General features: G+C 39.4%; 7 protein-coding genes and 2 non-coding genes across 12 annotated transcripts; 5 read left to right on the forward strand and 4 right to left on the reverse strand.

Moving 5' to 3' along the window:
- Positions 1 to 3,430: 3,430 nt before the first annotated feature.
- On the reverse strand, positions 3,431 to 52,603 carry KLHDC1 (kelch domain containing 1). Its single transcript, XM_028101383.2, has 13 exons — positions 52,472 to 52,603; positions 38,950 to 39,020; positions 38,360 to 38,477; positions 37,809 to 37,927; positions 30,697 to 30,775; positions 29,109 to 29,192; positions 25,043 to 25,126; positions 24,509 to 24,567; positions 19,754 to 19,866; positions 17,880 to 17,952; positions 12,755 to 12,839; positions 11,050 to 11,102; positions 3,431 to 3,728 (listed from the first exon to the last, which is right to left on the reverse strand). Exons 1-13 carry the CDS (start codon positions 52,565 to 52,567, stop codon positions 3,542 to 3,544), a joined length of 1,221 nt encoding a protein of 406 aa, XP_027957184.1. The 5' UTR covers positions 52,568 to 52,603; the 3' UTR covers positions 3,431 to 3,541.
- Positions 52,604 to 59,350: 6,747 nt separating this feature from the next.
- On the forward strand, positions 59,351 to 86,571 carry POLE2 (DNA polymerase epsilon 2, accessory subunit). The gene is made up of 19 exons (XM_028100017.2): positions 59,351 to 59,432; positions 62,309 to 62,409; positions 63,782 to 63,857; positions 66,058 to 66,135; positions 66,269 to 66,362; positions 69,989 to 70,063; positions 71,904 to 71,987; positions 72,501 to 72,557; positions 73,416 to 73,464; positions 74,099 to 74,171; positions 74,924 to 75,096; positions 75,987 to 76,076; positions 76,252 to 76,306; positions 76,889 to 76,948; positions 77,036 to 77,113; positions 79,302 to 79,410; positions 80,460 to 80,636; positions 82,712 to 82,779; positions 86,464 to 86,571. Exons 1-19 carry the CDS (start codon positions 59,365 to 59,367, stop codon positions 86,480 to 86,482), a joined length of 1,584 nt encoding a protein of 527 aa, XP_027955818.1. The 5' UTR covers positions 59,351 to 59,364; the 3' UTR covers positions 86,483 to 86,571.
- LOC114209103 (U1 spliceosomal RNA) lies at positions 83,293 to 83,457 on the forward strand. Its single transcript, XR_003609248.1, has one exon. It is a non-coding gene; the product is annotated as a U1 spliceosomal RNA (small nuclear RNA).
- A 5,434-nt stretch (positions 86,572 to 92,005) lies between the features above and the next one.
- Positions 92,006 to 99,500, forward strand: DNAAF2 (dynein axonemal assembly factor 2). The gene is made up of 3 exons (XM_028106055.2): positions 92,006 to 93,919; positions 97,141 to 97,284; positions 98,708 to 99,500. The coding sequence occupies exons 1-3, from the start codon at positions 92,081 to 92,083 to the stop codon at positions 99,212 to 99,214; spliced, it is 2,490 nt and encodes an 829-aa protein (XP_027961856.1). The 5' UTR covers positions 92,006 to 92,080; the 3' UTR covers positions 99,215 to 99,500.
- A 1,892-nt stretch (positions 99,501 to 101,392) lies between these two features.
- MGAT2 (alpha-1,6-mannosyl-glycoprotein 2-beta-N-acetylglucosaminyltransferase) lies at positions 101,393 to 103,933 on the reverse strand. The gene has a single exon (XM_028105825.2). The coding sequence runs from the start codon at positions 103,446 to 103,448 to the stop codon at positions 102,108 to 102,110; it is 1,341 nt and encodes a 446-aa protein (XP_027961626.1). The 5' UTR covers positions 103,449 to 103,933; the 3' UTR covers positions 101,393 to 102,107.
- A 99-nt stretch (positions 103,934 to 104,032) lies between these two features.
- RPL36AL (ribosomal protein L36a like) lies at positions 104,033 to 105,296 on the forward strand. Its single transcript, XM_028105942.2, has 2 exons — positions 104,033 to 104,136; positions 104,868 to 105,296. Exon 2 carries the CDS (start codon positions 104,885 to 104,887, stop codon positions 105,203 to 105,205), a length of 321 nt encoding a protein of 106 aa, XP_027961743.1. The 5' UTR covers positions 104,033 to 104,136; positions 104,868 to 104,884; the 3' UTR covers positions 105,206 to 105,296.
- LRR1 (leucine rich repeat protein 1) lies at positions 104,036 to 118,083 on the reverse strand. Of its 4 annotated transcripts, XM_088024624.1 has the most exons (5): positions 117,593 to 118,083; positions 114,512 to 114,716; positions 113,689 to 113,787; positions 111,732 to 112,453; positions 106,584 to 108,636 (listed from the first exon to the last, which is right to left on the reverse strand). In XM_088024624.1, exons 1-5 carry the CDS (start codon positions 118,039 to 118,041, stop codon positions 108,396 to 108,398), a joined length of 1,716 nt encoding a protein of 571 aa, XP_087880750.1. In that variant the 5' UTR covers positions 118,042 to 118,083; the 3' UTR covers positions 106,584 to 108,395. The 4 variants fall into 4 exon arrangements, with proteins under 4 accessions (XP_027961470.1, XP_087880750.1, XP_027961402.1 ...); XM_028105669.2 differs by lacking the exons at positions 106,584 to 108,636; positions 114,512 to 114,716 and adding an exon at positions 104,036 to 104,525 and having other exon boundaries at positions 117,595 to 118,083; XM_028105601.2 differs by lacking the exon at positions 114,512 to 114,716 and having other exon boundaries at positions 117,595 to 118,083.
- Positions 118,084 to 125,395: 7,312 nt separating this feature from the next.
- Positions 125,396 to 125,695, reverse strand: LOC148163888 (signal recognition particle RNA). Its single transcript, XR_015768663.1, has one exon.
- A 185-nt stretch (positions 125,696 to 125,880) lies between these two features.
- RPS29 (ribosomal protein S29) lies at positions 125,881 to 127,652 on the forward strand. Its single transcript, XM_028102596.2, has 3 exons — positions 125,881 to 125,990; positions 126,222 to 126,321; positions 127,516 to 127,652. The coding sequence occupies exons 1-3, from the start codon at positions 125,929 to 125,931 to the stop codon at positions 127,522 to 127,524; spliced, it is 171 nt and encodes a 56-aa protein (XP_027958397.1). The 5' UTR covers positions 125,881 to 125,928; the 3' UTR covers positions 127,525 to 127,652.
- Positions 127,653 to 144,179: the final 16,527 nt, after the last annotated feature.

Here is a 144,179-nt window from a genome sequence, read left to right on the forward strand (position 1 = left end):
TAGAGTTCACATCACACTTGGTGGTGAGAAACTCAAAGCGTTCCTACTAAGATCAGGAACAAGGAAAGGATGTCTTCTCTCACAACTACTTTCCAACATCATACTGGATTGTCCTCACTAGTAATTATCTATGTACACAATCCTAAAAAATTATTCTGGTACATCCAAAACAATGGAATATTATTCAGTGCTGTTTTCAAGCCCTGAAAACATACAAACTTAAATGCTTATCGCTACTGAAATATACCAACTTGGAAAGGCTACATACTGTATGATTCTAACTATATGACATATGGAAAAGGCAAAACTGTGGAGTAAAAAGATCAGTAGCTGCCAGGGGTTAGTGGGGAGGGAGAAATGAATGAACAGAGCATAGAGGACTTTTAGGAAAGTGAAATGATTTTATATGCTACTATAATGGTAGATACATGTTGTTACACATCTGTTTAAACCCATTGAATATATACCACCAAGAGTGAACCCTAATGTATACTTTGGACTTCGGGTGTGTCTTAGCTTGGCTGGTATAACAAAATACCACAGACTGGATGGTTTGAACAACAGACATTTATTTCTCCCAGTTCTAGAGACTAGGAAGTCCAAGATCAAGGTGCTAGCAGATTTGATTCTGGGTGGGGGCTGGCTTTCCGATGGCTGCCTTCCCATTGCATCCTCACCTGGCAGGAGCCAGCGAGTGAGCTCTGGTCTCTGCCTCTTCTTAGGACAATAATCCCATCATGGGCTCATCACCTCATGACCTCACAAACCTAATCACCTCCCGAAAACCCCACCTCCAAATACTACTACTTTGATTGAGGATCAGAGTTTCAATATATGAATTTGGGGGGAACACAAACATTCAGTCTGTAACAGGGTGATAGTGTTCTTGCTGTTCCACGTGCTGGACTGTGTGATAACCTCATCAAACTGGAAATTCCAATATAATCACATTAATCTGGGCGCACAAACACACACACACACACACACAAGGTGGGCAGGGAGCATTATATGTTTTTTAAAATTGCTTCTTTTCTTTTGAAATGCTCTGATGTCAACAAATTTTAACTTGTCAGATAGTATATACTATCCTGAAAATTATTCTTCTTAGGTTTGTATTATTTCTCTCTCACACACACATACAATATAAATAAAGCATTACCTTGTGCCTAGACAGAAGGCACGAAGTTCTAAAGAATACTTTTACGCTTCTATTCAAAGGCTAATCATTTTAAAGGTGTGTGTGCAAAGATACTATTTGGAAAAAAATGTATGTGTTATTGAGTATATCATACTAAAGATGATAATACACAAAAGAATTCTTCCTGACAATGGGAAGAATATCCTGAGAATATCCGTAATATATATGGCCGGAAATCTTCCTTGAGAACCAGATTGGAAACCTATTCTGTGAACCATCTGGAAAAAAGACTATCAACCCCTGTAGAGTCATTTTTCAAACAGGGAGCCTGTGAGGGGAGCTCAGAGCAGAAGTTACAAGGTGTGGCTGTCTTGGGCTCCTCCACGCTGAGCTCAGCAGCACAAAAGTGGATAGTAAACCATCAGCTAGCTGGTGAGAAGTGAGGAATTAATACTGCTAAAACGGACTTTGCAGGCTCCCACAATCTCTACTACCAGCAGAGAAGCCAAGTCTGGTTTAAGCCAACTTTTGGAGCTTGAAGGTAAAGATCAGAATTTCCTGCCCCTCCTACAATGGGGCTCCTACGTCAGGACCTACAAGTTCTTGAAGCAGCACAGTATATTAAGTCAAAAGTTTTGTGTGCCACAGTTAATAGATTTCTGTTGAAGCCTAAATGATCATGTATTTTGAGGGGGCTAATCCAACTTTTAACATTCTAAGTAAACCATTTCAAACCAGAAGTGCTTTTCTAAGAGGCTACAGAAGGCATCTGCATAATCTAGAATTTAAATTCACAGGATCCACATTTTAAAAGATGTTCATTCCATTCACTGTCATCTATCACTATCCAAAAGGTTTTGATATTTTTCCCCTTAAAAATGCTGATAACAGAAGTTCATGTAATAATTACTTCTACGATGTACATTACCTGTGAGATTCATTTTCTAAATCTGTTATTCAGCCTAAAAATAGTAAAAAAAAAAAAAAAAAGAAAGAAAGAAAAGAAAACTTACACTGAAATATTGTTTGCACAATCAACTCTAATGACTGGTTCACACTAACAAAACTAAGAAAATAGTAAATCTATATAGTTCGTATAATAAAATGTAAGCACAAAGTATTTCAATACATAAATAGAAGCTTTACACATCTAAAATACAGTATATGTATATATCTAAAATATATCTGTAAAATTCAATGAGCTACTATAATTATTATAAATTACATGTCTATTTCAATATAGAAATATATTCTAACATTTTAAATTTTAGAGATAGCTTGAATGGTGATATTATGGAGAATAATTTCATATACTGAGCTTTTTAATAAATCATTGTTATTAGTAATTCAATGGAAGTGTGTAACTGATAATATGAGTAATTTTTTAATTATGGCAAAAGTACCAGTTGAAGGAATATAAAGATAAATACAGTGTGCCGTTTCTGTAGGGCAGTTAATACTGACAATCAGTGGGAAGAGAACATACTTCCAATATCGTGGGTCTTGAGGACCAGCTCTGTAGAGTGGTGTGGGCCGAAGAACAGGGTTTCTATACAGGTAAATTACTAGGTTACCATCCCATTTCATTACTTACAAAAACTACTTTAGGAGCATTCTTCCAAGGCAAAAATATATTTTAACGTGTCTGAAAAGTTAATACATCTACTGCTTCTCAATATTTCAAAGTCTGTATGGTTAAGTAAACCTCCACTTTAGACACTTTAAAACATGGTCTTTATAAATTTGGACAAACTAACAACTTAGGGGTAATGGAAAGACAATTGAAGACATTTATTCCGCTACTCAAATAAAGGTGAGGAAAGTTATGATGAGGCTTAATGAGAGACTTTGCTAGGTAAGCACTGAAGGGCAGGAGGCCAGTACTAAACACATACCAGTGTTTGCCCATTTTATCATTTTGCCCAGCTGGATCAATTATTCAAGGAGAAGTTTTTAAATAACTGGGTTATTTAATGAGAAGCTGTAGATAATTTCAAAGTGGCCTGAGAAAATCCATTCTTTCCGAAAGTTGATGTATAGTGTTTTTATCTATCTATTATGATGTTGGGGGATTTCTACAGTCCTTGGGTTAATCTCTCAGTCTCCTGAAGTTCATATAAACTTCCCAGTAAAGAGTGTACAGTGAGTTAAAAATATCTTACAATTGTACTTACTTTCAGAAAGTATATTTCTTCCTGCAGCTTACTAGGAAATTAGTTTACAAATATAAATTAATCTTCTGTTAACATCTTATTCCCATATATTCCATGACATACAATCACTTTAACATAGCATTTTTGTTTCCAATGTTATCTTCTAAATAAAGCCTCCAATTTGGGGAGGGGGAATACACAGTCTGATTAAAATGTTTACACATATTAAATATACAGAGTATATAACAATTTAATTGCTAGTGATCCACTGATACTTATTTTCCGTTTCTTCTTTTTGGGCTCTTTGTTCTTCTCGGTGATTAGCTGCAGTCCAAAATGTTATTTTTTTGAGTACTTGTTGCAGAAGTTTAGGAGGTAATAAAGATATCTGACTTTCTAAAATTATGGCATTTTTGCCAATACAGTCAAGGCATGACCTGTAAATAAAACATAACAGAATTATCAGTTTTTGAACCTTAAGTTATAAAATATTTATACATGTAAGTATTATAAAATTTTTACATGATAATGTATTTCCTCTGTAGTGTTTGGAACATGATAGGATATATGTCCTTCCCAGGGCACCACAGTAATCACATATCTTTATAGCATAGAGGCCATATCTGGCCAAAATCCAATGGAAACAGCAATCACAACTTACCATGCACCACGCATAATGTTATTTAAGCAGAAAAGATTCAGACTTAATTTCAAAGCAGGTTAGTCTATAGCAGATCGTTTTTCGTTTACCCTTCCAGTCCACTAACCACTTAATCTTCTCTGAGAACTATCTTTTTCTTCCATCACCCCAAGAGGAAGGATCTAACCTCCGTTTTTATGCCACAGGACCCATCCTCCCCACGCGGGCGCCGTAACTCACTGCACTGGCACGCCTGACTTACACCAACCCAGAGAGCAGGTCTGGGGAGACGAGTGAGTGGAACAGCAATATAGGAAGAGCCCATGAGAGACCACCTGAGGTCTTCCCCTTCCGGGGCCCTCATGTTCACTCTGTCCCCTTTGGTTCTCCTAGAGAGTGTGTCCGTCTAAATACAGTTCCCTCCTTATCTGAAGCTACGCTGAAGAGGCTTTTGTATTTTAAAACCAAAGAAACTTGATTGAGAACTATCAAGGAAGCCTCTATTTCAACAGATAAACTTTAAATCAAAAAGGTAAGTAAATCTTTTTTAAAAGTTTTAAAGATAGATTCATTTGATTCTGCTGTAGTTAACCTCGGCTGGCACGAGCCTTTATAAGGACTTACACTGTAGATATTTATATCTCCTTCTATGCTTTCACGAAGCCTTTTCTCTCTACTCTGTGAAAACTCTAAGTAAGGAGAGTGAAAATGTTCTACACAGATACAGGAGAAGCACAAGCAAACAACATGAATCTTATGCCTGAGGTAAACTTAACTCTGCTGCTCTGATAACACAAGGGCTCCTGAACCCAGTCCTCGTCCATGAGGCAAGGCAGCCATGAGTCAGATGAGGAGATGCACTCCGTCATTATTATTCATTCACTGATTCAACAAATATTTATTTGCGTACACTACTTAGGAGGAGGAAACCCAATTTTGAGAAAATCCCCATTTCAACTTTTAAAAAATAGATTTGAGAGAGAGAGAGAATGAGGGGGATGGTGGGGCAAAGAGCAGAGAGAGAGAGAGGGAGGGAGAAGCAGGTTCCCTGCTGAGCAGGGAGCCCTGGGGGGGAGCAGGCTCGATCCCAGGACTCTGGGATCATGACCTGAGTGGAAGGCAGACGCTTAACCAACTGAGCCACCCAGGCGCCCCCCCACTATTTCAACTTTCAAGGAGGTTACAATTTAGTGAAGATAAATAATGCTGTGACTGAGATAACAGAAAATTTCCATGACAGGTACAGGGTTCTAGGGAAGAAGAGCCAAGACAACTGCAGCAAGGGAAACTTCCAGATGGGATGTCCAAGCTGAGACCTTGAGGATTCAACAAATCCCCATCCTCTCTCATAGACTAAATAAAAGTAGTCTATGAGAGAGGAACCACCACTGCAAAGCCCTAGAAACGAGAAATTAAAATTTATTACAGAAACTGCAATTGAGAGGTTCAAATATAGTTCTGGCAGTTTGTCCAAGGGCAGTGGGAGCCACTGACTCATCACAGTATAAAATGTGCATATGCCCTGATCCACCAACATCCCTTCTAGGAATTTCCTCCTGAGAAGATATGCAAGCTTTCCAAAAGCATATACAAGAATATTATACATGTAATTTTTTATAATGGTCCAAATTGTAGATATCCTAAATATATATTAATAGACTAGTAAGTAAATTATACTTCCATGAAATAGAATACTGTACAGTCATTACAAACATAAATATAGATCTATAAGTCACTGAATGATTATATATCTATATGAAATATATCCACAATATGAGTTCCAAAAGCAGATTATAAACAGGATGCATAATCTGACCCTTTACACACACACACACACACCTATGTCTACTGCTCTCGCTAAGGGTCCAATGACCTCTTGGCATGGTTAAATCCACCACATTTTTCATTTTAAAGTGTGGGAGGATAGACATCAAACTCTTAACAATGATCATTATAGATGACGGCTCATTTTTTTTACCATATATTTTTCATGTTGTATGAATTTTCTTGTTAAATACATCTTATTTTTATCAGAATAAATAATTGAGGTATTTCTTTTTAAAACTATGTATGCAACCCAATGTATGACGAGCATAAGCCCACAAATACATCAGACCATGTAAGTTCTTTGAGATGAGGACCCACATCCTATTCATCTTTTGTTTTTTCCCAGTGTCTCAACACCGGAAGTGCTAATGTCTTCTGACTGAAAATTTAAAATAAAAAGATGGCTCTGGCTACACTGTGGACTGCGGGGTGTGGCCGATATACCTCACACAGTAATACCACTAAATTCCTGCCAAATTCAAGGTTGAGTTTTATATCCAAGGTTTTTTTAAAAAAAGATTTTTTTAAAGTGATCTCTATACCCAAGGTGGGGCTCAAACTCACAACCCTGACCTGAGGAGTCGCATGCTCCACCGACTGAGCCAGCCAGGCGCCCCTTTTATATTCAAGTTTCGATGCATCGGAATAGGCTCAGCATGGGAACGGCGTATAGGCACTCAGGGCAGCACAGTACTAGGGGCTAAGGGTGCCACCAAGGATTCTGACGGAGGGCCCGCCTCCGTCCCAACCTCAAACACAAGCCCATCCACTCGGGCCTATCGGTTTCCCTCATTTCTCTGCTGGGGCATCTTCCCCATCGCTGTTCAGGCGCCCATCCAAACCCCGTGCTTTCTGGAACCCCAGTCGTGTCCGCAAACACTCCGCCCCGCGGGCTCCCGGCCCCCGCTCCAACTGCTCTCTTGCACGCCGCTCTGTGCAGCCTTCTAGAGAGGCCAGCAGCCCGCCCGCGTCTCCGCGAGCCCCGACCCCGCGCCGCGGCTCTCGCTCCTCCCGCGGCCCCCGGGCGGCGTCACTTCGCCTCGGGGGTCGCCGCTGTTAACGGCTCCTTCTCCCCCGGTCCTTGCCGACTTCGTGTGGAAAACCTGTTGTAGTCTTTACAGCCTCACTCAGGACCGCCTCGGAAACCTTCCCCTTCCAGCTCTGCCCCTGCCGCACAGCCCTGGGTGCGGTTCATCCGCGCCCTCCCTTGCTCCCCGCGCTCGGCCCGGTTCTCCGCACACCACGGTCCCTCCGGCTTAGCTTCCTTTCCTACCCTGCCCGGTCCGTCCGCACTTCACTCTGTTGCCAGCAACTTTACTCCCCTTCCCCGCCGTGCCTTGGCGAGCCGTCCCGGCTAAATTCTGGGGGTGGGGGGGGGGGGACACAGACCCTCGGCACCGTGTCCGTCCCGCGCGGGCCACCTGGCAGCTTCGTGCCGCTGGAGCAGAGCGCGCTTCGGCAGCCGGGCCGTCCCTGCCGGTTCTCTTCCCACCTCCGCCTCAGCCGGGCCCCCGAGGGCTCGGCCGTGTTCCCGGGGCCCCCGTCCGGGCCTTCTCGAAGCCGCTGCGGCCGCGGTTCCCAGTCTCCCCCTCCCACCCGTAAGTTCGGATCCTCACCTCTTCTCCTTTAACCCGACGACCTCACTCACAAGGAAAACCTCGTCAGCGCCCTGTCCCCCACCGTCCAGCCAACAGAGTCCTCTGCCTTCATAGGCCTACTTCCCTCATTATTTTACAGTATTCTTCTTTCTCCTCAACAACTAATTCAATTACCTGTTGACTAAAATCCACCTTCTCCAGACCCTGCTCTGACAATTTTTCCTTCATTATCTTGCGTCCGCCTCTCAGCATATAAACAAATACAGTCACCTTTCAACAGCGAGAGGGTTAGGGGCACCCAGGCCCCACGCAGTAGAAAATCCACACATAACTTTTGACTCCCCCCGAACTTAATCGCTAATAGCCTACTGTTGACTGGAAATCTTATGGATAACACAGTTAATAGACATTTTGTATGTTATATATTATATACTGTATTCTTACAATAAAAAACTGGAAAAAAGAAATGTTATTAAGAAAATCCTAGGGAAGGGGCGCCTGGGTGGCTCAGTCGGTTAAGCGTCTGCCTTCGGCTCAGGTCATGATCCCAGGGTCCTGGGATGGAGTCCCACATCTGCTCCCTGCTCGGTGGGGAGCCTGCTTCTCCCTGTCTCCCTCTGGCCTTTCCCACCACTCATTCTCTCTCTCAAATAAATAAATAAAATATTAAAAGAAAGAAAGAAAATCCTAGGGAAGAGAAAATACACTTATAGTGCTGTGCGGATTTATTGGAAAAAAACCTGTATATAAGTGAACCTGTGTGGTTCAGACCCGTGCTGCTCAACCCTTCCTGTGGGCCTTGGAGAAATGATCCTTGTGATTACTGCCAAACACCATGGCACATTTCAATCCAGATGTTCTGTGACCTCTTTACAATAAGTAGTCTCTCCGTCTTCGGTTCTTTCCTCCCTCCATTTCACACTCCCATTATCTCCTGGTTCGCCTTTCACTTCCCTGTTCATTCTCCTGTGCCGCTTTTCCTCTAACTCCTCAGATGTTATGAGTTCTTAGTGCTCAGTTGTTGGCTTCATCCTTACTCTCAAAACTCTTCTTGGCAGAGCTAACACATGCCCATTTAGACTCCAATGATTCTTTTTTTTTTTTTAAGATTTTATTTACTTATTTGACAGAGAGAGAGAGAGAGCACGCGCACAAGTAGGCAGAGCAGCAGGCAGAGGGAGAAGCAGGCTCCCCACTGAGCAGGGAGCCTGATGTGGGACTCAATCCCAGGACTCTGGGATTGTGACCTGAGCTGAAGGCAGACGCTTAACTGACCAAGCCACCCAGGCACCCATGATTTTTTTTAAAAGTAGGCTCCATGCCCCAACATGGGGCTTGAACTATGACCCTGACATCAAGACCTGAGCTGACATCAAGAGTTGGATGCTTAATCAACTGAGCCACCCAGGAGCCCCTATGCTCCAATGATTCTTTATGTCTAGCCCAGACACCTCTCCATATATTTAACTAGTTAATAAATAGCTCCATTAAAGATACCATGAGTACTTCAAGCTCAAAAGGCTCCAAACCAAATTCATCTTTCTATGCTATCCCACCTTCAAACTCACTTCCTTCTTCACGGACTATCTATTATTAATTCTTCCCTCTTCTTTTCCTACCAAGCCCATTCTACCTCCATCCCTTCTCCAGCTCCATGGCCACTTTCAAGGTCAGCCCCACACTTTGTGCTTGATCACTGCAAGACTCTATTACTCTATTACTTTCCTTACACAGTCACATATCCCTCCAATCTCTTATCCACATTGTTCTCAAAGGAGCTTTCTAACTTGTAATATGATCATCTCATTCTTCTGCTCCAAATTTTTCAATGCTTCTTGATCTCCCACAAGATAATGTAAACTCATCTGCATGAAACACAAAGGCTCTAGATGATATATGGTTTCTGATTTCTTGTCCAACTCCCCACCTCATGCTTGCGTCTAGGAACACTCAAGAATTCAGTTTCCAAAACATACCATACTTGTATATCTTGTACTAACACCCATGCACTGCTTGTTCGTAGCAAATTGTCTCAAATTCTTCTTCTTCTGCAAATACTCCTCTACCCTCACCATCTTAACCACATGGGTAGAGGGTCTTCTTTGCCAATAGTCTCATTAACTTTGTATATGCTTCTCCTAAAGCGATTTTATTTTTCTTTTATAGTTGTTGAAAGCCTGCCTTCTATATTACTAGCAATTTAAGGGAAAGAGCATGACTTTTCACTTCATAGCACAGTGCCTTCTCACGGTAGGCACTTAAATACTATATTTTTTGATCCCTGCATATAAGGAACTTGCAATCTACTTAGGGAAAGGAGTTATGTTCACAGCAAAAGTTAAGTAACAATACAAGACAGTTTAATCGTGACATCAGCAATTTCCAAACTCTGCTTGCACATTAGAATTATGTAGGGGTCTTCCAAAAATTCCTAAGTTCAGGCCACACGCCAGACCAATTAAATCATAACATGTGGGAGTGGAACGCAGGCATCAATACTTTTTGAAGTTCCCTATGAGATTCTAACATGAAGTAACAGAAGGAACCATTGTAGTAACAGAAGGCACAGTTAAGACATTAGGATGGTCCAGTGTGAGCTGGTCCAGTGGTTTTCGAATGGTTCAAGTTGCAGAATGTTTGGATGTTACAGACCACTCCTTGACATCTAGCATGTCAGCTTCTCTCTCACATGCCTTCACCCGTTATTTCCCCTGGATAAAAAAAACCACACTTGGGGGGGACCTGGGTGACTCAGTCAGTTAAGTGTCTGCCTTCTGCTCAGGTCATGATCTCGGGGTCCTGGGATCAAGTCCCCGCACCGGGTTCCCTGCTCAGCGGGGAGTCTGCTTCTCCCTCTCCCTCCTCCTACTCGTACGTGCTCTCTCTCTCTCTTTCTCTCTCACTCACTCTCTCTCTCAAATTAATAAATAAAATCTTAAAAAAAAAAACACACTTGGTCATTGGGCAACTTCTACTTCACTCAGATCCTTCCTCCTGACCCTCACAGGCAGAAACAGGGATTTTTTTTCCACAATCTTCCAACTAAACCTTGTATATACTCCTTTTAAAGTAAGAGTGTATGAGCTAAGACACTATAAGGCATGCCACCAATTTAATAACAGCTTTGGTGTTAAAAAAAAAAAGAAATTCTACTAAATTAAATGCATATATATGTGTGTCTATTATTGGACACACACTGATTTCAGAAAAGTTAAAATATGAAATATTTCAGGCTTAGAATCAAGGAAATACAGTATGTTTAATATTCCCATATGAACTAAATGCAATTTTATGCACAAAATAAAAATATGATTGTAACCGTATATTTTAATTTTTAAAAATCACATTTGTGTATGGTTCACTATTACAAATATGATTATACTTTTAGGAAGATGAAAACATTTTCTTAAATTCAAGTCATAAACTCCTTGAAAAATTATCACACTTCCCAAAAAGGAAGATGAAAGAAATTATATCTTAATAGCATATAATACCATAGCTTAATATGTATATTAATACACTTAATATGTATACATATACATATATATATGTATATAGCTATATATATATAATAAATAGTATATATATGCAATATATGTATTTGCTATTAAGATATGTTAATTTCTTTCATCTTCCTTTGTATATATGTATATATGTATATAACATATATATACATAAAATGAATTTACTTACCTGAGTAGTGAATAAGGCTGTGTTTGAAAGATCAATAAATCATTACAGTGGCCCTAATCAACATAAAAAAAGAATTATCAAGGTGTTTAAAAGAATAAAAATGCATTAATAATTTAATATTTTTATTTTGTAAATGTAAAAGAGGTTATGTACAGCAGCAAATAAATCTCTCTCCCTCTAGTTATTCACAAACACACACACACCATACATATACAGACACACACCTGCTAGCCACACAAACTGTGGGTACATCGCTACCATTTCTCAGTGACCAAGTTTTTACCTAACAACAACCTACACAATTGCAAATTTAAAACTCAGATACATGTTTTTCTCTTAGAACAGTGAGTTCAAAATCAGAAAAGTAGTGATTTTCAAGCTTTTTTGTTTTTAAGCAGAACTTTCCTCTTCCAAATGATTCTTACTTTAGAATCTCTTTATCTTGTCTCTTTTCCAAATGGTCCCAGGATGCCCTGGGAATTCTTCATTTGGAAAGCTCAGATCCAGAAGATTTTTTGAATAATGATTCTCTCATCTAAAAGTTAATGTGGAAGAATCAGCAGAAAAATGTCCCTAATCCTTTCAAATAAGTCTTTAAAATTTCATAACTTATGATCATGATTTTAATCAGGATTCCTATTTTAATGATAAACTCTATCCTACCAATTTCTAGCGCCAAGAAAAAGAAGATAAACCACAAAATTTGCTTTTTAATTAAATGCAAAATCGTGGTTTTAATCTTTTGTTGAAGCACTGAATTCTCAGCCAAAGAAAGTTCTAAAACTTTCAATGTACGTAACGTTTAAATTGGAGGCTTCCAAACTATAAAGTAAACCAAATCCCCTGGAGAGAAGCCAGCTCATTTCAGGTTTCGCCACTTGGCAAGCACAACTCTGGAGATAACTATGTCTGAAAAGACGTCAGGGAGAGAACTGGCCCCAATGTGGCTGGATTCTGGCTGATGCCTCCTGTCCCTGCCAGCTCAGAGTTCTGCTGTTCCCAAACGTCCTCCACAAACCAGAGCAACCAATCCTGAGCTCCTGTCCCATCACAACACAGTAGGAGCGTGGCCACCTTGCTCTGAATTTCCCAAGGTGCAAGGAGTGAAAGAACAATACTCTCCAAATGCCACTCATTTATTTCTTTGACCTTAGTTTTATCAAATTTTAAAACTGGAATGCTTTAATCTTAAATATAAAATGGGTAAAGCAGTGGCAAAAGACACATAAAGTAAAAAGAAAATACACTTTAAAATTTCAAGCTACTTTCCTCTTGATGGGAGAAGCTAGCATTGGTGTTCTAGTTATTAAGTGAGGTAGCAAATTTCATGAGTATTTATTACTATATTTAGTAGTTTATATATGCATTATATATATTCTTATAAAATATCAATTATAACTTGCTAATATTTTAATTTAATACAATTATGAACACCCATACTATGGTGAGACTCAAAGAGAAAAGGAAGAGTCATCCTTTAAAAGCTTTTCTTAATAATTTGACTAATGAGGTTAATAGACCTAGTTTGATTTGTAAACTCAAAATACCCTGAAATACTTCACAAAAGCCACTCATTCTGAAGATTAATCACACTACAGAGTAACATTTCATATTCTTCCATATTTTGCAATGTGGGACTATCAACAATTTTAGTTTGAATAATAAAACTACTCAGAGGAAATATTTAGATATGAAATTTTCTTACTGTATCCAAGGAAAGTAAATCATCTTTGCTCCCACCAAATACCATTATTTCATTTTCTTTCCCCAAACAGGCTGTATGCCATAACCTATAATTGAAAATTATAAGCAGAGTAAAATACTATGAAAAAAGAAACTGTATGTGACATATAAGTCAATTTTAAACTGCACACTTCACATTTAATCTATTTCAAAATGGGCATGATTGAACTTGAACCTTTGGCATATCCTAAAAAAGATTTTGAAGATTCCTCTAGAATCACTAAAACATTAGCTTCTCATTAAATCACGTCAATGAAGGAGATGACCCCTAATAACTTTTTTCTACTATACCCCCCCAACCTTTTTCTGCCTTTTTATCTCATAGACATTATCACTGAAATAAAATTAATTAAAAAGGAACTAATCATCCTATTGCTGAACTGGACCTTTTCCCCAATTTTCTTATTACTATCTGCCACGTTACTGTTTTGAACATTTTCAACTTTTCTTTCCTGTTCTCTGTTTCCCATCATCTGACAAACCCAACTTGGCCATCCCTTCACATTTACACTGTCACACTACTTATCACTCTGGGCACAGAATATCAGACTTGTTCCTCATTTTTTTGTCTCTAGTCTCTCTCGACTACATTTAAGCTGATAACATTTTTCAAATGTTTTTAACCATGGATATGTCCTGGTCAGGAAGCAACTGTGCCATCTTTCTTAGCTCATATGCACGATCAACAATTATTTTTTTTCCCCATAATTCTTAATTCTTGCCCCCCCCGCCCCACAATGAACCCTCTACTCTGGCCAAGTTCATTTATTTGTGTCCCCTAAGAGAATCTATCTGTAGGCTTTTGTTCACCCTGTTTCTTATGCTTAAGATAATAAATCATTCTTTCAGGGCTTTAAAGACAGGTTCAAAATCCCCAGGAAGTATCCAAATGCCTAAACAAACTGGCTCTGTTGCCCTCCCTGGTTAGCACTTTTGAACATTTATGTGCTCATTTTATAATCTTCTGACTTACATTTGAAGATAAACTGCTCTATATACTACTTTAATTATTTGCTGTGTGGATCTTCTAAAGGTCCAAACATGAGGTCCTTAGATAAAACTTGCCAGTGGTGTGCTGGAAATGGCTTACCGGCTCAGTGAAACCAGTTCTGCCTGTCTCTATCCAAATCCATGTTCAGTGCCATCATGGAGAGAGCTTGAAATTGGCCATGGTAAAAACCAGCAAATGCTACAAATTTGGGCTTTTCATTTTGTTTTTCCTGGAAAGCAGTTGTTAACCCTTTCCCAGCACACCACTGCAACGTGGGAAATCTGATTTTATGCTTCTCCTTAAAAAGGCCTAAATATGGTGTTCTGCATCCAGTGGGTGCTCAAAAACTCTAATTAACAAAAGCAAATACAAAAAACCACCATAATTTACTCAATTATTAAATAAATTGTTTCATAAGAGCATCTAATGTTCTTTTGGAAATGGTCTGATAGCTCACAGTCATCTCCAATTTCACCTTACTTACAAAGCATAATCTTATGTTTGGTAAAATTCAATATTTCTGGGAGCTCTAACTCTCAGGACAAAAACATACATGTAAAGTTCTCAATTTTAGAAGGTAAATCAAGAATTTTACAAAGTCATTGCTTTGACTCTGAGAGAATTTTGATGACTTCCTTAATAGACCAAATTGCTGAAGCAACAGATACCCCAATTATACATTATCACTTATTTTATTACCACATAACTTGTTTTTAGTACATTTATCCTTTTCACTTAACTCCCACAACTGCAAACAGTAGGATTATGCACAACTGGTTACATCAAGTACTTTCCTCAAACGATCACTCACACATTCAATGACAGTTGCACTCGGGACCCACGATAGAACTGAGTCATAAGAGATTTTGTTTAGGAACTACTCTGCCCAATTCTCCAACTTATATGTTAGAACATAAATTGATATAAGTCTTCATCGACACCCAGATTATGGTGTGGGCTTGGGGATGGGGAACCGGATAAAGGAAATGGAATACAAGGAACGTTTAATTTCTGGGAGAGAGGGCCATGTGTAACCTCGGCAACAGTCATGAGATCTGTCAGGAAGTACCTGAGGCTCTGTAAGTCAACACTTTGTTGGACTTCTTTTATAGACCCGTTAAAAAAAGGGTCCTTGCTGACAGCCACTTGTACAGGCAGTTAGATATGGCTAGATAGATGGCCTTTCGACCAAGCCTTGCTCTAACTAAGGTGAGACCTGGAAGAGAGAGCACCACCCTACAGAATAGTGGTTTTCAACCAGGGCTGATTTTTGCCCCCAAAAGACGTTTGACAATATCTGAAATATTTTTGATTGTCACAACTCCAGGTGTGGGGGGGGGGAGGGGCAGTACTACCGGCCTCTAGTGGGTGAAGGCCACAGATGCTGCTAAACATCCTCCAGTGCACCGGACACCCCTAGTGACAAAGAATAATTTGGTCCAAAATGTCAATAGTGCTGAGGTCAAGAAACCCTGCTGTAGGATTACAAGAGGAGAATTGGGCCATTTACATTTCAAATTATAACTTGAAACAGTTTGCACAAAATGTATTTAGATGTTAAATGCTCACTCATAAAAAATTAGTACACACACACACACACACACACACACACACACACGTTCTCCTTACACTGAACTGTACCCCACCTGTGCTCCTCCTCACCTCATACCTGAAGATAGATCTGCCTCTGTCTTATCTGCCTTAGGGAAACTCTGGCCTGGACTTCATCATCGAAGAACACTGGAAAGCCTTTCCTGCCTCGATTTTGTTGACATCTAGCTTGCAACCTGATGTTTTGTCTATAGACTGAGAGTTTATGTCCTCTCACAGCTGCTCTAAACTTATCACCTAAACATTCTAATAAAGCATATTGTTTACATGACACATCAGCTGAATTCAAAGAAATCTCTTTACATAGCTCAGTTCTAACTGATATTATTATTAGTAATAGTTGTGTTGCTCTAATTACTTATTAAGGATTGAATTATAAAATAGGAGCAATTTAAAAATTAAACATATTCTTACTACGACTTTGGTCCAGAATTAATGCATTCGTACAATTAAATGACTGGAAGAGAACTAAGAGCTTCTCCAATCCAAGTCCCTCATTTCATGGGATGAAGAAATTAATGCTCAGTTTCTTTAAGTGACTTTCCCAAAGCCAAAAAGCTAAGTAGTAGCTGAGCAAGGACTAGAACGCTGGGCTCCCATATCTTAATATAAAACTCTTTATATTAAAAAATGCATTTCAAAAGATCCAAATTGCTAAAATAATACATTCCAATGAATTTTTACACATGAAACTGTAAGAATCACATATGTAATTATGATAAACTCTAAATGTTTTATACATATTAATATAGCTACAGACACTGAAATATATACACATTTTTTCAGGCCTTTTTCTCAGGTAAGTTACTTAATTGCCACTTTAAATTAAACTTCTGAAATGCATACCAGTAAGTTGACTTCACACTTGTATACATAATCTATAGCAAAAAAAAATTCTGAAATACATGGCATGCAAAAGAGTAAACTCTATTACTAACTGTAATGATTATAATGTGTTGACTCTGAATTTCCTATGAATATATTTTTATTACACTACTGTCTCAAATTAGAAAAAAAAGAATTACAATACTAATGTGGTTTTCTTTGTACAGTTGACCCTTGAACAACGCAGGGGTTGGGGTGCTGATACCCTCCAGCGTCGAAAATCGACATATAATTTTTGGCTCCTCAAAACTTAAGTACTAATAGCCTACCGTTGACCAGAGGCCTTATCAATAGCATAAAGTCAATTAATACATATTTTGTATGTTATATGTATTACGTACTGTATTCTTACAATAAAGTAAGCTAGAGAAAACATTATAAACAAAACACAACAAATAAATAAAAAGCAAACTCAGACCTACGAATACAGAGAATAAACTGATGATTGACAGAGGAAAAGGGAGTGGGGAGGATGGGCAAAACGGGGGGAGGGGACTGGGAGACACAGGCTTCCAGTTACGGATGCGTAAGTCATGGGAATAAAAGGTACAGCCTACGGAATACAGTCAATGACACTGTAGTAGCATCATATGGTGACAGATGGTGCCTACGATTATGGCGAGCATAGGTTAATGTATAGAGTTGTTAAATCACCGTGTTGTACACCTGAAACTAATGTAACACTGTGCGTCAACTACATTCACATTTTAAAAAAGAAAATGTTATTAAGAAACTCATATGGAAAATACATTTACAGTACTGTGTTTATTAAAAAAAATCCACGTAGGGGCGACTGGGTGGCTCAGTCGTCGGGCGACTGCCTTCGGCTCGGGTTGTGGTCCCAGGGTCCTGGGATCGAGTCCCGCATCGGGCTCCCTGCTCCGCAGGAGGCCGGCTTCTCCCTCTCCCACTCCCCCTGCTTGTGCTCCCTCTCTCACTGTGTCTCTCTCTGTCAAATAAATAAATACAATCTTTAAAAAAACAAAACAAAATCCATGTAGTAAGTGGATCCATGCAATTCAAACTTGTGTTGTTCAAGGATCAATTGTAGTCTAATAATGTATTTTTTCTACAACTTTTACTCTATAATATATGACAAATAATTAACATATGTCTTTTCCAAAAATGCATATTAATGAATACATCAGTTAATTAAAATAACAATCTGCCATCTATTTGATCAACATGAAAGTAATTTTCTCACTAAATTACAAAAAACCTCTTCCAAAAACAAGTAACTACTAAAGCCATCCCCATTCCTGTCTACTTATCAAAAATATTAACATTATATGATACTTCCAATTTCTTAGCCTTTTCATATTATCAGGGAAGATTATACATTTACCTAATTTACCTATAGTTTACCTAAAAGGGTAACATTTTCAAATATGCAAATATGGATGAAAACAGAATAGGCCATTTCTAACAATCAGACATAATTAAAATGATAATTAAATTACTTAGGTAACATCAAGCTTCTTTGAAAGATATCTTTCTTGATGATTTACAATTTTAATGGCAAACACTACAAAATCAGTGCTATATTTTAATACTCCAGAAATTCTTAACTATTTTACTATTCATTAACTTCTAGACTTACCTGGGTCTTGTTTTAGGTAAGTGTGTAAGTTGTTTCCAACCATTTGTTATGACATTATAAATCCAACCATCACCTGTAATTATGACAGTTCAGAAATTAAGATTAGGTCTTTGGGATAAAATTTAAATTTTTTCCCAAATTTATCTGCTACATTTATGCAACTATCTTTTGTGTGTATGCATATTTTCTCACAAAAATTTTCAGAGATATACAAAAGTAGAGTGACCATGACAATGAACCTTCACATACCCCAGATTCAACAACTATCAAGATTTTGTCACAGGTGCTCCATTTAGCTCTTTTTTGTTATTCTTGTGGCTCAATTGCTCTGAAGCAAATCCTAGATCTCCTGTCATTTTCCCCATATATACTTCAGTAAACATTGCTTTAAAAAATACACGAACCATGAGAGATGATGGACTCTGAAAAACAAACTGAGGGTTCTAGAGGGGAGGGGGTTAGGGGGATGGGTTAGCCTGGTGATGGGTATTGAGGAGGGCACGTTCTGCATGGAGCACTGGGTGTTATGAACAAACAATGAATCATGGAACACTGCACCAAAAACTAATGATGTAATATATGGTGATTAACATAACAATAAAAAAAATACAGTGTTTACAGAACCACAGTGCCATCATCTCATTGCCACAATGCCATTATCAGAGTCAACAAAATTAAAATAATTCTTTTTTTAAAAGATTTTATTTATTTATTTGGGAGAGAGAACGAGTGGGGTGAGGGGCAGAGAGAGAAGCAGGTTCTCCACTGAGCAGGGAGCCCAGTGTGGGGCTTGATTCCAGGCCCCTGGGATCATGACCCAAGCCCGAAGGCAGACGCTTAACCAGTTGAGCCACCCAGGAGCCCCAAAATAATTCTTGGTGTCATATAATACCCAGAAGTTAAGCCCAGGAGGACACTGACTGAACTAAGAGTTAGGACATGGAATTCCCCACATGTCAATGACCAAAAACACCAAATAGGATTTCAAAATGTTACAGCTCAAAAAGACATGATATTAAACAACACCTACTGAAACAAATAGATGTTAGTTTTTTATTAGACTCCAAATCTCTTTTAATTAAAAACCTTCAAATTGGAGAAGCATAATCATCTGCAATAACTAAAATCCCCTACTAGAAACTCCTGTTTCTCTAACCAGCTTTTGGAGTTTGTTTGCTGCCTGATTGATGCTCAATAAATTGTTGTTGAAAATAAAAAGTTGTTTCCAGATCCTATATGGAATTGCATAAATGAGGTTTCTTATGAAAACCCCTCTAGTCATGGAAAACTTCTGAGTTAAGAAAACACAAGATATCTAACCTATCAAACTAAGAAGTGGATACTCTTAGTCATTTGTCTATCCTGATACCACAATTTTACTGCTGGGGAAAAAAAAAACCCTATTACAAAACCATAGCCATTGGAATCAGCAGTAACAGGAGTTTAAAGATTCTGGCTAAGCACTTTCCTTTAGAGTTCTGGAACAAAAAGAGAAGCAACTGGCCTTCCCACCTTATATTTCCAGAGCCTTCTGGGGAAGACTGTTCTTCTAATCCCCATTCCAGCCTACAGTGTAAGTATCTGGATCAAAAATCAGGAAGGCACAGAATCACAGAATATTATAGTTGAAAGGGGCTTTAATTCATCTAGGTTCAACCATCACCCTTTCTTTTCTATATACCTAGGAAACAGGAGAACATGGAGAGCCAAAGGTACTAAAGCAAAGGGGTCTTCTAATTCTTTTATATAAACATACAGCTGGGGATAAAGGTAAGCCAGACAATTAAAAAAGAAAGAAAGACACCTTACGTATCAAATACAATTAAGAAAAAAGAATGAGAGAATAATTGTAGGCTAAACTTTAATTGACTTACTTAATGGAATATTGTCTGCACTTAGTCCACCAAATAGAAAAAGTTTATCATCAGCTATTGGTGTTAAAGTATGCCATGACCGATGTTTGGGGTTTTCTCCATTAACAGGAATCCTGTGGCAAGGGAAAAAAAATATAAAAATCTAGTTACTATGTTAGTCAAAATAAAAGGTTTCCGATCATCTCAGATTAAAGTAAAAAACTGCCTTCATGGGGCACCTAGGTGGCTCAGTAGTTAAGCATCTGCCTTCAGCTCAGGTCATGATCTCAGGGTCCTGGGATCGAGCCCTACATCGGGCTCCCTGCTTGGCGGGAAGCCTGCTTCTCCCTCTCCCACTCCCCCTGCTTGTGTTCCCCCTCTCACTGTGTCTCTTTCTGTCAGATAAATAAAATCTTAAAAAAAAAAAAGTTTACAAAACAAAAAAAACCTGCCTTCACTACTTTTACAAAAAGCTGATTTTACTATCTCTACCTGCATTAAGATTAAGATTTTAAAAACATTCTGAAATGCTTAGATGAATTGAAACAATCTTTCTGGGGCGCCTGGGTGGCTCAGTCATTAAGCATCTGCCTTCGGCTCAGGTCATGATCCCAGGGTCCTGGGACCAAGCCCCGCATCGGGCTCCCTGCTCAGCGGGAAGCCTGCTTCTCCCTCTCCCACTCCCCCTGCTTGTGTTCCCTCTCTCGCTGTGTCTCTCTCTGTCAAATAAGTAAATTAAAAATCTTAAAAAATAAATAAATAAACAATCTTTCCATTTAGTTCTATTCCACCTGGTCACAGAACACAGACTGAAAATTATGAAGTCAATTCCCAGTTAATTCCGGCGCATACTTCATATCATTCTTGTTTAATCCATATAACTTCTTCAGTTTTTCAACATAATTATTTTCATGTCTGTAACTTTTTATTGTTGGCCCATGTTTAATTTTATATTTTCAGCTGATTTCTTCAAGGATATTATGGGGTTTGGGTGTTGTTGCTTTTACTTTGGTTTACTTGCTGTACAACTTCCCAAGCTTCCTTAGCTGAAAATGCTAGCTACTCTAGCTTCAAAATAAAAGTATGCAGGGGCGCCTGGTTGGCTAAGTCAGGTAAGGAGCTGCCTTCAGCTAGGGTCATGATCCAGGGTCCTGGGATTGAGCCCCTGACTGTCAGGCTCCCTGCTCAATGGGGGGGTCTGCCTCTCCTTCTCCCTCTGCTCCGCCCCCCTCTCATGCTCCGGGTCTCTCTGTCTCTCTCAAATAAATGAATAAAATCTTTTAAATAAATAAATTAATTAATTAATTAAAAAAATAAAAATAAAATAAAAGTAGGCCTGGGTGGCACAGTCAGATAAGTGTCTGTGTTCGGCTCAGGTCATGATTCCAGGGTCCTGGGATTGAGTCCGGCATTGGGCTCCCTGCTCAGCAGGAGGCCTGCTTCTCCCTCTGCCTCTCCCACCAACCCTGCCTTGTGCTCTCTCTCTCTCCTCACTCTCTCTCTCTCAAATAAATAAAATCTAAAAAACAAAACAAAAAAACAAAGACATCCCAAGAAAAGAAAATGATAGGCCAATATTGCTCATGAACATAGATGCAAAAATCCTCACCAAAATATTAGTAAATCAAATCCAAAAAATTAAAAGAATTATACACCATGACCAAATAAGACTTATTCCCAGTATGCAGGTCTGTTCAACATTCAAAAAGCAGCTAATGGAATCCATCATATCAATAAGCCTAAAGAAAAATCAAATGATCATATCAATAGAAGCAGAAAAATAGAAGCATTGGGTTTCCTGCTTAGCAGGGAGTCTGCTCCTCTCTCTCTCTCTCTCTCTCTTTGTCCCTCCCCACTGCTCGTTCTCTCAAATAAATAAATAAAATCTTAAAAAAAAAGTATGTAAACCATTCCAGTTCCAGGATAAACCTCTAAGGACTCCAAAACAAATACTGTCCTATTCTTAAAAAAATAAAAACCTAAGTACAAAAGTTTAATTTAGGAGGTGAGAAGATACCATTTTCCAGCATTCTGGAATGTTCCAGAATAATGTGGGCCGTTTGTAGAAGATATAATTATTTTTTCCAAAATGGAAATATTTTTATGGTTTGTGCTGACTCTAAGAATCATATTGATTACAAAATGTTCAACAACCACAAAAATTTTTTTTCCACAAAAGTATTTTTAAAAAGGAGAGTTCTCTTATAATCCTGTCCTCCAGCAATAAGAAATTATAATAATTTGGTATCTATCTTTCTAGGTTTTAATGTACATATAAACATATTTATTAAAAAATATAAATGGGATCATATATTCTGTTCTGCAACTTTTTTCATTCAATTAATATGTTGTAGAATATTTCTATAACTTCCTTTGGTAATGGAAGCATAGTAGCCCACTGGGCAAATGTACCATGATTTAAACAATCCCCACTTGTGAACATGAGGACTGACTGCCAGTTCTTGGTTTTCTAATAATGTTGTAAAACAAACGCACACGCGCACACATGTCCAGTTACTGTCTTTGGAGAAATTCTGGGTCAAAGTAGAAATTCCATTTTACGTTTTATTTATTTTTTTGAGATTTTATTTATTTGACACAGAAAGAGAGAGAGAGAGCAAGCACAAGCAGGGGGAGCAGCAGGGAGAGGGAGAAGCAGGCTCCCCGCTGAGCAGCGGGCCCAACACTGCAGGGCTCGATCCCAGGACCCCGGGATCATGACCTGAGCCAAAGGCAGATGCTTACCCAACCAGGTGCCTCTGGCTTGCATACTTTTATTTTATTTTACATTTTAAACATATTACCCCCCCCATTTTACATTTTAAACATATTGCCAAACTACCTTCCAGAAAAACTGTACCAATTTATACTCCCGCTAATTGTGTTGTTATAACCTAGCACACACTGGTTATTTGTGATTATTTTTATCTGATAAATGAAAACTATTATTTTTAGTTCCATTTCTTTGATTGTCTATAAGGTTGAACATCTTTTTTTTTTTAAGATTTTATTTATTTGACAGAGAGAGACACAGTAAGAGAGGGAACACAAGCAGGGGGAGTGGGAGAGGGAGAAGCAGGCTTCCCGACTAAGCAGAGAGCCTGATGTGGGGCTGGATCCCAGGAACCTGGGATCATGACCTGAGCCCACGACAGACGCTGAACGACTGAGCCACCCAGGCGCCCCTGAACATCTTTTTAAAATAATTTTGGGGGGCACCTGGGTGGCTCAGTTGGTTAAGTGTCTGCATTTAGCTGGGGTCATGGTCTCAGAGCCCTGGGATCCAGTCCAACGTCAGGCTCCCTGCTCAGTAGGGAGTCTGCTTCTCCATCTCCCTTTGCCCCTCCCCCTACTCATGCTCTCTCTCTCTTTCTCTCTGTGTGTCTCTCTCTCAAATAAATAAAAGCTTTTAAAAAAGAAAATAATTTTTGCCCATTTGTATTTCTCCTCTGAGTTGCTCATTTATGTTCTTTCTTTGTCCACTCTTCTGTTGGATTATTTGTCTTTTCCTTACTGATTTTCTAAGTTCCTGTGGATTTAAGCCCTGTAAAAAATACTGCAAGTGCACCCAGGTGGCTCAGTCTGTTACGTGTCTGCCTTCAGCTCGGGTCATGATCTCAGGGTCCTCGGATCCAGCTACGCATTGGGCTCTCTGCTCAGCGGGGAGCCTGCTTCTCCTTCTCGCTCTGCCCCTCTCCCCACTGGTGCTTTCTCTCTCTCTCAAATAAATAAATAAAATCTTTAAAAAAAATACTGCAAATATGACTTCTAATTTATTTTTTGTTTGCATTTTCCAATTTGCCTTTTAACTTTGGTATAGTTTTTTAAGATTTTATTTATTTATTTACTTGAGGGGTGCCTCAGTCAGTTAAGCATTTGCCTTTGGCTCAGGTCATGATCTCAGGGTCCTGGGATTGAGCCCCATGTCGGGCTCCCTGCTCAGTGGGGAGTCTGCTTCTCCCTCTCCCTCTCCCCCTCCCCACTGTTCGTGCTCTCTCTTGCTCTCTCTCCCTCAAGTAAATAAAATCTCAAAAACAAAACAAAATAAAGATTTTATTTATTTATTTGAGAGAGAGAGAGAGAGCACAAGCAGTAAGATAGGGAGAAGCAGGCTCCCTGCTGAGCAGGGAGCCCACTGCAGGGCTTGATACCAGGACCCCAAGATCATGACTAGAAAGCAGACACTCAACCGACTGAGCCACCCAGGTGCCCTGGGGTTTATACCATCTTTAGAAAAACTTTCCATGCCAAGATTTTAAAGACAATCTGCTATAATTTTTTTTCTGGCAGTTTCACAGTTTCATTTTTAATAGCATTTCTATTTTGGAATAATATATAGCTCTGATTCCATCTCATTACACGAACAGCTGAAGTGATAGCTAAATAGATTTATTCTATTGTTAAATATATATTTTGAACTACAATTAAAATCTGACATTTACCTACTTCATTATCTGTTTACTTGTGATGACCCCAATAAACTCTTCCTTCATTTCTTCTACTGACCAGTTCTCAAGAATACTTGGTACAAAACCAGCACTTTTACATAATCAGTTTTAAACTGCTGGTATTCTCATGTATTATTTAGTTTAGTTAAAGAACAAACTCTGCATTTAAATCTGTATATTCTTTGCTTAGACATATAATCTGAAGGAAAAAGACACTAATTCACTTCTAGAGACTCAAATTTGGGTTTTGGTCCCAAAGAGACACACACACACACACACACACACACACACGCCTTTTGATTAAAATATACTTAAGTCTCAAACTTACCTTCCAGACCAAGTCCAGGTATCTAAGTTCAGATAGTGCAAATCATTCATCCTAGTTTGCTAAAATAAAAGTGTGTTAAGTTAGTCTGTGTTTTACATTTTTCATGGGCTAAAATTTTGGTTTTAAAGTTATTTCAGATTAAAAATAGACCATCTGCATTTTACTTAACATCAGAATTTATATATTGGGAAACAACGCTAAGTGTCAATCAAATTGATATAGAGCTACCCAATTAATTTGTCAAGGGGGAAAGGAAGAAATGGGTTTAAACTAACAGGATTTAGATGTTCAGAAATTAAACTTTTCTGGTTATGCACTGAAGTGAAGGAGTCTCCTCATTATAATATGATTTATAAATCATCTGTGATGACTCATGTATAGTCTGTTTAGGGGATGGAAAATAAATAAATGTTATTACTGAACAGCATTTTAGTATCTATACAATTTGAATAGTCATTTGTTCCCCAAAATCAGAAAATATTTTTTGTAAGAAGAATCACACATAAAAATACCATTTCCATTAAAAACACTAACCAAAACACGTCCGCCAAAAATATAGCCCTTATTTCCAAGAACTGCACATGTGTGCGCGGCTCGCGGCTGTGGAGGAACTCCATCCTGCAAGCAGAGATGAGAAAACACAATGCAAAGCCTTGAAACATCTCTAAGGGTGTCCCACTCTTACACTCAGTATGAGAAATACCTGACACCAAATCACCATTACCCCTGTAATTCAATAAAAATCCTACTGCAGGGGCACCTGGGTGACTCAGTCGTTAAGCGTCTGCCTTCGGCTCAGGTCATGATCCCAGGGTCCAGGGATCGAGGATCGAGCCCCGCATCAGGCTCCCTGCTCTGCGGGGAGCCTGCTTCCCCCTCTCCCACTCCCCCTGCTTGTGTTCCCGCTCTCGCTGTGTCTCTCTCTGTCAAATAAATAAATAAAATCTTTAAAAAAAAAAATCTAATGCAAAAGTTCATTCTAAACAGTAATGATTATAGACAAACACTGCTCTTCAAGAATGAAATTTAGGGGCGCCTAGGTGGCCCAGTCGGTCGGCGTCTGACTCTTGGTTTCGGCTCAGGTCATGATCTCAGGGTCGTGAGATGGAGCCCTGCCTTCCATGGGCACTCAGCTGGGAGGCTGCTTGAGAGTCTCTATCTCCCCCTCCTTCTGTCCCTCCCCCTGCTCCTGTGCACGCTTTCTCTCAATAAATAAATCTTAAAAAAAAAAAAAGAATGAAATTTACTCACCCTGATCTTTACTTTTTAAAGTGCTTTTCTTAAATGCCTGACACTATTTAGCAAAATAAAATTTCATGTAAATTTCAGCTCGAAATATAAAGATTTAAAAATCAAATTTAAAAGATTCTCTCTCTCCCTCCTTCCCACTCTCTCCCCACCCCCTTCTCCCACAGAGTTCATATTATGAGTGAGCAGTACACAGTGTGATGATCTCAGAGACTCTAAAAAATCGCATCTGCCCCCTCAAACTCTTGGTGTCTCAAATTCCACAATAAGAACTTCACTTAAGCCAAACAGTGCTTTATTGCTTACTAAAACTCTTCCCATTAACCGATAACACTTTTCTATACTTTACTTTGAATAAATAGAGCAGATCTTTTCTCCAGAGAAGTTTTGGATTGGTGGGAAAAGAGAGAATATAATGGGCAGATGAATGAATGAGATTTGAAAGAAAAATTTTCTGCAATAATTTCCATGTGTTCACGGTGGGTGCCTTTGTGTATGCATTTCAGTCCAAGTTCGGAAAGAACTTTTTCAACATTTTCAGTGCATTGGCTCCTGAATGTGGGCACAGGACATTTAAGCTCTACTACCAATATCATAACTCTCTAGACTTTTCAGGCTTACTTGAATGACTGTCCTGAAGCAAACACAGTAAGAAATAATTCAGATATTACCAATTTAACACTTAAATAAGTGAGAGAGAATCTTTTGAAATGTGGTTCCCAGCTATTCCAGCAAGACAAAATCTTTATTATTACCCCATTCCTGATCTGAAATTTTGGAAAAATTATTCTACTATATACACATTTATTATGAAATAAATACCAAACTTCTATCAAATGTATTTTTTTTTAAAGATTTTATTTATTTTTTAACAGAGAGAGAGAGATAGACAGTGAGAGAGGGAACACAAGTGGGGGGAGTGGGAGTGGGAGAAGCAGGCTTCCCGCTGAGCGGGGAGCCTGATGCGGGGCTCGATCCCAGGACCCTGGCATCATGACCTGAGCCGAAGGCAGACGCTTAACGACTGAGCCACCCAGGCGCCCCTATCAAATGTATTTATTAGCCACCTAAAGCTTCTGAATAAACTGAATTCATGTAATTCCAAACAAAAACAAAGAAAGGGCACTTGCATTAATCTGTGTGTCTAACTGCCTAAATAATGTACAATGCTTCTTAAGTTGCTTGAAATACTGAAAATAACTCAAAGATCCCTACTACTAATATATTGCTCTTAAGGGGTAAAAATCCCATGTAGGAAAAACACTTTCAACCTTCCCATTTTATAGATGACACACTAAATGGCTTATCTAAAGTACAGAGCTCTTTTAGGACAGAATTAGAATGCAAATCCAATTTCTTTTAACTTTGACACCAATATAATTGGTACACTCTACCATGTTGCCTTGTCTTTCGGTGCTGATATTTGGGAATAATGTAGTACTTTAAGAAGATGTCTAAAAAAATGAAGAGACATCCAGCTACAGCCATGTCAGAAGAACTTTCAGATAAAATATAAACAATATAAGAACTTATTTGAAGAAATCATCAGAGAAATTACAGTGAAAATCTTGGTAAATATGAACTAAAATAGGGTCAAAGTAATATAAGAATGTTGGAGGGGGGTTACAGACTGAGGTAAGAAGAGAAAGAAGGAGCCCAAGAACTAATTATAAGTTACCTCAGCTCCCTTATCCTCAGGATCACATTCTACCTTTTTTTTTTTTTTTTTTTTTTTTTAAGTAGGTTCCAGCTCAATATGGAGCTTGGACTCAGAAGCCTGAGAACAAGAGTCGAATGCTCCACTGACTGGGCCAGCCCGCTGCCCCGACAAAGCACATGCCACAAATATGCCTTCGAGATCTGCAGACGCCTGCTTTTTCTCTAAAGAAGGAGAGGCTACAGATGCTGCCCGAAAGTTTTAATAGATCCAGTCTCAACACTATTTCTTGGCACCTGCTGGCTGACATAAAATTATCTGAACAGAGATAAAATGCTTTTATTTCATTAACAAAGACATAAATCTTAAAATTCAAATGGATGTATGTCATTTGTGCATACTAGTGGACAGTTTTGGTTTTGCCTGTTTAGCACTCCATTCTGCACAGTTCTAGTGACCTATCACCCACAACCCCCGGCCTCCTAGGGTAGGCCTAAGATGTGAGCCTAGCCTATCACCCCCTTGGCAACAGGGACTAATGTTAGGAGGGGGAACCTGCCCAAATACGGCCAGAGTCCTTTTCTAGGACTAATCTGTAGACCTTGAAAGAACACAGCACCAATGGAAAGGACTGCTTGGATAGCCAGGACCATATTCCCTCCTAAGTGAGGTGGCTGGTCTGCAGCAGACAGAATGAAGCTAGCAGACAAAGAGAATCAGAGAGAAGCTAACAAAGCGATGTAAAATGTTGTGATGGTGTTGAGTAACTTGCTCTAGCTCCTGAGGCCCTAATCCCTGCTGCTCTTCCACTGTGTGAGACACTCCAAAATAAAACTTCCCTCTATGTAAAAATTCATTATGGCTTAAGCTAATTTGAATTTGGGTTTGCTCACCAGCACATGAGAGAGTATAATAATGTATTTTTATCATGCTTTAATTGCATGTAGATTTCAAGAGTTTATGAAATATGGGCTTTTCAAAATTGTGGACTTGATTATAAAAGGACATTTAAAAAAAAGATTTTATTTATTTTTGCAAGAGAGAGAAAGAGCGAGCAAGCATGAGCAGGGTGGGGGGGCAGAGGGAGAAGCAGACTCCCCACTGAGCAGGGACTCTATCCCAAGACCCCAAGATCCTGACCTGAGCCAAAGGCAGATGCTTAATGGACTGAGCCACCCAGGTGCCCTAAAGGGACATTTTAAAAGTGCCACCATTAAATCAGGACATCACACTTGTGGGTACAGAATGATGATGGTACCCACTTTAGAAGATTTTTCTAGAAAAACTTAGCTAGCCTGGAGAAAAACAGGTGATTAAAAAAAAAGTATTAGTGATGGTACTCAAGGGATTATATGATTATAAACTCAATTGCTAAAATCCAAATAATTTAGCAAAAAAATATTCTTTTAAAGTATCAATGAGTAAGGAGCACCTGGGTGGCTCAGTTGGTTAAGCGGCTGCCTTCGGCTCAGGTCATGATCCCAGGGTCCTGGGATCAAGCCCCACATCGGGCTCCTTGCTCGGCAGAGAGCCTGCTTCTCCCTCTCCCTCTGCCTGCCTGCCGCTAACCCCTACCCCTTGTGCTGTCTCTCTCACTATCCCTCTCTCCATGTCAAATAAATAAATAAAATCTTTAGAAAAAAATAAAGTATCAAAGAGTATATAAATACAAAGGTAACTTTTTACAATACTTACTTTAATTTCTGGTTGAAACCAATTCTGTGTCTTTGTATCAAATACATGAACATCATTATGCCATCCCCAGAAGATCTGTTCTTCCTAAAACAGGAATTTTAAAAATATTTCAAAGCTTTTATAATCTTTAGGTTATTGTAATAAATGTCATTGCATATTTACTGGTGAAATAATAGACACCATTATAAAAACAGAGGTAAGTGTTACCATAGTCATAAAGCTAATGCACACGCCAGTGGCCCACAAAGTGTGGCCTCCAAACCAGTAGCAACTTGTCTTCTCTTAGCACTACCTGCAGTGAGTCATAAATTTACTTGTTGATAATCTTCCAATTCCTTCAAAGAATTCTCTCTTTGGAAATTGCAGAGGACAAAATGACATTTATATCTTGCAATCTGTGTTCCTACAGTGCATGCTCAGAATTCCTAATCTTTGCAATTAGGAACCTTAGGGGACCATGGTTCCTTTTTCCAAAAAGCTCCAATCACTTCTACTTAACCAAGCAATTTGTTCTTACAGGTCAAACTTGGGCTTGCTCTCTTACCTGCCTTCTAAGAGACAAAATTATCAGCAGGGCAGCCATTTAGCAATTATACTATATTTAGCATCTCTGGATTGTTGAAATCCTCTATTACTGCTTTAGCTTACCTCTGTGTCAATTTTAGGTTCTATGCCAGAACTACTATTCATTTTTGTCAGAACTTGTCAAACAAGTTAAACACACTAAACAATTTCCTTAATTTAAAATATAGATGAAAAGAAATCTACTTGTACACCAGAAACATCAGGACATGATTCTTAGCCTAACTGTACTAGGAGAGAAAAAAAATGAGTAAAAATATGTAGATATAAGTAATGGGAATTTATATTTCTGAAAATTATCAGTAATACTATAAGTAACAAAACTTTAAAGGTATTTTATTTTAAAAACTCAAAAACCATGTAAATACATAGAGATCTTTTTAAATACCTATACACAAAAAGATATACATGAAATGTACATATATATTTACATTACAATGTACAATAACAATATATGCTAGTGAAAGGTAAAACGGAAGAGCTACTATGTATCTTGGTGCTAGGATCAATGGTTTTTAAAGTTATCTTTTAAAAGGTATCATTTTTATGTCATGTCTTATTTCATTAGTTTATTCTCTAACCAGTAAGAATAAGTAGGAAAGGTAATATCACGACCAACTTACTCACTGTCATACAGAGGTCAGCCTGAGCTATGAATAGTTCTGGTAGACATACCTAGAAGGAGGTGTGTGTCAGCAACAGCCATTCTGGTTGTCTATGAACAGAGTTTTTCCAGGTTGTGCTAAAATCTCTACTTGTCTAACAGAAACAGGTGTAAGTGATTAATAAAGTAAGACATTATTCTGCCAGTAGCCATGAAGGCTAATACCACTAGGTGAGAGAAGGTGAGAGAACCTCCTCCAACTGAATCTGAATCCAAAAAAGAGAAAACATGTTTTTTTTCATAGTGTCAATTATGGCAAGTTAAACTGAGAAAGACTGGAGTCATCATTTCTAAAGACTTTAAAGTGATACTAAATTAGAGAAAAATGTAAACAGTGATTACCCAAGATGCATCATGAACATCAAAACAGTCTTGGAGTTCATTGTGTCTCCTACACCCATAGCCACCAAAATATATTAATCTGAAAAACAAATACAAAAGAACACACTTTAGAATTTCTATTTCCAGTCTGTTCAATGAAAGTTGAAAGAGATCATCTCTCTCACCCTAATAACCTAAACTAGCCAAATAACCTAAAAAAACATAGTTTAAAAAAAATCAAAGAGAGAAGGGAACAAAGAAATCTAAATGAACTAATTCCAGAAAGTGATGGACTCTCAATAGGAGGAAAGAGACCCATGCATGGCTGCTTTCATTCCTGGTATGACAGCAAGAGGAGGAAGAATCCAGGACAGAGAGGGTTTGTAAAAGAAATCACCCAAAATTTTAACAGCTACTTATAGACTGGCATGGCAAATTAGAATCTTAAGAAAATCAGCCACAGTGGGAATTTGAATCCACTCAACAAGTCCTTCACATAGTCTTCAGAAGGCTCACACCAGTCATCAACAGGTTGGAAGCAGAAGAGAACTAAGCAAACATCTTTGAGGCAATATGAGCTTTAAACTACTAAACTTGGAGACCAGGACAGGAGATCTGAAGCAAATACCTCAGAGGCATATCAAGTCATTATAGCACACAGGATGGCTGCCCTCAAAAGTCCAAGGGAGGAGGTACAAGGCTGAAAAAGATCTCCCAAAGTACAGAAAGCAAAACGTGGCACTGGAGAGCAAAGAGAACTCCCTGGTGACCCAAAGACCTCCCAATGAGGCTATAAAACAGGGAGAGATCTTCCACAGTTCTGAGGGTGAAAACACTGTGAAGTACAGCTGAACATCTTTAGATAATCTGCATGCAGTGCTCAGACATGGGGTCCTAGCAAAGGACAGTCATGATCTTGCCTCAAAACATTTGAAGCCAGTTGTACAACAGTTGCAACAGTTGCAATAATCCTAAACACAACTCAACTACAAATGAGACTGACTGAACTACCACTCTAACAGCCTGAGAAAAACAGAAAAGGGCATGTCCTTTTCTGGAGATAAATATCCTTTTTTCTAATACTTACTATTCTTTCATACAGAACATCTGGAATGTGGTGAAAAAATTACAAGATACATGAAAAGGCAAAAAAAAAAAAAAAAAGCGACCTATGATCAAGAGGGGGTCAGTATAAGCTGACACCAAGGTGGCCCAGACAGTGGAATTATCAGACATGGTATCTACAGTAACTATGATAAAGATGCTAACAGACCTAGTTTGTAAAATATGGACAACATGCAGGAAGAACAGAGCAATTTCAGCAGAGATACAGAACCACGGAAAAGAACTACTAAATGGAAATGCTAAAAATGAAAAAAAAAAAGATGCCAGAAATAAAGAATTGATTAAATAGGTTTCACAGGAGACTGGACATAGCAATCGAAAAGACCAGTGAACTTGAGACAGGTCAAGAGATTAATAAAAAGTATCCAAATTAAACTAAAGAGAAGAAAAGAGTTGGGGGGAGGGGGAAACCCAGGGACCCCAAGCTCTGTGGAGCGATATGAAATGGTCTAATGTCATATAACAGGTACCCCAGAAGGAGAAGAGACAAATAAACGTGTAGAAGAAATATCTGATAATTACTAAGAGCTTCCTAAAACTGATGAAAGATGTAAACCCACCAACCCAAAAAGCTCAGCACACTCCAAGCAGGATAAATACAAAGGAAACTACAAATAGGAACATTTTAATCAAATCAATGAGGAACAAAAATTAAAAAAAAATAAAGAAAAGCCAGAGGAAAAAAGACATATACAGGGGAACAAAACCACAGATGAGAGTGACTTTCTCACCAGAAAAATGGAGGCCAAAACCAATGTAATAAAATCTTTAAAGTGCTGAAAGAAAAGAAAACGCAACTGTCAACCCATGGGTGGAGAAAAAATACACAAGGGAAATTAAAAATTACCTAGAAATGAATAAAAATGAAAATACAATAAAATAAAAAAGAAAATGCAGTAAAACAAAACTTATGGTATGCAGTGAAGGTGGTGCTCAGAGGGAATTTTATAGCTGTAAATGCCTAAATATTTTTTTAAAACATCTCAAATCAATAACATAACTGTACACATTAAGGAACTAGAAAGAAGAGCAAACTAAACCCAAAGATAACAGGAGGAAGGAAATAATGAAAAATAAAGGGGAAATAAACAAAACAGTGATTAGGAAAATAGAGAAAAACAATATACCAAAAGTTGGTTCTTTGAAAAGATCAACGAAATTGACAAATCTTTGGCTAGGTTGGCAAAAAAGAAGAGAAAACTCCAAGCACTAACACTGGAAATGACAGAGGGGACATTACTAGCAACATTACAAAAATTAAAAGGACTATAAGAGAATACTACAACAGACTGGATAAGTTAGATATAATAGAATAATTTCTGAAAAGACACTATTAAAAATGGTTTATGAAGAAATAGAAAAACTGAATAAACCTATATAACTGAGTCAGTAATCAAAAAACCTCCCAACAAAGACAAGCCCAGGACCGATGGCTTCAATGGCAAATTATACCAAACATTTACAGAATATTAATACCAACCTTCTCAAGTCTTCCCCCCCAAAAAATGAAAAGAACACTTCTTAACTCATTCTATGAGGCCAGCCAACCCAAAACATTAGAACAAAAAAACTCTACATATGTCTGATAAGAGATTAATATCCAGAATAAGTAAAGAACTCCTATAACTCAACAAAAAAAGACAACCCAATTTTTAAAAATGGGCAAAGGACTTGCATAGACATTTCTCCAAAGAAGATATACAAATAGCCAAGTATATGAAAAAATGGTCAACATCACTAGTCCCTGGGGAAATACAAATCAAAACCACAATGAACACCACTGCATACCCACTAGGATAGCTGTTATTTTTGAAGAAGAAGAACAAGAAGAAGAAGGAGGAATAAGAGGAGGAGGAGGAGGAAAAGAAAGGGAGGGAGAGAGGGAAGAAGCAAGGAAGGAAGGAAGGAAGGAAGGAAGGAAGGAAGGAAGGAAGGAAGGAAGGAAGGAAGGAAGGAAGGAAGGAAAAGAGCAAGTGCTGGTAAGGATGTGGATAAATTAGAACCCAAGTACACTGGGCGCCTGGGTGGCTCAGTTGTTAAGCGTCTGCCTTCAGCTCAGGTCATGATCTCAGGGTCCTGAGATCGAGCCCCACATCGGGCTCCCTGCTCAGCAGGAAGCCTGCTTCTCCCTCTCCCACTCCCCCTGCTTGTGTTCCCTCTCTCGCTGTCTCTCTTTCTGTCAAATAAATAAAATCTTTAAAAAAAATCTTTAAAAAAAAAAAAAAAAGAACCCAAGTACACTGCCAGTGGAAATATGAAATGGCACAGTCATTGTGGAAAAGAGTTTGGTGTTTCCTCAAAAAACTAAACATAGAATTACCATATGACCCAGAAATTCTACTCTTAGGCATATAGCCAAAAGAATTGGAAACAAGGACTCAAACAATACTTGTAAGCCAATGTTCATAGCAGCATTATTCACCACAGCCAAAAGGTGGAAAAAAGCAAGTGTTTATCAACAGATGACAGATAAACAAATGCACACAATGCATATAATGAAATGTTATTCAGCTGTAAAAAGAAAGAAGTTCTGATACATACTACACATAGTGAACTCTGAAAATATTTTGTTAAGTGAAATAAGTCAGACACCAAAGAATAAATATTGAATGATTCCACTTTTATAAATATCTATAATAGGCAAATTCATGGAGATAGAAAGTAGATTAGAAGTTACCAGAGGCTGGGGAGAAAGGGGAATGGGGAAGTGTTGCTTAATGGGTATAGAGTCTCTGTTTGGAGTGATGATAAATTTGGGAACTAAATAATGGTGATGGTTGCACAAAGTTGTGAATGTAATGAATGGCACTTCATTAGATACTTACATATGGTTAAAATGGCAAATTTTATGTTATATGTATTTTATCATGACTTTGAGGAAAAGGTGTAGTAAAAATAATTCTCTCTCCTACTCTCAATCATTCAATTTCCCTATCTAGGGCAACCACTGTTTCCTGTTTCTTATATACACAAACAAGAAAAACTTCAAAGGATCAAAAATACCTTGTAGAGTTGGGATCAATTAAGTCTAGGACACAAAAGCACTAATCATAAGGAAAAGATTGGTGAATTAGACTATATTGAAATCAGATTACACTGCTGAGAGAATGAAGAGATACATACCCAATCGAAATGTTTACCCTTATGTATCAAAGTACATAAAAGAATGTTCATAGCTATATTATTCCAAAGAGTCAAAAAGTGGAAATGCCCCAAATGTCTATCAACAGTAGAATGAATAAATATTTTGTAGTATTTCATTTAATAGAGTTATATAAAGGAAATAAAACCATAGGTACACACATCATGAATGACTCTCAAAAATGTAATTTCAGTAAAAGGATAAGTTCTATAAGGATGCCATAGCTAGTATAAAAAATAAAACAATAACTAATTTAGGATACTAAAAGTCTGCATAATGGTTTCCTTTAGCAAGGAGGCTGAGCACAGTGATTATGAAGTGAACATAATGAAGGATTTTAGAGAGTTGATGAGGTTCTGTTTCTTTACTTGGGTGGTAGTTACGTGTGTTCATTTTGTGATAATTATTTATTTAAGGTATACACTTAATGATTTACAGTAGTCCTATAAGAATGTTCTGTAAAGCTTCAATATCTATACTAGTGAAGTACTTGTTCATTAACAGATCAGTGTAATAGGATAGAAAACTCAGACCCAAATACCAATGAAAATTAGGTGAATACATGATAAAGGTAAGGAAATAACTGAGTTACAGACAGGCAGCCATTCAAAAAAAGATAAACTTGGATCCATATCTCATAACCATTCACAGAATAAGTTCCAAATGAATCTACAATTTAAATGTAAAAAATAAGGGGAGGGGGTGTAGGGATGGGGTAACTGGATGATGGTCGACATCAGGGAGCTTATGTGTTGTAATGAGCATTATATAATGTAATGAGTATCATATAAGACTGATGAATCACAGAACTGTACCCGTGAAACAAATATTATTTTGTATGTTAATTGAATTTAAATTAAAAAAATAAATGTAAAAAATAAAATGACAAGGTACTAGAGGAAAATATATAGGTAAATTAATATATAAGCTTTTAATCAAGATTCAAGATCAGGAAGCCACAAAACACGCAGAACACATACTAAGCAAACTCAAAAGACAAGTGACAAACTGGAAAAATATTTTCATATCGTATCATAGTCAAACACTAATTTCCTTAATATATAAATAACTCCTAGAAATCAAGTTTACAAAAGCAAAACTCAAATAGAAAATAATTAGCAAAGGACACAAACAAACAGTACAGACAAAAAGAAAGAAAAATTGCCCTTAAACATATGAAAATACATTCACACCCCACAAAAAATTTTTTTCAGTGAAGATGAAAATAAGACAGATATTTCTCATTTATCAGTCTGGCAAGCAAGCAAACAAACAAACAATCTGAGTTTGCCAGCAAACTCTTGGCAAGACTATGGAGAAACAAGCATTCCATTGTTGGAATGCAAAATGGCCCCACTTCTATGGAGGAAAAATTGACAGAATCTATTGCTATAGGTTTAATTGTGTTCTCCTTTCATATGTTGAAGTCCTAATCTCCAGTATCTCAGAATGTGACCTTATTTGGAGATAGGTTCTTTACAGAAGCAATCAATTTAAAATGAGGTCCTTAGGGGAGGCTCTAATCCAGTATGACTGGTGTCCTTATATAAGGGACAAAGTTAGAGACAGCCACGCACACACAGAGAGAACGCTGTGTGAACATGAAGGTGGAGATCAGAGTGATGTCTCTACATGCTCAAGAACAGCAAAGACTGCCAGCAAATCCGCAGAAGTTAGGGGAGAGGCATGGAATAGATTCTTCCTCAAAACCTAGAGAAGGAGCCAATCATGCTGACATTTTGATCTCAGACCTCCAGTTTCTAGAAACACAAGAAAGCACATTTTTGTTGTTTAAGCCGCTTAGTTTATGGTACTTTGTTACAATAGCCTTAGCAAACTAAGTATTTGTCAAAATTATAAATGCAATCTCACTTTATCCAATGGATAGATCTGCAATCATACACACACACACACACACACACACACACACACACACACACACACAGATATTAAAGCATAGTTTGTAATAGCAAAGGAATTGAAATAAGTATTATTTCATTTACAGGGGAAAGGTTAAATAAACTATGGTATATCCTCAAAGGGGAATACTATGCAGCTATTAAAAGAAAGAAAGGAAGAAAAGAAAAAAGAAAAGAAAGGAAAAGAAAGGGGAGGAAGGAAGGAAATCAGCTTTCTCACTCAGGATACAGAAAGATGAAAGATCTCCATGGTATACTGTTAACTAATAGAAGCAGCAGGGTGCAGAAGAATGTACAGAGTACACTGCTATTTGTGTAAGGAAGAGAGAGAAAAAAGGAATATGTGCATACACTCCTATGTATTTGATTCTATTTGCATAAATTAACACTGATGGCAGTGGTTTCCAAATTTGTCTGCATCTTGGACACACCTGAGGAGTTTCAAAACATCATAACCCCAGAGATGACCATTTAATTGGTATAAGGTATCACCTGGGCTTTGGAATTTTTAAAAAATCCCCAGGTGATTCCCATGGCAGACAAGTTTGGGAACCACTACTCTAAGAATACAAAAGATATTAGTAGAGTAGCTATTTGTGCATGGTGGGAGGGAACAGAGTGGATGGGGGTAGGAGTGGGAGCCAGACATTTCACCATCAGCTTTTTAATATGGTTTTGATTTTTGAACCATGTGAATGTGTTAACTATGCAGAAAGTTTAATTAAATAGTAAGTTTATTTAAAAAAAACCAAACAGTTGCTTCCACAATACTTATTTTTATGACATGGCTCTTATCCAGGATGAAGAACTGCCATTATCCACAGAGTCAAAATAAGTTTGTAATTATACCTTGAAAAAAATATCCAGACTTTCAAGCTTTCTCTATTTTGGCCACAAGCTATCACCCTTACTTAAGTGTAGTTAATGAGAGGATTTCGCTGCATTACCTGTCTTTATATACCCAGCAAGAGAGTTTATCACGTGGTGTGGGTGGTTGTCCTTCAAAACTGGTGATTTTTTCCCAAACGTAGGTTCCATCTCTTGTTCGCAAATTAACAAAATAAAGCTTTTAAAAGAGGAGAACACCATTAGCAGACAGGGCATTTAAAACTTAAGTCTGTGTCTGAGGGAATATGTGATCCAAGAATTAATAATACTACTCTTTCCTCTTTAAAAGGTAAAATTTTTCATTGTAAAGTTAATAAAAATGAGACTGTGTTTTAGAAGCAAAAATGACATATGAGACATCCTGAAATGGATCCTGTCCCATCATGCTCTGCCCTATAGACACCAACTAAGCATGGAGCTAACTCTGAAGCAGAAAGACGTGGAAGAAGAGAAGAACACAATGGCTGCATTTTCAATCTATTTTTAAAAACTTGTAAGCTCAAGATTTTCTATTTTTATCTTCTTTTTTAAATATTTGTAAACTTGTAAGATTAAGTGATACACTAAATATTACATTTTGCTGCATTCCTGAATTGAAAGAAAGTATTACTCGATTGCTGTATCCTTTGTCATCATATCCTCCAAAAACGTACAGCTTTCCATTAATGCAAGCACCACAACTTCCTGACATGGAGGTAGGGAGTTCTCCTTCCATGAGGTGCATGGTCCTGCAGCAAGAATAACATGGAATTCCATGACTTTCCAGAAAGGCAAATTAAAATTCCCTTTGAACTCCACGAGTACTCTTTCAGTGAAGATTGTCAGTGACAATTACAATTGAAATGCCATGGTAGGCAATACTGTAAAAACTCTAAGATCCATGGTAAAGATTTTTCAACCTATTGGAAAAAAAATTGCAGAATCTTGACGTAGCACTAGAATTGGGAATTAATTGGTAGAACAAAGCAAAGTCTTCTGGGACAGGCTTAGCCTTGAAAGGAATGGCAAACGACAAAGAGCAAAGAGAGGAAGGGAGCAGGGAAAAGAAACAGCCAGCGAGAATAAAGCATTCAAAGAAAAGGAAAGGGAGACAATAAATGTTACAGTATGTTCTAAGTTTGGTCTTAAATTCCCTGTAGTCTATGAAAATATTTAAAACAGATATTAAGACTGGACATTTTGCAATTTAAAATTACTTACCACAACCCACTATCAATATCATAGGTCCAAATTTCATCATTAGGCAAATATACTTCATTGTCTTCAATAGACTAAAAACAGAATACATAAAATTATGTTTATCAATTACACAGTAACAATTAAATAGTTCCTCAGGATGGGAAAAACTGCGATTAAGATGCTGCAAAATATAAAATCATGAACAGGCTCCAAGATGGGTTTTTCAATTTAAATTAAGATAGATCAAAAAAGAACGGAAAAAAGACGTCTTCTAAGAGAAAGTGGGCAAACAAGAAAGGTTTAGAATACAAAATAACAAGTACATGAGTCTCAAGAAAAAGACTCAGGGCAATCAAACCTTAAAAAAGGGATTCTGAGTTAGGGAATATAGCAAAATAACATTCTGAGCAGAATACTGAAGACTACAAAGTCAGGAAGAAAAGGAATATCAAAAAAAGGCAATATGTTTTGGGTGAAATGAAGGAATAAAGGAAGGAAATTTTTATAAGGTAAATTAAGAGCACTGTATCGGATATCTTGATCTACTGAGCATATTTTTTGAGTGCCTACTATGTGCAAGGCATAGTGTCAGGTGTTCCTTAAATATAGACTCTAAGGATCAAGACAAACTTAGCTAGTCAAAATGACAACTCAGAATCTGAATAATCTCTAAAGAAGCTGATAACATAAACAGAATAGTACATTCTGACATTTATGATGAAAAGAGAAATAAGAATAGAAAAACAATCTTATTTATATTAAGCCTAAAAACTTAGGGATTAAAACAAATCCTTACATAAATCCATCATAATTTATTAGAGTCTATAAAATAATTAAAAAATAGCTAGTTTTAAAAGATAGCAGTTTAAGAATTTCTTAGACTATGTGATGCATACATTATTTACATGCTAAATAGAGTTGGTTAATTTTCTCATTGGTTTGTTAAATTTTAAAAAACATATCTTGAATACCAAGTATCTGACCCCTACCACCATCTCTCTCTCTTCCTCTAACAGACACACTCACACACACACACTCACACACACACACACACACACACACACAAAGCAGAAAATCATTCTGTTAATTCCAAGGAAACTTCCACTCATGTCTGGTTGTGGAAGCCATATTAGATGGATAAGTAAACAAATAATTTTAAGAAGGAGTGTGGTAACTGTATGATTCTGAGGTTTTTTAAAATTTTATTTTATTATGTTATGTTAATCATCTGTATGATTCTAAGGTTTAATGGCATCAGGCTCCAGTAGCCTCATGAACACACTTTTATAAGAGAAATATTATGAAAATAGATTGTCACTCTTCTCCTTAACTCCCTTCAATACTTCCCAACTGCTCCCAGTATAGTCTAAAATTCTTATGATTCTGTACTATATGGCACCTGCTATCCTTCCAAAGCTCATCTTGCCTTTCATTCACTGTGCTCTAGTCTTCTTCCAGTTCTAAATTTCTGCCAGTTCCTTGTTGGCAACAGGGCCTTTACCTGTGCTCTTCTCTCTTCTTGGCATGCTCTCCCAGAATTTGCCTGGCTAACTACTCATTCTTTGGAAATCAGTTTAAATGTTGCTTCTCTAATCTCCCAGAAAAAGGGTAAGGGATTTAAGGTCCCTTTTAAACGCTCTCCTACTGTACTGTACTTTCCCTCCCAAGTCTTTGTCTGTATCACATCCACCCACTACCACCAACCCGTAAGCTTCGTGAGTACATGCATCATGTTTATCTTGTTATAATTCTGTTCCCAGAGCCCAGCACAGTACCCGCACAAAAAAGGCAAATGTGCTGTTTGTTGATTGATTGAGTGAACGGATACATGAATAATACTTGTTAAACTCACAAGAGACTCATCTCAGCCTGATTTAAAAAAAAAAATCTCACTAATCTTTAAATGGGGTGGTACAAAACCACAAATGAATCAAAGAATTGAAAAATGTGGACTTGTTCCTTCTTGTTTTCTGAGAAATTTCATTCTTAAATTATCCCCTCCTTTCTACATCATGTTTTCCTTCTCTACTAGATCATTCCTATAGATATCCAAATGTGCCTTAATGTCACTCACCTTTAAAACAAACAAACCCTCCCTTAACTCCTCCTATTTCTTGGCTCCCTTCACAACAAAACTTCCACACTAACTAGAGTCAATGTCTCCACTGCCTCACCTGTCATTTTCTCATCAATCCAGATTAACCTGGCTTCTGAGCCCATCATTCCACTAAAACTGTTCTGTCAAGAGGACCCTAAAAAAGAAAATTAGTTAACTGATTTATATGGAAATATGGCCCAGAGAGATGGAACATATAAAAAAAAGAAGTTAAGAGACACGGGAAAAGAGAAGAACTTAGTCTAATCAGGATTTCATCAGCATGTAATAGAGAGAATGAGGAAGAGGCAATATTTTGAAGAGACAAAGGGTGAGAATTTTGCAAAACTGTTGAACATCATCAATCCTTGAGATCTAGGAAGTCCTAACAAGTTTCAAGCATAAATAAATAGAAAACCATACCACGACACATCACAGTAAAACAACAGAACATCAAAGAAAAATATATGTTCTTAAAAACTACCAGATTAAAATCAAATCACCTTTGAACAAATGGCAACTCATGACTGAATTCTCATTAGCAACAATAAAGACTAAGTACTAGCCAATGTGTTGAATGAAACTGTCACCCTATAATTCTATTACCCAGTAAAAATACATATTTGAGGGGCGCCTGGATGGCTCAGTCAGTTAAGCATCTGCCATCGGCTCAGGTCATGGTCCCAGGGTCCCGTATTGGGCTCCCTGCTCAGCGGAGAGTCTGCTTCTCCCTCTCCCTCTGCTGCTCCCCCTGCTTGTGCTCTCTACCTCTGTCAAATAAATAAATAAAATCTTAAAATATATATATATACATATTTTAAGAACCAAGGTAAAATAAAGAACTTTTCAGACAAACAAAAGTTGAGACAGTTGGCCAATCATCAACCCTCACTTATAGAAATTGTAATAGTTGTGCTATTTCAGACAAAAGAAAAATGATCTACAATCAAAGATCTGAAATGTGATAAGAAACAATATGACAAGAAATTAGTAAATGTGTGGGTAAATTCAAACACATAAAAAGGGCCAAACTTTTTTTTTTTTTGATGCTTAATTTAAGGGGAGGGAAGCAGGATAGGACCACCTAGGGAAAGGGGTGACTGGACCCTAAACTTTCTAAAGTACTTGAACTCTCTGGAAAGAAGGAAAACTATTAACTTTGAACTTTGTGAAGTATTCATGTTGAAATAGAGTAGCTACTACATGGTTAGAAATAAATCATAAGTTCCACACAAAGACAAAAAAAATGGAAAGAGAACAGAAAACTCCTTAAACAATCCTTGAAATGAGAAAGTTAAGAAGCAGGAGGAAGAGAAACAGAGAGAGGCAAATATAAAACAGATTTGGGGATGCCTGGATGGCTCAGTCAGTTAAGCCACTGACTCTTGATTTCAGCTCAGGTCAGTATCTCAGGGTGGTGAAAATGGAGCCTCACATCAGGCTCCACACTGGGCATGGAGCCTACTTAAGATTCTCTCTCGCCCTCTGCCCCTCCCCCCCACCCCTGCTCTCCCTCTCTCTCTCTCTCAAAACAAAACAAAACTACATCTGGTGAAAACAGTATATCAGAATCACATTAAGTATAAATAGGCTAAATAAACTCTTCAGATAAAATATACAGAGTGTCAGACTAGACAGAAACAAGATCCAGCTATTTTCAGGTTATAACACACACATCTAAAATATATACAGAGTTTCCATCAGAAGATAGAAAAAGGTATACCATGCAAATATTAACCAAAAGAACACTGGTGTAGACGTATTGAGAAAACAGATTTTAAGGCAATATTACTACACATAGAGAGGATCATTACAAAATAATAAAATATTCAATTACTCGGGTAGAATAATTCTAAAATCATATACACATCAAAAGGTAGCCTAAAATACATTAAAGTAAAAACAGACAAGACCACGGGGAGAAACCAACAAATCTACAGTCAGAGTAGGAGTTTTTAATCCCTGTTGCAATAATTGATAGAACAGGAAATAAAATAATCAAAAAGGATATAGGAGATTTGAACAACACAATCAGCAAGATTGATAAAATAGACATATATAAAACACTTCACCTGATCATTAGAATATATATTCTTTATAAGAACTAAGGTATAGGGGCACCTGGGTGGCTTAGTCACTTTAAGCATCTGCCTTCTGCTCAGGTCATAATCCCAGGATCCTGGGATGGAGTCTCATATCTTTGCCCGCCCTTCCCCCATCCTTGCACGCGTGCTCTAATATTAAATAAATAAACTCTTTTTTAAAAAAAAAGAACTAAGGTATATTTATGAAAACTGATTACAGGCTAGTCCTGAAAGCAAGCCTCAACATATTCCAAAGGACTGGCAACAGATAGACATAAACCACATTCTGAATATAACACAATTAAGTTAGAAATTAATAACAGACACCTAACTATAAAAATAACATAGAAATTTAAAATATTTTCCCAAACAACATATGGGTCAAATAAGAAATAATAGTGGAACGTATAAAATATTGGGATTGTAAAATAGCAAAATACTGCTTATCAAAATGAGGAAGACAGTTAAAGAGGTATTCGGAAGAAAACGTATAGCCTTACACACTTAAAGAATTTAAAAGTCTCGAAAAGAATGAGTTAAGCATCCAACTTCAGAAGTTCAAGAAATAACAACATAATAAACCCATAGAAAGTAGGACACAAAAAGCAGACATTAATGAAATTAAAAAAAAACACAACAGAGAAGATCAAGTAAACCAAAAGTTGATGTTTCAGAAGGCTGATAAAGCTCTGGCAAAATTATTCAAAAAAGGAAAGAAAGGAAGTTGCCATTAAATGATTTTAGGAATGGAAGAAGGGCTATGGCTACTACAGAGGGTTTGTGAACAACTTAGATTTATGCCAAGAAATTTTAAAACCTAAATGAAATGGACAGACTCCTGAAGCTGGTGGTGAGGGTGAGGGAACCTTACCAAACTTGACTCAAGAAAAAAATGAAAAATCTGAACAATCCATAGACTTAAATAGATTGAATCAGAGATTTAAAACCTCCTCTACAAAGTAAGTACCAGATGGCTTTACAGATGAGGTCTTCCAAACATTCAAAGAATAATTAATTCAATCTTACAAAAACCATCCCAGAAAATAAAAGAAGGAACAATACCTAATCCACTTACAAACAGATGTAAAAATCCTCCCTCAATAATTAGCAAACAGGATCCAGTAATGTATAAAAAAAAATTATACTAACTTACATTTAATCTAGAAAATGCAGTATCAGTTTTATAGCATTTTATAGCATTTATAGCATTATAATAGCATTATAATACTATTACTATAAATTACTATAAGTTAAGAGACCAAAGGAGAAAAAATATGATTATCTCAGTATGATGCAGAAAAATCACTCTCCAAAATTCAAAAGTCATTCATCAGAAATCAGATGGAAGAAAACTTCCTCAATTTGAAAAAGGTTACCTACAAACAAATAAACAAAACACTAACACAAACATCAAACTTAATGGTTAATAGTTGAAAACTATCCTTCTGAGATTACAAACAAGAAAAAAAACAGCTTCTTTTTAACATTGTACTTTGGGTCCACCAGTGATGTAAAGAAAATTAAAGGAATAAAATTTGAATGGAAGAAACAAAACTGTCATCACTTGTAGATTATATGACTATCTACATAGAAAATAAAAAGAAAATTAACAGATGAATTATGAGAATTAATGTAAATTAAGAAAGCTTGCCAGAATCAAAAGTATTCAAAGTCAACTGTATTTCAAAACACCAGCAACAATCAGAAAATTTAGTTTAAAAAAAATTAACAAGGGCGCCTGGGTAGCTCAGTTGGTTGGGCAACTGCCTTCGGCTCAGGTCATGATCCTGGAGTCCCAGGATCGAGCCCCACATCGGGCTCCCTGCTCAGCGGGGAGTCTGCTTCTCCCTCTGACCCTCCCCCATCTCGTGTTCTCTCTCTCTTAAATAAATAAATAAAATCTTAAAAATAAATAAAATAAAAAAATAAACAAAATAAAACACTAAACCCCTCCCAAAAAAATTAACAATAGAAATAAAAAATACAAAGAAATAAATACAATAGAAGGTGTACAAGATCCCTATGAAAACACCATAAAGCTTTATAAAAAAAAAATTAAAAAATCCTGGAGAGGTATACTATATAATTGGAGAAGACTCAATTTCATAACATGTCTGTCACCCTCATATGATCTAATGATTGCATACAGTAACAAAATCTCATTAGGGTACTTTTTTGACAATCTCCCTCTAAAGTTTATACAAATGAGGAAGCACTGTGAAAACAATTACACAGTTCCTCTAAGAGTTAAATATTGAATAACTATATGACCGAGCCTTTCAACTCCTAGGTACTCAAAAGAATTGAAAATAGGGGCTCAGATATTTCTATGCCAATTTCATAGCAGCATTATTCACAGTACAGAAAAAATGGCAACGACCCAAGTATCCATCAACAGATGAATGGATAAGCAAAATGCGGTATAGACATACAATGTATCTTATTCAGCCCTAAAAAGGAATGAGGTTCTGATATATACTATAACACAGATGAACCTTGAAAACATTGTGGTAATAAACCAGACTCAGAAAGATAAATATTGTATTATTCCAATTATTTGGAATATCTAGAAAAAGGCAAATTCATAAAGACAAAAAGATTAGAAGTTACGAGGGACTGAGGAAAGGAGTATGAGTTATTGCATAATGGATATAGAGTTTGTTTGGAGAAATGAAGAGTTTTGGAACTAGACAGTGGTTAACACTGTACAACACTGTGGAATGTAATTAATACAACCGAATTGTACACTAAGCTATGGCTAAAATGGCAAATTATAAGTTTTACATATTTTACTACAAAATAGTAAAGAAAATTACAAAAGCACAAAAGTCTCTAAAAAACCAAAATATTCCTGAAGAACAAGCTAGAATGGATATTTAAACTTATAATTTGTGCTCGCTTCGGCAACACATATACTAAACTTATAATTTAACATTTAAACTTCTAATAAAGCTATTATAATTTACATAATGTGGTTCTGTCAAAAGAAAAGAGAGACCAATTGAACATAATAAAGAACCTAGAAAGAGAACACACATGCATGAAAACTTGATGTGTGATAGACTGAGTTTACATGTTAGCAGGGAAAGGGGGGACTATTTAATATATGACACAAGGACAACTGGTTATCCATATAGAAAAAATAATGAAACTGGATCCCTATCTTAAACCAATTAAGCAAACAAAAAATTCAGATTTAAAAAAGGTTGAAAGAGGGACAGCAAAACTGAAAATTGTTTAGAATATAGAAAATTTTATGATCTTCATATTGTGACAGATTAAAGATGCACAAAGCACAAAGAATAAAGGAAAAAACTGAAATTACATTAAAATGAACTTGTGTTGAACAAAAGACAATCATCAAGAAAGCACAAAGACAAGCTACAAACTGAGAAGACATATTCAATTTGTACAACTATATACTTAAAGAATTCCTATAAATCAGTTAGAAAAAAAAACCAAATAACCCAATAGACAAATGAGCAAAAGATATGAACCAGCATTTTTACAGAAGAGGAAATACAAATAGTTTATAATAGTTCATAGGACAAGACACTTAACTTTATTAGTAATCATAGAAAAGCAAACAAAACCGCAATGAAATATGTCACACTCACTGGACTGGCAAAATATTTCAGGCCAGATGGTACCAAAGGCTGTCAAGGATGTGGAGTAAGGAGGAGGCCGAGGGGAGTGTAAACTGATACACATATTTTGGGAACAGTGACATCTCCAAGTGAATTTGGAGATGTGGGATACCAAGAGACCCAGCAGTCCATTCGTTGGTATGTGCCCTAGAGAGTGCGCATGCTTGTGCACATATAATAGGAGACATGTTATAAGAATGCTCAGTGTAGCACTCCTTAACAATACCAAAAAAAAAAAAAGAAATATTCAGCAATAGTGGAATAAATTGCAGTAAATTCACACAACAGAATATTATACAGGACACACATCAGATGAGTGAATCCAGGGGTGATTTTCAAAATATTTAATAACCAGGCAGCACAGAAACTGACTAATCAGAATGGACATCAAGTCAAAACAGGTACAGCCATGCAAGGGCACATTAGCCGAATACAAGCAATGTGTGAATCTAAAACACATACATTTACTAAAAGAACTAAGTCACAAAAGAAAATGTATGCTAGGATTCCAAAACCAAATAATATACTGTTTAGAGATAGACACGTGTGTGGCAAAACTATAAAGAAAAGAGTGATTAACTAGAAATCAAGATACTGGTACCCTATGGGATGGGAGGAGCATTCTAATCCATGAAAGACAAACAGAAAACTTCTAAGGTACTGGTTCTAGTCGATTTTTTTTTTTTAAAGATTTTATTTATTTATTTGAGAGAGAGAGAGAATGAGAGACAGAGAGCACGAGAGGGAAAAGGGTCAGAGGGAGAAGCAGACTCCCTGCTGAGCAGGGAGCCTGATGTGGGACTCGATCCCGGGACCCCAGGATCATGACCTGAGCCGAAGGCAGTCGCTTAACCAACTGAGCCAACCAACTGACCCTCCACCAGCAAAAAGATTATGACCTGCTGAAAGCTCAGATGATGGTTAGCCTTTTTTAGCAATAAAGTATTTTTAAATTAGGGTATGTACATTTTTTAGACATCATTTTTTAGACATCATGCCATTGCACATTTAAGAGACTACAGTATAATGTAACTTTTATATGCACTGGGAAACCAAAACGAAATCTAGTTGATTTCTTAATCTGGAAGTTAAACATGTTTAACTTAAATGATACTTATTTTACCTATTCTTTTTGTACATACGTTTCAAATTTTAAAATTAAGAAAATAAAATTTTCAGAAGTGAATACGAAGTCACTCACAAAAGCGGCAAGGGAAGCTGCAGAACCAGCCTCTGATCTCCTCGAGGAAGAGCAAGGTCTGAAATAATGGCAGAGAACAGGACCGGCAAGGTAACCGCTGCTGTCACTGGGGAGGAACACGCTGCCGGTTTGTAGCTCTGCCTTTTATGTCAGGGACCTCGATCTTCCTATAGATTCTATTGCTGGGTAAGAATCCTCTGCAGCTCCTTGTTTTTACATCTTTACTCCGAGTCCAAATTTAGCACAGATTCATCTAACCAAGTCCAAGCCACTTGCCCACAACCTAGCTGCAAAAGAGGCTGGAAAAATGAGTACGCGGCACTCAGCCTCTTTTTATAGGTCACCTCCTCTAAGCTCTACCCAATTCTAGATACTGGGGATACAACAGGGAACAAAACTTCTATCTTTATAGAATTTACATTCTAGGGAAGTAGGTAGGAGGTAGTCAGACAACTACAACAAATACCCCTACAAGACTCATTTGATGGGCGATACTACAATAAAGAAAGGAGGTTCAAATTTTGGGCATCTGAAAAGAATAAATGTCTTCCACATGACGTGGATGGCCTATGTGACCCTCTAAGAATATGTAAAGCAGAACGATTAGGTTAAAGAGAATACACACTTAAGCCTTTTCATACACATCACTAAACTTCTCCTTCAAAAAGGTCATACAAATTTGTGCTCCCAACACCAGACTAATTCATTTCCCCATGCTCTTCTCAAAAATTCTTTTTAATATTTGCAAATTGAAGAAGAAAAAAATCTCATTTTTGGTTGGGTTTCTTTGATTCATATTATATTTCTTCTTGTGTAAATTGCTTGTACATATCCATTGGTCATTTTTCAATGGAGATATTAACTTTTATTTGTACAGTTATTAATCTTTATTTTTGCCTATCATATATATTGCAAATATTTTCCCCAGTTTGTCACTTGCTTTCTTACTTTATGGTGTTTAAAACCATATTTTTTAACTTTTTTTAAAGTTTTATCTACCAATCTTCCTTCATAGTTTTACCCAATTCATTTTTCTTTTCTCAAGATTTGAAAAGTCACATATTTTCTTCTGATATGATATACCTTAATTTTCCTACATTAACTCTTCAGTCCTAAGGCTCCACTATCATCTTCCTCTAGCTATACCCAGGCCACTTATTGCATGAGTAATTGTTTTTCCAGAATTAAAATGCTACCTTTTAAGTATAAAATAGTCTGGTATGCTAGGCTGTTTATGTAGTTTCTTTTCCATTCCATCATGTTATCTCATCTTGCACCAGGACTACTGATTTAACTATTATAGTATTGTGATATGTTTTAGTATCTGGCATTGTAAGCCTCCCATCTGGAATCTTTTCAAACACATTCTAAATTGATCTTCCCTTTAAGTCCACATCCAAAACAGAAATATGTAGTTATGCATATTTATGCAGATATTTTCTATAAGGAAAAGTTCAGGGCAGAAAGTACTAACATCAATTGTGTTATGGAAATAAAATCCTAAGAGGAAAGCATACTACCTACAAACATGCTAAACCCCTGTGCTTTTCCTCCAAAATTTGGGGAAACTACTCAGAACTTTTCAACATTCCCTGTAGCAGTACTAAAGTTTGCATGAAGTTCAGTGATACTGAAAGGATATGGAAGAAGTAGGAGCAAAAGAAAATTCTGGCACCAATTCAAATGTGCCACTTACTCTTTTCAGCACTTCTGCTCTCACCTCTAGAGAGAAGTAGAGTTGTTTTCAGATGCCATGTCCTATAGAATATGTCCCAACAACAGAGTAATGAGTAATCCAGACAGTTATCTGTGGGCCATTCAAGCTTTAGGATATATATTTGTGAATTTTAACACACATCGTTTTTTGTTAATAAGGAAGAAAACTGTGATTAGAACATACAATCTGGAATTATTTGATCATTATTCTTAACTACTGACTGCTGGATTACCTCCAGATTCCAAGGCCTTTTAGCTATCTTCTGTTCAGAAGGATCTGAATAAAAAGGAAGGATTCAACTTTTTCTCATGATATGCTGTCTTTTTTGCCTCCCATTTTCTTTCCTTCCACTCATGCCTTAGACGTATTTTAGCTGCTGATAATCCCTGAAATTTAAAAAGTACAGGCATACCTTGTTTTATTGCACTCGTTTTACTGCGCTTCACAGATACTGTGTTTTTTTAAAAACTGAAGGTTCAAGACTTCAGTGGCAGAAGGAACTGCAGATGTGGTAGAAATAGCATGAGTACTAGAATTAGAAGTGAAGCCTAAAGAGGTGACTGAGTTGCTGCAATCTCAGGATAAAACTTGAGCGGATGAGAAGTTGTTTCTTATGCATGAACCAAGAAAGTGGTTTCTTGTGATGGACTCTACTCCTGGTGAAGAGACTGTGGAGATGGTGGAAATGACAACGAAAGATTTAGAATATTACATTTTCTATTCTTAATAAGGCAGCAGAACAGTTTGAGTATTGACTCCAGTTTTGAAAGAAGTTCTACTGTGGGTAGATATGCTATCGAACAGCATCACATGCTATGAAGGAATTATTAATGAAAGCAAGAGTCAATCGATAATGCAAACTTCCTCATTGTCGTACTTTAAGAAGTTGCCACAGCCACTCTACCTTCAGCAACCACCACCCTGATCAGTCAGCAACCACCAACATCAAGGCAAGACCCTCCACCAGCAAAAAGATTATGACCTGCTGAAAGCTCAGATGATGGTTAGCCTTTTTTAGCAATAAAGTATTTTTAAATTAGGGTATGTACATTTTTTAGACATCATTTTTTAGACATCATGCCATTGCACATTTAAGAGACTACAGTATAATGTAACTTTTATATGCACTGGGAAACCAAAAAATTCATCTGACCTCCTTTATCTTGGTGGTCTGGAGCCAAACCTGCAATATCCAAGGTATGCCTGTAGGAGACTAGCTAAAGCTGTGCGGCACTTTTCAGAGCAGTTCTTACAGCACTCTACTCATTGGATCGATAAATAGTCTATTCACTGACTGCCACCTGAACACCTGGAATCTTATCAATTACACGATTTTCAAGATTAAAATGACATAAAAATAGTCAGACATTTCATTTGTAGGCCCAAAAGAAATGTACACTGTCACCAGATCTGAGATAGTGCAGATTACTATTTTAAATGAGATTTTTTTCACTTAACTTTTGCAATCTTAAGAGTCAGTATAGCAGAAGTTTGACACCTCTACATCTTCAAGTGGCAGAGCTCAAAAACAATCAAAATATTTCTTCTGCATAAAACCATCATTATATCTAGGCTCTTTTTCTATAAAGAACAAATGGTGGAAATATTAGACATTAAGAAAGCAGAGACATCTAATTTATGTTAGTTTATCATAGAAAAAAAATAGCCTTTGGAAATCCAATACACCTATGTTGGAATCTCCTGCCCTTGAGGTCAAACGGACATTATTCATTCTCATTGACTCATCATCCTTATTTTTAATGGGGATATTACTTACCTGACAGGGTATGGAAAAGATTATATAAGATAAGGGATATGAAAGTTCCTAGCACATGCCAGGTATAGTAGGCACTCAAAGATTAGTTCTAATTTTCCCGTCCTAATACTGCACCAAATTAAAAATAAACACACAAACAAAACAACAAAAACCGACTTGGATCTGAGAATCATTTAACAGAGACAGTATGTACTTTATTTCAGTGAGTGATTCAATCATGTTACATCTGTCACATTATAGTATCGAGACAGTCAGAAAATGTAGGTTCTACTTCCAAGAGAACTTCCAGATGGCTTGCTTTAAAAAACAAAACAACAACAACAAAAAAACCCTGTAAACTGAAGGGGTTGGCATATATTCCTGGACTGTTTTCCGGCTTTAGAATCCTTGGTTCTATAATCCTATGATTATAGAAACTAAAACAAATACACACATTCAAACCCCCACTGTGATAAACATTGAAGCAATTTTTAGTATACTATTGTTGCTAATATGCCTCTATTTTGAGACTCGAAAAAACTTCGTAATTACCCAATGATAAAGGAATGCCACTAAAAATCGCTTAGAAATATTCAAATGCTTCCGTGATTTCAATATTCCGAATCGCGCTGTAGCAATAGGAAATATTTACAAAATAATACAGCACGGCGTCCTCGTTGTGCCTTTAAGTCTGCGCAAGCATTTAGAGAGAATTAATCGCGCAGAGACGGACTTAGTGTTGGCCAGACCGGGGGTTACTGGACAGCTGCGGGGGGTCGGGGCCCGGAGAGTGGGAAGAGCCCCGGAACGCGGGTTTGAAGGCTTTCAAAGTGGAAGCAACGGCGGGGCGGCGTCAAGCCCTGGCGCGGCTGGGAGAGCGGCGGACGGCGGAGAGGCGGGCGGGGCGCGGGGCGCGCCGGGCTCGGGCCGCGGACCGGCCGCCGCCTCGGGGCCGGGTGTGGGCGGGCGCTCGGCGTCCGCTCGGGCCGAGAGGCCGGGTGGGTTCCCGGCGCGAGTCCGCCCCGTCCCGCTCTTCCCCTTACCACGTAGCCCCCCCACACGTAGAGGAAGTTTCCGTCCACCACGGCGCAGTGGCCGCTGCGCTCCTCCGCCACGCAGAACGGCTGCGAGTCCGCCATCCGCGCCGTCGCTGGGTCCAGCCGCTGGGCGCGCCGCAGCCCCTGCCCACGGAGCGGCCTCTCCTCCCGCCCGGCTCCTCCACGCACGAACGGAACGCGTCGAGGGTCGAGATTGGTGGGAAGGCGGAACGAGTGCGTCTGCGCCGTCCCGCAGCCCGCCCGGGAAGCCCGGTCCAGGGTGGCGTTGCCCGTTAGGGATGCTCGACTCTGAGCAGTGACGGAGGTGCCTTGGCTTCGGCACCCTGCCACCAGCTGATTTCTTTCCGCTTGGGATCGCGTCGTTTTGGCAGTACAACCTAACTCTGTATCTTATTCCCCCCCATAAATAGACTTCTGGTCCATAGAGTTGATGCTGCTCTGACATAACATATTAATTAATGCTTTGTGTGGGCTTCCTTTTCCATTCAACCTGCAGCAAAGACGGTTATCCACAAGAATGCGGGGGGTGTGTTTGTATGTATTTAATAGAAATGTATATATATATATATATTTTTTTTTTTTTCGTTAGGGATTTTCTAAAACGTGTTCCAACAAACTACGGCCTGGGGGCCAAAGTCAGTCTGCCGCCAGTTTTTGTATGGCCCACAAGCTAAGGACAGTTTTACATTTTTAAATGGTTGAAAAAAAATCTAAAGAAGAACAATGTTTTGTGACTCGTGAAAATGAGAAGAATTCAAATTTCATCATCTGTCCATGAAGTTTTATTGGCAGTCAGCCACCCTAATTCGGTTACGTGTTGACTACGGCTACTTTAACCCCACAACCACAGGGTTGAGTGGTCTGAGTTTAGCAGTTGCAACAAAGACCATATAGGCCACACTGCTGGAAATATTGACCCTCTGGCCTTCCTACAGACAAAGCTGGCGAACCCTAGTCATTAAATGATGCTACCGAAGTAAAACTACGGTCAGGAAGGAAGATAATTCCACCAGTGTCTGTAAATGCGCTTGTCCAGAGTCATTCTTTGAAGAGATTGTGGCTGCCCATGACTCAGAACAAGTTCATTCATTCTTTTATTATGTACATATTAAGTACCTGCTTAATCTGCTTAATGTAGATCCTTGGTTCTCAGGCTCTTTTAGACTGGAAACACTGAAGGACTCAAGTATTATTGAGTCCCCAGAACCTAGGACCAAGTACATAATAAATATTTGTTGACTAAATGAGCGAAAAGACAAAGTGAATTTTAAGATGAGTAAGACATAGTTCTATCACAAGGGCTTCAAAGTCCAGTCAGAGGGAAAGATATATAAAGAAATACATGTGGTGTGGGATGAGGAGTTGTATAGTTGAAATGTGGATAAAATACAGCAGAAAAATGGGAAGGAAAGATGTGATCTATTGAGGAAGGGGGTGTACAAAAAGAGACACTTGAGTTTTCATACAAGTTGTATAAAGTTATTAATATATGTAACCCATATGCCCACGGGTGGGTCTTTGTCCCAAGAACCCCCTTTCTACCTGCAGTGGAATTCCAAAGCCCTGTCCAAGATTTCTGTAAATTCTCAGGATTATAATCTCATAGTCACTTCTGGCTTTAAACTCCTACTGCTACTGGAATAATCCCACTCACAGACTCACGGATCTTCTCACTATGGAGCATGCTATATCTCTTCTCCGATGCATCATTCCAGGCATGACACTCAGAAGCATACCATATTTTCTTTAAAAACCCACTCTTAAAAGTCATTTGTATTGCTACTAAATTTTACTGAAATGAAAGATAAAAGTAAAAAGACGATAGAGAAGGGGTTTATATCATAGAAAGAAAATAATTGCAAACAGAACATTAGATACCCTTGTTCCTCAAACTCCATTTAGCCACCCCATCATTGCGGCCTTTGTCAAAGATAAAGTCAGACACTGGTTCAAGAGGTGAGGATGGATTTTTTTTTTCCCCAACAGTAAACTACTGATATAAGGAAGGGGTTCCGGTACTACCTGAAATCAGCTTTGTGGAAACAGAAGGCTGGAGACTTTCAAAAGGCAGGGAGGGGTGTGCTAAGGGAAGGCACTGAGGAGTGCTGAGGGTGGGGATGATTCATGTGACTAAGCCATCTGGGCTCGCTAATTGGAGCCTAACCAAGGGAAGAAATGAACTTCTATCTTTATGACCAGAGCTGGTGGTGCAAGTTAAACAAGGCACCCACCAAAGTTAGGCCTGTATCTTCCCACTCAGGAACTGGAATTCAGAGCCACAGTTCTCTCCCTGAATGTTTGCATTTCAAAAAGACAGCTCTCCCATCTTCAGAGAAAGGGTTTGGGATGGTAGATTTACATCTGAAAGTCGGAGGAAGTATAATTGCAAACTTTCTAAAGTAACTGCTGTAAGAGTGGGCTCAGGATCTATCTGCCTACCACCAGATTTGGGACTGGAACAAACAAAATTCTCCTGGCAGCCTTGAGCTTTTTCAGGAAGGCACTCTAAGGGGTCCTGGGGTCATTCTAGCGGATGTGGCCTTGAGCTGTTAGAAACAATGCTAGCGTTCAAGTCTCTAAGTGTGTGTACGCAGGAGGTGTGGGGGATGAAATCATCTGTGCTGAGACTATGCAGTTTTTATAGGCCAAGGTTGAGGCCTAGCTGAGAATAGTGCTCAGGTGAGCATGACTAGAATTTGGTCAAGGAGAGAGTCTTGGTCACGTTTTCACTGGCCTTCTCTCCTTAGTCCCCAGCCTCAGAACATTTGCTGACTCCTCTCTACATTCTTTCCCTCCAAGATTATCCCCAAGGAATATTAAATTCTTCTCTATTATTCAGAAGAACTCAGGCTACCAAACTCCTTCCCACATTCCCAAACTCGGGTCTAAGAGCATCTTTCCTTGTCTAACCCCACCAATGGTAGAAAACAAAAAAGGCATGAGCAAGACCCAGTTCCCTTCAGAGCAGTTGTAATTTTTTTAATGGTTTGTATTTAATAATGAGGAAGGACAAACAATATTTTAAAGAAAAAAGAGTAATGCCAAAATGAGTGCCTCTGTGCTCACCACTCTCCTTCAAAAAAAAGGATAACCCCTTTGCCAGCCCTTCTTCTCAGACTCTTGCCCCCCATGCAGCAGTAATCACTAGACTGAATTTCACATTACTTATTCCCTAGCTCCTCTTTATAGTTTTACCACACAGATCATTTTTGAACTTTGTATAAATGGAATCATGCTGTATATATTCTTCTAAGATTTGCTTTTATTCACTCAACATATGCCTGAGGTTAACTCCCTTGTGTGGGTGTGTAAATCTGTTTTTCCCTTGCTAGCACGTTTTATTGTATGAACATTTTGGAATATATTTATCCTTTGTACTGTTAAAGGTCACCTAGGTTCTTCCTAGTTTTTACTATAACGACAAGGTTATTAGTAAATATTTTGGGGTTTATGGACCACAAAGTATCTGTCAGAACTATTTAATTCTCCCTTTGCCACATGAAAATAGCTACAGACAATATATAAACAAACTTGGCTATATTCCAATAAAACTTTATTTATGGACACTGAAATTTGAACTTCATAAATCTATATGTGTCACAAGAATTCCGGCCTTTCGTCATGGAGACAGAGAGAAGTGGACAGGGTTTAGAAATACTTAAAAACTAGAACGCAGAGCACCTGGCTGGCTCAGTCAGTGGAGTATGCAACTCTTGATCTCAGGGTTGTGAGTTTGAGCCCCACATTGGGTGTAGAGATTACTTTAAAAAACAAAAAGTAGAACCCAAGGGACTTGGCTGATTGATTTATGGGGGATGAAGGAGAGGGAGGAGTCAAGGATGCTGCCTAGTTTACTAGCCTGGTCAGTGGGTGAAGAGGTAATGAATTAGTGTAGTGAACATGAGAGGAGGAACATATCTGGAAGGGATGATGGTGAGTTCATTTGGGGGCATACTAAGTTGGATTTGAAGCAGAGAGAAATAGGAACTAGAAATACGGATTTTGGAGTCATCAGCATAGAGTTGTTCACTGAAGTATTAGGGCTTTATGAGCTAGCCAGGTGAAGGAGATTTGGATGGCAAGTTGGTGCTGGCTGTTGGCAGGAGGCCTTTACATCTTAACACGTAGACCCTTTCATAAAGCTGCTGGAGGGCAGGGGCCTTACCCAAGAACTAGTGACCCAAGAGAGAGCAAGACAGAAATAGCAATGTCTTTTATGACCTGTCCTATCTACAATATCCTACTGGTTATACAGGTCAGTCCTCTTCAGTGGGGGAGGGGAATACAAGTTATGAACACCAGGAAGCAAAAATCATTGGGGGCTATCTTAGAGGCTGGCAACACAATCTGGATGGTTGCTTCCATCTGTTTTCTCCCATGACACTCACTTTTTGAAGAGAACAGGCCAGTTGGCTTTTAGATTGTCCCACATTCTGGATTTGTCTGATTGTTTCCTCAAGTTGTAATTTAACTTAGTTCTCTCTCCTCCATGTCTTCTTAAGCCAGAAGTTAGATCTACACTTGATTAAATTGAGCTTAACATTTTTGGCAAGCATACTTCATAGGTGACATTGTATATGTCATATATTGCATTACACCCTGTAACAAAACTTCAAATTAGCCCCCTTTTAGTGATGCTAAGTTTGATACTTGGTTATCTCTGAATGATTCATTTTAAGAGTAAGTTCTCTCCTTTGTATTATTAGCTTGTTAATCTGGAGGATAATACTTTGGGACTGCACAAATATCTGTTCTCCAAAACTTTTATCTGATGTTTTCAACATTTTATATCCCTATTCCCTCCACTTTCCTGCCCATAGATAACCATTTGTTTTCTGTTTATCCTTCTGGTGGTTAAACAGATACAGTCAATGATCATTATTTATGCATTCTATATTTGTGAATTTATCTACTTGATAAAATTTATTCGTAACTCCTAAATCATACTGGGGGCTTTCACAGTCATTTGAAGACATGCACAGAGCAGTGAAAAATTTTAGTTCCCTCTCACACATGTTCGTGGCTGAGATTGAACAAGGTGACACTGTTTTCTTTCTTCATCTCTCATCCTATAAACAAGTGTCTATGCCACATTTTCTGCATTTTTATGTTTTTTGTTGGTGATTTTGCTGTTTAAAATGGCCTCCAAGCATAGTGTGAAAGTGCTTTCTAGTGTTGCAAGGCACACGAAGCCTGTGATGTGCCTTAGGGAGAAAATACATGTGTTAGATAAGCTTCCTTCAGGCATGAATAATAGTGCTATTGGTCTTGAGTTCAAGGTTAATGAATCAATTACATATTGAGGGTGGCTTGAAATAGAAACATCCATCAAACAAGGTTATATACTGGTTAGTTGATGAAAATGTTGTGACTGGAGACTCACAAGAACCTAGCCCTCTATTTCCTCTAGTAGCAATGATTAAATATTTGCTAATGCAGTGTTGGTGGTGACTTTATAGAACATTACCTCAAATGATGAGAATCAGACTGTATGTTTCTCTATTTTTATTTCCTCACCTTTCTTACATAAACGTTCAAATTTTCTTTGCAATGCTTTTGTCCTCAGAATATATTTCACTGAAAGTATACAGAGAACTGTGTTCAGTAATCAGTTTTCTCTATGATGTTATATTTCCAATTTAATGTACAGATAGGTGTTTGGGTGTGCTTTCAATTTTGAGTTTACTTTTTTCTTTTCTATTTTTTGAATATGTAAAACATATAAATGGGTCTATGGTTGAAAGTCTTACTGGGAAGAAAGTCTCACTTCCATCCTTATCCCATCCTGTCCTTTACAGTTAGACATTTTGGGGCTCTTGGGTGGCTCTGTTGGTTAAGCCTCTGACTCTCAATCTCAGGGTCCTGACTTCAAGCCCTGCATTGGTCTCCATGCTGGCCATGGAGCTTACTTAAAAAAAAAAAAATAGATACAGTTAGCCATTTTTTCAGTGTCTAGTGTAACATTCAGGTTTTTAAAAATACAAAATCAAGTAAATACATATACATGTATGTATTATATTCTTATTTCCTCTCCTTTACCATATTTCAAAAAGTTAATCATGTATGCTGGAAGTCACTGTATATCAGCACTTAGAAATCGTCTCAACTCATTGGAGCGTTTTTAAAGTGTGGTAGATTAAGAGTGCACGTGCTGGAATCAGACTAAGTTCACATCACTTACCGAATGTTTCATCTTGAGGGAAGCATCTACCGTCTTTGCGTTGTTTTCTCACCTGTAAAATGAGGGTGTTGAAAAAATAGCACACAGCCCCTTCAGTTTTATGAGCAATACAACAGTTAATACATTTCAAGCGCTTATGACTTTACGTGGAACAAAGGAAGCCCTCAACTTAAATACAAATCAGGGTGGGTGGGAATGGTGGTGATTTGCAGCAACTTCGAGTGAATGTCGGGGAAAACCCTGTAGTGACACAATATTTCCAGAGCCTGTGTGAAGTAGAGAACAGGAGTACCTAGGGGCCCCCGGGTCCAGGATGAGCCGGACGGGAGTCCCGGAAGATGACAGCAAGGAGGGCAGCGAGGTGACGGTAGGTCAACGATGCGCTTGGGATAGGGAAACACATTCCCAACCAGACACCAGGAAAGGGCGCTTTAGCCCTTCAGTCTCCGGGCAACAGGAGTGGTGTCGTTTCCTCCTTTAGCCTACAGGATCGCGGGCTACAGCCCGCCAGGCACCCGGGACCGCGAGCTCTCGGCTGGGGAGCTGGGATGGAGGCGGAGCTTGAGGGTCCCCAGCTCGGGCCAGGTTAGGGGCCAGGCGAGCCGGGCCTGGGACCCGGGGGGCGGGGCGGAGGCGGGGAGGGGCGGGGCAAACCCGGGAAGGGGCGGAGTCGCTGCCGTGGCGCCAAAAGGCGAACATGGCGCCGGAGCGGCTACGAAGCCGGGCGGTCTCTGCCTTCAAGCTGCGCGGCTTGCTGCTCCGGGGGTGAGTATTCCCGGGGCAGTTAACGGGACAGGAAAGCCAGGGTCAGGCGACCGCGCCGGGCAGCCGTGCGCGCCGTGCGCGCCGCGCGCCCGTAGGCGGCTGGGCCTTAAATCACAGAGACCCTTAAAAAACTTGAAGAAATGAAATTGATCTCGCAGGGTCCTTCTTAAGTTTCCCCGACGTTCGCGCGGAGTCGAAACGTTTCTCCCAGGTGGGATGTGGCTCTCCTTCGGCATGTGCTCCATTGAGCCAGAGAAGTAGCCGTTTATTGGCACTGTGACTTGGGCACGTCTCAGCTCCCCCTCCCCCAAGTCTGTGCCTTAGCAAAATGGGAATAATAACAGAGCAACTTCACGTAGTTTGTGAATCATCAGTTGAGCGACCTGGGAAAGCCCATATACGAGGCAGTAGTTGTCACCTTATTTTGTGAAAACTGTGAACCCTCCCCTTTCTCCGTTTTGGGTTAGGTATTATTCCTGAGTGAGAATTCCTAGAGAGTTAAAAAGTGGGTAAGTTTGAAGCACGATCCTGGATCCCCCTCCTCCCCACTTAAGCATTCCCTTTAGAACTTACCTGATAGGTTTCCTGGCCATAATCATGTTTTCTTGTACTTACAGAATGCACTTTTCTAATACTTTTCTCACTAAGTCTGTTTTGTTTTTTTAGAATACAGTATTTTTTTTGATACATATTTAAATACCTGCTGGATGGAATATACTTTTTTTGTCCCATGTTATGATTGCACTTGCTGTGTGTGGAGAGTTTTTGTTTTTGAAATAATGAGTTTTATGAGCCTTTTAACTTTGCTTTTGGCTTAGTGGTGAACAAGGGCAAGAATGGATATGCTCTGGGAGAAAATAACGAATTTTGTTCGATTGATCCCTGACATTTTACAAACATGAGCAGTTGATCAATTAACTTTTCTTTCTTTTCCCTTAGAATCTGACCTAATATTCAGCTGTCATTCATTAATTAATTTAGTCAGAAATACGCTGAAATCGTGTCTACACAGATTTGAGCCAGATCATTATAGCTTTTACAGGCTTTGGTCTATCTTAAGATCACTGTGCTGGGGCCAGGAGTGCAAGAGAGAGTGAGACACTGTGGAGCTTGGGGGACAGATAGCGTATTAGTTACTTATTGCCATGTAACAAATTACCCCAAAACTTAGAGGTTGAAAACAGCACACACTTATTATCTCACGTTTTCTGTGGGCCAGGAATTCAGGTAGGCTTAGCTGGGTTCTCTTAGTTCAGGGTCTCTCATAAAGCTGCAGTCAGGATAGGGTCATCTCAAATGTCAGTTGGGCAGGATTTGCTTCCAAGCCCATTCAGTGGTTGGCAGGATTCAGTTCTGCCAGGACTCTTGGACTTGGGGCCTCAGTCCTTGCTGGCTGTTGGCTGGAGGCCACCCTCAGTTCCTTGCCATGTGGTCCTCTCCAACATGGCAGCTTCCTTCATCAAAGCCAGCAAAAGAAAGAGTAAGACAGAAGTCACAGTCTTTTGTAACCTAATCAAGGAAGTGACATCTTGTTTTAAAAAATTTTACTTTTAAAATTACAATACAAGAAAATGCTCCATTTTACTATAGTCTATTGTTAGAAGCAAATTACGAGGTCCAGCCCATACTCAAGGCAAAGGGCTGCACATGGATGTTAGTACCAGGAGGCATGGATTATTAGGGGTTGTTTTAGAAGTCTGTCTACCATGGATATTAAAGTAGTTCACAGTTACTTAGTTTCACTTGTGAAAAGGATCCCAAGAAAGAAGTGCTCTGATAATGTATAACAAGGTAACTACTCTAGAGTTAAAGAAGGGCTTCATTAAAGAAGTGGTTTGAACTGTATTCAAGGATGAACGGGACTTGAGTAGGTGAAGAAAAGAGGGGGGAGAAATGACCATATAGAAGCCCTGAGGCAGGAGAGCACTGGAGGAGCCTAAGGAGATTTGGCAGGGGCCAGATCCTGTATCCTAAGAACTGTCCCACCATTCACCCAAAATGTGTGTGATTTTTAGGGACTTCTTACTCATCAAATATCTATGGACCATGTTCAGAATGCTGGGCACTCTGCCAGAGGATGGCACAGTTCTAGTTTTTAAGGAGCGTCATGATAAATTGGAGAGTCATGATACCCACACATAAAACAATCACCGAGCACCCCAAGTTAAGAACAATTAGTATGATGACTCTAACAATAACATTGACGTTAAGTGTGAAGTTGTATGCTACAAACAGAATGGCATGCAATTAGCTAATTGTTTAGACAGTCTTCATTCTGAGACCTATTGGTATTTAAATCAGGGATTTGTGTGGATTTTTTTTTTTTTAAAGTTCAGCCTTATTGAGTTCTTTTGGAGCAGGGAGATTCTTGTGATTTCAATGAATGTTGCTTCTATGACTATATTCATATGTCATAGTTTTTTCTAGTCTAATTTCCTAATTTTAAAATTGAAAACAGTGATGAATTTAAGCAGATGCGTTAGCAAATCAATAAATATATACTTACTTAAGTGTCTGTTATGTTCAGGACATTGAAGCAAATGAAACCCTGCCTTAAATGGAAGGTGATAACTGGTACAAAGCTATTGTGATGTGTCAGATCTGAGGTGTATAGGAATTTTAACAATTTAGAAGGGAGGGGAGGTTGCAGCAGGTAGGGCTGGTCTAGGAAGGCTTCCTAAAAAAAGATGTGATTTGGGGCTTTAAGAATGGTTATGTTGCAGGGGAGAGAAGGAAGAATTTGTTCAGAAAGGACAGGAGAGGTGAGCACTGCTTGCAACGAAGAGTGAATAGATTTTAATTTCAATGCCACGTTGATGAGTGTTTGTTAGTTGTGGGCATAAAACTTTGAGCCTCATCTTTTCTTTCCATCCCAGTGAAGCCATTAAGTACCTCACAGAAGCTCTTGAATCTATCAGTGAAGTAGAGCTTGAAGATGCACTGGAAAAGATCATCGATGCAGTTGAAAAGCAACCGTGTAAGTAATATTTTCTGATAGCTCTTAAATTGTTAATACAGATCTACATTCTCGATTAGATTTATAGATTTAAGTGGAAGTTGAGGATTCCATATTAAGATATTCCAGTGATATGAGACATACCCATGGTAGCACTTCTTCCCAAGGGGTAACCTCTGGTTCCGTTGCAACTTCAGGATGTTCCCCATACACCCTTACAGATCTTTCCCCTCACAGAGCTCTCACTGCTAGCTGTCCTGCACTTGACTTCTGATTCTGATCTGGTCCCTACAGTCACTCTTGTCTCTCTGCATGCCTACTACTTTGTCTCACTGAGGTTCAGTACTCCTAAAAGTTTTTTGGGGAAAAAAGAATAAGTGAGCAGGGCTAATTCTTCCTTCTGGCTTCAGCCTTTCTCAAGGGATCTTTCTGTTAAGTACTTAACCTTCTACCACAAGCATGGGCCTGCAAAGGAGAACTGCTTTTCTTCTAGGTACGGACGTCCAGTGTTTCTAGAGCACTGAGGGACAGAAGCAGGTATGGCTTGGTCTCAGGTGTCCTATCGATGCTAGTTTCTTCAATTATGTAGGAAGACATACATTCCATGATACAGGAGAGATTACCATTATGTCTCATTGTCAATTCTAAAGGCGGAATTTTAAATATACCTTTGCTTTTAAAAACTGTTTTATAGTTGAAAATTTAGAAAATTATTAATTGTGGAAAAGTAGTATATATTCCTTTAAGATGGTACATAGTATTTTGCCTGAGAACATAACAAAGTGTTCAGGGGTGCCCACTCTGGAATCAGGCTTGGGTTTGTGTTGCCATGTATACTTTCTAGCTGTGTTCTTGGGCAATTTATTTAGTCTCTCCAAGTTGCACTTCCTCCCCCTTTTACATATTAGCATATGAACAACAGTCTGTCTATAAGGACATCTAATCTAATGGCATAATGCTTGTGAAGTATTGAGCATAGTGTCACACATTTAGTAAGGCCTTAATAAGTGGTGGCTGTTATATCTGCTACTGTCATGCCCATGGAAACATAGCATTGGTGATAGAAAGTTCTACTAATGTATCCTTCTTGGACCTAGGAGTTTCCAGAAGTGTTTGTATAATTGAATTTATATTATTAGTCAGTATTTAGAAAAGTAAGTCATTTGGCTATGTATTAAGATATTATAAGTGTATTTGAGTGTAGAAAATGAAGGTTTTTTGAGATATGACTTGTGTTATTGTTCTGACCTAACCCTTTTTTTTGTCCTGAAAACTATGTAATGAGAATCTCAGGGTTAGTCTTTGCAGATTATTTTTAGGAAAAAAGCTATCTGTGGAAATGAGTAATTTTTATGTGTGTTTCTAAGATTGAACTTTGAAATTCTTTTCTCAGTGTCATCAAACATGATCGAACGGTCTGCGGTGGAAGCGGCAGTCCAGGAATGCAGTCAGTCTGTAGACGAAACTATGTATGTGGATAAAATGAACTTTTCCCCCTGCTGGCGATATGAAGTGCTTATTTTATTTATTTATTTATTTATTTTAAAGATTTTATTTATTTATGTGACAGAGAGAGACATAGCGAGAGAGGGAACACAAGCACGGGGAGTGGGAGAGGGAGAAGCAGGCTTCCCGCAGAGCAGGGAGCCCAATGCAGGGCTTGATCCCAGGATGCTGGGATCGTGACCTGGGCCGAAGGCAGACGCTTAACAAATGAGCCACCCAGGCGCTCCTGAAGTGCTTATTTTAAATGGTTTTCTTGGGGAAAGAATTAGTGGTCAGTATTTTTACAGTGGTTATTTCTTAGTGTTTCTTCTTAAGTGATAGCTTGCATTATAAACCTCATTAAGTGACTCATCTTTACTACTTTTTCCTGGGGATTTGAGATTACAGTGTTGTTTATACCATTACTAACTTTTGCCACTACCCATTGGATCTGACTTTATATTCTGTATGCTGCCAATAAATTGAATTGAATATTCAGAAGTATACTTTTGCTTTTGCTCTTAGGAAAGTGCAGTGTCCAAAGAAATTCAGCGACTTACGTTGGGTCACATGGTGAATGGCAGGGAGGGTAGAACTTTAGTTTTATGATTCTTTCTGCTAACTCATGTTATGAGAGCTTAGGAATTTATATGGCAATAATTTTTCTGGGTTTTGTTTCTAAGTGTCCCTCTTTCCTTTCCTCTTTTGAATATGATACTTCTTTCCAAATTCACAGGATTTAACTGGGAGGAGAACAACTGGGAAAATGGACAGAGTATTAACTTTAATAGTTTTTTCCTCTTTGGGGCAATGGGGATCATTGGTAGGAGTCATTACCATAAGGAAACAGAGAAATTGAGGAATTTTATTTATTTATTATTTAAAATATTTTATTTATTTGACAGAAAGAGAGAGAGAGAGTACAAGCAGGGGGTGCGGCAGACAGAGGGAGAGGCTGAAGCAGACTCCCCTCTGAGCAGGGAGCCCGATGCGGGGCTCAATCCCAGGACCCTGGGATCATGACCTGAGCCGAAGGCAGCTGCTTAGACTGAGCCACCACCCAGGTGCCCCAAGAAATGGAAGAATTTTAATTTTCACCTTGCAAACTCATTACTTAAGATACTAGGGTACCTAGTATCTTAAAAAAAAAAAAAAAAAGATACTAGGGTACAATGACATACCCCTAAAGCCATCAATAGAAATTCAAAATGACTGTATCGAAGGAGAAGGATTGTAATCATAAAGTAAGCATTAAAGTTAACTGTTTCTTTCTAGCTCTTTATATGCCACAGTTAGCCAATGAAGAGGTCCAGTGGGACTGAATGGTAAACAGTCTTTGCAACTTAAGTTGTTAGAAAATTGTTATATTATAGCATAAGAGAGGCTTTCATTTTTATAGATGAAGAAGTGGCATGAGAAGTCAAATAACCTGTCAAGATTGACCCACTAAAAAATGGTGGAACGGTACCTGGAATCTAGGTTTTCTTCAAGTCCATAGGTTCTCTCCTACTCTATACTAGGTGTTACCACCAGGATAGCAAGAACGTTTTTGACCATATTCAATCTGGGAAATAAACAGATAAAATTTTAGGGAAGATTTTTTAGGTTGGAATATTTATGCAATAGTGCTGTGAATTTTTTTAAAACTTCGTTCAAACATGGTTATGTTAGTAACAGTGTCTAAAAGTAACTTATTTTGTTGAATTTCTTTCTCTAACACTGTAAGTGTCAAGGACGTGGCCAGTATTTTGGGGGTTCTTTTTCTATTTTATACCTGGTTTCTGGGACACTTTTGCATAATATTTTGGATTAAAAAACTTTTGGAAATGAATCGTATTCTTTAATAATATTATATAGCTCATAACAGTAGTACCCATGGGGAGAGATTTCTTTCAAGATATAACTATTTTATACATACATGTTCTTTTTCAACAGATGACATTCTTAATTAGAAGTTAACTTGATGATGACGATGATGATTATTTTTGCTTGAGAGTACTGGCAATGCTTTCTTGTCTCTGAGAGGAAGATTATACCCCCTTATTATGACACTCTAAGAAATTATGTATATAACCTGTGGAAAGTACATTCATATACCATAAGATTATAATAAAGTTTTTATGCTCACCTAAAATTCTTATATTTTAGTAAATCAGGTCTATGTTTTTGTGGGCTGTTTTTCAGAGAACATATTTTCAATATCATAGGAGCATTTGATATTCCACGCTTTGTGTACAGTGCAGAAAGAAAAAAATTTCTTCCGTAAGTATACCATCTATTGATTTTAAGCTCATTTCAGATGTACATTTCTTTCAGAAGGCATATAGTCCATGATTCATTTTTGGCCTACCTTTGTGTATTGTGACAGGTAAAATAGGCATTTCTTTTTTTCTAGTCTGTTAATGACCAACCATCCTGCACCAAATTTATTTGGAACAGCAAGAGATAAAGCAGAGCTGTTTCGTGAACGATATACCATTTTGCATCAGGTGAGCTGAGGGGGGAAATGAGACTGTTGAAGCTTAGGTAAGACTTAGTGTTAATTAAAGGATGGAATTTTGTAGTCCAATGTTTGTCATTCAATAGACTCTTATTGGGCTTTCTATGTTTGAAACCATATGGGGGATACAGAAATAAAAACAATTGTTTTTGTGATGATAGAAATAGCAGCAAACATTTATTACCTACTTTTAATATGCCGAACATTGTGTTTACCATGTTATGGACATACTGATACCTCACTTAATCATCACAACGTCAGTATATGTATAAATGCTACTGTCCTCATTTTTTTCCATTAGTTTTTAAAAATATTATTTATTTATTTGACAGAGAGAGAGCAAGCACAAGGGGGCAGGGGGTGGGTGGGGGTGGGCAGAGGTAGAGGGAGAAGCGGGGCTGATCTGGATCATGACCTGAGCCAAAGGCAGACGCTTAGCTGACTGAGCCACTGAGGTGGCCCACTATTATCTTTATTTTACAGATGAGGACCTGAGACCTAGATAAGTTTAGGAACTTGACCAGAAATCACATATAGTCAGTATAGACAGGATTTGAATCCAGTGTGTCTGACTCTGGAGCCCAGCCTTTGCCTACTGCACTATACTAGCTTCTAGCAGCTTACAGCCTGTGAAGTTAAAGCACAAATACATATAAAGTAGAATTTTATATGTTCTGTAAAAGAGATACAAACAGAATGTATTCATTGGGAAAAGCTGGGAAGCCTTTGGGGAAATGATGGCATTTGACATGGGCCTTGCCTGCTCTGATCTCGTGGTGGATCACAAAATGGTGAAAAGGTAGTGGTAACAGTGTGAACAAAGACACAGCAAAGGGAAATAGTGGACTCTGCAGGAAATGATGAGCAGTTGGTCCATTTTGTGTTTGGAGGAAGGCTCGTGAAGAAGAGTAGTATAGGATAGGTTTGGAAAGGCAAGTGGGAGCCAGATTGTGGGAACGCCTTGGATGCTGCTCTCGGCAGTTGGGACTCTGGTTTCTTGGTACGAGGAGCCTCGGAATATCAGAGACAGACCCAATCACAGCTGGTTTTGTGAACACTTCTCTCCCAGCAGATTTTGAGATGAATTAAGAATGTGAGAGAAGACTTAGGGGAGTCTGTGGTATTAGTCCTGCCAGAAATGACAGCTGGGGTGGGGGGGGCAGGAAGTGGCAAGGGTTGTAGACAGGGGACCACACTGGAGCACTGGAAGCCATCATTCGTGGTGACTGGGTGGATGTGAAGGAGAAGGGAGAGAGCAAAGACTCAGAGATGATTAAGGTTGTGAGTCCGAGAGAGTAGGACAGTAGAATAATACATTAACAAATAAGAAAAACGGAATGTTTGGGGAAGATGATGCAGATGACGCAGGTTCTGTTTTAAACATTTGAGTTAAGGTTGCCAGTGGGATGTCAGGTGAAAAGTATACCTGGAGCTGAAGAAAGAGATCTGGGCAGAGAGAGATGTAGGGGCCATCTTCCCAGAGGAGTAGATGGAGCTGCAGGGATGGATGAGACCCTCTGGGAAAGAGGCAGCCGTGGGGAGGTAGCAGCGGAAGGGAAGAGGAGAGAATTGGGGGGGGTGGGCAGGCCAGGATGGTGTTAGATGGCAGAAGCATAAGAAGGTTTCAAGGAGAGGATGGGCAGCGGGAGGAAGCCTGAAAAAGGATGAAGAGGGTGAGCACTGGGGATGCCTATTCTCTGCTGCTTCCATCACCTACATTAATATTGCCAGATCAGTCTTCCCGATGTAGAGCTCTGGTATTGTCGTGATTTTGCACAGAAGTCTTTCAAAAAGGAGGCTTACTGCCTTTTGAATTAAATACAGATTATACTTAGTGTTTAAGATCTTCCGCTGCATCTTTTTGGCCAGATCTCTACTTTTCCTCTAAAAGTTCCTCTGTGCTGGAACCAAAAATGAAATACAGAATTATTGTTCATTTCTTCTCCTTCTTCTGTAACTTTGCTTATACTATTCACTCTCTGGACTGCTCGTCCCTCTTTTCTCTGCTGCTGAAACCTTCCTAATTCTGGAAGGGCCTCCTTAAATTCCTCCTCTTTTCTAAACCTCTTCTTGATCGGTTGGTTGCAGTCTCTTCCTGCTTTAAACCACTATGTCAGTATGTCTCCTACGGCATTTACTAGAGTTAGACCTGCCTTGCATTTGGGGTGTTTATCCCTGTTATCAGACACTCCTTGTTTATTTTCTCTGCCACATTTGGCACAGTGCTTTCCATAGAGAAGATGCTCAAGTAAATACCACATTTCTTTTTTGTTTCTGTGCTCTGTCTCACAACCCTGAGATCTGATCTGAGCTGAAATCAAGAGTCAGACGCTTAACCGACTGAGCCAACCAGGCACCCCTTAAAAATTACATTTTAAAGCCCATTATGTTATTTTGGGTGTGTCACTTAACCCTTCTGAGCCTCATTTATTCTTATCTGCGAAATAAAAGGGTTGGATTTTAGTCCATTCACATATTTATTGCAATTATCTCCCTGAAAGCAAATCTGATCGTTTTATTATCCTACTTCAATATCTTTGTTTTCCATTGTCTGTAAGATACACTTCCTGGCTTGGCATACAGAGAGAGTCTGTATTGTCAGGGCTCTTTTACTGGAGATTACAGAAACTCAGACCGACTAAAACAGAAAGAGGCATTTATTGGCTTTAGAGGTCCACCAGTTTCAAGCATGGCTGGATCCAGGATCTCACACGTCATGAAGCATCTACCTCTTTCTATCACCCAGCAATTTTTTAAAAATTGATTTTACTTTCAAACAAGTTCTCCCTATGAGATGACAGAGGCCGCTGTAGCCTCAGCAGCACTTGGAAAGGGAGCTCTTCTCTTCTAGTAGTTCTAACAGTCTCCTAGCAGCTCTTAGCCTTAGGCGCTTGCTCAACCCTGAACCATTCACTGGCTAAGGGGTGGAGTACTTTGATTGACTAGGCCTTAGTGGCCTGTTTACAGAAGGGGGAAGGGACACCAGCCCTGGCTAAACTACAGGGACCACAGTGGGGCGGGGCAGACGGTTCCCCAAACAGAGGCTCCAGCTCATCTCTTACCTTGTCTGACACTCCACTTTGTGCACCTCAGGAGCCAACTATACTAAACTTTGTATCACTTCCCAAATACTCCTTTCCTCTTGTAACTCTTTTCTTATGACACATCCCTTCCTCTGCCTGAAATGTCTTGTCTCTTTTGGTTTCTTACTAGCAAAGTCTTATCATTTAGGGTCTCGTTAAATGCCTCCTTCTGCCTGGGGTCCTTTGTTGTATGGCGGCCCTTGACTCTTCTCTCTCACAGACTCCTATGCTCTGAGGATGACACTTGGTTTGTTGTCTTCATATCCTCAGCTGAGAGCGCACTGCTGCCAGCTACACAATAGAGCTTTTTTTTTTAAAAAAAATTATTTTACTTTTTTTATTTTCAAAATTGCATTGCTAAGTATTTGTATATTAAAATATGTGGGCTTTCAAATTTGTTGAGACTAGGGGGTAGTAACATTAGGTTAAGGACAGTGTTTTGTCAGAGTACTACTTTAATGAATTTTTAAATTTTAATGAATTTTAGTTTAAAATGTCTGATTCAGTAATTCATGTGAATCTTTTTTTATAGAGGACCCACAGACATGAATTATTTACTCCTCCAGTGATAGGTTCTCACCCTGATGAAACCGGAAGCAAATTCCAGGTTAGAATATTACCCTAGTTGTTTAGGGGGTGTAAGTATACAAGTTAAATATTCATTGCTTAATTTTAATTTATTAAAATTTAAATGTAAATGAATCACTGGTAACTGTTTAACCAACTAACTGACTTGGGCATGCTCACTGTTAATCAAGTCCATGCCCTGGGTCCTGGGTCCTGCAAATCTCTAATAGAAGCTACCACTTCTTTGGGACAGGTCCTGAGACTGTGGTAGCCCCCAGACGGTCTCTGGCCACCAACACAGATCCCTAGTCCTCCTGGTCTATTTGCTGTATATGACATTGGCTTTCTGATCAACTGTCAACATTACCCTTCCTCCCCTCACTCAAACTCCAAAATCCTGGTCTTGTTCCAGCCCATCCCTCTAGTGACCACCACACACTTACTCAGCTAAAATGTGCTCTATCCGTTGAAGTGAAAAGTTTACTTAAGGCAGTAAGGAAACAACATTTACAGGATAAATGAGATAGCCAGACAGGCCACAGGGGTGTTGGGGCCTGAGAAAGAGGTGAGAGGGAGAATTTTTTCTGTCACATGCGCTCCTCCCACTTTTATACTCCTATACTCTTTGTTCCCCTTCGTTCCAGCAACACACAGTCACTGTCAGGGTTGTGGGGTTGAGCCCCCTGTCGGGCTCTGTGCTTAGCTCAGCACGGAGTCTGCTGGGACTCTCTCCCTCTCTCTCTGCCTCTCCCTACCCCCCCATCAAATAAATAAATAAATCTTAAAAAGAAAAAGAAAAGCATCAGAAAGTTTTTTTTTCTTTAGAGAGGGAGGGAGAGGGTGTGGGGGGAGGGGCAGAGGGAGAAGGAGACAGAATTTGAAGCAGGCTCCTCGTCCAGCATGGCTCTCACAACCCTGAGATCATGATCTGAGCTGAAATCAAGAGTCAGATATTTAACCGACTGAGCCACCCAGGCGCCCCAGAAAAGATTTTTTAAAATAGTGTCCCAATCATTACCACCTTTAACTTAATGAAAAAATATAATGGTCAGATTGAGAATGTAAATAATAATGACAGCCTTTCAAAATACTAATATAACTTTTTAAATAGCCCACTAATTTGCAAGAGGTACTGACCAAATAAATAAAATTTATATTCTTTTCTATATTTTAAAGGTAAATGCACTTACCATTATTCAGAATACAGTAGTCCCTCTCTGACCGTGGGGAATATGTTGCAAGACCCCCAGGGAATGCCTCAAGCCACAAGTAGCACCAAAACCTGTATATACCATGTTTTTTCCTACACATACATACCTGTGATAAATTAGGCACAGTAAGAGATTCATAACAATAATTTGTACTCAAATAGAACAGTTATAACAATATACTACTTTAATAATTATGTGAATGTGGTCTCTCTCTCAAAATTTCTGATAGTATTGTAACTCACCTCCTTCTTGTGATGATATGAGATGATAAAATGCCTACATGCTGAGATGAAGTGAGATGAATAATGTAAACATTATGACATAACTTTAGACTAACCACTATTGACCTTCTGACAATTCATCAGAAGGAGGACCATCTGCTTCTGGGCTGCGGTTGACAGAGGGTAACTGAAATCACGAAAAGTGAAACTGTGGATAAGGGGGAACCTGCTGTAATATGGTATGAGACTTGAGTCATTGCTAAGAGCCTGAGTTGATATTTTAGCTTTTTATAGGATAAATTCTATTTTCTGAGTTTTATTTGATTTTCTGCTGTACAGTGGTGTAAATACTGAAATGTGTACTCAAAATTTACCTATTTATAAAAATATTAGTTTCTTCAAAAAACTTATTTTCAGTCTTTAAGAATTTATTTTGTCTTATTTTAAGCTTAAAGCAATAGAAACGCTCTTGGGCAGTACAACCAAAATTGGAGATGTGATTGTTCTTGGAATGATAACCCAGTTAAAAGAGGTGAGTTAAACTTAATAAGCATCAGACTGTTGTTTTCAGCCTTGGGACTGAATTTGCGTGGTCTGAAAGTAGTCCGCAGTGACCTCTGGTTGAACCACTGATTTGCGTGGTCTGAAAGTAGTCCGCAGTGACCTCTGGTTGAACCAAGGGGACTGAGTTTCTGAACAAGCAAGGCTGCAGACCACATCCTGCTCCCTGGGGGAAGGACACTGTTGACTCTGTCAGGTGGAGGCACCTGGTGAGGCCCGTGGGGCAGTCCACCAGTGTCCTACTTGCCCTCTCCGGATTTGCAGCCGTCGTTCTCCACGTACCCTTGAGGAGGCTCAGTCTCAGTCAAGTGATGAATCTGAGGTGACCAGACTAGCAAATGGAAACGCCTAGACGAGAAATTGCTCATTTTTAAAAAAGCCACTGTACTCTACTGTTTTCTGTTGTCAATGTTGTATTTTAATTATTTTCACCTAGTATTCATTTTTACATAAATATGGACATATTTTTTTTTAACTTTTTTAGGGAAAATTTTTTCTGGAAGATCCTACAGGAACAGTACAACTGGATCTTAGTAAAGCTATATCCTTATTTATTTATTTATGGTTTTCTTTATTGCGATTTTTTTTTTTAAAAGATATTTATTTAAGAGAGAGAAACAGCATGAGCAGGGAGAGGTTCAGAGGGAGAAGCGGGCTCCCCATTGAGCTGGGAGCCTGATGTGGGATTCAATCCCAGGACTCTGGGGTCATGACCTGAGCCAAAGGCAGTCACTTAACCAACTAAGCCACCCAGGTGCCCTCTTTATTGAGATTGATGATAGTAGTTTTTTTTATTTTTTAAAGATATTTATTTCAGAGAGAGAGAGAAAGATCATGAGCAGGGAGGAAGGGCAGAGGGAGAGGGAGAAGCCAACTCCTCGCTGAGCAGGAAGCCCAGTGTGGGACTTGATCCCAGAACCCTGGGATCATGACCTGAGCCGAAAGCAGACACTTAACCGACTGAGCCACCCAGGTGCCCCTTTATTTTTATTTTTTTAAATCTATGTTACATGAGTTGGAGATATTGATTATATATCATTCTCAAGTTAGCCTATTTGGATTCCCACTGTAACTTACATATGGCGATGATATAGCAATCCAGACCTAATCCTAGCCAAAGACAAAAAAAACTCCAATTCTCCCTTATTTGGAGAATCCAAACAAATCACTGAGGAAGTTTAGAACATGTTAAGAATGATCCATACGGTCACTATTACCAAACTACATCTTAGAATCAGACATGGGACATTTAAACCTAAAACTTTTAAAGCTGTCATCTATTCACAGTTTCAAGTGTGAAGCCTTTGCATGTATTATTTAGAAGGCCTTTGGGCCCAGAATGTGTATTGACTTTATCATCACCTCAAGCACAGAAATATTTTCCTCAACTGTTGTGTACCAGTTCCATAGTGGCTTATACACAGAGTCATGCTTTGTCTTAGCAGAAGGTAAGTCAGTATACTTTTTTCCTGTCCTCCTCATCATTCTACAATAAAAGCATTTCTACCTTGGTTAAAATATATTAACATGATATAATTGGGGAGAACATTGCTTATAAGAGCACACTTTTGACAACATTAAATAACAGACTGGTAAGTGGGCCTGAGATTTCTTTTTGGGGTGATAAAAATATTCTGAAATCAGTGGTGGTGGTTGTGCAACTTGTGAATATACTACAAAAACCACTGAATTGTATACTTTAAAGGGTAAAGTGTAATGACATGTGAATTACATCCTAATAAAGTGGAAAAAAAACCCCAGATTTTACACAGGGTCATAAAATGAAGCATTTCCTAATCTTTGTACCTTACCTCTCTGGACTCTAACATGTATTGTGAAATTAAGAAGTGGCAAGTTTTACTTCTGAACCTATTTCTATTTCATGACTTTTTTTTATATAGAACTGAGACTGTCTTTGGCTCTGAAGGTGTTATGTAGCTTGGGGGGACTGGCAACTTCCGTAGTTAGTTGACAGAGGTTGAGACAAAAGTTTAGCATTACTGCTTTGTGTTCCACAGTTTCTTTCTTTCAAATGAGAAGAATTGGACAAATGAAGGTGATTTGTTACTTCTCTTTTTTCAGGTTGGTTTGAAGATCAGGTGTTTCATGTCAATGCCTTCGGATTTCCACCCACGGAACCCTCTAGTACTACGAGGTAGAAGATGCTGGACTGCAACTCTATGGGAATTTTGTAATATTGGCAGTAGTGAATGTAAGATAGGATATCATATCTCAGTTATTATAAGGCCTCAGGCTTTGTGTCAGATGCAAAAAGTAATAGACAGTGAGAGTCAGAAGACTGGGCTGTGTATGTAACTGAAAACTAGCACATTGATTCCTGACAACTTGCAGTCTCATCTCCATACCTTGGCTTTTTATGGGAAAGATTTCTAGTCTTCCTTTCTCACTTATCTATAAGGTTGATTAGAAGTTCAACTGAAATAAGAGATAGGAAAACACTTAGAGGAATATAACTTTCATGTTAACATAAAGCCTTATTTTGTTTTCTACAAGTAGGCTCCCTGCCTGCTTATGATTTATTTTAATATTTGCTTTAATCAGTTTTAAAAGACTCAGATACAACCGTTAAGTATTTATTTACTGTTTTTGTATTTCTTATTTTAGGACATTTAAGTGTTTGCTTTTCAAGTGCTACAAATAGTATATTTTCATGGTACTATGTACACAGAGGGGAAATTACCTCATTAGAGAGAAAGGAGCTAAATTTGTAAGATTGTTAGAGAAACATCTCCAAAAAGGGGCACCTGGCTGGCTCGGTCAGTGGAGCATATGACTCTCGATCTCTAGAGATTACTTAAACATAAAATCTTAAAAAAGAAAGAAAGAAAGATAAACCTCTCCAACAAAATACAGGATAGAAGCTAATATTGTGTCATAATTACCTAGGGCATACTATGGAAATACTAATTTTTTTGGAGGGCCTTCTAATACATCTGTGAAGACTTCTGCAAAACTAAAACAACTAGAAGAAGAGAATAAAGATGCGATGTTTGTGTTTATATCTGATGTTTGGTTAGACCAAGGAGAAGTGTTGGGCAAACTTCACACCATGTTTGCTGGTGGGTGCCATTCTTTTCTACTCTTTTGAACTCAGTACAAGGGGTCATATCTTAAAACTCAATTGTTAAAAAAATGTATCTTTCTGAGTAGTCTCTTTTCTTGTAAATGCTGATTCAGCAGTGAGATATTTTAAATGAAACCATCTTAAACACTTAAAGTTTTACATTTGAAAAATTACTGTGTGTGTGTGTGTGTGTGTGTGTGTGTATTCATGAGAAATAAGAATTAGTCCTAAGTATAGTATGAGAATGGATAAGAGCTTGGGCTTTGGAGTCTGACAGGAGTGGGTTTAAATTGCAGCCTTAGACCTTGGCCAGGTTACTTAATCTCTCTTAGCTTATAGGGATGTTGTGAAAATCAAGCCATTGCAGGGCCTGGCATATAGTAAGTGCTCAATAAATGGGCAGCATTGCTACTATTATTTAAAAATAATAGTTATTAAAATAAGTTATTATTAAACTAGTAAGTTTTTATTATTAAAAATTCATGGTTAGGGGCACCTGGGTGGCTCATTTGGTTCAGCGTTTGCTTTCGGCTCAGGTCATGATCGTGGAGTCCCAGGACTGAGCCCTGCATGGGTCTCCCTGCTCAGTGGGGAGTCAGCTTCTCCCTCTCCTTCTGTGCCCCCCACCCCAGCTCTTGTTCTCTCTCTCTCTCACTCACTCTCTTTCTCTCTCGAATAAATAAATAAAATTAAAAAAAAAATTCATGGTTCGTTTCAGTCGGTGGAGTGTGAAACTCTTGATCTCAGTGTCATGAGTTCAAGCCCCATGTTGGACCTAGAGCTTACTTAAAAAACAAAACAAAACAAAAAACCCCTCATAGTTAAAAGGTTTTTAATCTGATTTCTAGACTCAAAAACTGATATTCATTTTACTCTTATTTTTAGGTTATTCACCAGCACCTCCAACCTGCTTTATTTTGTGTGGTAATTTTTCATCTGCACCATATGGAAAAAATCAAGTTCAAGCTTTGAAAGGTATTGAAGGTCTACTGAATAAGTATTTCTACATTTATATAAACTAAACTGATAAGAAGTGATCTATAATATTTTAATTTCATTCAAAAGCTGTAGGATTGTATCTAATCAAATATAATTGGATATTTGTGTGTATTATATTCAAATTAAATTTAATATCCCTTTAAAATTTTAGATTCCTTAAAAACTTTGGCAGACATAATATGTGAATATCCAAATATCCACCAGAGGTAATGATTTCTACTGCTATATTTTTAAAAGTTTTTTTTTAAAAACAAAAAATGAATTCTGTTTGCTATCCATGATTATTAAGAAAAAAATGAAAAAAATTTGAGAAAATTAGTATGCTAAGAGATAAAATTATCCTCATATCATGATAATGTATGTTACACTGTACTAGAGATTTATAGTGAAAAATATTAAAAGGAAGAATGATACTTTCAACTATATTTTGAATTTCTTGGTGACATTAAATATCTAGAGCTGCACTCTTCAGTATGATAGTCATTGGCCACATGTGTCTCTTTAAATTTAAATTAAAGTTAAGTATAATTTAAAATTCACTCACACTAGCCATAGTACAAGCACTCAATAATTGGACAGTGCATATATAGGCATTTCCATCACTACAGAAAGGTCTATTGAACAGTGTTAGTCTGGAGACTTTTGGTAGTTCATTTATTAAAATGCATAAAATTTTAAAAATATTAAAAATTCATTATTGAATTAAAGGCAATAACTTGTTTTTAGACTATTGGATAGTGTTGCAATAATTGTTTTTTTTAAATGAATTATGTTAAATTTTGCTATAGTAGTCGTTTTGTGTTTGTACCTGGTCCAGAGGATCCGGGATTTGGTTCCATCTTACCAAGGTAAGTTTTGTTTAGATTTTTCTAACAATAAAACAAAATTTGTACCATTCAAAGATATATTCTTTACCACATAAATTGTTTTTATAGGCCACCACTTGCTGAAAGCATCACTAATGAATTCAGACAAAGAGTACCATTTTCAGTTTTTACTACTAATCCTTGCAGGTAAATATTACCATTTTGTGTTACACTTTTTTTCCTTTCATTTCAAAATTAACTTGATTCTTAAACTGTGTCTCCAAACTTTGAGTACTGTGAGATAGAGAAAAATTTCTCTTTATTTTAGGTTTCTCAAAACTTTGAAAAAAAATATTTTATTTATTTATTTGACAGAGAGAGAGACAGTGAGAGAGAGAACACAAGCAGGGGGAGTGGGAGAGGGAGAAGCAGGCTTCCCACTGAGCAGGGAGCCTGATGTGGGGCTCGATCCCAGGACCCTGGGATCATGACCTGAGCCGAAGGCAGACGCTTAACTGACTGAGCCACCCAGGCATCCTGGTTTCTCAAAATTTAAAAATATTTTAACACGATTTAATTGACTAATAATGAATTTAGAAGCTGAAAAACAGATGGAGATTTAAAAACTGATATACTCATTACACATCCTTTAAGAAAAGTTACAGTCGGGCGCCTGGGTGGCTCAGTTGGTTAAGCGACTGCCTTCGGCTCAGGTCATGATCCTGGAGTCCCGGAATCAAGTCCCGCATCGGGCTCCCTGCTCAGCGGGGAGTCTGCTTCTCCCTCTGACCCTCCCCCCTCTCATGCGCTCTCTCTCTCTCTCTCATTCTCTCCGTCCCAAATAAATAAATAAAATCTTAAAAATAAATAAATAAATAAATAAAAATTTAAAAAAAAAAAGAAGAGTTACAATGGAGGGCGCCTGAGTGGCTCAGTTGGTTAAGCGACTGCCTTCGGCTCAGGTCATGATCCTGGAGTCCCGAAATCGAGTCCCGCATCGGACTTCCTGCTCAGGGAGTCTGCTTCTCCCTCGGACCCTCCCCCCTCTCATGCTCTCTCTCTATCTCATTCTCTCTCTCAAATAAATAAATAAAAAATATTTTAAAAAAATTAAAAAAAAGAGAAGTTACAATGGAAACGTGAAAAGATTATGCATTTACTGCGTGTGCCGCTCACTGGAATCCTAGGCTGTTAACCCCAGTCCTTGGTTCTCCTCTCTTTTCTGCCTGCATTCACTCCTTTGGTGACCCTATCCACTCCCAAGGCTTTCAGTACCATCTACCTATCGCCCTGTCAGCTCCCGACCCATTCTGTACCCTTCTTTATCAGAGTTCGTGGTACCTTTATCCTTCCAGTCACTCAGGCCAAAGACTTTTGGGTTTCTCTCACATGTAGTTTTACAGGAAGTCCTTCAAAAATTTGAAGGAAGTCTTCAAAATATATGCAGAATCTGGCTGCCTCTCACCACCTCCGCCTCTGTGACCCTCTACCATCTTCTCTCGCCTGGGTTCCTGTGATAGCCTCGTAGTTGGTCTCAAGCATATCCCAAGAATAGATATGCAGCCTACATAAACTTTAATGTTATAAAAAAAACCTCCCCTTGCCCTCCTTCTATAGTCTGTTCTTAACGATGTGTCAGAGTGATCCTTTGACACACAAGCATATCACATCCTCCTTACTGATCCTGAAAGATGGGACCCCCCTTGCGCCATTCAGCCCGCATCCTGGCAGTGGTAGTCGCGGCCCTGCATGATCTAGCCTCCTGTGCCCTCTCTGAGTTCCTCTCTTCCTCATTTATTCCAGTCGCTATAGCCTCCTTTCTGTTCCTCAAACATGCCCGACATGCTCCATCTTGGGGCCTCCGCTGTACCCGCTCCCTCTGCCTGCACGGTGTTCTTCCTCCACCTACCTGCTTGACTAAGTCTCTTGCCTCCTTCAAGTCTGTCCTCAAATCAGACTCCATTATCGGCTCTACCTGTTTTGATCATCCCACTTAATAGTCCAGCCTTCTGGCCCTTTTCTTCTCACAGATGATCGATCCCTAATAGCCTGAGTTTCTTTTTCCCATACAGTTAATCATCTCCCAATATCCTTATATAATTATCATGTTTATTGTTTATTTTCTCAGACTGTCCTGCCTCCATTAGAATGTAAACTGCATGAGGACTGGGATCTTTTTGTTTTGTTCATTCATCCCTAGAATGGTGCCAGACACATATGAAGAGCTCAATAAATTACTGTTGAATGAGTGGATTAATAGATAGATTCTAGCTGAATTTTTGCTGTGGTAAACAATGGGAAGGGGGAATGGCTTTTATCATAAAACATTTTGCCTTTTAAACTATCTCCTATTTTTTCCTGAGGAAGTCAAATTCAACAACTATTTTCATTTCAGAATTCAGTATTGTACACAAGAAATTATTGTCTTTCGTGAAGACTTAGTGAATAAAATGTGCAGAAACTGTGTCCGTTTTCCTAGTAGCAATTTGGATATTCCTAATCATGTAAGTTAAGAGTCTTCTTTATTAAACTGTCTTAAGTATTGCATTATATAAAATTTTGTTAAGCCACTTAATAATTTGCCCTTTTATGTTTATTTATGGTTCAAAATAATCTGAACATACTTTTGTTAGTAAGTTAATTTTTGTTACTAAGTCAGTGTTTCTCAACTTTCTCACTGAAGTGTCCCCTAATGGGCAGAGGAAAACCTTAGAACAAACAGGAAATTTCTTTGAAGCTTCCTATTTTGCTTTTAAAACTCATAAATCTTACGTTGTACTTCAAAATATATGTATATTTGTTTTAAAAAAAAAAGTTCCTCACATTCATTATATGATATGTCCCCATCCCGGAGGATGTATAGTGTTTATCTTGTAACTTCAAGTTTCCCTGACATAAACTTATCAATCCCTGGTTACATGTACCCCCTGTACCACTTTGGGAAATGTGGAAGTAGATCATACAGAGCATGTTTGGTATTTATTTTATAACATTAAAGTTTATGTAGGCTGCATATCTATTCTTGGCATTACTCAAGCTGTGGAATTATTTTTAGATGAACATAATTAGTAACTGAGTTTATTATACAGCATAAGTATAATTGTTCCAATATGACTGTTTGGGGAAGTAGCTTTATGATATATGGTATTAAATGAAAACTTACAGATTTTTCCTAAAATACAGGATAGTTAATTTCATTTCATTTTTTAAAAAAGATTTTATTTACTAGAGAGAGAGAGAGCGGTGGGGCGGGGCAGAGGAGAGGGAGAAGCAGACTCCCCACTGAGCAGGGAGCCCGACATGGGGCTTGATCCCAGGACCCTAAGATCATGACCTGAGCTGAAGGCAGACGCTTAATGGAACTGAGCCACCTGGGCACCCCTAGTATCATTTTGTATTGGTATTTCCTAAAGCTCTATGATTCAAAGTCCTCCTAATTGTTTCTCAAATTCTGTAAGTTCTTTTGGTAATTGATATTTAATTTAAAATGATTTGTTAGCAGTTTTAATTTTTACAAATGAACTGACATTTGTTTTATATCATTCTTTTATAGTTTGTAAAGACTATCTTATCCCAAGGACACCTGACTCCTCTACCCCTTTCTGTGTGCCCAGTGTACTGGGCATATGACTATGCTTTAAGAGTGTACCCTGTGCCTGATCTCCTTGTCATCGCAGACAAATACGACCCTTTCACTCTGACCAATACAGAATGCCTCTGCATAAACCCTGTAAGAATATAGTTAACGTTATATAGTCCTAGTTTGTCAGGATTAGAGTGTTATTTCTTTAAATTTAAAAAATATATATTTAGTAAAATTATTGTTGTATAAAAATGTACTATAAGTGAAACATTGAATTAATTTGGTATACACAGAAAGTTCTTCAATGTTCAGGAAAGCATGTGACTATAAAGTAATGCAACTTAAAAAAAAATACACCAAAGCTTATAAATCCAAATGAGTATTTTCCCCTTCAAAGTAACTGCCTTGGGATTCCTTTCTGGGAATTGCTTTCAGAGCCTATATCTCAGTCTCTTTAAATATATTAATGTCCTTTGTGGATGATTTTGATTTTTGGAAATTTGTGCAAGTCCCAGAAATGCGTAAGCCTGATGAATGTGGAAATTCTTACTGGGATACAATTTCTACAGAAGTATGATTGCCTTTTCAAATTTTGGGAATGATTACTGCATAAGTATTGTTGATGTGAAACAGAGTATCTTCACTAGTGATTTTTAATCTGTATGTTTCCTTGATTCTTGTGAATTTTAGACTGTAATACTTTTTTTTGCTTCATCTAGGTCATTTCTAGAAACATCATGAGTGTTGGTTACTGCTTTCCTCAAACACTCATTTATTTTGTCGAACTTCCTCCAAGACAGGGTTTCTCAACCATGGAACTATTGACATTTTGAACTAATTTTTTGTTGTGGAGCACTGGCCTGTCCATTGTAGGGCACTTTGTAGCATCCTTCGCCCTTCATCCCTAGATGCCAATGGCAGCCCCCAGTTGTAACAATCAAAAATGTCTTAGGATATTTGCCAGATGTCCCCTGGGGGACATTTTCAGTGGTTGGGAACTGCTCTAAGGAGGAGCACAGTCAATGGATTTGGTTTCATGGTTTGAAATTTATGGCCTGATTTTCGTAGAATCTTTATTCATTTTCCACTATTCTTTCACAATAAGGCTATTTATTTAGATTTAACTCTTTCGGTGTTCTCATAGTTATTGCTTTATTTGATAGCACCTTATTTCTGAATTTTTCCACTTTCTCTTCCTGTAGGCCAGTGAACAACTACCTCCTACACCATCATTATATACTTTTTTACTTTATTTATACATTTTGGGCAAGCCCAAAACTTGCTTTTCACATTGCTTCATCCCTTTCTTTTCTTTTTAAAGATTTATTTTCTTTTATTTATTTAATTGACAGAGAGCATACGTGAGTGCACAGGCAGGGGGAGGGGCAGAGGGACAGGGAGAAGCAGGCTTCCTGCTGAGCAGGGAGCCCGATGCGGGGCTTGATCCCAGGATCCTGGGATCAGGACCTGAGCCCAAGGCAGACGCTTAACGACTGAGCCACCCAGGCGCCCCTAAAGATTTATTTTAGAGGGAGAGAAAGAGAGAGAGCAAGAGTGGGGGTAAGGGCAGAGGGAGAGAATCTTCAAGGAGACTCCCCGCTAAGCGTGGAGCCCGATACAGGACCCAATCCCCAGCCCAATGTCACCACCCAGGAGATCACTTCCCAAGCCAAAATCGAGTCGGACGCCCAACTGACTGAGCCACCGAGGCGCCTTTCTTCAATCCCTTCTTGATACTTACTCACCCTAATGAATGCCTGCAATGGGCCCAACATTGAGTTAGTGCTAGGGACACAGAGACTGAAATGAGAAGACCATCTCTGCCCTAGTTTAATAGTAGACAGTTGCTTTGGGGGCACCTCAGAGGGCCATCAATGCCGATTTTCACTGGAGAGAGGGGCAGGAAAGCTGTCTTGAACGTGATGTTCAGGTGTCTTATGTGCATATGTAGCATCACACGGTACTATTTATTTCTTACACTCCTAAGAATTTCCAGTTACATCTGTCAGTATTAAGACTGTCTAGCCAACTTGAAAGACTTGCTTCAAGTGGAAACATTTTATAGTAATACCTTCTCTCTATAAAGATCAGGAAAAAAAAATCTCTCACTACTTTACATCTTATAACTTTACTTTTAAGTCATGACCAAGGAATTTAATCTTAAAATAGGAATTCTTTTACAAAGTTGAGTATTCACTTACCGGCATTTTTTTTCTCCAAAGGGCTCTTTTCCAAGAAGTGGATTTTCGTTCAAAGTTTTTTATCCATCCAACAAAGCAGTAGAAGATAGGTAAGTATACCCCCAGAAGCAGCAAGCAGGCACTGCCGGCGTTGTAGTGCTGAAAATCCGACGTCCTGTGGGTGTGCTGAGGTGTTAAAAAATGTCTGTAGTGGTCCTTCGGAAATGTTTCAGGCTGAACTTCTGGTCATACTGTGGGACATAGAATGGTATGTACTGGATAAAAGAGATTAAGAACTGTTTTCTGAGGGATATGTCATACCAGCCAGGGAGGTGGGCTAGTTCTTTACAGGCTGACTCTTCATGATGTTTACTATTTTGAGAGGTCAGCCCCACCCTCCACGTGGTTGATTCTCAAAATTTAGGTAATCTGCCTTAAATTGACATTAAGGAAGTGTGTGGGAGGAACACGGGGTGTTAGTGTGGTGATGGTGAGGGGTTGGGGTTGGGGGGTTGTCTTGGGAATAAAGAATAATCCACCTGGGAGGGGTAGTGGTTTTCATAGGGTGATCTATAGACCACCCTCATCAGAATCCTCCATGATCCTTTTTAAAAACGTTGTTCTCACTTAACCCTGGCAGGGGAGATACCATGATTATGAAAGTGGTTTTCCCAGGGTGAGGCTTATCTGTTGCACTCCCTACGTGCTGACCCCTGTGATTTCCCCAAAGTGAGAAATCTAGATGCATAATTTATGGTAGCGGGGGACCGTGTTTGAGCTCTCTCCTGGGGGAGGGGTGTTAAGTTCCAGGATCCCACTCCAGACTTACCAAATGACTCTCTAGTTGTAGGGCCCAGGAATAAGCATTATTGACACTATTTCTCTTGGAATCAGGCATCCTAACATGCGATTTCTCAGTTAATCATATTTTGAAAAAGCTCCCACCTTCAGATAAGAACAAGTGACCAAATAACTGCCTTGCAGGTTCTTGTCAGAGAATGTAATCTTGGACACACAGCCCAGTTGTCTTTATTTTTTGGTAATTAATGTATTTATTTAAATAAAAATGAGCACAAGTACATGATAAAAATTTCAAACAGTGCTTAAAGTATAAAATTGTAAAGGAAAAAATACATCTGCTTCCTAACCTTGAAACCATGATTAAGTTTCTTGTATATTTTAAAGATTTATTTATTTGAGAGAGTGCGCATGCACGTGAGTATGGTGGGGAAGGGCAGGAGAGAGAGAGAATCCTCAAGCACACTCCTGGCTGAGTGCAGAGCTTGACTCGGGGTTCAATCCCAGGACCCTGAGATCATGACCTGAGCAGGTATCAAGAACCAGACACTTAACCAACTGAGTCACCCAGGTGCCCCTCTTATATATTTCTTGAAAAAACAAGTATGCATTGTTCTTGCTGCTCAGTACTCATGGAAGATGTAAGTCCATTCACTTTATGAGATATTGTAAGTTTTCCTCTTTTACTCATTTGACATATATTTGATTCTTACTGTATTCCACACACTGCTTGGTTTTTGGAATGAATATAACCAGACAGATACTCTCATTAAGGTCACAGATACTCTATTCTATAAGCCCCAAAAGTGTTTGACTTTACCTAGCCCATGTTGAATCCTGAAAAACCAAAATTGATTTGGAATGCCCTTAGGTAAGAGCAAGCACTTGCCTCCAGTGTCTCGGCTGCCTGTTGTCACCTGGATGCCCCTGAGGGCATTTGATTTTGTGACCCCAGGATTTTACTGAGGGGGCTATCTGCCTGGAGCATATTTTGTCCACTTTGAGAATGACTTTTACTGAACTGCAATTTGATGTGAAACTTACTCTGCTATGAAAACCAATACTGGGAACTTTCAGCAGGGCTCAGGACAAAAGGATTCTGTGTCTATCCCAAGCAACTGTTTATGTTTATCTTAGGGGAGACTGTGAATCTTCTAATAAACTCCCTTTGCTTTAGCTGTTAGGAAGCACAACCAAATGTGTAGCCTACTCCTCTACCTGCAGAATAATTACTAGCATAAATGTTGGGTGCAGCCCTGACTTCATCTTTTTTTTTTTTCTGAACTGTATTTTCCCATTACTTGAATTTCCTCATTTACTTTTATCTTTTTATTACATCTGTCTCTGCAAACCATTTCATATTCTTTTTTTAAAAAATGAGCTGGGATATAAATAAGTAAACCACAATAAGAAATTAATCAATTTATTAATTAGGATAGCTCAAGACACTTCAGTTACATTTCTGGTAATGTTCCCTGGCTGCCATGCAGAATTGTTTTGTGTTCTAAGCACTTTTTACAGAACTCTGTGATAGTTCCCACGTTATTGTATTAGAAATCACATATGTACCTGTCGTCTTCCTGAAAAGTTTCTATTATTGCCCTTGACTTGAGTTGATGCTCACCATTCATGGAGTTGAAATAGCTGGTTCCTTTATCTTTTTTTTTTTTTAAAGATTGTATTTTTTATTTGACAGAGACACAGCGAGAGAGAGAACACAAGTTGGGGGAGTGGGAGAGGGAGAAGCAGGCTTCTTGCCGAGCAGGGAGCCCGATGTGGGGCTTGATCCCAGGACTCTGAGATCATGACCTGAGCCAAAGGCAGATGCTTAATGACTGAGCCATCCAGGCACCCCTCCTTTATCTTCTTTATAGACTCAAGATACTGAAAAGCCTTGACATGATTTCCAAACTATAATTTAGTTTTTTAGTGCTTGATCAAACAGGTTGATGTACGTCTATTTTTGAGAGAACAGAAAACAGCTTCAAGATATAATGGAATCATTTGGTCTTCCTGCTACTTAGTTTCTCCAAAGAAGAAATCTTTTGGTAAATTATTTGTGATATCATATTATAGTGTTAATCACAGAAATGTAGTTAAAGTAGGTAAGGTTAACCCTGTTTCAGCAAGGACTCTCATATGTTTATTTTTAAAACATAGTATTGGTGATGGAGTGGAGAAATACCCATTTTCACATATAGTTGGTCGGAATAAAAAGTGGTAAAAACCCGTATGGAGGGCAATTTAACAGGATTTCTTAAGACCTAGACTGTATATACCAGCATGTACATTTCTAGGAATTTATCCTACAGGTATACTTGGGCTTATGCGTAAAAGTAGGTACAGGTGTTTTTATTGTGGTTTTTATAATAGCAAAACAAACAGTTTAAATGGTTACCCATATGGAGGCCTCTGGGTGGCGCAATGGGCTGAGCATCTGACTCTTGGTTTTGGCTCAGGTTGTGATCTCAGGGTCATGAGATCAAGCCCCGTGTCAGTCTCAGTGTAGAGTCAGCTTGGGACTCTCTCTCCTTCCCCTGCTGCCCCCCGGCCAGACTCTCTCTGAAATACATAAATCTTTTAAAAAAAATAAATAAATGGGTCCCCACTTAAATGTGTCTACTTCTTCAGATCTTTTCTAATGTATTTAAATTTCAAAGCCTTAAAGGAAGGGATTAGTTTTAAAAGTTATAGGTAAATATATTACTGATTGAAAAAAGGCATAGAATAGCGTTCATTGTATTGTACCACTTATGTATGTTTTTAAAGCATATACCCCCCCATAGATGCTTATATATCATTAGACTATCTTTATAAGGATAAATAATTGCTTCCAGGAACAGAAATAGAATGTGAGACTGACTTATTTTTCACTCTGTCCCCTTTTGAATTTGGAACAATGTGCATGTAATGACCTATTTTTAAAATTAAGTCCTTAGAAATGTACAATAAGTTAGGTTTCCAACATGTTTAATTTTATGAATTTCTATTTTCAGCAAACTTCAAGGTTTTTGAGATTCTTAACATCTGAAGAAAGAAAATTCATCAGTTTCTGCTTAATTTTATATTTGTGATTTTGATAAGTTCCAGTAAAATTATGATAACTCTAGAATGTTCTTAAATTTGTATTTTATGAAATTTTGGTATTAAGTTATAATAAACATGGTACACTCTACAGTTTTATAGCAAAAATATTTTCTGTATAGTCTTAATATGAAAATATGCATGAAGATATAATCTTATACATTTATGCTTAAAAACTGGTCTCATTATTTCTAGACGAGCCATATGCTAATATTCATTTTAAGAAAAATACAAATATTTAAAATTTTCTGAATCCTTATTTTGTCTAACTTGGGTCTTTATCACCATAAGAGTTAAGAGTCCTAATGGTAGATTTAGCAATTTTCAAACTAAATTTCAAGTCACAGAATTTATTCTAATGATAGTGAAAACCTTTGTGTCAGGATATTACTGACATCACATCACAAAATTAATGATTATCTAATCATTTCCCATAATTATCTTTTGGCACTGGAGTTTTTTTTTTTTTAAGATTCCATTTATTTATTTGACAGAGAGACACAGTGAGAGAGGGAACACAAGCAGGGGGAGTGGGAGAGGGAGAAGCTTCCTGCCAAGCAGGGAGCCCGATGTGGGGCTCCATCCCAGGACCCCGGGATCATGACCTGAGCCAAAGGCAGATGCTTAACTGACTTGAGCCACCCAGGCGCCTCGGCACTGGAGATTTAAAAACACATAGTCGCCATAGATTTTACATTTAGAAGACACATTATTTTGAAGCAGCAGGTTTTGTTATTTGGATGTAATCACTTAACACCATCCCCTTACTTATCTTTTAGTTTACAGCATTGCAATAATAGCCTAGAAATGAATCTGAATGACAGACAGGAAATCATGGGTACAAAGAATGTTTCAAATGTAGGAGTAATCTTAATATTACAAAAAGCCTAGAATGGAAGACATTTCTTTGAAAGAAAATTAACTTTTTGGGGAAGAGAGACTGATAAAAAATAAAAATGACATACTGAAGGGAAAATTCCTCAATGAAATTTTATCTGAATGTAGTGGTAAGTGAATTAGTAGTTAAGGGTGAAGTGGCAGTTTGAGAAGTGGTTTGAAGATGGAAAATTTGGGGAGAAGTTTAGTAGAGGCCTGTTGTTAGAAGAGTACGATTTAGCTTTAATTTCAAGAATAGCCTAGAAAAAGTTAAAGATGAAATTAAGGCATAAGTTCAAAAGCTATATTGCTTAGAAAATTTATAATTTGGGCTTTGAAAGTGGTAGTGAAATAAACCCTGCAAGGCTGTTGGTCCAGTTATGAGAACCAGAGCTACATATGAAAGATGACGAGTAGGAAGTTACAGAAACTCATACAAAGTGTTCCCTCATTCGTTTCTATAAGATGAGCTTTTTGAGATCTTTTTACATTTAGTGGCTAGAAAGACAGGGTGCATTTAGGACTTAGCAAGGTGAAGTGAAGCAAAGCAGTTAACTACGAGCAGGTACGTTGCCAGAACCAAACACGTGTTAGAACAAGACCAGAACTAGAACCGGGTGGGAATCCTCATCGTCCAGAAATGAAAAGCAGAAGTCTGAAAGATGGGGCAGCAGAGGAGCAGCACTGAAAGGGTATCCTGGGCCTCTGTCTGGGGGAAAAGCAGAGAGGTGGTGTGCTCCCTGACTTGGATGCTTAATCAGCTGGCTCACTGCCAGAAGTCTGGGTCTGAGGCAGTCATGAACAGGGGCCATGTAGATCACACAAAAGATTTCTCTGCTGTGAGAAAAGCAACACTTGGTCTCATGTGGGGAAACCACAGGAAGTGCGACTGGAACACACAGGTGCACCTAACGGCTGCACCTGCCGCTGTCTGCACCAGCCAGCTGTAGCCACGTGGGAAGCTGAGCCTAGCTGGCCATTCGGGAGAAATCTGAATTTTCAGGTAAAGCATCCTGACTTTTCGATTACCAGTGATTTAAATTACACTCTGCACTGAGGAAGACATGATTACAGACTGAATTGTGCCCATGAATTTCTTTCTCTGCCTTATAAGCACAGGAACTTAATCCGGTGTTCTGTAAAATATACCTATTAAATAAGATGAGTCCCAATCATTCACCAAAATCGATCGTGGAATTTACTCTGTCCTCTTATAGTGGTGGGGACCGCTCAGAGCAGGCAGGGTAAAATTAAGACAGAATGTTTCAGTACTGACCCTGTGCACATTCGTGTGTTTTCTGTGCAATGGAGCCCCTCACACAGCATGTTCAACCAGCAGCACAGGCTACCCAGGAGCAAGGGTGCTCTGCCATGGAGGCCGAGGTGTAATGATCCAGGAGCTGAGCATGAAGAGGGCTAGGGATCAAGGCATGATGGCCTTGTAGACACAAGTAAGGAATCTGGACGTGGGCCTCCTGAAAGGTGTTCAGCAGATCTGTTTTTCAAGATCCCTAAGGTTACTGTGTGGAGAAGAGATTGTAAGAAAGGGAAGAGCTGAAGAGACCAGTCAGGAAGCTACTGCAGAAGTCTGCGATGGAGATGAGGCAGTGGCTCAGACCAGAAATGGAAAGAAGTGGGTGTATTCGAGGTGCTTAAGAAGAGACCACAGGCCTTGGTAATTGAACAGTGGTGCAGGGTGGGGGTAAGAGGAATCAAGGATTACACTTAGGTTTCAGGCTTAAGCAGCTGGGCGGACAGTACGGTTTACTCAGACTGGGGAAATAACAGGTTTGAGAGGGGAAAAAAAAACCAAGATTTCTGTTTGGAGGGGTGACTGGCTGGTGTTCAGTCAGTGGAATGTGCAACTCTTGATCTTGGGGCTGTGAGTTTGAGCCCCACGTTGGGTGTAGAGATTACTTAAAAATAAAATCTTAAAAAAATATTTTTTCTATTTGGAGATGCCTATCACACATCCAGGTGGAGGTATCTGGTAGGTAGTGGCATGAGCCTAGAGCTCAGAGGTTAAGTGTGACTGGAGATAAAATTTTGGAGTCACTAGTCTCAACCCACATGAGATCCACGAAGGCACGGATTTTTTTTTTTACAAGTACATTCAAAAACTTTTAAATTGAAGTATTACATAAAACCCCCTATCGTCAATGGACAGCTCAATGAATTTTCACAAACTGCACATCCTGTTAGCAATACCGAGATTAAGAATCAGGATACTACCCCTCAACCCAGAAGCTCACTCCTGCTCCCCTCCAATCACAACAGCCCACTCTCCCTTGAAAGGACAATCACTAGCCTGGTTTCTAGCAGTGAGATTCATTTTGCCAAGCTTTGCCTATTGTAGAATGGAATCATACAGTACGTATTATTTTGCATCTGGTTTCTTTCATACAACCTTGTTAGTAACATTTATCCACATTGTCCATTCATGTCCATTGTGTGGATATACTTTTTATTTGTCCATTCTACTATTGATGGAAACTTGAGTAGTTTCTACTGTTTATCTATTATTGCAAATACTGCTATTATAAATATGCAAATTCTAGTACATGTCTTTTGATAGGGATATGTGTTTCTATTGGATATATATCTAGGAGTAGAATTTCTTAGTTATGAGATATACATTACAGTCAACAAAAATTTTCCCAAGTAAATTGACCCAATAGATACGTCCAGCATACGAGAGTGCCAGTCGCTTCACATCCTTGGAGCACAATGATTTTGTTTTGTTCCATCCAGTGCCTGGAACAGTCCCTTACTTATATAAGTAGTAGGTGCAGCAAGTGTGCAATAAATATCTGTTGAAAGAATGAATCTAAACTTAGATGGCATTTAAAGCTGTGAGCCTGATGAGGATCATCTGGGAAGGAATACAGTTAGGTAAGTAGTCTGATGAACAGACTTTGGGTGACTCCTACATTTAGAGGACAGGCGGGAAAGGAACAAGCAAAGGAGGAGGAAAATGGGAGAGCATGGAGTTCTTCAAACCAAGAGTAAAGTATATTTCAAGGAGGGGCAGTCAACTGTTTTGAATACAGCCAAGAGATCATAAGATGAGGGCAGAGGAAAAGGAGTTAGATTTTTGGTCATTTCAAACCTGAAGGACATAGACATTAAATCATTGAAATGGAGACCTCAAATGGGCAACTGGATATACTAGTTTGGAATTCAGAACCTGATATATAAGTCTCGTATTTGTGAGTGTAAAAATATTTGTGAAGGAGAGAATATAAATGGAGAAGAGACAAAAATCCCAGCCTTGAGGCATTTCCACTTACAAGTGGAACGGAGGCAAACACTTGCAAAATAGATTATATAGTGTCAAATGTCTGATGAGGTAGCAGAGAAATCTGTAAAGTGTCTTGTCACTGAGGTAATGCCAACATCAACTGTGTTAAATGTTGATAAAAGTTTCAACAAAATGAGAACAGAAGAACAATCACTGGATTTAACAACTACAAATTAATTACCTTAGTCAATAAATATTATTCTATAACGTTACTTTTGAATGCATAAAATCCCACTGTATGGCTATAGCAAAATCTGCTCACCCAGTCCCACTGTTGAACCCCTGGATTCTTCCCAAACCTTTAGAATCATGGGAAATGTTGCTTTGAGCATGCTCTTAGAATTGCTGGATGAAAAGAGTACATACCTTCTAAAGGCTTTTATACAGCTACCAAACAACTCTCTTAGAAAGGCTTTACTACCACCCCAAGGAAATACAGTAATTGTAAAAACAGCCTGTGCCATTTTTTAAAAAGATTTTATTTATTTATTTGACAAGGAGAGACACAGCGACAGAGGGAACACAAGCAGGGGGAGTGGGAGAGGGAGAAGCAGGCTTCCCGCCGAGCAAGGGAGCCCGATGCGGGGCTCGATCCCAAGACCCTGGGATCATGACCTGAGCCGAAGGCAGACGCCCAACGACTGAGCCACCCAGGCGTCCCCAGCCTTTGCCATTTTGATAGGTTATGTGTGAGATTTTACATTTGCATTTTTACTATTAAAGTCCTGGGCATGCGACTCTTGATCTCGGGGTCCTGAGTTTCAGCCCTAGAGTGTAGAGATTACTAAATAAAAAAAATAAATAATAAACTAAGAATAAAAAGTCCTGTAAGCCTACTGATCATTTGTTATTTATGAATAACCTGCCCATAGCTCTTGCCCCACATGTGAGTTGTTATAGGGCAAACTCGATGGTGAAATGTCTAGAAAACTGAAATGTCCGTTTGGTAAAGTAAAAAGTGTACATAAGTTTAAACTTGAATTACAGCTTGTGAATACGATAACGTACATAAATGCTGGAAATTATAATTATTGTGGCCGTTATTCTGCAGAACTAATTGCACCATGGCACAGGGACCTAAAAAAGCAGCATGTGCCGTAGTGGGTTGATTTGAAGGAACTAAGAGGCTATCTGTGGCGCTTCCACCAGCCGGCTCCAATTCCTGCCCCTCCTCGCGGCGGTTGGCGGTGTCACTATGGCAACGACCACGCGCTGCCCCAGGCTCAATTCTCTGGCGGTTACCGAACTGGGCCGCCCCACTCTCCGCAGACCAGCGACTCCACGGCGCGTCCCACCCACCTGGGTCTCGGGTCCATCTCCTCCCGCCCGAGGGCTAGGAGCGGCGGGGCAGCATGGCCAAGGCGGCAGCCTCTTCGCCGCTGGAGGACTTGGACCTGAGCGGAGAGGAGGTCCAGCGGCTCACCTCAGCCTTCCAGGACCCGGAGTTCCGGCGAATGTTCACCGAGTACGCCGAGGAGCTCACGGACCCGGAGAACCGGCGGCGCTACGAGGCGGAGATCACCGCGCTGGAGCGTGAGCGCGGAGTGGACGTGCGGTTCGTGCACCCGCAGCCGGGTCACGTACTGCGCACTAGCCTCGACGGGGCGCGGCGCTGCTTCGTGAACGTGTGCAGCAACGCGCTGGTGGGCGCGCCCAGCAGCCGACCCGGCCCCAGGGGCACGGCGGCCGGCAGCCAGTGGTCCCTGCCCTACAGCCTGGCTCCCGGCCGCGAGTACGCGGGGGGCCGAGGCACCCGCTACACAGTCTACGACGTGGTCTTCCACCCAGACGCGCTCGCGCTGGCCCGGCGCCACGAGCGCTTCCGCCAGATGTTGGACGCCACGGCACTGGAGGCCATCGAGAAGCAGTTCGGCGTGAAGCTGGACCGCAGGAATGCCAAGACCCTGAAGATCAAGTACAAGGGGACTCAGGAGGCTGCCGTGCTGCGCACGCCCCTTCCCGGGGGCGTCCCGGCCCGGCCCGAGGGGGAGCCGGAGAGCCCTCTCCCCGATTTCCCCTACCCCTACCAGTGCCCTGCGGCGGCCGGAAACTCACTGGTCCCCCCACCCCAGGCGCCCTCCCCTCCGGAGGCGGTCCTGCAGCTCGCCCCCACCGAGCCTCGCTACAGCGTGGTGCAGCGCCACCACGTGGACCTCCAGGATTACCGCTGCTCCCGGGACTCGGCCCCCAGCCCGGTGCCCCGGGAACTGGTGGTCACCATCGAGCTGCCGTTGTTGCGCTCGGCCGAGCAGGCGGCGCTGGAGGTGACGGGAAAGCGGCTGTGCCTCGACTCAAGGAAACCCGACTACCGGCTGCGGCTCTCGCTCCCGTACGCAGTGGACGACAGCCGCGGCAAGGCGCAGTTCAACAAGGCCCGGCGACAGCTGGTGGTCACCCTTCCCGTGGCGCTCCCCCCCGCGCGCCAGGAACCCGCCGTGGCGCCGGAAGAGTCCGTCTGCATGTCCGGAACTGACGGCGCGGCCTGCGCTTCCGCTCGCAAGGGGGAGATGGGCCCGGTAGGGGGTTGTGCCGGTAACGGTGGCCCGGATCCCAGGCCACCCGGGGCTGCGGACGCCGGGATCACCACCCCAGCCGCCGCTGTGGAGGAGCTCGTCTCCGAGCCGGAGGAGCAGGACTTGGACGAGCAAGCGGTGTGGACAACGGGCATCGAGGAGGAGCCGTCTACCGTAGCAGGGAACTCACCTGGGGACGGTGGAGGAGGCTCCCCGGGTACTTCATCTGGGGACCTTGACAGGGGGTCTTTTGCAGGAAGAGAGAGTGCGCGTGGAGATTTCGGAGTTGAGACGCGAGTGATCGGGGAAGGCGCGGGCCGGGAGCCCTCCGATCGAGCCATGGGTGGTCCCGGGACCGGCAGCAAGGAACCTTTGTGTCCTCCTTTGCATTGTAATCAGGATGAAGAATCCCTGACTCTGCTAATTCAAGTGCCTCGGATCCAACCGCAAAGTCTTCAAGGGGATGTGAGCCCCTTCCGGTACAAATTAGGCTTCTCCACCCAAGACTCAGTTTATTATTCCTTTTTTTTGCAATTTGCTCCGGAGAATAAATTGAGTACCAAAGAACCTGTGGCTAGTATTTCTTCAAACAATGCAGTGATAGAACTGGCTAAATCGCCAGAGTGCTATGGACATTGGAGAGAGTGGTATTATGGTTTAAACAAGGATTCTTTGGAGGTAACAGTTCTTTCTAGACTCATATTTGAAATATTCCATCCCACTTTTAAAAAATTGCTCTTATAATTGACCCTTGAACAACACAGGTTGGATCTGCCTGGATTCACTTATAAGCAGATCTTTTTTGATAAATACAGTATAATACTATAAATGTATTTTCTCTAATGATTTTCTTAAAAACATTTTCTTTTCTCTAGTTTATAAGAATATAGTATATAATACAACATACAAAATATTAGTTAATGGGTTGTTTATGTTATAGGTAAGGCTTCCAGTCAATAGTAGGCTACTAGTAGTTAAAAGCTTTGGAGGAGTCAAAAGTTGCAGGTTGATTTTTCAACGCGGGGGGGGGGGGCAGTGTCCCCTAACCCCCTGCTGTTGAAAGATCAACTATATAAATATTTGTTAGAGTGCACATCAAGATCAGCTAAGACCTCTTGTGGGCAGGTACTCTAGAACTTCGGGCTGAGCATTACCTAGTTTACTTAGGACATAATTTTCATGAATAGTGTGTTCGATTGTAGTTGCTACTATACTTTTTAGGTTTTGAGGTTCTTGAATTTCAGATTCAGTACTCCAGTATAATTGACAATTTTTAGAAAAGATTTTATTATTTATTTTTTATTTATTGACTTAAGTAGGTGAGGGGCAGAAGGAGAGAGAGAGAGAGAGAAGCAGATTCCCCCGCTGAGCGGGAGCATACACTGGGCTCATCCCAGGACCAGAGACCATGACATGAGCGAAATCAAGAGTGGGTTCCTCAACCAGCTGAGCCACTCAACACGTCCGCTCCTATTGATAATTTTTTAAAAAAAATTTTGTAAAATTTTAAGTTCTAAGGAAATTTTTAAACTCATAAATTAACAATTGGTGGTTTTCATTGAGGTATGGATGAGTTTTACATGTAATATTTTTTTTTAGCTTTTAACAAATTCAAGGCTTAAATTCCCAGAAATAAAACTAGTTGCACAGATTATATATTGAAAATTAAGTTTTTAGCCTTGGGTTTTAACTTGCCAGAAATTTTCATTTCTTCCCTGTGATTTTCCTAGATATTTGCTAATAAGTTATATTTTAAGAGGGTATCTTCTGTGAGCAGTGGTTAATTTGAAACTCTCCCAAAATGGTAAAATAAATAGCCAGGGTGAGGTAAGATACTTTGTGAGAATATAATATGAAATTGACTATCTGTTTATATCATCAGGAGGGGGAAATTTAGGAAAGGGGAGTCGTTTTCCTGTAATTGTTTTATTTATTTATTTTTAAAGTTTATTTACGTAAACGCTACCCCTCCACCCAGTCCTGGGGCTCGAACTCACTACCAGAGATAAAAGAGTTGCATGCTCCTCCAACTGAGCATTACAGGTGCCCCTGTAATTGTTTTAATAAATATAAAAATAACAACTGGGAAGAAAGTTTTATGGATAAGCGGTTGAGAGAATACTAAAGACTATTATTTTAATCTGATTTTCTAGAAGGCTAATATTATTTTAGCAAAGAAACTAGACCAAAATGGGATTAGGGCAACTGTGTTTTATATCTTTGATGCTTGAAATAGATTTATAATTACTTCGTTAATCATCACATTTGCTAAAGCTGATGGAACCATAATATTCAGTTATTTTTCTTTACATTTCACTGGACTAGGGTCTAAGTATTAAAGTAAAATTTTTTAAAATCACAAGAGTAATGTGTGGGTAGACATATAATATATAATGATTATATGCATCATATGAAAATAATTAGACTGATTTGTGACTGTCAAGGTCAGAATTGTTACTTTACACATAAACAAGTACAAAATAGATTTATAAAAGCCTAAATATTCAATGGAAATTTTCCTAGAGCTTTAGGACCACTAAATTCAGTATCTTTCAGAGTAAAATCAGTCATTAGAATAAGGTGAGTTTATGCAAATACTTTGTTTTAATCATAACCATTTCCATTATAAATATTGTTTTTCCTTGGGTTAACTAAAGACTAAAAGTATTTGGTGTATTTTTGTGCAATTTTTGTGCAAATCTTTTCCAGGGGTAGGAAACTTACAGATGCTTTTAATTGGGGGATGTTTCTATAATACAGTTATTCTGGAACTTTAAAAAAATAGCAAGGAAACTACTCCAAATATAAGATTTTTCTGTACCCAACGTTCATGGTAGGTGTTCATAAGTTTAAATACTATTTAATATAAGGGAACTTTAAACTTGTCTCTTTCTGATTTTGCCCTCCTATTTGGACCAAATAATGAACCGTTTATTTGGAGATTTGTTTTTATGAAAGTACTTTTATTTTGGACATTAAACTGATTTTATGCATTTTAAATGTGGTTATCCCTTCAGCACCCTAACTATATACCTGTATTCACTTGACATGCATATGCACAAGTTGCTTTGTGTTTCGATTCTGGTGAAAGTGATTTATGCACTTCCTAATTATAGTTTGGAAATCTTTCCATGTCAGCCTCTTGAAATCTACCTCATTCTTTTTTTAAAGATTTTATTTATTTATTCATGAGAGACAGAGAGAGGGAGGCAGAGGCAAAGGGAGAAGCAGGCTTCCCGCAGAGCAGGGAACCTGATGCGGGACTCAATCCCAGGACACGGGGATCATGACCTGAGCCAAAGGCAGACGCTTAACAACTGAGCCACCCAGGCGTCCCGAAATCTTACCTCATTCTTATAAATAGCTATATGATACTGTCACAATGGATTATCTCAATGTGCAAAACCAGAATATACTTCTCTTAAATATTATGTTTGGTTCTTACCTGGCCAAGAACTAAAAGGCAAATTGGTCACACAAAATTTAAATAAATCCTGTCATATATATTTCTTAGCTCTCTCATTAGGAAGTATTCTAAAATTACATTTTATAGCAGTGACTGCATTTATAGCCCTGGAGGTGATATTATTCTTATAAAATATTAAGAGAAAAAAGGAAAGGAAAATACCATTTGTAAGTAAGATTATCTCAGACTGTTAACAGATTTAGAGAAGGAGCTAAGACTTTTTTCTTTTAGGGTCTTTTCTGATATATGTATATACTGTTGCTAGTCTTACTGCTCTGTACAATACTGTTTTCTTCTGCCAAGACAGCATAGGAGTAACATTAAACATTTTAAAAGTGTAATCCTGAAGTGTGTAAGAACTTGTATGAGTTTTTAGATCAACTTTGTCAAAAATGACCTATAAGGCAGAATATTTTTTCTCTTTTTATTTTAGGAAAGGCTGTTTGTCAATGAAGAAAATGTTGATGAGGTGCTTGAAGAGGTCCTGAGCCCTCCATTTAATCAGACAATGTCCTTAACCCCACCATTAATTGAAGTTCTTCAGGTTACTGATAGTAAGATTCAAATTCATACAAAGGTAAGGATTTGGTGGCCTTTGTAGTGATTTAGGACAAGGTTAAAACCTGACAGATAACTTAATTTTTGATTTCTTGATGTCATAACTTTAAATTAAATGTACATAATGGCTGGGAAGACTTAAGAGGAGTAAAGACTTTTTTTGCATGTATTTTACTATGTGCCAAACACTTTGTGGTTCATTTTCACATATATCTCATTTAATCCCAAAGTAACAGTCCAATGAGGAAGAGGGAAATTAACACTGGGGAAGTTTGAGTACGAGTTCAGGGACAAACAAGTCTTTTTGACTCTCAAACCATGGGACGGAGCTGTCATTCAGTTTTATTCTTTCTAGTTGAACCTTAAGTCTGGTTATTTTTAATCTTCAATATTGGACACAAATAATTTAGTAACTAGCACAATTAATTTATATATGAATTGGGGAGGAGAGTGGTTCTGAAGAATCACAGAAATTCAAGAAAATTTAAGAAATTAAAGACTGCCCGGGCGCCTGGGTGGCTCAGATGGTTAAGCGTCTGCCTTCGGCTCAGGTCATGATCCCAGAGTCCTGGGATCGAGTCCCGCATTGGGCTCCCTGCTCCTTGGGAGCCTGCTTCTCTCTCTGCCTCTCTCTCTTTCTCTCTCTCTCTCGAATAAAAAAAAAAAAAGAAAAGAAATTAAAGACTGCCCTTATAAGAATGACTACTGGGGCGCCTGGGTGGCTCAGTTGTTAAGTGTCTGCCTTCCTTCGGCTTGGATCATGATCCCAGGGTCCTGGGATTGAGCCCTGCATCGGGCTCCCTGCTTTGCAGGAAGCCTGCTTCTCCCTCTGCCTGTACCTACCCCTGCTTGTGCTCCCTCTCTGGCTGGGTCTGTCAAATAAAAATAAAATCTTTTAAAAAAAAAAGAATGACTACTAAAGGGTTTTGTAGGCCAGGATTAATTTATTCTGAAGGAGATAAGGGGTCATTGAAAGGAATTAATCTAGAATTAATGCCAGCTTTGCACTGTCTGCACTGTTAAAAAATAACTGGCAGTGGGCACCTGGGTGGCTCAGTCGTTAAGCATCTGCCTTCGGCTCAGGTCATGGTCCCAGGGTCCTGGGATCGAGCCCCGCATCGGTCTCCCTACTCGGCGGGAAGCCTGCTTCTCCCTCTCCCACTCCCCTGCTTGTGTTCCTGCTCTCTCTGTGTCTCTCTGTCAAATAAATAAATAGAATCTTAAAAAAAATAAAAAAATAAAAAATAACTGGCAGCATTTGGAAGATGACTTTGAGGGGGAGAGCCCAGAAGCCTATTTGCAGATCTGTAAGCATTATATCTATTAAAAAAAAAAAAAAAAACTTAAAAAAAGAAAAATAAAAAAAGCCCTATATCCATAGAGTACAATTTAATTTTCTATTTTTTTCAAAGATTCTTAATGTGTTGTTTCTCTTGACATAGTTGCAAGAATGTAGTAACTCTGAACAGCTTCATGAAAAGGAAGAAAAAGGCACTGAAGGAAGTCATCTCCCTGAAAAAGAAAATACAGAACATCCTACCACCTCAACAACTGATTCTGATTCGTCTATAGCAGTTAAAGTACTAGAAACAGACAGTTGTGGTTCAGTTGTATGCTTGCAACAAGAGTCTCTTGATGTTTCTCACATGCTGTTTGGAAAGTCTCAGCAACCTGAGTCAAAAATGGAACCTGAATTTATAAAAGAAAAAAGTCCTGTTTACTCAAATGAGGAAAAAGATGACTTAAAAGAACCAATGATAACAGAAGAGAAAGAATTAGATGGAGATGACCTATCTTCATTACTAAACAAAACTACAGTTCACAATTTACCTGGTCTTAACAACATAAAAGAAACCAATATGCAGGATGGTAGCGTGCAGTTTATTAAAGATCATGTGACTCAATGCGCATTCAGTTTTCATAATTCTTTGCTGTATGACTTGGACTAATTCTATGTAATTTTAGAGTTTAAAAGTTTTTTGGACTTAAAATAGATTATCTTTCTGTTAACTACTATCTTAAAGTATTCAAAAAGTATAAAATTAAAATTTGCAATTTTGATTCTAATGGGGAAATTAGAGAGAATTTAGTTTTTTGCCCATGTAGAGTTTATACAAAGTTTTCTTAATCATGGAGATTTTTGTGATTCATCTGATAGATGTATATTTTTTCTAATGGGCAAACATTTAGTTTTAATGCAACCTGTATATATTTGCTTGTTTGTTTTTGGCTTCTTTTGTTTACCATTACTTTAATAAAGTTTCAAAGTAAATATTCACTAAGTTGTGTCTGTTAGCAAAAAGTAATTTTCAAGAATGCAATTAACTAGAAATTAATCAGTATGTGTGTGTGGGTAGGCATAGAATCTCCAAACTATGCCTTTATGTTTCACCAAATAGGATGTATTTATGCTTGAAATAGAGATTCTTAGAACTTTACTAACCAGTATTAACTATCCAATTACAATACAAATACACTGAATGAAATTTAGTATTTTTGCTTCACCTCTTTTATGTGTGTCACACACACACACTATATATATATATATATATATGTATATATATATATATATAAAGAGAGAGAGAGAGTTATAAGGTTATATAGTGATGCCTTTAAAATTCAACTTAAGGGCGCCTGGGTGGCTCAGTTGGTTGAGCAACTGCCTTCGGCTCAGGTCATGATCCAGGAGTCCCGGGATCGAGTCCCACATCGGGCTCCCTGCTCAGCGGGGAGTCTGCTTCTCCCTCTGACCCTCCCCCCTCTCATGCTCTCTCTCTCATTCTCTCTCTCAAATAAAATCTTTAAAATAAAAAATAAAATTCAACTTAAAAGATGTTTTTGGAAGTTACTGTTACAGTATTAAAACATTTCTTGGTTTTATAGAATACATTTATCAATTTTTTAAAAAGCTTTTAAGTAATCTCTATACCCAAATGTGGGGCTCGAACTTAAAACCCTGAGATCAATAAGTCAAACACTCCACCAACTGGGCCAGCTAGGTACCCCTACATTTATGAATTTTAGAACAATTAAAAATCTGGGAATTTGCTCCCATAGGAAAATTGTCTTCACTGTATTACATGAAAACAAACCAAAAAGCCAGTGTTTTCTAGTCAGTTTCTCTTGTAATATCTAAAAAGGGCAACAGATAATTTATCTTAACAGTGGCTAAGTTATTAATATTTATATTGGAGGCCAGGAGAAAATCCGAATAGGTTTTTTTCCTCACAAAAATTTTTAGTACCGCATGAAAGAAAATGTAGAAAGGAAAATATTTGTTGATCTAATTGCAGACCCCAAAGCCATGAGCTAGTTTATCTGATCTATTTCTGATTCAAAATAGCTAATTCAAACCTCTGGTTTCCCTTAGTCCTGGAAATTAACTCATTTTTTTAGTCCTTTAAACTGGTAAAAGTCAGATCAGAGCACCAAAAGCTATCACAAAGCCTGGCAATTCATCCTGATTTACATTTAGAACCCCTAAAATATCTGGAACCAAACTGGGCTGTGAGGGTAATATAAATATAGCTCATAAAGCAAGAGATCTATTTTGTTCCACCTAGAACGACCACATGCATTTTGTCAACCATAATATGACTCTTAATTTGATAAAATAATTTCAAAATTGTCCATTTAATACACAATTTTCTTAGACTGAAATGAGGTCCTATCTACACAGAAATTACTCTGAGTAACTTCTGGTTGAATGCAATTATATACTATTAAGAGAAACTTCCACATTAAATATGGAATAAATTTTAAGCATGTTTCCTATTATTTACTGTGTCCTTTTAAAAAGTATAATTTCAGTTAGAGCTGGCACTAGAACATTTTCACTTTGGCATGACTGAACTTTCTATCATTTCTGGCTTTCGAAAACAATTTAGTCTGTATTTTACTTACACAGCAGCTTTTTATTGTTCATTATCTATGCTTGGCTAATTTGAAAGCCAGTCTCTTCTAAAGGGAATGCATTGTCCAGAGTGGGGTTTTCTTTATTTCAAACTCAGTTATATGATGTACAAATAGTACATAAGAAGATGTAAACTTTACAACTTCTAGAATGCCTTCACTGAATTTTGGTGTAAAGAGTAAACAAAATTTATTCTGCAAAATAATTAGGAACCTTTTTATGCAAAAATGAGTATTTTATTTTGGCAGCACTAAAAGAAAAAAAAACCCACTGTATTTCTACATTGAGGTGAAAACAGTGTTTAAACTTTCTTATCAAATACATTCCAAAAGAAAGTGTGTTCTATGAAGGTTCCAAAGCACAGGCAAATCTTAACACAATAATACAGGAATCTGTAATACTGAAAATGTCTGTTCTGATAGGGTGTTTAACAAACATAACTTTTGAATTATAAAACCAGTGAAGCAATCCCTTTCTAGTAACCGTGTCGAGAGTGAAACTGGGCTTGTTTGATTAATACTAACAATTCCATTGTAAGACTTTTTACTGCTATGACAGTTTTAAATAAAGTCTGCTGTACTTAAAATAAGTTTTGAAAGTGGAAAAGTGTACAAAGTTCCAGATAAAAAGATTAATAGATGCAATTTAAATAAAATTTCCCCTCTTCTTTTACCAATTAACAATGATTACCTTTAGCAGACACAGATTGAACTTTAAAACCCAACTCCCGAAATGAAAACTTGTGTTTAAATTTTAATCAGACATTGAAGGAAAAGATTCCTATATTTGGACACCTTTTACAAGAATTTTTTTTTTTTCCGTATTAAAGCAGAAACCAGTTCCTAAACCCCTTTAGTCAACTGTATATTCTGTTTGGACAAATATCAAAAATAGAAGACTGTGACTTTTGCTTTTGTAATTGTGATTTTTCACTGCAGTCTTCTATAACTTTTACAGAGTTCATGGTCCCTAATATCTCCCCACCCTCCATTTTTCCTAGGTGGGGAAATGGCTGCCACAAACTTCTCACTGATAATTAGAGTTTCTGGAAACAAGTACTGTTTGTTATTATTTAAGAGTGACTCAATTTGGGCACTCTGGGTGGATGGTCTACAGGTTTTCTTGTGGTGCATACCACAGTCTCCAGCATGAAATATCCTAGGAACTTGAGGAACCAGCACTTTCCAGAATTTTGGAAGACAAGATACAGTTAAATATTGAAGAGTCCAGTCCCAGTTATAATCATCATAAGTACAGAAAGTGTCTGTGCACTCAATCAGCTTCTGATATGCATCTCGGGTCAAGGCTAGACCCATATTGTGCTCTGTGGATTTCCAAGTTTTCACATCTACCTTGTCAGCAATGCCATGGAAACTGCGAATGGCCGTATAGGTCCCCAAGGAGAGAACATCACACTCAGGACACTCTTCCTGCTTTAACTTCCACATCTTTCTGAAGACATGGTAAAAGTCTGGGGCTAAGTAGTGATCCTCCTCCAGGAAAAGTATGAGGCCAGCATAGTCTCGTAGAACTTTGACTCTTTCCCATACAAAATGCAGCTTCCACCACCAATGGTGTTTGGTTTGGGAGAACTTGGCCTCTCTATAATGGCCAAAGGAGTCGGGATACTCAGCATTAATGCATCCCATCTTCAAAGCTGCATTCTTCTCCAGGTCTCTGGGGCAATCTCTGGGGTCGCTGCCTGGAAACTCGTTGGGGTACAACTGAATGCTGAAAGGAAAGAACACCTGCAGAACCGGACAGAATTCCACCCCAGCGATCAGCTGATTGATCTCTGTCGACCAGAAGTCATGGCTAAAGATGACGAGGACGTTGTCAATGCCCTGGGCTTTTCGGAGTGAGTCCAGCAGCAGTCTGAGGTAATCCGGCCGGTTATGCACCTGGACCACCAGCACCAGCTCTCGGGGGGCCCAGGAGCCGGCCTTATCTACATTCCTCAGCGTCTGGTCAAAGTTCAGCTGGTACACCAGGGACCTGTACCGCAGCGTCAGGTTGTCCGCCTCGGGCTGCGGGGCCGCCGGGACCAGAGGAGCCGCCGACTCGTTCGAGACCCGGCGGATGCCCACGGACACAGCAGAATGGTCCCCGCCCCGGCCGCCCGCTCCTCGCGCGAGCTCGGCGTCCAGCAGCGGCGGGGCGAGGGCCTCGTTCTTCCTTTGTCGCCCATTGCTGCTCCAGAGGACGAAGCCGCAGGCGGCCACCACGAGCGTCAGGATCAGCACCTTCCGCTTATAGATGCGGAACCTCATGGTCTCCAGGGCAGGGAGCGCGGGCGGGCGGGCGCGAAAAGGAGCTAGCGGCTTCTGCACAGAAGGGGCGGGCGGGTGGTGGCCGTCGCCTTGGCCTGTAGCAGTCAGAACTGGCCCCCGCGGCTGCCCCAGCTAACTCATCCCGGACCCCGGGGGTCCAGGGGCCCGAAGGGTCTCAGTTCCCCCGCGCCGCCCGGGCTCCACACATCCTCGCCTGGCAGCTGCAGCTCGGGCAGCGGCCCCGCCGCTAGGAGCCGCGGCTCGGCGTCGCCTCGGTCCTTTCCATTCAGCACGGGTCCCGGAAGAAGTCCCGCCGCGGCCCCACCGCACCCCAGCTTGGTTACCTGCGCCTCCAGCGGCCCTGCGTCCTCTGCGCTCTCATCCTTACGCGGGCCCCAGACCGCCAAGACCGAGCGACGTAGCCTCGCCCCACTCCGGCAGCGACCGTTCTGACAACCCGCGACTGGCCCGCGGAGCGCCGCGGCCCTTGGGCCCACACCCCTCCGGCCCGCCCCTTGGGCCGCTGGTTGGAGCTTCCCGGGCGCGTCCGGAGACGACAGGCCGCCGCTGCCTGCTGCCTATTGGTTCGTACCACTGTCGCTCACGCTCAGTTCCTACTTCCGCTTCTTCCTCCCTTTCCTGTTAGGCGCGGGCAGAGCGAGGCGAGGAGCGTGGACGCGGTTTCCAGGTAAGCTAAGACGGGAGTTTAGCGGTCTCAGCAGGAGCCTCCAGTGCTCAGAATCTGGGGATGGGCCAGGCCCTTGTAGGAACTGGAGGGTGAGAGCCGCTGTCTTGGCAGAGTTAACTGTCTTCTCGCCTCGGCAAGGGGCTCACGAATGGCGGCTAGTGGGCCGGGAGACACTAAGGACACGTCAGCCTTCAGGGCTGCTGATGGGTGCCGGTGCTTCGGAGGGGAAAAGTGAAACCAGACTGCTGCGGTTCCCGGAGAAGGAACGGAGGCGGGCCGTAGCTATAGCTACTGAGTGAAATCACGCACTGAACCGGGCTATACCCAGGAGCTAGAACATGGAGGTAGAGGGTGCGAGGAAGAGTCGGAGACTCTAGCTTTGGTCCTCTCTGAGAAAGAAAATTAGATAAACACCATTATGCTTTTATTCTTGGGACAGCCACAGTAAATTAAGCTCCAAAGGAATCCACTTTGTACGGGGAACTGGCTGCTGGGCGCCCCTGTACTGCTTTTCGCTGATTTTTCGTCTCATTCCATAAATGCTCTAAGCATTCCAAAAAGATGTACACTTTTAGGTGTATTGACTCATACGTAAAAGGAGTACTTGGGGGGTTTATACATTACTGATTTATGTATTGTTGTAATGTTTACTTATATTCCTAAAGCACTTTATTAAAAATGTTTGAAGTCTGTTACTATAACTTAAAATGTTTTACATTTTCATCGTGCAGACAGCGCTACTGCAGAGATGGTTAACGTTCCTAAAACCCGAAGGACTTTCTGTAAGAAGTGTGGAAAGCATCAGCCTCACAAAGTGACCCAGTATAAGAAGGGCAAGGATTCCCTTTATGCCCAGGGAAAGAGACGCTACGATCGGAAGCAGAGTGGCTATGGTGGGCAGACAAAGCCAATTTTCCGGAAGAAGGCTAAAACCACAAAGAAGATTGTGCTGAGGCTTGAATGTGTTGAACCTAACTGCAGGTCCAAGAGGATGCTGGCCATTAAGAGATGCAAGCATTTTGAATTGGGAGGAGATAAGAAGAGAAAGGGTCAAGTGATCCAGTTCTAAGCTTTGAGATTCTTCTTTTATTTTTGAGAAGAAAATGTTGATGCTGTAGGAAAATTAAACCTGTGTGAAAAGAGTGATATTTTTACCCAAATATTTTGTGTTTTTTTAGAAATCTAAATAGAATAACATGCTTAATGTGATTCAAAATGAAGGAAATAGCAAATGTGTCAATGAACTAAGGTTTATCCTCAAACTATTACTTAAATTTAGTTCCACAAAATTGGAATTTTGTATTTATATATAAAGAAGACTGGAGTTCCACCTCCCAACTTTACAAACTAGGTTATGGATATAAACCACATACCAGGGAAAAAACTGATACTTTCTTTACTTTTTCTGGTCAATTTCAAATGTATGTGTTAGGTGAATTCATAATCACAATTGATGAGCTGCTGGGAAAGGTCTCAATCAGATTTTGAAAAAAGTAAATGAGGATAAATTAGGCCTGCGTATAGCAGCAGACTGAGTGGGGCAGAGTATCCAAGTTGGGGTATAAAAAGAGCTGACTTGCAAATTAGTGTCCAGTAGGGAGAACTAGCCATATACAGATATTTAAATAAATGCAGTTCCTCAGTTACACTAGCTACATTTAGTGCTCAGCAGCCACATACGCTGACTGGCTAACCTACTGGACAACACAGATACAGAATATTTGCATCAGTTTTTTTGGACAGCACTGTGTTAGACTGGTGAATGTAAGTTTAGAACTGACTTCTAACTGCAAGACATTCTGAAGCTAGTGAAAAAAAACTGTGAGTCCATGATGGCATAAACTGTTTTTTGATTCTTTTAGAAGTTATTCTGGGAGATACTCAAATGTTACAACTTCTTGGTTATTGGGAAGTTTGAGAAAGTACACAGTTACCACTGAAAATAGAATGGAAGGCTGAAACTCAAAGAAGTGAGCCTTGTAACCCATGGAGGCAAAACATGAGTATCAAAAGGAAAAAGTGACAAAGGGTATGGGTTGTGAGAAGACAAATTGCATTTTGTACAAGAATTTTTAAGTTGGCCTAGATATTTACATGGGATGGCTTATAGATGAGTAATGCAAAGGGCTAGGGTGTAGGAGTAGCAGCTGGTTAGCACTTAGTCCCAACATAGATACATCTGCATTTGTTGATGAAAAAAGTAACTTTTGGGGCATCTGAGTGACTGTCAGTAAGCGTCTGTCTTTGGCTCAGGTCATGATCCCAGGGTCCTGGGATCTAGCCAGTTTCTGACTCCCTGCTCAGCGGGGAATCTGTTTCCTCCTTCCTCTGCCCCTCTGTCCCCTTGTGCACACTCAGTCTCTCAAATAAAATCTTAAAAAATAATAAAACTTTTTCTACAAGAACATGTAAAAATCAGATACACACAAGTTAAATATGCCACAATATATTTTTAAAAGAACCATGTTTTAATGTAGTTACATAATATTTATCAGTAATCCCTCACCATTTTGAGTTTAGCAATTCTAAGATGTTTTACTTAATTATAGAATTCTTGGTTTTAAAGAGTAAAAGTGAATTAACTTTAGAAGGCGTATAAAACCTGGGCTTAAAATCTCTGATCTGGGTTCATGGTACCTCCTAGGGTAATTTGTGAGGATTAAAATAAAATACTGTAGGGCGCCTGGGTGGCTCAGTTGGTTGGGCAACTGCCTTCGGCTCAGGTCATGATCCTGGAGTCCCGGGATCGAGTCCCGCATCGGGCTCCCTGCTCAGCGGGGAGTCTGCTTCTCCCTCTGACCCTCTTCCCTCTCATGCTCTCTATCTCTCATTCTCTCTCTCTCAAATAAATAAATAAAATCTTTAAAAAAAAATAAAATAAAATACTGTATGTAAAACACCTGGAACAAAGATGCAGCTAAATGGCAGCTCTTTTTATTTAAGTCATTTTTGCATTATGTATGATTTTTTTAATGAAAAACTAAAAATTATTTAGAAATCTTTTAAGGGAAGAACTTAACTGACCACAAGAAATACAAATTTAAGGTCACCCAAGAATTACTCTGGACGAAAGAATCCACTCTGAGAAGAAACTATGTTTTGGAGATCATATACATAAAGTTTTAATAAAAATCTTCTAACAGAACAGTATTTACTCAGGAATACTTGTAATTTCAAAAAAGAATAAAATGCTCCAAATAAATATTTTAGGACAGAGGAAGTAGTTAGTTACCCTAAACCTTAAGAAATAGTCTCACACAGACTACCTGTAACTCCAGGCCCAAAACAGCAATGATATGCTAAGAGGGTTTTCTCCAGTAACTTTGACTCTTTCACCTCCTTTGTTCCCAGAAACCAGTTATGAGGCTATTGCAATGATCTAAAAAAGAGGCTGATCTGAATAAGGACCATAGGAATGAACAGAATGGAGCAGTTCTACTGATTCCATTTTCCACAATTCTTTCAAGCAGCTTCATTTTCCATTCCTTTGCCCTAGTTCAAATCCTCATCATACTATAGCTGGTGTATTACCACTTTTTAAATTAAAAACATAAAAATATTAAGTGACTAAAATAATAAACAGAAAAAAGAACAACCTTCAAATACAGAATGTAGTCAGTACAAAGCAAATTTCTATACCTCCTACCCAACCCTAAAACCTTGTTCTAACTCTGAAAGTTAAAAAACTTAGAAATCACAACAAAGATGTAACATAAAACTTATAAAAGCTGAAGTCTGTTTATCCCAAAGCAATTCCAACTTTATGCTTGAATATAGAATTCCATATGTAGAATAATATACCTGAAAAACACAAAAAGTGGTATGCTTATGTAGTTTCATACCAAACAAGTTTTCACTAAAATTTAGACTTAGTCCTCCAGGATATATTTTCTACATACAGGAATTCAATTTCTTTAACTGAAATTCAAGAAGAAAATTGAAAAGAAAATTCTATGAGTGGAGTGATAGGGATCAGTATCTGTTTAACATTAAAAGATAATCCCACAACCCATTCTGGAAACACTAGGCTAAAATCAACACAAGTGCAATAAACTGATAAAAGTTTCCTCACAATAAAATTAAATAGGTTTTAATGAAATTAAGGTTTTACGGTCAAATGATTGAAAATGTTAGAGTAACACCTTCTTCCCCTGAAGTATACGAAAGGCTTCCCTTTCTCCAGTTTGACACAGTTAAACCATAAATGAAACCCAAACTGATCTGAAACTAAGTGGAATTTCTTTTTGTGGTATCACCTATTACTTTAACAAATCACAAGAATTTACATAACAGGCTAGAGAACAGAAGTAAGAGATAACAGGTGCTTCAGTACCGCCCATATTATCTACTAAGACCACAGTGTGAGCCACAGAGTGTAGATTCATGGTAGTAGTTCCCTGAATAAAAGAGTTTAGACAGAATCTTCCACAAACACAGGTTTTTGCAGTATCCAAATCTTGGCAAAGATGAAAAGGAATGATATGAGAGCCATATGGAATCCTATTGAAAAAAAAAGTTCAAAAAATATTTTTAAATACGTTACTAGATTCAGAACTTCATGTATTAGGTCATGAATTACTGGACACTGAATTATAACCATGGAAAAATAAGATTACTCTTATTAAGTGACTCAGTATATTGTCCTCTCTTCCAGTTAAGAATGGGGAAAATATACTAAAAACACCATATGACATACTGTAAACCAAAGAGGAGCTATACTACTCCATAAAGTATCTTTCAGCACTGTCACTTAATAGCAAAACCCATGGAACAGAATGAAAAGAGTCCATTATGGATCTACACTGTATGACCAGTATAACATGATCGTTTAAAGGTACAGTTTTGTTATACAATTCTCATAATGGTAATGGGAAAATTACTGACTTCTATCTGTGAAGAAACATTTATGTAAATAAATCCAAATACTCTCCTAGGCATCCACTGTTGCAAAAGGGACTTTTAAACTGTGAAACAGATTTATTTATTTATTTCTTAACGATTTATTTATTTTGAGAAAGTGAGAATGAGAGAGAGAGAGAGAGAGTACATGAGAGGTGGGAGGGTTAGAGGCTCCTCACCAAGCAGGGAGCCCGATGCGGGACTCGATCCTGACCTGAGCCAAAGGCAGTCGCTTAACCAACTGAGCCACCCAGGCACCCTGTGAAACAGATTTAAAACACATATTGTTTGGGGTATTTGTTTTACTTTACTAGCTGAGCAAGTAAGGCTGATCTTACCTTGCTTAAATCACTCACCCTCCTACTTAAAACTTCCAATGGTGCCCAATGCAATTAAAATCAAGTCAAACTCTTACCCTTATCTATGAGCCACTGTAAGATGGTCTCTTGAGGTTGGCCTGCCCACTGTCCAACTCCTTCCCCCAAACTCAACCATGCCAAGTCACTTTGTCTCCCAGAGTCTATTCTTTGTTCTCTAGTCCCTAGCCCAGGCTGGCACATAATAGGTGTTCAGATCTTTTTCAACAAATAAATAAAACCTACTCATAATTTAAACCGGGGTTCAGCAGCCCTTTTAGAACAAGTCTGAGAAGATACATGTCAAATAAAAAATAAGTTTCCTTTTCATAAGGGATTAGGGACCAGCCTTGTCTGCAATTCATTTTCTTTCCACATGTACTAATTTGTTGCTTGTATAAATAACAATTTTTTTAAAAACTGTGCTGGGGGGGTGCCTGGGTGGCTCAGTTAGTTAAGCTTCTGCCTTCGGCTCAGGGTCCTGGCTTTGAGTCCCACATAGGGCTCCTTGCTCAGCGGGCAGGCTGCTTACCCCTCTCCCTCTTCCTGCTGCTCCCCCTGTTTGTGTGCTTTCTCTCTGTCTCTGACAAATAAATAAAATCTTTAAAAAAAAACAACTGTGCTAGGAAGTGTCTACCACATGTTTATGTTAATCTCTTTCAGCTGTTGGCTATAGCCTAAGGAAACTGGTAACAGTTAAAAACTGTATTTTCTATCTTAACATAATTTAAATTCCCACATATTTTTCTAATAGACCATAACTTTGTAACCAGTAGTTAGGGCAATTTCTCATAGCTTTGGATCTGTATTCTTTTTATAACAAGTGGGCTGAAAACATGCAAAATTATACGTTAGTAAAAGTTAAGGTCACATTAAAAGAACCTATATCAGGAGAAGTCAAGTTTAAAAAACAATGTAAATACTACAATGCTAAATCATTCAGCACTAACAAATTATTTTTCTACCTTCTCTATTATATATTTTGATTACCTATTTTTTCTTTCCACTTTTCTATGTTGGATGTCAGTCCTGAGCCAGCCACGTGCCCCTAATCATCAGAATTTTTAAAAGCTGCTCAGGTGACTCCAAATGTGAACTAAAGTTTGAGAATCACCACTTTAAACTGAGAGCTCTTAAATAAAAATGGTGAGGAGGGAGGATTGGATTGATTTCAGAGTCCATGAGCATTATAAAGCTGTATGCAAAATTCTGTATACTTTTCTAGGCCCATAATGTCTGTTTTGTTTTGTTTTGTTTTTTTTAGATCTTTTTCCCAATCCTGTCTTTGAAATGTAGTCTTCCTATTATTTTATAGGCACTTGATAATAATTTGGTCTACATCTTAGTCTCCTATATGAAAGAAGCATGAACCAAATGAATAATTAGAGTTTGGTGTCTCATGAAACCAAGCAGTTAGTGTTCAAAGACAAGGGGAAGAGAACCAACAGCTATTGAGGCCTACTATATGCCAAAAACTTTGGCATTACATTAGCTCCTTTATCTTCACAATTATGTTACGTGGGTATTATTGTTCCTATCTCACAGATGAGAAAACTGAATCAAAGAGGTTAAAAAACTTGCTAAAGCCATACTAAGGGGTGAAGCCAGGAATCAAACTCAAGTCTGACTCCAAAGACCACACTTGACGGCTATGCCAGACTGTAGTTCTCAAACTTTAGAGTGCATCAATACTGTCTGGAAGCACTGATTAAAACACAGAGGGCTGGACCCACCCTCAGAATTTCTGATTCAATAGGTCTGTAGTGGAGTTGAAAACCTTGCATCTCTAACAAGTTCCTAGGTGATTCTGATACTGTTGGTCAGGGTACCACACTTTGAGAAACAATTGCCATTCATTCATTCATTCAAGTATTAAGTAGATGCCTAGTATATGGTAAGAACAGGGGAATATCACATTTTAGACCCTGGGGAAACAGTGGCTAATAAGACAAAGTCCATGCCATCATGGATCTTACATTCTAGTGGGGAAAACTGACAGAAAAACAATTGTTAAAAAAGATGTAATGCCAGGTAATAAACCCTATGACAAAAAAGTCAAGCAATGTAAGGGGGTGGGGGATCAAACTAAACAGAGTCAGAAAAGGCCTTTCTGGGTGCCACTGGGGAAGAGAACTGGATGAAGTAAGAAAGTGAGCTATGGAACCTTCTGGAAGAAAAGCATTCCAAGTAGAGGCAAGGAGCACCAAGATCACTGGAGCAAGGGGTCAGTTTGTGCACAGCATTGTAAACTACGTTAAAGACTGTGACGATTACAATGAGGATGATGAGAGTACTAGAAGGCTAACAAAGATACCACATTTTATGACTATTAAGTCTTACCTATTACATAATACGGCTTGTGCAGAGGATTCCAATAAAGTTAATGGCGTTTGAAGCATTATAAGTGGAAGGACTTCTGGTTGTTCAAAAGTATTTCCAAAAAGATCCAAGTACTCAAGGGATAAATTTTTAAATTCACTAGGCAAAAAGGGAAGCTTATTTCGAGCTGCTGACAAAAAACGCAGTTTTGTCAACTGTCCCATCTTGAAAGGAAATCGAATCAATTCATTATCATCAAGTTTCAAATCTGTAAGTTCTCGGAGCTGGCAAAACTGCACAGGGAGTGCCTTGATTTTGTTCTTGCTGAGATCCAAACTCCGAAGTGACGTCTGGAGTGTAGACTGACACAAGGCTACACTAAATGACTCCAAGTGATTGTCATTCAGGTTAAGTTCTTGAAGATGGATGAGGTCTCCAACTGTAGCAGGAAGCTTTTTTATATGGTTGTGACTCAAGTCTAATTTCCGTAGGTTTCTTAAGCAAAGCATACGCGTATCAAATCGGACAAGCCCACAATAAGAGGTCTGAAGATGTTCCAGAGAATACGGGAAGTTCTTGCTTAGAGGATAGTCCTTTTTGGATGTGATAACCATTTTAGTTTTAAATTTTTCAAATTCTGAAGTCTTCACTGGTGTGAAGGTTGAAAGTGGTACTTCAATATCACAACCTCTATGAGCCAGTCTCACAGCTGAAAGGAAACTCTTTAAACTGCTGGAATTGGCCTGAATAAATAAAAATAAGTCATAAATTATAAATTCCATTTTAGATAATACATGCATGCTAATGCATCCTATAACAAATTCTGTAAAGTTATACATGCAAAATGGTGCAATCATTTCTTGAAATGGCTGTAAAAATAATTTTTTAGTATTTTATTTTGACTAAAATTCAATAGATATAAAAACAGACAATTTTTGAAAAAAGATTATGTTGAAAGACACACTCTAAATAAAACCATTCAAAGGGGAACCAAAAGAGTATAAAATAAGATGAGAAAGCATGAAAAGATTCCACTTAAAACTTGGGTTTGGGGCACCTGGGTGGCTCAGTTCTTAAGCTGCTGCCTTCGGCTCAGGTCATGGTCCCAGGGTTCTGGGATCGAGCCCCGCATCACGCTCCCTGCTCGGCGGGGAGCCTGCTTCTCCCTCTGCCTGCCGCTCCCCCTACTTGTGCTCTCTCTCTGTCAAACAGATAAATAAAATCTTAAAAAAAAAAAGACGGCTTTAAGATGAACTGAGACGGGGCACCTGGCTGGCTCATTTGGTGAAGCCTGCAGCTCTTGACCTTGGGGTTGTGGGTTCGAGCCTCACATTGGGTGTAGAGATTATTTAAAGATAAAATCTTTAGGGGTGCCTGGGTGGCTTAAGTATGTTAAGCATCCGACTCTTGATTTTGGCTCAGGTCGTGATCTCAGGGTCACGAGATCAAGCCCCACATGGGGCTTTGAACTCAGCTTGGAGCCTGAGATTCTCTCTTCCTCTCTCTCTGCCCCTCCCGCTCGTGCTCTCTCACTCTCTCTAAAATAAATAAATCTTTAAAAAAGAAATTTAATGGTTTAAGTATTTTCTAAAATGATAATAAATAAGATATCCCAAAATTGTCCTAATTGCATTTTATCTTTTTTTACACCAAATTTAGATTTGCAACCTGATTATGTTGGCAAAATGTAGACTTGTGCCACTGGCCTTATGAAGTTCCCCTCTAAAAACACTCTAAGGCTCTCTGGAGCACAGAAATAAGTCATTCTCCTTCTTCCCCATCCTGCATAGCCTTACTAGGCTCTCTGCACTTTCAGAGAGGGGCCAGCATGCCAGAGAAGCTGCCATTGCTTCTTCAAACACATCTGCCAAGTGTCCATCCCTCTTCAGCTAAGTGGGATATCAGGACGCTCAAATAGCCTCTTCTATAAAGAAAATACAGCCAACCAACCTAACCATTAATGTTTTTCATACCATACCTTACTTAGACAGATATCCACAGGAGGCTCCTTTAACCGAACAGTAGCTTTCCCCTCATCCATAAATTTGGTGAAGAATTGCTCAATGTTCTCCTTTAGCTGTTTAACACCAATGAGAAAAAAAGGACAAATCAGATATTGTTATTCAACAATATTTATTACAACTAGAAAGTGCCAGTCACTTTGCCAGGCTTTTAATCAAGTCTGGGTGTTTTGTGGTTTTAAGTTTTAGTTTTAATTTCATTGGTTTTTTGGGTTTTTTTTTAGCATTTGGGTAGCTACATTTCTTATCTAGCTTCTGGTAGATATTACTGTTTTATCAGCCCAGTAACCCTTTCCTGTGAATCCCGTTTGGGAGAATGCTCCTCTTCTCCCATTCCAACTATGTGACCGTAGTAGGAGCTGCCAATAGTAGTTACTTGCCTTCTTAACTTCAGTCCGTTAGTCTCGAGTGGACACACCTCCCACAAGATTATAAACTCCATGAAAGCAGGAATCTTGTTTCCTTTGTTCACTACTGTATCCACAGAACCAAAACAGTGACCGACACATAACAGGTGCTCAAAAACTTTTAATGACAAATGTTGCTTCGGCTTTAGGCTTCAACAGCTATTTACTAAGAAGCCACTCTGTACCAGGTACTATGACAGGGGGCTTGAAACAATAGTAGTGAATAAAACCAACATGGTAATTACATTTATAAAGTTTATAAAGTTGTCAGTCTGATGAGAGACAATTATTAAATAAGTAATTACAAGCAACAAATACTAAGATAAGGGAAGTACAGATTGCTCTAAGACCTTACATAGCAAAGGAATCTTACCTGGTCTAGGGAAAGCAAGGTGACCTTAAAGGTGAGAACTGAAGGATCAGGAGATGTTGGGCAAGTGAAGATACTGGGGAAAGAGAGGGAATAGCACACCGATAAGGAAAAATGTATGCAAAGCCTTGAAGGCAAGAGAGTTCGGCAGCTGTGAGGAGCTGAAAGTTCAGTATAGCTAAAGGATTCAGTGAAGAGGCAAGTGAACCTGGACAGGCAGAGGCTGAATGGTGGAAGATTTTGTAAACCATGTCAAGAATTTTGGGGCGCCTGTGTGGCTCAGTTGGTTGAGTGACTGCCTTTGGCTCAGGTCATGATCCTGGACTCCCTGGACTGAGTCCCGCATTGGGCTTCCTGCTCAGCAGGGAGTCTGCTTCTCCCTCTGACCCTCCCCCCTGCATACTCTCTCTCAAATAAATAAATAAAATCTTTAAAAAAAAAAGAATTTTGGATTTTCTTCTGCAAATGATATCCACTGAGTGACTTGAACCTGGGAATAGATCTTCCTTTTGCTAAGTTCCCTTTAAACACAGTGTAAGGGGCGCCTGGGTGGCTTAGTTGGTTGGGTGTCTGCCTTTGGCTCGGGTCTCGATCTCAGGGTCCTGGGATCAAGCCCTGCGTGCCTGCTTCCCTCCTTCTGTCAAGTAAATAAATAAAATCTTAAAAAAAAAAAAACAATAAAAAACAGTGTGAATGAACTTTGGGGGAGGGGAGATAGGATTATCTTTCAAGAGACAAGCCAAGCAAGGGGTAATGGTAGTTTAGACTGCATTGGGACGGAAGGAGGTATGAAAATCTGAAAGATACCTAGGAGGTAGAATTGAAAGGATGCAATATTTTATTAGATATGGGAATGCAAAAGCTGTAAGGTTTCTGGATAGAACAGAGCACTTTTTTTTTTTTTAAGATTTTATTTATCTATTTGAGAGAGGGACCGAGGTGGGGAGGGGCAGAGGGAGAGGGAGAAGCAGACTCCCCTCGGAGCCTGACTCAGGGCTTGATCCCAGGACCCCGGGATCATGACCTGAGCCAAAGGCATATGCTCAACCAACTGTGCCACCCAGGCACCCCAAGAGCAGAGCACTATTTAATGAGTTGCAGAACACCATCAGAAAACCAAATTTAGGGGAGGCAAAGAAAATTAATTTTTAGATATCTTAGTTTGAAATGCTACAACACATCTAAGTGAAGATTTCCAATTGATAGGAGATTCAAGTTGGAAATTAAGGGAGAGGACTAGCTAAAGATACAGATTTGGAAATCACAGTGAGATGGGCAGTAGGTGAACCATGGAATGGAAAAGTTGGTGTAAGAAAGATCCCCAAGGTACTTCCACACTTAGCACTAATACCTAGTCTTCAGGACCCAAGACCAACACCACTTTAATTCATCCCACAAATGTTTACTGAGCACCTACTATGTCCCAAGCCCTGTGCCACCATCTCTTCTACAAAACCTTTCTTGGGTACCTGGGTGGCTTAGTCGGTTAAGTGTCTGCTTTCAGCTCTGGTCATGATCCCAGGATCCTGGGATCGAGTCCCGCATCGGGCCCCCTGCTCAGCAGGGAGACTGCTTGTCCCTCTCCGTCTGCCCTGCTCGTGCTCTCTAATAAAAATAAATAAAATCTTAAAAAAAAAAACCCAACTTTTTCAAGCCTCTGTAATCAAATTCACTTTGCTTTTTGATACTATACTATTCTACTTCTACCTTTATTATAGCATTTATCATAGCCCACCTTGTATTGTAAGGACTGGTTTCTATTTCTTCCTTTCTAGTCTTGGAAGGATAGTGACTAAATCAAGTTTATCTCCCACAGCATCTAGCACTGTATCTTGCACACTGTAAACCTTTAACTCGCAGTTCACAATAAACTTTTGGTTAGGATTACCACCTACAATTATTAGTGCACCTTAAGTTTTAAGGAAGAGATCATTACAGACTCTTTAAAAATAGACAATACCTGAGCTGAGCATGAAAGAGGTTTTGGGGAAGACAATGGTGAAGAGGAGACAATTCTTGTTATGAGTTGGCTTCTGTCACCTTACAGTTTTCTAACCTATAAAATGTTGGGTGATTACTTAAGTCTTTTCAAGGTAAAAAATTGTATGAGTTGATTCCATGAAGAGGGAGAAATTACTTACACTTTCAACTTCTATATCAATTACTAAGAGTCTCTGAATGAGATGTAATAAACCCTTCTGTCAGAATACTGAATAAGAGTATTCACTGTGGAGTACAACACTATGAGGGAAATAATCCCAGAAACTGTATAAAATCCAGACAAGAGTCCAATGCAAGGGTGGGAGATGAGTTGCCCCCTCAACTTTATTTATAGTAGACACAAGGGTATTCCAGTCATTTTGACAAAATAACATAGTGCCTTGTAAAATGAGGAAAAATGAATTTTATAAAACTTGTGTTTTGAAAATTTTATTCCAACTTTCAACTGTTTTTAGAGAGTTTAACTCTATTGCTATGCAAATGAGAAAAAGCCCTGGCCCTAGAAAATCAAGTCTTAGGAAATTAAACATTTAAGGAGAAAAAAGAAAAAGAGAGAGAGATGCAGTAACCGGTAACATTAATAAAAATATCAAGATGCAACAACACAAAGCTTTACAGCTTTACTACTGTACTAATCTGGATAACGACCTTGGATACTACTCATCAGAACTTAAAGCGTTAAAAAAAAAAGGCTAGCGAAAATACTGTGGGAGAAAAAAACTTACTGAACGAAAGTGCAATGATTTTACTGGTCCCCCAAACTGGAATGCTGTTTCATTTAAAGTTTAGTTTCACGCAGGCCGAGTTTCCAGAGGCTTTAAAAGAGCAAGGTTACCATCTACTACTAAATAGAAAGGGTGTCAATTTAAAGCCAAAGAAATGGGAGAGAAAAATAAGAAGGAGGTGCCTTTTCAAAAGCTTTCCTTTCGGGTCCACAGGGAGACGCCCAGAACTCGGAGTGGTGGTGGGGCTCAGGTATCCGCCCCCAGGACAGGCTCCAGCCTCCGGAACGGGCAAGCAAGCGAGACCCGAAGGGGAAGAGCTCGTGGCCAACTCCCGAGGCAAGGCCGGTTCGGTCCACGCACCTCATAGCAGGTCCCGCGCTTGTCCTTCAGGGTGGAGATGAGCAGGCAGGTGGGGTGCGGGCCGCCTCGATCGCCCCGAGCCCCAGCCCGAGGCTGACTCCTGGGCGTCTGCTGACAGAGGCTCAACACCGCCCGGACACCCTTACCCCGGTTCCTCATTCCCAGAGCCGGCAAATGTCGACTGACTACCTCGACCTCGCAGTGCAGCTTCATTTCGCCCGAGCGAAGGTAGGCAAGTCCCCAGCTCGGCTTTGAAACTTTCCCCTTCCCGCCGCGCCGCGCCGCGCCGCGCCGCCGCCGGGGTCCTGGAGCGCGCGGGCTGTCCCCGGATCTGCCTGCCTGCTCGGAGTGACAACAACTCGGGTCAGAACAGCGGCTCTTTGGGTCTTCGGGGGCGACGGCCTTCCCTTTCACTTGCAGGGTCGAGTCCTCACTGTGGCTGCCCATCGACGGAGCACGGATACAGGCCGTCTGAGGACTCGGCTCGCGCCTCCCGATACCGGCGACTGGCGAAGGCGCAACGCCCTTTCCCAGGAACCCTTGCGGCTGGCGGCGCAGGTGGTTATTGTTTGGGGCGGAGTTCTAGTTTCCGCTGGTGACACTTAACGGGTTTCCTGCGCCTGTTGGGTCGTTGAGTTTCCCAAAGGGAAGCGGGTGCCCCTCTGTTAAAGGGAAGGTCTCTTTACCTACATAGCTTCGGAACTTTACCTACATAGCTTCGGAACTTACGGGTTGCCCATTGCCAGCCAGGGCGCGGCATTTCCCGGAGCTGATGGATTGGTGTTTGTTTTGTTTTGGTGGCTCCCCTCCGGAGGCAACACCTGTCACGTCAGAACTGAATTTGATAGGACAATATTTGACTTGGCAATTTCTGTCGAACAAATGCCCACTTTGTAACCGCTACTAGGTTGGATGGAGTCACTGGCTTAACTGCATCTGACACTTGGAAAGACCGTCCAGACCCCATATGCCCTTCGGACTCCTTATTACATTTATTAATGGAGGGCCAGGCCGTAGGTGGGGCGAGGGAGGTGCTCTCAAGGACGTAGTCTTGTCTCCTTAAATATTTGCCCTCGGCGCCTCTCTCACCTACCCTAGTCCCGGCCTTTTAAACGTTCATTTCGTTTGAGCTGTACTTTCGCAAATGTGAAATGATTTACAGAAATACCGATTTTCAATTCAATTATGACAATATAATGATTTATCCTTAAGTGAGCATCTGTGTTTACAACATGTTGAACCTAAAGTGTTCTCTGTTGATTCTAATTCTGAAAAACGTAATTGGTTCTTAAAAATTAGTGATTAATAAAGAGCTACTTTTTTTTTCCTATTTATTATTCTTGCACGTAGAGCAGGAAAACACGACTCCGCATTTAGCAACAGTTTATCTCATGGCCAGAGGGAAACAAGACTAAACTAAAACGACACCTTAGAGTTTTCAAAGACAGTCTTTATAGGAATTACCCACTTTTGTTCTTTGAGTTCTTTGAGTAAAACAAAATAATAGAACATCAGCCTAAAGCATGACAGGTACATCAAATATACTCTGAACTTCCAGGGACAGTGGGAGCTGGGAAAATCTTAAATGTATAAACTGATGTAATTTTAATTAGAATAGAAATGTACAAAAACCAAGAATACAACAACAATAACAAAGCCTCAACCTTCTATTTGGTGTTACCTGGGTTAATGAAGCACGGATTCAGTGATCAGATGTTAAATAATCTAAATATATGAAAGTTACTTAACAGTTCCAAGGTGATTTTAGAGTAGAACAATGGTGTTGATGTAGTTCTTGAATGTTGTTGTTGGTGATGGGTTCTGGAATCCACGGCCAAGAAAGAATGCTTGAGAGGTCTTCCATGCAAAATGGTGATTTTATTAAACCGTGAGGACATGGCAGAAAGAGCTGCCTGAGCAGCTACCTGCTGCTTCCCACTGCCCCAGGATTATGAGGAGCAAGTGATTATATACCTTGGGGTTAGGGGACATAAAGATTAAGGGAGGTTCCAAAAAGACTTTCATATGTTAAAAAGACTCAAGATCCCAGAAGAATGTTATAATCTGCCTATCTCAAGTATTTGTCAATGGGCTGTTGGTTATAAGGAGATTTAATTTTATCTACATTTCCTTTTGCCTTTGTTCCCCACATTGGTGTGTACAGCCAAAAACTTATCTTCCTAATTGCCAGATTCTCAAAGATGTGTGCTTCCCAAAATATATAAATAAGATTATCTTATTAAGATCACATAAAATAATATTGGACTGAAAGTAAAATAAACATCAGTTTTTGAGATCTCGTCTCTCTCCCTACCCCCCAGCTTCCTCTTAGTTTCCCCATTTTTAATGACTGACATACTTGGATATGGCATTTATTTTGGCCTTTCTGGACTGTTTATGCAGCAAAAGATTCTTTAGGGGTGCCTGGCTGACTCAGTTGGTGGAGCATGGGATTCTTGATCTCAGGGTAGTAAGTTTGAGCCCCACGTTGGGTATAGAGATTATTAAAAAAAATTCTTTGATTACTCATCCACATTTCTGTCTTTACTACCATACAAATAAAGTCTGCCTGTTGATCTCCTCTACCCTTAATTACCTCAAGCTAGTTTGAATTGCAGACTGACTGAACATGGAAATAAAAGGCATTTTAAAGTGGGCTACAGTTTTTAACAAAAGGAATCAAAGAAATGACATCTAGATTAGTTTTCCTTCTGTAAAATTGGTTCCTCTTCTTCCTGGCCTACATACTACACTTATTCCCTCCCCTCTGTTTTCTTCATACTAATTGATCCTGTTCATCTTTCAAAACCCAGTTCACTTTCCACTAGCTATCTTTAACATCTTGTTCTTCATTTTTGGAGTTTGAAAATTCAATTGCACTTAAAATTACCTTTCATTTCCTTTATTTCCCTGGGTTTCTGGTGCATACAGGATCCAACAATTAATTCATTGAATCTCTGATTTCCCCCTTCATTTGTACCTGTAGTAAACTTTATTCACTTAGGTTTGTGGCTCACTTGGGTTCAAACCAGTAAATCATAGTCACATCATATTATTAAACAGTGAGGTCATAATTTTTTTTCCTTTGCACATTTTTTATTGTTATGTTAATCACCATACATTACATCATTAGTTTTTGATGTAGTGTTCCATGATTCATTGTTTGTGCATAAAACCCAGTGCTCCACGCAGAACGTGCCCTCTTTAATACCCATCATCAGGCCAACCCATCCCCCCACCCCCCTCCCCTCTAGAACCTTCAGTTTGTTTTTCAGAGTCCATTGTCTCTCATGGTTCATCTCCCCCTCTGATTTCCTCCCCTTCATTCTTCCCCTCCTGCTATCTTCTTCTTCTTTTTTTCTTAACATATATTGCATTATTTGTTTCAGAGGTACAGATCTGTGATTCAATGGCCTTGCACAATTCACAGCGCTCACCATAGCACATACCCTCCCCAATGTCTATCACCCAGCCACCCCATTCCTTCCACCCCCCCACTCCAGCAACCCTCAGTTTGTTTCCTGAGATTAAGAATTCCTCATATCAGTGAGGTCATATGATACATGTCTTTCTCTGATTGACTTATTTCACTCAGCATAACACCCTCCAGTTCCATCCACGTCGTTGCAAATGGCAAGATCTCATTCCTTTTCATGGCTGCATAATATTCCATTGTGTATATATACCACATCTTCTTTATCCATTCATCTGTCGCTGGACATCTTGGCTCTTTCCACAGTTTGGCTATTGTGGACATTGCTGCTATAAACATTGGGGTGCATGTACCCCTTCGAATCCCTACATTTGTATCTTTGGGGTAAATACCCAGTAGTGCAATTGCTGGATCATATGGTAGCTCTATTTTCAACAGTTTGAGGAACGTCCATACTTAAACAGTGAGGTCATAATCTATGGACAGTGTAGATTTGTCTGCCCTAGCACATTGGGACCAGATCTTAGATTTGGTTTTTTAAATCATAAACTTCATTAAATTAAAACAAGCTAAATAGTTAACAAACATACACTTAAGCATTAGACCTATATAGTGCTACCTTGCCCCTGTTGGTGCTGCTTAATTAGGTCTTCTAAGTTGTGTTTCCACTATGATTTCCTAATTAATGTCCACCTTTCCCTTGTTAGTGCTACCATGTCAGTTGAGAGCTGCATTACTTCCCTCCAGAACTACTCCTAAACTTACCGGGTCTTCTTACTTCAATACTTATTCATTTATTTAATATTTATAGTGTTTTTGCTGTATGCCAGCACCTATTTTAGATGTTTAGAAGGCAGAGATGATTTTGCAGTGTTTAGGAGAGACGTTATACTACAATGGGATAAATGTCAGACATTAGAGGAGTATAAAGTAGCCAGATGATGAAAAGAATTTGTTTGCTAAACCAAGGCCTTTGAGCTTTAGCCTGAAAGTACTGGGGAACATTGAAAAATTTCAACAGGGGATAAAATTCAGACCTATTTAGGAAAGGTTACTGTGGTCAGTAAAGAGATTACTTTGGAGGTAGAGCAAGTCGAGAGGCAGGGATCAGCTAAAAGTCTAATGCAATGATCCATCATCTACACTGCTGCCACATTAAATCCTTTTAAAGAGTCTCCTGTCATAGAATCTGAACTTTGAGAGCTGAGACATAGTTTACAGATATTCCAATTCGATTCTTTCATTTTTCACAAAGAGAATAGCGGCTAAAAAGCGTAAAGGGATTTGCTCACGACCTCTAGACAGTCAGTGTTACAACTAATAGTGCTAGAACTCAAGGTTGCAATCAACTTCTTCCAAACTCCTGATCATGTTGATATTTTGACCTCTCCCCATAAATCACAAATGTTCTTAATGGCGTCTGGAATAGTGAATCCTTTCCAGGAGGTTTTCAATTTACTTTCCTCAGATCCAGTGGAGGAATTGTTATATATGGCTGCCATAGCCTTACAAAACAGATTTCTTTTTTTTTTTTTGAGTGAACAATTTTTATTGAAACCCTCAAAGATTAAAGAGGACCAAATGGTGAGTTTGGGTACCATAACAGAAAATCTCACCTAACTGTACCATCATTCACAGGAATGAACAAACCCAAACACGACAAAATTCAAATTCTCATGTAATTGCTACAAGTGAATGTAAATGAGCTAATCATTTTATCATAACCTTTCTTTAATCATACGAAAAAGGGAATTTACATGGCATAACAAAAGATATGCAAAACTTAATGAAAACACAATTCTCTTAAATTTTTCAAACTTTTTTTAAAGATAACCGTAAAGATATTTTTTTTATTTTTAAGAATTTTATTTATTTGTTTGACAGAGAGACACAGCGAGAGCAGGAGCACAAGCAGCGGGGGTGGGAGAGGGAGAAGCAGGCTTCCCGCCAAGCAGAGAGCCCGATGCGGGGCTCGATCCCAGGACCCTGGGATCATGACCTGAGCCGAAGGCAGACGCTTAACAACTGAGCCACACAGGCGCCCCTTCAAACTTATTTTTATAGGATGCAGAATGCACTTGAAATGATTAAATGACTTAAGCTGATTCTTTTTTTATTGCAAACTACAAAACAGATTTCTTAAATAAAAAGACTTGAAAGTTGAAATGATTCCTTGGGGGCGCCTGGGTGGCTCAGTTGGTTAAGCGACTGCCTTCGGCTCAGGTCATGATCCTGGAGTCCCGGGATCGAGTCCTGGGATCGAGTCCCACATCAGGCTCCCTGCTCGGCGAGGGGCCTGCTTCTCGCTCTAACCCTCCCCGCTCTCATGTACTCTCTCTCTCTCTCATTCTCATTCTCTCAAAAATAAATAAATAAATCTTAAAAAAAAAATGATTCCTTGGATCCATGGGCTGCAGAAGGAATGTTGTGTTAGCGGGCATGAAAATAACATTAATCTTGTTGTACTTCCCCATCAGAGCTCTTGCGTGACCAGGGGTATTTTCAATGAACAGTCATATTTTGAAAGGAATCCTTTTTTCTGAGCATATGTCTCAACAGTGGGCTTAAAATTTTCAGTAAGCCATGTTCTAAATGGATATGCTGTCATCTAGGCTTTGTTCTTCCATTTATAGAGCACAGGCAGAATAGATTTAGGGCAATTCTTAAAGGCTCTAGGATTTTTGGAATGGCCAGTGAGCATTGGCTTCAACATTAAGAACTACTTGAATATCAAGATAGGTTTAACAGATTATTCAAGTGTAATAATTGTTTCTTGTTTGTCCTTTTCCTTTTTGCTTTTAAATGAGTTCACATTTCTTTAGGCCCAAAGGATTCTATATCAAAGTGTTGAAATATTTATGGATTTGATCTCAGAACCATTGTAATCTTTTAAAAATTATGTACACAAGCTAGGAAAGGTCTGAGAAGCCTGTAGGTGGGGAAATGTTAGATTAACTTTTGAGAGGCACATGAATTTTGGAAACTACACATCAATGACTGATATAAATTCTAGGAAAACTGTGGAAGTTTGATATTGGACCCTCTACAATCAGGCTTTATGATAAAATATGTTTGTTTTACCTATCACTAAGGTTTTTGTGCATCCTCAACTCTAGTTATACAAGATTGTTCACCTTCCACAACTCCATTCTTTGGCTCAAACTCTTCTTGTCACCAGGCATTCCATCTAGTGCTGCCTGTGGAAATCCCACTCTTCATGGCTTACTTCAACAGCATCTTAAACATACCTCAAGCTGGAATTAATGTCTCTCTTTTTTGTTCCTCTTGTATACCATGAGTACATCCATCATAAGACATAGAATCTTTGCTTCCTTAGTCGCATACAGGCCATTAAGTCACACAAGTTGAAACTGGAAGGAAGGGCTCTCTAAGATAATCCCATTTTCTTCCTTATATCTGCAAGTTTTGAGAACAGGAATCAAGTCACATGTGTTTTTTTAATTTCTGACTTGCCTTCTTCCTTCATCAAAATCCCTAATTTAGGGCACCTGGGTGGCTCAGTTGATTAAGCGACTGCCTTCGGCTCAGGTCATGATCCTGGAGTCACGGGATCGAGTCCCGCATCGGGCTCCCTGCTCAGCAGGGACTCTGCTTCTCCCTCTGACGTTCTTCCCTCTCGTGCTCTCTATTTCTCATTCTCTCTCTCTCAAATAAATAAATAAAATCTTTAAAAAAAAATCCCTAATTTAATGATTGGGAAGGGCATCCCCTCCAGAATCCTGAAATAGCATACCTTAAGAAGTTTTAATATAAGAATTCATGTGTAAAATTTTATTGGATTATTTCACCCTGTGGTACATTTTGTAGATCTAGTTAAAGCTTTGATTTTGGAACCATGTACGGTTTTAGGTTTATCTAGAGACATCATAAACGTCCATGTGGAATTTAGACATCTTTCAACAGATTATCAGATGGCATTTGTTTTTTAGTAGTTGGAACCAAATCATCCAAAGCAACATACATTATGCAACTTGTTCCTCACTAATATTCAACTATATTTAAACATCAAATACACTAAGTCTCTCATTTTTCTCGATTGTTGTAGGTGTATCTCTAAGAGTGTGCCCCTCAATTAAAAAACGAGAAAACAGCTTTGAAAACGTATTCTGTTTAACAAGAGAGAAACTCCTACTGTTGACTCTTAATTATTACAGCTGACTCTACGTTATTTTATTAATTTATCCCAGCAGGTGTCAGTGCTGAGTTGAGGCAAAATCCTTTTTCCAACTGTAAAATTTTAATTTAGAAGATATGAATTGGTCTGGCGATGAGAAAAGATACTTAGATACTTAGATCGCGGATTTATTTATTTCTTAGGAGTTCAAAATTCATTCCTTGGGGCTTCAAAAGAGACGGGGTCTCGCTATGTTGCCCAGGCTGGAGTGCAGTGGCTATTCACAGGCGCGATCCCACTACTGATCAGCACGGGAGTTTTGACCTGCTCCGTTTCCGACCTGGGCCGGTTCACCCCTCCTTAGGCAACCTGGTGGTCCCCCGCTCCCGGGAGGTCACCATATTGATGCCGAACTTAGTGCGGACACCCGATCGGCATAGCGCACTACAGCCCAGAACTCCTGGGCTCAAGCGATCCTCCTGCCTCAGCCTCCCGAGTAGCTGGGACTACAGGCGCGCGCCACCGCGCCCGGCGCTCGAGAGCAGCGCAAGTTGACACTAGAGGCTGAGTTGCGGTGACGTCACCAGCTGTGCCGGCCTAGAATGTTTCCAAGACCGCTCGATTCACTCCCTCGAAACCGCGTAGTCGCACAGCGTTCGCGTCATTTGTCAGCACTGCATTCTGGGTAAACCGTGTCTCAAAAATTTGAAGAGCGCATGCGTTCGCTACTTCTTTCCTTTTGCCTCGTTGCATCCGAGAGAGCAAGATGGGTCACCAGCAGCTCTACTGGAGCCATCCGAGGAAATTTGGCCAGGGTTCTCGTTCTTGGTGAGAAACAGAATGTGGTTTTAGGGAAGGGTTGTACTGGGTTGTGACGCGGCCAGAACTCATGGAGAGGAGTCCGCGGCGGCGCGTGGGGGTAGACCGACCCTGGAGCTGTGACTGCCGCCATTACGGGCCTCTGACGGGTCAGGGAAGACCCGCGGTGAGAGTGGTACCCCCGAGTGCGGAATCTTTCCATTTCTGCGGCCTGCAGTAACGCCATCTCTCTTCTTACAGCCGCGTCTGCTCAAACCGGCACGGTCTGATCCGGAAATACGGCCTCAATATGTGCCGCCAGTGTTTCCGTCAGTACGCGAAGGATATAGGCTTCATTAAGGTACGCGGCCGCGGATGCCTTCTCCGGGTTCTGTGTGTGAGCGGGAAAAGTTCAGATATTTCCTTATTTTGAGCTTTCGACCAACACCGTTTTCCTCTTTGTCTTAGTTGTTAACAGCGCTTTTTGGGGTATCGGACGCCACTGTTAAAGAGCTTTGGCAGGGTAATGGGATAGATTTTACAGTCTAACCCCTTTTTACCAGTGTCCGTCAGTTTTAGAAAACACTGGAAATTAAGTTTTAGATCTCTCTAATCGTATCTAGACATTTTCCAGCAAAATACATGTGTTGGCTACTGCCCCGAGATGTGGGATAGCATCATACACTGGCATGAGCTTGAGGATGATTGGGGCCAGATAGACCTTCTTAGGATTCAGATAGAAATCGCCTATTTAATAATAGTCCAGTGACTTTAGTCCAGTCACATTAAGTTCCGTTTCTGCCTGAGAAAAATAAATGGCAAGGTTGTTGCAAATCTGTATATGTGGAGCTGTCTTGACTCCTAAAAATCAGTTAAGTGCTAGAGTGTTTTCTTCCCTCTGTGGTGAAAACTACCACTTTCTTGGCCCTTCGTGATGATACAGTTGCTGGTGTTAAAGTATGATCTCTGTTAGACACAAAGTATCTTAAGCTTAGACTTTTAGTTTTGACCAGACACTTAGCACGTATATGCTTGTTACAATGTGGAAGTTCATATATCTCCTTCAGCGGGATGGGACGTGTTGATCAGTGTATCAGTGATGAGAATGGACTCAGGCTCTTGAGCTATTAACTTTGTGTCCCAAGTTTCTCAGAGGTTAAGATTAAATGAGTTAATTTATGAACGGTCCCTATAGTAGTGTCTCTCACACATTAAATACCAAAGTATTAGCTGTGTAGTTACCTACTTAACCAGCCTGAGGTTTTGGTAAAGATTATTTTATGTAGTAGTGTCTTTCTAGTGGGGAATTCTTTGAGGGAAGAAGTGAATGCTGATGCTAAAGTTTACAGTCTTAAATTGTTGTGGTTTGTGGGATAGCTTGTTGTAAGCATTCAGTAACTATTTAAGCTATTTAGAGCTTGGTAGCTAGTTTGGGTCGGTCAGATTTCCAGTTTAAACCTCATCCTTCCATAATAAGCACCAGTGTTTGTGAGAATAAAATGGGTATTTAAACATTTTGAATTAATAGATTTCTTGTCTGTCTTTTCTTTTTCAGTTGGATTAAGTGAACTTCCTTGAATTGGTCATCCAAGATAACCTACGTTAACTGCAGATAACCAGGATACCTACTTCAATGTCAACTCATTGTACATAAAATAAAAAATACTCCAATTATGAGTGCTTTAATGTGAATGGAATGGTCAATTGATTATAGGAATCTCCTTTTTAAAATGTACTATTTTCTCAGCAGTTCATCTTCAACATATGTGGCTTAATTTCCTTCAGTTATATAAAAGTACTCATGCTGAACTCTGATAAAAATGCCAATGTTGTTATTATATTTCAAAAAAACCTTTTTTATTACATAAAGTGACTTCTATATATAGGAGCATCTAGCATATAACTTGAGACAACTGTCTCAAGTAATTGATTTGCTACAGTGAGCTAGGCAATAGAAATAAAACTGTTGAGATACGTTTTTTTTGAAAAAAGATATATCACTGAAACCTTGGCATTGCCCAGAGGTGGGGAGATAGCAGTCCTAGCTTTTGGGGTAATTCACAGATAAAATCTTGCAAGTTTCTCAAATGTTTGTATGTGGAAAGGGGGCACCAGTGATTAAAAGTTCATGGGTCTTGGGCACCTGGGTGGCTCAGGCGTTTAAGCGTCTACCTTCAGGCCAGGTCGTGATCCTGGGGTCCTGGGATGGGGCTCCCAGCTCAATGGGGAGTCTGCTGTTCCCTCTACCCGCCCCCCCAGTGATCTCTCTCAAATCTTTTTTTTTTAAAAAAAAAAAGCTCTTGGGTCTTGTCCACAAGATAAACTTTAATGAGGCAAGGATGGAAGGAGGGAAACAAGTCTGTTGGAATAGTTAGGCAAGTGGTCTTGGCTAGGGCTAGGACGAAAGGGAGTGGTTGAAGCAGTCTGCAAACATGGCTTTTGAAGAGCAAGATGACAGGATTTGTTGAAGGCTTGGATGTGGAAGATAGAGGATTCTAAGGGTTGGCCTGAGCAATGGTAAGGCTATAGTTCTTACAGAGCTAGGACTGAAAAAAATGGTTTGGGGAAGAGTTAAGTTTGGGGCATAGTAAGTTGAAAGTGCTTCTAGACTTTCATATGGAGCTCCCAAGTCGGTAGGCATTTGTGTACATTCCTCTGGAATCCTTGGGAGCTTGGGGCTGCTTGTACGATTTCAGTTGTCCTCAGAATATGAATAATTGCTAATTTGGGATCTCATCATCGTGACTAGAGATCCAATTCCTAAAATCTAGGGAGTAAATAATATATGAACAGGACTGTTCTGGGTTACTCCTGGGAAGATGAACAGACTGAAGGAGAGCCAAGGTAATGGTATACTAGAAGCCAAGCAGGGAGTGATGAGCTAACTGCTTCTGATACACTTGGGTTGATACCGTGTCCTCTCAGGAGGGGGAAGTGTGGCTGGAAACAAGTGGAAAAAACAACTGGTGGTTAAGCTAGCTGCAAACTTCAAAAACGACAAATGTATTGTTACTGTAGGAGGTCATGGAAGTTGGGGACAACTGAAGCTTAACTTTCATGAGCTTTATAGTAAATCCACCTTTGCTCCTAACCTTGAGGCCCAAGAGTATGGGATAATAAGCTGCAGTCGCTGCTGGGGAAATGTCTGGGGAAGAGCCAGGTTTAAACTGGCTAGGGAGACGTAAAGAATATTGGAAGAAAAGCTTGAAGATGTAGGAGTTTCTGGTAATGGAATGGAGCTGCTTTTGCAGATAGGGTGGGTAAGACCTGTGTTACCTGAGCAAATGTGGAAATTTTGGTTAAAGATCAGATAGGCTCACGCACCTAATGATTTAGGTAAATGAGGTTGTGAGATGGGTGGTTTGATATGACACTTGGATGAGCTGAACTCTTCGTGGGATGGCGCTGTGTAAATGTTCCCATATGTATTGTGCATTCACCGAGGGGATGTGCCCTAACCAGTCCTGGCTCTGTGTGTATGTGGTGGGAGTGAGTGGGAAGTTTGGTGTGAAAGGTGGTCTGGCTTCTCTACTAGGAATTGAATAACTTAACTGCTTAAGACTTAAATGTCTGTGCCAGACCTGCCAAGTGCCTTAAGTGCATTATTTTTTTCAAGTCTTTTTCAAGGTTTTTGAGACTTTTTCATAGACATGCTCATTACACCACTGAGATAACAGGCTTAGAAATGCAGTAATTTCATTACCAAAGTCTACCCAACTAAAGGGATCAGAACTGGTCTAGAACTCTAGTCTGTCTGATATCAAAGCTGATGTTCTCAATGCCCACTATATGCTCTTCCCCAAAAACAATTAGATTAAGGCAGGAACTATTTCCATGTTTACCACAGCACATAGGTGCCTTGTATATTAATAGTAGTCCCTAATTATTGAAAAGTTAAATTACCTACTAAAAGTTCAATGATGTTGATGGCAAAATTGATATATCCTATGAGAGAAATCTCATTGGAGCATAGAGAATACATTCTTAGGTTTGGGTCCCTTGACTTAATAAATTAGCTCTGTATGGGATCTGTCAAAGAACCTGTCAAGAATTTTACTTAGCTTATTACTGAAATCAGTAAACTGTTTCAGCCCATTCAAACAATTCAGAACATCCCTACTAGGTGAATCAAGGATGTTGAAATGAGCTTAAAAATAAATGTAAAATTGACCTTTTCAACGGGAGAGGGAAGTAAATTATCCACTGGATAGAATTAGAAGTTGTCTATGGGCAAGGATCATTTATGTACAACTTTCAGGGTTGTAGACTAGCTCAAACACAAAGGCTTGGAGTCCCTTACCCCAAGATTGTGCTAGATAAAAGCTCTGCTTTCCATGAAAGAAACCCAGCAAACTTTTGGTCCATTTCAAAATCTTTCACAATTTTTCTCCACAGACTTTCAGGTTTTTACCTATAATTGGTAAAATTTTCAAGTGCATGTTTTGTGCCAGGCACAGTTCTTAGTGCTTTATTGGAATTATACTCTTTTGTTGTGAGGTATAACTCCTATTTTGCAAATGAGGTGACCGAGCCAAAAAGAATAAGTAACTTTACCAAGGTAGTATTGTAAGTGAGGTTCAAACCAGGTAGAGTATCTCCAGAACTACTCTTACCATTAAACTGTAAATGTCCAACAATTATGAAAAGCCTTGGTAGATTTTAGTAGTCTACAAAATAACTTAGAGAAATAAATTTCAATACAAAGTAGAAAATTGTATATGTGGTACAATTTCACAATGGTAGAAAAAAAAAGGCACAGAAAAAACAGAAGGAAACATACCAGTATATTAGCAGTGATTGCCTTTGGGTGATAGATAACTGGATTTGAAGTGGTCAGATTTAAGATTTATTTTGGGGCCCGGTATCCAGCGAGTACTGCAGTATCTAGTGCCCCAGGTACCAATATTGCTAATGAGGCTTCCGCTCCTTCCCAAACAGCTCATTCCATTTTTAAACTGCTCTGTTAGCAAGTTCTTTCTTATCCTTGGTGTGATTCTTTCCATTGATTTCCACCCATTGATATTAATTCTACATGGTCTGGTACAAAACAAGTCTAATCTCTTTTCTGCAAGAAAAAAGGTTTAAATATTTAGGCATGGGGGCTCTCATGTTCTCCCAGAATCTTCTTATTTTAGGTTAATTTGTGATTATTTCAATGGTCCCTCATAGGACATGATTTAAAGCTATCTCTAGTGTTCTCTGAATTAATTCCATTCCATCTAGATCCCGATAGTGCCTGACATGACACGTTTCATAGGGCAGGCATGCAGTAGAAATTTGTTGAATGAATGAATGAGCAGATTTGATTGATTTTGATTTGGTTGGGCATCAGTGTGTCTTCATTTTCCATGGGCCCTCTATTACCATTACAGAAAGTCCAGAGACCATAGCCTTGGACAGCTATCTCCATGGCTAATACCCCTGACAGCTTTAAAGCAGTCTGCTTTGCATAACCTCTGCCTAGGACATAGTTCTTGTTGAAAACTATCCTTCAGAATTGGTACCTTAGAGATGTGGGCTTTTAGGTAGGCAAAACAAAGCTCTTCTAGGGGTATAATTAAGAAGGGTTTACCAAGGTGTTTGAATTTCCTGAATATCCACATAAGTTGAAAAAAAGGAAGAAGAGAAGGCTGAACTACTAGGTGTTTCTCAAGGGTTAATTTAGAAAATTAAAGGCCCAATTTGTTGATATCACTGAGTATATGTGTATATAGGAGCCAAAGATTAGATTATTACCTGTGCTAGTTGCAGGTGTCCTTTGTCTTTCAGAGCTTTAACAGAATTGAGATTGGAAGTGACAAGCTTAATCTAGATGGGCTAATTATCATTTAATGTCTCAATTTAAAGTCATTTGGTTAATTAGAAAATAATTTAAAGAAGCCAGGACTGACTTTTTTGTTTACTGAAAATTCTTTTGTTAAGTTTAGCCCATTATGTGTGTCGATGGTGACCACTCCCTTGAGCTGATTCCAGACTGGACCTTCTGATTCCTGTAAACAAATGCTGGATTCCCTGACCGATGTGTTGAAGGCCTGTAGAACCATAGTGCCTTCCTTTTCCCTCCATCACTTCTGACACCAACCCCCCCTCCCCCACTCCAGTTGCCCCCATTGTTCTTCTTAGTCCCCTTAGCCTCTGACACCTTTCCATCTGCTTAGAAAGAGATCTCCGCCTGCCTGTTGTTTGAGAACCACTGATCTTGGAGCAAGGACTAAAGTGTCACTGGATCTGGAAGTGGCTGGTGTGGATCTCAAGTGGACTCCATCCCTGGAGTTCAGAGGACACATTTAAAGAAACTGTGCTCTGGGCTAAAATGACCAACAATTGCCTTCTCTTTGGGATGTGTGCCATTGGTCACTCGCCTGGAATCCTTTCCTCAGACCCTCACCCTCCCATCTTGCTGTGGGTGACTCCTCCAGTGTCACCAGTGCTTTTTTAAAGATTTTATTTATCTGACAGAGACACAGCGAGAGAGGAAACACAAGCAGGGGGAGTGGGAGAGGGAGAAGCAGGCTTCCTGCTGAGCAGGAAGCCCGATGTAGGACTCAATCCCAGGACCCTGGGACCATGACCTAAGCTGAAGGCAGATGCTTAACGACTGAGCCACCCAGGTGCCCTCACCAGTGCTTTTGATATCCTTGGTCAGCTCCCTTTGTCAGACAGCAGGGTGCCACTCAGCTGTTTTATTGTAAGACTTTCGTTAATTCACATAATCTTAAAATATTCTTATAATAGCATTTACCAATAAGAAAGGGAGGGGTGAATGTCCATTGACAGAGATTGACCAGAGTGGCTGGGGTCTGGAGGAAAGGGAGGAGTGAAGTGTCTGAAAAGGTGAGGATAGAGTGGGGCTAGTGCTAAGAGAAAAACCATGCCTTCTGGGGCGCATGGGTGGCTCAGTCAGTTAAGCCCCCAGCTCTTGATTTCAACTCAGGTCATGATCTTGGGGTCCTGGAATCGAGCCCCACTTCAGGCTCTACACTAAGCAGCGAGTCCGCTTTGGGGTTCTCTTTCCCTCTGCCCTTCCCCCTGCTCACGTACACACACTCTCTCTAAAATAAGTAAGTAAATAAATAAGTAAATCTTTTAAAAAAATCATGCCTTCTTTCTGCTTGTATATTACCATGGTTCTGGGGCCAGTAATGCAGGATCTCATTGATTTCTCTGACCATAGTTTAGGACAGGTCCAAATTCAGGAGCTGACTTTGTAACCTCTTACTCTGTATAATCCAGGTTTCATAATAGGATCTCTGTGGGTGTGTTTAGGTTTTAGATGTTGCAGCAATGAAAGGAAAGAACAGTTTTGTTTAATAAAGTTGTAAGAGTGTAAGTACCAGTAGCCTCATGCACATTATACAACCCAATAATAATTACGCTGATCGTGTAAACAGCTCCCCTGTGTAGACTAGCTGAGCCTCCATCACCAAACATCAAGCATTAACAGCAGGCGCTACAAAAATCAATAAGCCTTCACCCAGGGAACCAAAGATATGTAGGTTACTAAAACTCCTAACAGTTACCCATAAATAATAATATCTCATTATATTAATGCTAAAGGAGGTTTTGTTTTATTTCTTAAACAATAAAGAGATTACACATTAAAGCAATAATTGACAAAGTGATAAACATTCATGGCAGCAAAGACAAATCAATAAAAGCACAAAATAAGAAATGGAACCTGTTTCTTGGCAATCTCATTAGCTGAACTTCATAGACTGAGTCTGGTTTACCTTGTGTTCTCTTTTTATATACCCACAAATTCCATTTTATGATGACATTTGTGCATCTGTTCTTCCTTTGATGCTAATTAACTCCTATTACTATTCATGAAGATTAAGTGTGGACATCTAGCACTGATGATGTATTCAGCCAATCACCACAGGAAAAGATTTGTGCAAATAAGTTCAAATATGGAACTTTTCTTGTAGGTAATCTCTTTAAACACAATTTCCTTTAAAGTTTTTTTTCCATAGTCAGGAGCCTTTGTTATCTGTTTCCTGAGTATTCTAGCTTCCTTATTACCAAGGGAGCAAATCATGACATTGAGTGCTCCTCATTTGGGTCCTTCATTATAGGTTTTCTAAATAATCTTATCCTTTGTTACTGACTTTAATTTGTTCTTGAAAACCCTGCCACAAAGTTAAAAGCTGTTAAATTAAAAAAAATTCATTAATTTTATTGGAAAACTGTTATGATGTATTCCATTACACCACCAGATTCTCAAATAGTTTTCACAAATAGAAAAATATACCAATTAAGCAATTAAAGAAAGCTTATGAAAGTTAACAATTTAAAAAGATGCTGACACCAACTGGTGTACTGAAATTCAATTCTGGCACAGATTCCCGAATTTAAAGAGTGTAATCTCAAAGCACTATGGAGTGAGTGTCTTGGCCATCCCAACGGGTTGCTTTTTCTGGAGACCAGTGTCCTATTTTCACTGATGCTTTCCCTGCTCCTGTGTTCCTGCACCATTCAGGCTCTTGATCCAAGAGTTTTAGGCCTGCAGATAGAGGTATGTAGCATTTCTTAGACTAAAACCCTGAGATGACTGACCATTCAATCTCAATAGCACACTGAGGAAAAACAAAAGTGAGTAAAACCAAACTGTCAAGGGATCAGAGTTGAGAACATTATTTACGGAGTGAACTGTCAGTAAGAATATCTTTTGTGTGTTTGCCACATTATCTTTTATTGACACTTATTCTTCCAACTCATTCTAAACCTTTAAAAACTGGTCTGTCTCTTTAAAATTTTTTTTAAAGAATTTGAGTACAGTTGACACACGATGTTGCATTAGTTTCAAGTGTACAATATGGGGATTCAACTTCTCTAAACATTATGCTATGCTTACCACAAGGGTAGCTACCATCTGTTATCATACAACACTATTACACAACCATTGGCCATATTCCCTATGCTGTGCCTTTTATTATTGTGACTTACTCATTTTATAACTGGAAGCCTGTATCTTCCACTCCCTGTCACCTGTGTTGCCCATCCTCCACTACCCGCATTCTTCTCTGGTAACCATAGATTTATTCTCTGTATTTATAGGTCTTATTCTGCTTTTTGTTTGTTTATTCTTTTCTTTTTTAGATTCCATATATAAATGACATCATATGGTAGTTACCTCAGTCTGACTTATTTCACTTAGCGTAATACCCTCTAGGTCCACCTAGATTGTTGCAAATGGCAAGATCTCATCCTTTTCTATGGCTGAGTAATATTCCATTGCATGCTTGCTCGTGTGCACGTCTGTTTGTGTGTACACCAAATCTTCCCTATCCATTCATTTATCAATGGACACTTAGATTGCTTCCATATCTTGGCTATTGTAAATAAAGCTGCAATAAACATAGGGGTGCACCTATCTTTTCAAATTAGTGTTTTTGTTTTCTTTGGGTAAATACCCAGAGGTGGAATTATTGGATCATATGGTAGTTCTATTTTTAATATTTGAGGAACCTCCATACTGTTTTCCACAGTGGCTGCACCAATTTACATTCCCACCAACAGTGCATGAGAGTTCCTTTTTCTCCACGTCCTCATCAACACTTGTTATTTCTTGTCTCTGATTTTAGCCATTCTCACAGGTGTAAGGTGATACCTCATTGTGGTTTTGGTTTTCATTTCCCTGAAGATTAGTGATGTTGAACATCTTTTCATGTGTCTCTTGGCCATCTGTATGTCTATTCAGGTCCTCTGCCCATTTTTAAAGCAGATTTTTTGTTTCTGGTGTTGTGTAAATTCTTTATATATTTTGGATATTAACACCTTATCAGATATATCATTTGTAGATTTCTTCTCCCATTCACTAGATTGCCTTTCTGTTTTATTGATGGTTTCCTTTGCTGTGCAAACACCTTTTATTTTGATGTAATCCCTTTTATTTTGTTTCCCTAGCCTCAGGAGATGTATCTAGAAAAACGTTGCTATAGCTGGTGTCAGAGAAATGACTGCCTGTGCTCTCTTCTAGAATTTTCATGGTTTCAGGTCTTACATTTAGGTCTTTAATCTATTTGGATTTATTTTTGTGTATGGTGTTAGAAAGCAGTCCAGTTTCATTCTTTTGCATATAGTCATCCAGTTTTCCCAGCACCATTTATTAAAGAGACTGTATTTTCCCCATTGTATATTCTTGCCTCCTTTGTCATGATTAATTAACCATATAGGTGTGGTTTTATTTTTGGGCTCCCTATTTTGTTTAATTGATCTGTGTGCTAAACTTTTTTTAAAATTTGAGATGTAATTGACAAATATTATTGTGTAAGCTTCAGGTGTACCACATGTTGATTGATACATTACATATTGCATTATGATTATTGTAGCATTAGCTAACATGTCCAACATTTCACATAATTATCATTTCATTCTGTGGTGAGAACATTTAAGATCTAGTTTCTTAGGAACTTTGAAGTATATAATACAGTATTGTTGTAATCACAATGCTGTGCATTAGATCCTCCGAACTTACTCATCTTCTGACTGCAAGTTTGTACCCTTTGAGCGACTTCTCCCTGATTCCCCTATCCCACAGCCTCTGGCAACCACCATTCTATTCTCTCTTTCTACCAGTTTGGTTTTTTCAGTTTGCACATATAAATAATATCAAAAAGTATTTGTCTCTCTCGGTCTGACTTATCTTACTTAGCATAATACCTTCAAGGTTCCATCCACGTCACAAATGGCATAATTTCCTTCTTTCTCATGGCTGAATAATACTCATTGTATATATATATATATATTCTTTATCCATTCATCCCCTTGATAGATGCTTATGTTATTTTCATATTTTGGCTATTGTGAATAATGCTACAAAACATTGGGATACAGGTATCTCTTGATATCCTTTCATTTCTGTTGGATATATATCTAGAAGTGGGATATCTGGATCATATGATAGTTCTATTTTTAATTTTTTGAGGAAACTCCATACTGTTTTCCATAGGGGCTGCACCAGTTTGCATTCCACTAACAGGGCACAAGGGTTCTCTTTTTCTCCACAGCTTTGTCAACACTTGTCATCTCTTGTCTTTAATGATAGCCATTCTAACAGGTGCGAGGTGCTACGTCATTGTGATTTTGATTTTCATTTTCCTGATGATTAGTGATGTTAAGATAAGTTTTCATGTATTTGTTGGCCATTTGTATGTCTTTTTTTGAGAAATGTCTATTCATTTCCTTCTCCCATTTTTAATTGGGTTGTTTGTTTATTTGTTATTGAATTGTATGAGTTCTTTGTATTTTTTTTTTAAAGATTTTTCTTTACTTACTTGACACAAAGAGAGAGAGAGAGAGCAGGAGTGAGCACAAGTAGGGGGAGTGGCAGAGAGAGAGGGAGGAGGCTCCCCACTGAGCAGGGAGCCGGATGCAGGGCTTGATCCCAGGACTCGGGGATCATGACCTGAGCCAAAGGCAGGTGCTTAACCATCTGAGCCACCCAGGCGCCCCACATGAGTTCTTATTTATTTATTTATTTATTTATTAAAGATTTTATTTATTTGACAGAGAGAGACACAGCGAGAGACAGGAACACAAGCAGGAGGAGTGGGAGAGGGCGAAGCAGACTCCCCATTGAGAAGGGACCCCGATTCGGGGCTCGATCCCAGGACCCCGGGACCATGACCTCAGCTGAAGGCAGATGCTTAACGACTGAGCCACCCAGGCGCCCCATGAGTTCTTTCTTAAAAAAGATTTATTTATTTTAGAGAGTGAGAGAGAGAACGTGTGAGTGGTGGGGGAGGGGCAGAGGGAGAGAATCTTCAAGCAGATTCCCTGCTGAGTGCAGAGACTGACTCAGGGCTCAATCTCAGGACCCATGAGATCATGACCTGAGCCAAAATCAAGAGTTAGATGCTTAACCGACCGAGCCACCCAGGCACCCCATGAGTTCCTTATATATTTTATATATATAAATATATATATAAATAATATATATATTATTTATATAGTACTATCAAATATATGATTTGCAAATATTTTCTCCCATTCTTTAGGTTACCTTTTCATTTTGTTGATTGTTTCTTTTGCTGTGCTGAAGCTTTTTGATGTAGTCCCACTTGTAGATTTTTGCTTTCATTGATGGTGCTTTTTGTTTCATACCTGAAAAATCATTGCCAAGACCAATATCAAGTTTTCTCCTGTGTTGTCTTCTAGGAATTTTATGGTTTCAAATCTTATGCTTGTTTTTAATCCACTTTGAGTTACTTTTTGTGTGTGGTGTAAGACAGAGGTCCAATTTATTTTTTTGCCTGTAGTTATCCAGTTTTCCCAGCATGGTTTATTTCTTTTTTTTTTTTTTTAAGATTTTATTTATTTATTTGACAGAGAGAGAGAGCACAAGCAGGGGGAGTAGCAGAGGGAGAGGGAGAAGGAGGCACCCCGCTGAGCAGAGATCATGGCCTGAGGTGAAGGCAGACACTTAAATGACTGAGCCACCCAGGCGCCCCACCATTTATTTTAGAGACTATCCTTTCTCCTTGAATATTCTTGGCTCCCTTGTCAAGTATTAGTTGACTGCACCATACTGTTTTGATTACTATAGCTTTTTAGCTTGAAATCAGGGAGTGCAATGCCTCCAGCTTTATTCTTTTTTAGGATTGCTTTGGCTATTTTGGGTCTTTTGTGGTTTCATACAAATTTTAGGATTGTTCTATTTCTGTGAGAAATGCCACTGGGGTTTTGATAGGTATTGTGTTGATCTATAGATGACTTTGGGTAGTATGGACATTTTAACAATATTAATTGTTAACAATATTAATTCTTCCAGTCCGTGTATATGGGATATCATTCCATTTATTTGTGTCTTCTTTCTTTCATTAATGTTTTATAGTTTTCAGTGTACAATCTTTTTCCCCCTTGGTTAGACTTATACATAAGTGTTTTATCATATTGACACTGTTGCAAATGGGATTGTTTACTTAAAATTGCTTTCAATTAGTTTGTTGTTAGTGCATAAAAATACAACTGATTTCTTATGTTGTTCTTGTATCCTGCAACTTTGCTGAATTCATTTATCAGTTCTAGCTCTAACAGGTTTGTGTGTGTGTGTGTGTGTGTGTGTGTGTGTGTGTGTGTGTGTTTGTAGTCTTTAGGGTTTTCTGTAGATAATATCCTGTTGTCTGCAAACAGACAACTTCTTTTTTTCTTCTGAGAGAATGAGAGGGAGAGCGCAGGTGTGCACAAGTGGGATGGGGGAGGGGCAAAGGGAGAGGGAGAGAGAGAATCTTAGGCTAGCTCCACGCCCAGCAAGGAGACTGTCCTGTGGTTCTCACAACCCTGAGATCATGACCTGAGCCCAAACCAAGAGCTGGTTGCTCAACCAATTGAGCCACCCAGGTGCCCTGTTGAGCCACGTTTTTCTTTGTGAGCTCCTGTGTGTATGTATGTCATGAAATCTGTTTTTTTCCTCTTGTTAATACATCTGTTATCAGCTTGATTTGCAGGCCCCAGCCACTGAAACTTGGAAAGTAGGGGAAGAGTTGTTTTGTCCTCTACTACAAACTCCAACAGCTCCTCTCTCTCTTTATTCTCCTGCAGCTGAATGGGACTACTTCCTGCCTCAGGATAAACTGTTTCTGCCCATCTCCCCACCCTCAGTTCAAAGCACCTCTCCATCTCCCCAATGGCTTCTCAAGATATTGTCTGTGTTTCGATGTTTTCGCTTTATAGTTCCTCCAGAGTTGATCTGGGAGTCAGGAGTCCTCATGAGTTCAGTGTCGGTGGGAAATGGAGCTGGAACGCTGGTATTCTTAATTTGTTCTTTCTGTGGAGACAATAAGGTTGCAATGCTCTTGGGAATATCTATAATAAGGAGTGATGCTTAGACTTTGTAGGAGATCTTAGGAATGGGGGAGAGGTGGGTCTCAAATGTAATAAAAGAATTTTCTTTTTATCTTTGATCACAAAGTCTTTAGGCTCAATTCTTACTCTATTATTATGAGATATTATAGTTATATGTTTTATATAATGGGAGAATAATAATGATATCATCATCATTTGTTGAGGGTTTTGTAGCCATCTGTCTCTGCCAGAGACTTTTAAATCCTCACAAAAGCTCTGAGAGGGAAGAGCTTAATTTCTTATTTTACACATAAGTAAATTTGAGGCTCAGAGAAGTCAGGTCAATTGCCCAGAAGTAGAGCTGGGATTTGAATTCAGGCTGTCTGACTTCAAAGGGTAAGGTCTTAATTACACACTGCCCTGCAGACAAAGCACATGGGGATGTTAAGTAAATTGTGGTCCCCCCCCCCGCCCCCCTCCACAGTGATGTCTTAGTAACTCTGGGTACCGTTTGGTTGTATGAGTTTCCACATCTATGCTATGCTATGTTTTTGGAATATCCTTATTATATAAGGAAAGGAGAAGTAACCACTGTGCTTAGCAGTTTGTCTATAATATGGTATCTGAGGTTCCCGACCATGCTGGAAAAAAGCATGATTCATCCAGGCTGGCTTAAGCAGGTAATTGGAAGATCATAGGGTTCTCTGGGCCTATAGGTCACCCCTTCAATGACACTCAGGGTGTGTGGCTCAGACATGAGGCTGAAACCCTGGCTGGATGGCTGTGTTGTCCTTTCTCTTGTAGACTGAGTCTGGGGACTTCGGAGAAATTCAAAGGGACTTATATCTCTTTTTCTTTCTGCTACCTGATTTCCACTCTTTTCCCAAATTGCCTGAAAAGAAAATAAGTTCTCTTAGAGGATTAAAAAACCCCATAATTCATAACTCTTTTACAGATAAAATGAATAAATTAATGAGAGAAAAAGTAAGATGTTACAGCCAGTTCAAAGGGGAAGTTCAAAGAGCAGAGGCAAAAATAAGCCATGAAATAAATTTACAAGTGGCTGCATACTGGCTTTTTCTAAGGGTAGGAGGAAATCAACTGTGCCTCCAGTAGGTGGAATCCATTTGCATGTCTGTAGACAAGAATTCTTTGCATTGCCTAGAGCTACCCTATGACCCAGCAATTGCACTACTGGGTATTTACCCCAAAGATACAAATGTAGTGATCCAAAGGGGTACCTGCACCCCGATGTTTATAGCAGCAATGTCCATAATAGCCAAACTATGGAAAGAGCCAAGATGTCCATCAACAGATGAATGGATAAAGAAGATGTGGTATATATATATACAATAGAATATTACACAGCCATCAAAAAGCCAAAATCTTGCCATTTGCAACGATGTGGATGGAACTAGAGAGTATTTATGCTAAGTGAAATAAGTCAATCAGAGAAAGACAAGTATCATATGATCTCACTGATATGAGGAATTTGAGAAACAAGACAGAAGACCATAGGGGAAGGGAGGAAAAAATGCAACAAGATGAAACCAGAGAGGGAGACAAACTATAAGACTCTTAATCTCAGGAAACAAACTGAGGGTTGCTGGAGTGGTGGGGGGTGGGAGGGATGCGGTGGCTGGGTGATAGACATTGGGGAGGGTATGTGCTATGGTGAGCGCTGTGAATTGTGTAAGACTGATGAGTCACAGACCTGTACCTCTGAAACAAATAATACATTATATGTTAAAAAAAAAAAAAAAAAAGAAGGGCGCCTGGGTGGCTCAGTTGGTTGAGTGACTGCCTTCGGCTCAGGTCATGATCCTGGAGTCCCGGGATCGAGTCCCACATCGGGCGGGCTCCCTGCTCAGCGGGGAGTCTGCTTCTCCCTCTGACCCTCTTCCCTCTCATGCTCTCTCTCATTCTCTCTCTCTCAAATAAATAAATAAATAAATCTTTAAAAAAAAAAAAAAGAAGATAGCAGGAAGGGAAAAATGAAGGGGGGGAAATTGGAGGGGGAGATGAACCATGAGGGACTATGGACTCTGATAAACAAACTGAGGGTTTTAGAGGGGAGGGGGTTAGGGGGATGGGTTAGCCAGGTGATGGGTATTAAGGAGGGCATGTATTGCATGGAGCTCTGGGTGTTATGCACAAACAATGAATCATGGAACACTATATCAAAAACTAATGATGTAATGTATGATGACTAACAAAACATAATAAAATAAAATTAAAAAAAAAAGAAAAGTATGGGGTGCCTGGGTGGCTCAGTCGTTAAGTGTCTGCCTTCGGCTCAGGTCATGATCCCAAGGGTCCTGGGATTTGAGCCCCACATCGGGCTCCCTGCTCAGCAGGAAGCCTGCTTCTCCCTCTCCCCCTGCTTGTGTTTCCTCTCTCGCTGTGTCTCTCTCTGTCAAATAAATAAATAAAATCTTTAAAAAAAAAAGAAAAGTAAAAAAACAAAAAAAGAATTCTTTTCATTGCTATCAGTTATTTACAGATTTATAAGCAGATCAAAGATAACAAACCCCATAGAACCAGGTAACCCAGAACAGGAATGCTGTAAACAGCACATATTTGGAAGCACCCAGAAATCCTTTTGGTCCATTTCAAAGTTTTTCACAATTTTTCCTGACAGGTCACATTGCATATCTGATCACTTTTGTACTTAACCTATTTCTTGTAATTACACTTGATCATCGAAAGTGGATTATGGAATGAGAAGTGTACCTTTATTTTCCCCTCCACTCATTCTAAACTAAAAACATTTTAGAACTAGATGCCTTAGTTGAAAGAAATTTGTTTAAATGCGGGCGCACGTGCGTGTGTGCGTGCATGTGTGTGTGGGTGGCAGGGCCACTCTGGCAAAATACAGTAGAACATTAGGACCTTCGTTGTAACTGAGCACAAATCCATTAATAACAAAGGACCAAATTCTTTTAGGAATATACTCAGGTTCCATTCTGGGTGAGAATAGGCTTGTCTCCACTCTGCCACTCAAGTGTTCACATTCTGCTGGCTACAGGGGCCTCTAGCCTGAAGGAAATGAGGACATTTGCCTCTTGAGGTTGGTGACTTTACTAAAGCACACTGTTTTAATGTGATTTCAAACACAGGTTCAAGCCCAAACAGATTGCTCTCATTTCCTGAGGGGTATGCCACCATTTTCTAGGAACAATAGTATTTCTACAATAAATACTATTCTTGGTAACTTAGGGGTAGCAGGATTAAAGAAACTGCTGTTAACAGAACATGCACAGACTATTAGAAAAAGCTTTCTCTTCAACTAAATTTATAAGATTTAGTCAAACAACAGATGGATGCTCAGGATTTTATCTGTTGGTCTTTCATGTTAACCTTACCTACTTTAAGTCTAAAATCTGCATTCCAGATTCTTGAAAAAAAAAAGAATGCTATTGCATTGATTTTTTTTTTTAAACAAGCAGAAATCTCAACTGGCTCAGGGGTCTCTCACAAAATTGTAGACTGACCTTTCATACAAGGACTTCTTCCTCTTGAAGAGGAGACGTTATGTTTCATTTATTCCCATGGGGTGTGAGTGTGTGTGTGTGTATGTGTGTAGCATCACTGAACATTAAGTGATTTAAAACAATGCAATGCTTAGTCCTAATACACCCCAGCAGAGTCTCATGAACAGTTATATAGGCTTAAGAAGCTAGATGGCAGAGTGATCACACAGTTAAAAGGCTTTATTTGGAGTTGCAGAGAGAAGCTAAATCCTATCTTCAATTTAAAAAAAATGAATTCCTGCTTACTTGTCTGAATGGTAGAAAAGACGTAATCTAATGTGATGGTTTCAGAGGAACAATTTCTTTTCCAGCTTTATTGAGATATAATTGACATATAACATTGTATATGTTTAAAGTTTGCAATGGGTTGATGTGATACATTCATATATTGCAAAATGATTACCAGCAAAGCATCAGCTAACACCTCCATTCCATCACATAATTACCAGTTCTTTTTTGTGGTGAGAAAATTTAAGATCTATACTCTTAGCAACATTCAATATATGATACAGTATTATTAACTATAATCACTATGCTTTACATTAGATCCCCAGAATTTATTAATCTTATAACTGCAAGTTTGTACCCTTTGACCCATATCTCTCCATTTCCCCCACCCTCTGTTTCTAAGAGGAACAGTTTTTAGGGTTCAAAAAAATCAGGAAAATCTCCCCCATGCCAGAGGTTTGAACATGGAAATCAACGTCATGCATTAGGGTTCTTTAAAGAGTGATGGGGGGGGTGTATTCAAGGCATGGAGCTGGCAGGAGCCTGGACAAGGAGTGCCTTCCAAGCCCTTCTGATGATTAGCCTGTTAGTTAAGCTTCTATCCTCTGTATTTCTTTCTCCTCCTTCTGGCTCTCATCTGTAAAGTGTGTATCAACTTCTTTAAGTTATGATG

Source organism: Eumetopias jubatus, unplaced genomic scaffold (genome assembly GCF_037043125.1).
Source record: "Eumetopias jubatus isolate StellerSeaLion01/CBP00866 unplaced genomic scaffold, mEumJub1_p1.0 scaffold_7, whole genome shotgun sequence".
NCBI classification, from domain to species: Eukaryota; Metazoa; Chordata; class Mammalia; order Carnivora; family Otariidae; genus Eumetopias; species Eumetopias jubatus.

Coding starts and splice junctions, on each gene's coding strand:
- POLE2 (XM_028100017.2), top strand. CDS start 59,365: ATGGCGCCGGAGCGGCTACGAAGCCGGGCGGTCTCTGCCTTCAAGCTG. Junction 59,433..62,308: donor CGCGGCTTGCTGCTCCGGGG/GTGAGTATTCCC, acceptor TTTCCATCCCAG/TGAAGCCATTAAGTACCTCA. Junction 66,363..69,988: donor GATATACCATTTTGCATCAG/GTGAGCTGAGGG, acceptor CTTTTTTTATAG/AGGACCCACAGACATGAATT.
- LRR1 (XM_088024624.1), bottom strand. CDS start 118,041: ATGGGCAGCCACAGTGAGGACTCGACCCTGCAAGTGAAAGGGAAGGCC. Junction 114,717..117,592: donor CGCGGGACCTGCTATGAGGT/GCGTGGACCGAA, acceptor CTGCCTGTCCAG/GTTCACTTGCCTCTTCACTG. Junction 113,788..114,511: donor CCTTGCTTTCCCTAGACCAG/GTAAGATTCCTT, acceptor GGTGTTAAACAG/CTAAAGGAGAACATTGAGCA.
- RPS29 (XM_028102596.2), top strand. CDS start 125,929: ATGGGTCACCAGCAGCTCTACTGGAGCCATCCGAGGAAATTTGGCCAG. Junction 125,991..126,221: donor GGCCAGGGTTCTCGTTCTTG/GTGAGAAACAGA, acceptor CTCTTCTTACAG/CCGCGTCTGCTCAAACCGGC.
- KLHDC1 (XM_028101383.2), bottom strand. CDS start 52,567: ATGGCGGACTCGCAGCCGTTCTGCGTGGCGGAGGAGCGCAGCGGCCAC. Junction 39,021..52,471: donor ACGTGTGGGGGGGCTACGTG/GTAAGGGGAAGA, acceptor TTCTGTTTTTAG/TCTATTGAAGACAATGAAGT. Junction 24,568..25,042: donor TTTTTGGCGGACGTGTTTTG/GTTAGTGTTTTT, acceptor CTTTTATTTTAG/CAAACTAGGATGAATGATTT.
- MGAT2 (XM_028105825.2), bottom strand. CDS start 103,448: ATGAGGTTCCGCATCTATAAGCGGAAGGTGCTGATCCTGACGCTCGTG.
- RPL36AL (XM_028105942.2), top strand. CDS start 104,885: ATGGTTAACGTTCCTAAAACCCGAAGGACTTTCTGTAAGAAGTGTGGA.
- DNAAF2 (XM_028106055.2), top strand. CDS start 92,081: ATGGCCAAGGCGGCAGCCTCTTCGCCGCTGGAGGACTTGGACCTGAGC. Junction 93,920..97,140: donor TAAACAAGGATTCTTTGGAG/GTAACAGTTCTT, acceptor TTTTTATTTTAG/GAAAGGCTGTTTGTCAATGA. Junction 97,285..98,707: donor AGATTCAAATTCATACAAAG/GTAAGGATTTGG, acceptor CTCTTGACATAG/TTGCAAGAATGTAGTAACTC.